This window comes from Alosa alosa, chromosome 14 (assembly GCF_017589495.1).
Source record: "Alosa alosa isolate M-15738 ecotype Scorff River chromosome 14, AALO_Geno_1.1, whole genome shotgun sequence".
Lineage (NCBI taxonomy): Eukaryota > Metazoa > Chordata > Actinopteri > Clupeiformes > Clupeidae > Alosa > Alosa alosa.
Window position 1 is genome coordinate 32,493,985 of NC_063202.1, and position 135,407 is coordinate 32,629,391.

The 135,407-nt window shown below is 40.4% G+C and overlaps 2 protein-coding genes across 5 annotated transcripts; one reads left to right on the plus strand and one right to left on the minus strand.

The window, feature by feature from the left end:
- Positions 1-495: 495 nt before the first annotated feature.
- Positions 496-66,331, minus strand: cenpt (centromere protein T). Of its 2 annotated transcripts, XM_048263634.1 has the most exons (13): positions 66,164-66,331; positions 65,871-66,000; positions 41,330-41,456; positions 41,104-41,233; positions 40,224-40,366; positions 33,148-33,193; positions 28,813-28,955; positions 21,747-22,472; positions 20,699-20,824; positions 19,435-19,528; positions 15,529-15,687; positions 3,765-3,869; positions 505-984 (listed from the first exon to the last, which is right to left on the minus strand). In XM_048263634.1, exons 1-13 carry the CDS (start codon positions 66,247-66,249, stop codon positions 855-857), a joined length of 2,145 nt encoding a protein of 714 aa, XP_048119591.1. In that variant the 5' UTR covers positions 66,250-66,331; the 3' UTR covers positions 505-854. The 2 variants fall into 2 exon arrangements, with proteins under 2 accessions (XP_048119592.1, XP_048119591.1); XM_048263635.1 differs by lacking the exon at positions 15,529-15,687 and having other exon boundaries at positions 496-984.
- Positions 66,332-68,505: 2,174 nt separating this feature from the next.
- LOC125307576 (zinc finger BED domain-containing protein 4) lies at positions 68,506-90,654 on the plus strand. 3 transcript variants are annotated; one of them, XM_048263620.1, is made up of 4 exons: positions 68,506-68,754; positions 75,555-76,052; positions 81,784-82,275; positions 90,037-90,654. In XM_048263620.1, the coding sequence occupies exons 1-4, from the start codon at positions 68,511-68,513 to the stop codon at positions 90,369-90,371; spliced, it is 1,569 nt and encodes a 522-aa protein (XP_048119577.1). In that variant the 5' UTR covers positions 68,506-68,510; the 3' UTR covers positions 90,372-90,654. The 3 variants fall into 3 exon arrangements, with proteins under 3 accessions (XP_048119577.1, XP_048119579.1, XP_048119578.1); XM_048263622.1 differs by having other exon boundaries at positions 81,787-82,275; XM_048263621.1 differs by having other exon boundaries at positions 75,558-76,052.
- The last annotated feature ends 44,753 nt before the right edge of the window (positions 90,655-135,407 follow it).

Consider the following 135,407-nt stretch of genomic DNA (forward strand, 5'->3'; position numbering starts at 1 on the left):
AGTGTTTTTCATGATTGTTACACTTTTCCCTGTTTGTTTTGATTGATAACTGAGGTGATTCAAATCAGAGGAAGGTTTAAATTAAGTGTTTGAATTTAACTTTTTTTCCTTCTGGTCCTTATCTGAAAAAGGTAAAAAAAAAAAAAAAAAAAAAAAAAAAAAAAAAAAAAATCAATAAAAATCAATAATTATCAATATAGATTGATATGAAACACTTATATCATGATTTAGTTTTCAGCCATATCGCCCAGCCCTAATTGTAAATGTCATGTTTCACAGATGATAAATTTAAATGATAATTCACAAATCGGTGTTAGCTGTGAAATCATTTAAATATTATAAACATGAAATACACTTACGCATTTAAATTATATCAACATTTAAACAGTTAACTAGATGTATTTGTAAACCATGGGCAGATTCAATTAAGGATTTTAAATATGTGTGCTCAAGAATAGTAGATGTACTCAGTTTTATATATCATTATATTAAAAAAATTTCAAAAAAATCATACCTACTTATTTTTTTCCACTTACACTTTCTGAATTCATGAAGTACACAATTCCAATGCCTTACCATTTACTTTTTTTTTTTTTTTTTAAAGTGTTGCATCAATAAAATTGAGTAGACCCTAGTATAAGGTTTTACAGTGTACATAACATCTCAAGTTACCACCATCTGAGTATAAAGTAATATGTAACATTCAGGATAAAAAAAAAAATTGTTTGATTTTAATGCATTTTCTTCTTTATGTGGTATAAGTCTTTTATTAAGAGCTTTTATAAAAATGTATACATTAAACAAATTTCAACAAAGGGTTAACATTAAACAAACAGAAAAGGGAACTGGAATCTTTAGTATCGTTCTTTTGGGATAACTTTGTTACCACTGGTTGCTATTGGAACAAGAAGTTTCCGATACTCCAGAGGGAGGAACTTCTCAATTAGAACATTCACCTGGGAACAGTCAATCATAAATCCCTGCCTGTGAAGAAAAAAAACATAATGAACACACCCAATCAGTGAAAACACTTCACACAGTATAGCATCACAAACAAGCTTAACCTTTTGGTGCCTATATCAAACATTCAATTTTTAGTGCTGGATGACCAACAAACACACAAACACAAAGCATTTCTCAAGTAGGCCTAGAGGGTAGGTACTACATCCCATATTACATATCCCCAATTTGTGACTGGTCAAAAACGTTTCAGCTGGCTCAAAGCTCACTGGCAAGCCAACTGTGCATCAGATCAAACTTACAAGAGGGGGAAAGCGTACTAGCCAAAAAGCACAATCTGAATATAGGATAAACAACGATCATTCTGCTCCAGATCAAATTTAATGCCTGCCCTTATACAATTCCAGGCATTTTAAGGTCTTAAAATGTCTTCTATTTCATTTCTGATATTTAAGACTTTTTAAGGATCCATGAGGACCCTGCTTACAACCTTTTGGCATTTTCAGTTAGAACAAACATATTGGTCAAGAGAAAGTCAACATTAAATATTAATATTTGCCACGGGTATGAATAATTTTGCTCTAAACTATATGTATATAATAGATTTTGGAACTCATATTACTTGGAGTTTATATTTTTGATTATTAATAGTATTTTATGATCTGCATAATTACTTTTGTAGGTAATTTGAATATTTGGATAGGCGTTTCATAATGCTTTTTGAACCATGCACTTTATTAATGTCATTATGACGTATCAGTGGTAAATCTAATTAGGTGCCTTTCACTTTGAGTGTTGTAGTCTACGCTAATTTTCTCTGTGAGGACTTGTAGATTTCTGTGCCACCGTCCATGTTATTTAGGCCACTAGTGGAAATTACTTGTACATAAGGATATGTGGATGCAATTCATTAGGCTTTGTTTTTCTATGTTGAAATGTTGAAAAACCAAATAAATCAAAGACAACCTATCTCTTCTGTGATCCAAAAAGATTAAGTGTGGGATAAGTGTTTATTTCTGGTGAGCATTACATGAATGACAAGCAGACTTGATGTAGCTAACTGGATAGCAAAAAAAGATCAAGTTATTTCCAGATGAAACATCTGCCAATTATAGCCTAAGCCTAGGTTGTGTAGCCTTTTACTTGTGTCATTTAGTAGGCTAAATCAGTTGATAAGCTTAACAATGCTATTTATTGACATTAATCCTGAGGAAGAACACCAAAATTTACTCGATTGCTGTTCCCGCAGTTTACAGTTCTCAATGTATTTTTTTCTTCTCACGTCCGGATCTTACGGAGCCCCTAAGGGGACATGAGCAAAAAAAATCTAAAGTTTAGTTTCATGTGCTCACGTGAAACTTTCATGTGCTCATCTGAAACCTTCATGTGCTCACGTGAAACTTTCACGTGAGCACATGAAAGTTTTGTGTGCGCACGCAAAACCTTTTCACATGAAACTTTCATGTGCGCACATGAAACTAAACTTTACATTTTCTTTTGCTCAAGTCCCCTTAGGGGCTCCGTAGGATCTCCTAATCAACAATAAAAACACGCTAACTTGATGCAAAGGAAAGGTGAGGGGCCTTGTTTAATTTTTGGGTCCCACACACACACACACACACACACACACACACATCAGAAATGAACTAATTCATTTCTGATTCTAAGTCATCACGAGTAAAATCTCAGGAGATCCCCACTCAGCTTTACAGCTAGTAATCACAACTAGTAGCTACAGGTTACAGCTAGTAACTACTTGTCAGACGCAAACTAACGTGGATGAATTGACCACAAAATATTTCCACATCTGTAATATCAGAGAAGCAGCAAACGTTCGATTGATGGGTCTTAACTGGTTTCTGCTGAGGAGATCATGTTGACTCGCTACACATCAACGTGTGTGTGTGTGTGTGTGTGTGTGTGTGTTCTTGTTAGGGTTTTCCCTCTTGGGATACCTGCCAGACATAACATTGGCTACATCCTCAATTCCACCTTTGAAGTTTGAGATTGCATAGTAATTTTCATCGATATCCGACTTACAACCACCCTAATACTAATACACCAAGAAATAGTTCAAACCTGAAATATGTATTGTGGCTGTAACATGCTTCAGATGTTTAGGAACATGATTTTAGAAATTTTTACAAAGGAGGAACATAATTGGCTTAGACTTCTTAGATTACAAAACCGAAAATCACCTCTATTCAGAACAGGTTATATTTTAAAATAATATTCAGCATTTCCAGTAGCCTGGAAATCTAGACACAACCTAGCGGCAGAAAATGTAATTTGCAGCCAGGGTTGTCTAGCAACTCTCTCAACTTTGGAAAAACCAAACTCTGGTCAATCACATCGTGTATAGAGTCGGTGGGCGGGCTTAACACAGAGTTGCGACGGTTCTGTGTGAATTCCCTGCTACTTGAAATCAAAGATGATGGCTGCTGCTGCTGCTGGCGAACAGCAGTCTTTCAAATCAGCTTTTTGCGCGACTCTTAAAGACTTGGAGTTAAGCTTTACTTTACTTTGAGAAAAGAGAACAAAGTACGCCACTGAAGTCATTCCTAAAAAAGAAAGATTGGTTGTAGTGCCATCCTATTGCATGCAGAGGGAATTTGAAAGACAACCGTTTATCCCACCCCTTGGATTGAGCCCTGCCAATGGTGTGTTCCCAGACCCAACGTCTTGATGTGGGTCTGGCTTGTCAGACTACATTTCCAGACCATATTATTGTTTCCCAGAAAATATTGTTTCGATGGGGGTGGAGGGCATCTGGTGGATGCACCTGGACCATGGCCTACACCGACCTTCTCATCAGGAGCTCCACATCGTCCTTTTCAATAGTTTTCCTCTTAGCATGGCTTGCAAAAGCCTCCAAGTCCTCAGCCACACGTCCAAAATACCTCTGCAGACTTAAAACAAATACAACAATATTTTCTGTGATATTCTGAACATACTTTTCATTTTGTTGTGCTAAAAGTACCCAAAAGTCAAAGGAAACTCATCATGAGAAAAAGCATGTTACACAAATGTAGCTGTTTAAAATAGTCTGTAGTTCAAGGGAGAGGGCATCATTTGAATGGGGGGGAAAAATGGGGGGAAAACAGTGCAATTAAACCCTTCCAAAGTAAGCCTTCAATGCTCCTGAACATTATTGATACAAAATAATGTATGCCTCAGTGCAAGCCTCTTTCTGTTTCACATTTACAGACCAGCCAGACTGAACCAGTATAAGGATTGAGAAGACTAATTAGTTGAATTTAATGAAAACTGTGTTGGATTGATTCTTCAAATTCAAGATTTTTATTTTTTATTTTTTACAAAAACTCACATACAACAATTAAGAAGGGAAAGTGGCTTGAATGCATTAGGGACATTATATGAAACGGGTGTCATTTGATGAGATGCATAAGGCACAAACTAGAGCCAAAGTGTGTTTCTAAAGCCTAAAGCTAATAATGCAAGGGCTCTTGTTAACATGATGTACAAGAACATATTATTCTTAAAGAGTATCACACTATTTTTAACCATTTCTATGTGTAGTACATGACCATTTCTATGTGTCCGGGTTGACTAAAAGATCACCACGTAAATGTTATATTCTTATCAAACTTTTGTTATTTTCAGGATTAAATGTATTTTCCTGATGACATTACACATATTTATTAAGAATAAAATCATGTTGTTTGGTAAATATCTTATGATCTTTTTTGCGTCCCCTGGTTTCACTTACCACCCTGTCATATTAACTTATTTTGTCTGTAAATAGCATAGTTACTTGCAGGGATGCAAACACATGTGGTGATTGCACACCGATTGATCGACTGGTAACCGTAATTGGCATACACATGATCGGTCATGACCGGCGACTGGCCGGTCAGTCTGAGAGATGCTGGTTTTATTCTGGTCAAATGCACTCGGGCGCTGCAGAAACAAAATCTCCCAGCTGAGTTTGCAAAGTCTGAAAAAGCTAGCAAAGACCAACACTCAGGGCTGGATGTACAAAGAAAGTGCTAATACGCTAATACTAAAGCGCTAATCATTTTTCTATCCGCACCTGCTTTTAACAGGCAGAAGTTTTTCACCGTATAGGCTACATATGGAGTACCTCCTCCTCTGTGTTTGCATATGCATCAATGCATATGGAAAACATGTTCCATGGCAGCAAGTTCAAATGAAATCATTCAAATGAATTGTTTTTGTATTTTAGTTGGATATTGGATGTGAGAACAAGAAAATGGTTGTTCCATAATAACACAGTGCATTTAGTAGTGTGTGAATGTCCCACACGGCATTATAGTTTGATACTGCAGCTGAAGTTCGGCTAAAATTGGTATCGGCAGGTCAAACTGAAAAATCGTAAATTTAACATGGTTTAAAACTCATATGTTGCAGAAGTGACATTTCTGACACTGTAAAAGGAAACTAGCCTATTTGGAATATTCTGTAGGCCTGTTGCTCCTTTATGAGAACACTTTAACTGACTAATCAAGCTTTCATTAGACTATTGAATGCTTAAAACGTGAATGCCATCTGTACTTAATTCACCATTAACTAAATTGGTGTGGCTCCTTTAAGTGCATGGAGCGAGTGGCTACTCAATGAGAGAGGAAAAGAGAGAAGAAGCTGCTGCAGAGCCCGTCTGATTGCTGCCAAAGCAAAGTTAGTGAAGGAGACTTTTAACTTTCTTCTTTTGCTACAAATCTTATCATTATTTTCTTTATTAACCAAGCAACTGAAATTAATAGGTCATTTGTTTGATCCAAAATACTCTTTCCTGTAGAATTATAACTAATATAAACATATTTTTGAGCAGGGGTGCTGAATAACAAAATAATGGATGTCCGACGATTTCTCCCCTAGCATGATATTGTAACAATCTTGCAAAGTTGTTTTAGAAAGGTCTTTATTGGTTACGCACCAAAACACACGAACCATAATGCCGGGCCAAACCTGGCCCTTATGCTCCAGCACTAAAACATCATGTGAGGCTGTATCTACAACACACACTAGTTAGACCCGGTTATGAACACTGTAATCAACTATAAACATAAACACGACAGTCAGGACGCACAACATTGGTAACTTGCATGGTTAACATTAACATTCAACATAACACATCAACCGAACAGCATCATGGGAGCACAGTCATCAACAGCTAGGCTCAGATCATTACACAGCCCCCCGAGACTTAGTCCATGTCCCCTTGACTCAAGTCTTACCCTCACGCCAGTCCATGAGCCTGGCTGGGGACTTGACGCTGGCGTTAGGGGCCCGCTGTCGCTGGGCGGTGACTTCGGTGAAGGCTGCGGTGATCGGTGTTAGAGCCATAGCTCCATTGTCACCAAGTTCCACAGAGTCAGTGTCAAAGTCTCCCACGACCCTCAGCTGAGGCCAGGGTCGATCACGGGCCAGTCGATCACGGTGAGAGCCACAACTCTCCGGCGCTTAATCAGTCTCACCACGATAGACCACATCAGACAGCTTCTCTAAGACATCGCGCGGCCCGACCCACTGGCTAGTGTTTCGGGAAATGCCTTTCTTTCTCTCCGGGCAGTACACCCACACTTTATCGCGGGTCTGGAACTCCTGGCGCGACAGCTGCGTATCGTAAGCTTCGCTTTTGGCGTATTCCAGCTTCACTCCAACTTCGTGTACTCCCTTCAGTCTCGGCGTAGCTGCTTGTAGTATTCAAGCCCTGGCTTACCTCAATCTCGCTTCGAGGCGAACCGAACACCAAGTCCACCCGGCGTCGTAGCTCTCGCCCGAACATCAGAGCTGCCGGTGTGCATTTTGTTGACTCTTGCACGCTCACAGCGATATGCCCAGAGCACCAGGGGCAAGTGTAAGTCCCAGTCCTTTTGTCGGGCGGTCGGCCAATATGGCCAGCTGCACTGCTAGCGTCCGGTTAAACCGTTCCACCAGCCCGTCACTTTGTGGATGCAGAGGTGTTGTTCCGTTTTCCGGATGCCCGCGCTGGCAAACCTCAGCAAACACCTCTGCCTCAAAATTCGCCCTTGGTCGCTGTGGAGCTCTTCCGTGCCCGAACCGCAGAACATCTCAGTGACCAGTCTGTCCGCTGTCGTGTGGGCTCTGATCTGGCACCGCATACGCCTCCGGCCACTTAGTGAAATAGTCCATGGCCACAAGTACGTAGCGATTTCCCCGCTCTGTGACTGGCAGTGGGCCCATGACATTGACGGCTACCCGCTCCATGGGAGCCCCGACTGCGTATTGCTGCAGCGGAGCGTGCGAGCGTCTCGTGGGGCCCTTCTTCGCTGTACAGGCGTCACAGCAGTGAACATGCAGTTCAACGTCCAGCCTGCATCCCGGCCAATAGAAGTGGCCTCTCAGCCGACGAAGAGTCTTTGCAATGCCGAAATGAGCCGCCCCCACTGCCCCATGCACATGTTCCAGTACACAGGCTCGTAATCCAGATGGAACCAGCAACTGGAAAATGTCAGATTGTCTATCGGGAGTTCGCCAGTGTCTATACAACAGTCCTTGACATGCTACTATTCCCGGCCACTGTGAATAAATTGCTTTGGTCTCTGGATCGAGTGCTGAAACGTCAGTCCATGGCGGTCGCAGACCGGCTTCGATCCATGACCACACTCGGCCGAGCGTGGCGTCTTCCGATTGCACCTTCCGGATCTCCTCCCTCGACATCACGTCCACCGGCGACTGCGCATCCATGGCCCCAGCTGCCGCTCTGCAGTGCTGCGTTGTGGTGTTGGGCTGCGGTGCGTTGTCTCCAGTCTCTCGATCACTGTAGCTGGTAGCGGAAGGCGGCGAGACAACCTCGGGGTGCTGCTGGCGAGCGTTGACTCTCTCGCTGGCGTGAAGCTGGCGAGCGGTGGCTCTCTTGATGGCGCGGCGCTGGCGAGCGTTGACCCTCTCGTTAGCGCGACGCTGGCTAGCGTTGAAAACAGCGATTCTCTCTCTCTCTCTCTGCCAGCGGTGATGCAGCCTGTAGCCGACGAGCGGGCTCCGGTTGAGCCGCGGCCAGGCTCCTCTCCTCCCTCCGGTGGCAGTGTTGGCACTGGTCTGCTGCACACGGACGCCTGGACAGGGCGTCCGCGTTGCCGTGAAGGCGACCCGCCCGGTGTCGAATCTCCATGTCGTAGTCCTGGAGCGCCTCCAACCAGCAAGCCAGCTGGCCCTCTGGTTCTTTGAAGTTCAGCAGCCAGGTGAGCGACGCGTGGTCCGTTCTCAGCAGGAACTGTTTGCCGTAGAGGTAGGTTCGGAAATGGCGCACTGCCACCACCACAGCCAACAGTTCTCTGCGGGTCACGCAGTAATTCTTCTCCGCTCGGTCCAGTGAACGGCTGAAGTATCGACCACTTGCTTCGCCTGCTTGTGAGAGGATGGCGCCCGGCATACGTCGCTGGCGCCGGTGTCAGGATAAGCGGCAGTCGAGGGTCAGGAAAGCGAGCACTGGGGCCTCACATAGCGCCCTCCGCAGTCGCCGGAATGCCGCGTCGCACTCCCGTGTCCACTCGAAGAGTTGGCCCTTGTGCGTCAATCGATGCAGCGGGCTGGCGACTGTAGCAAAGTCCCGAATGAAGCGCCGGTAATATGACGCCAGGCCCAGGAATCTCCGCAGCTCAGCACCGTCGCGTGGAACAGGCCAACGCCTCACCGTCTCCACCTTAGCTGGGTCGGTGGCCACTCCGGCAGCCCCCACGACATGGCCCAGGAACCCGGTTTGCCTCCGGAACAGGTGGCACTTTTTCGGGTGCAGTTTGAGCCCAGCACCTCGTATGGCGTCGAACACCTTCTCCAGATGTCCTATGGCACCGGTGAAGTCCGTTGCATGACACAGGATGTCGTCCAGCATGTTCGTGGAATGCCCGCCAGGACACGCTCCATCAACCAATGGCCCGTTGCATAGGCCCAACGGAAGTACCCGGAACTGCCACAGCCCTTGCCCGATGGTGAACGCTGTCTTCGGCCGAGCTTCCGGGGCTAGCTCAATCTGCCAGTAGCCACTGCGCAAGTCCAGCGAACTAAACCAGCAGGAGCCGGCAATGCTGTCCAGCGCATCGTCAATGCGGGGGAGCGGGTAGGAGTCTTTCCGGGTTACCTGGTTGAGGCGCCTGTAGTCAACACAGAACCACCACGAGCCGTCCTTCTTCCGGACGAGTACAGCTGGCGCAGCCCAGGGACTACTGCTTGGCTTTATTACTCCTGCTGCGGCCATCTCCTTTATCTTTTCTTCAGCTGCTTGTCGTTTGGCGAACGGCAAGCGATGAGGTTGAAGTCGGATGGGCCGGGCATTTCCAGTGTCGAGATCGTGTTGGACCAGGCTCGTTCGGGTGCAGTCCTCATCTCTTGCGGCAAAGATGTTGGTGTACGCTGCTAGTAGCCTCCGCACCTGGCTACCCTGTGCTTCACTCAGCCCCTCACAGCTACGAGTGCAGAGTTCATTTACGGCTTGCTTTGTCTCTACAGAGGGCCGCGCTCTCTGAGCGGAGAGTGGTGATTGCTCAACCCGCTCACCAGGCTCCTCTCTGGTGGGCATGAGCTGAGCAGTGGCGGACTCAGCAAGCGGACCTGGATGAGGCCTGTTGTTTTCGCGGGCTTGAGTTTCGCGGGCTTGTGTGGGGAGGGGCGGAGTCTTGGATGGCGAGCACTCTTTGCAGAGTTTGCTTTCTCAGGGGCTTGTGTGGGCGAGTTGGTGGGTTCTTCGGGCGCCAGCTCTCCGCGCCGTTCTCTGTCTTCCCCGCCCGTGTGCAACACTCGGCTGCTCGTCCTAAGTGTAGTGTGAACGGAAATGTCCACCACAGCCCCCATTTCTCTGCGTCCAGGCGAGAATGCAATCATCCTGAATGCTAGCCAACCAAAGCTGGCTGCTCGCCCGTCTCACCGTTGATGCACACACACACACCACTTTTTGTCCATACAGTTCCTTTCGCTCTCCGGTAACTGTGGTGATCACGTGTTTTGTCTCTTCCCAGCCTCGGGGTCTGGCTACCAGCGTGCGGGTAAGAGACGGCGCCACCAGCGAGATGGTGGAGCCAGTATCGATCAAACACGACACGAGTCCGTCTGGCGTACAGTCACATAGAGTCCTCTTGTTTGGCCGAGCGGCCCAGCCGTATGCAGTCCATAGCCAGGGGAGGTAGTGAAACTTGAAGGTGGCATCCCTCCCGCCATGCCACCTCCCTCTAGTTTGACTGGGGGGCACGCTTAAGGGGTGCTGGGGCGGGACAGTACCCGCATAATGTGCCCGGCTCGCCACACGGTAGCATCCGTCTCCGCTGGCGGCCTCTTCCCATTGGCGTGGCGGCGTTGTGGTGGCTGTGCTGTGGTCTGTCGCGTCGCGTCGTCTCCCCGTCTTCCTCCATCGATGTCTGGCGTGCGCCCAATGCCACCGACTCCGTTGTGTGGAAGATGTTTTCCACCTGTTCGGCCTCCGCCAGCGCCCGGCCAGCGAGCTGGCGCTCAGGGCGAAGGTGTTCTCTCAGCCGCTCGGGTGGATGCCTCGCACAAGCGCTTCCAGTGCCATCTCTTCATGTAGACTCTGGCTGTATGCGTTGGGTAGCCCGCCCGGTATATACAGCTGCAGGTCAGCGAACTTGCCCAGTCTCTGCGCCCTTGTGGCGCGTCTGGAAGGGAGTTGTTCGCGAGCATCGCTGGTGAAGATCCTCTGGCGAATCGTCGTTGCAGAAGCGGCCACCGATTGCAGTCCAGGTTGCTTGCTCTGCGGAGGCAGGTCTTCTAATACTTGTGGCGCTTCCCCCTCCAGAGCCAATGCCACCTGTACGCCCGTTCTCTCCGCCGACCAGCCATTCAGCTCGGCTGCCAGCCGGACCTGTACCAGGTATGTCGCCAGCGGCCTCTCACCATTGTAGCGGGGCAATTTGGCGTTGGAGCGCCCTTCTGCCGCCGTCGCCGATTTCCATCGCTCCCGTGTGGAGCGGGTTCCAGTGGCGGAATGCTGCCATTAGCCCGGTTCGTCTCCTCCTGTGGCCGGGGGCAGGTTTCTTCGTTACGGTCACGCTGCAAGCTGGCTCCGTCTGCTGGGCCCAGCAGGTGGCCACGGGCGAGCGCACTGTCGAAGAGCCGTCTTCTCATCATCGCCGGGGTATCGGTCGCAGCTTTCTCCTCCCGTCCAGTAGGGGTCGGCATCCCACTTCTGACACCAATGTAACAATCTTGCAAAGTTGTTTTAGAAAGGTCTTTATTGGTTATGCACCAAAACACACGAACCATAATGCCGGGCCAGACCTGGCCCTTATGCTCCAGCACTAAACATCTATGTGAGGCTGTATCTACAACACACACTAGTTAGACCCGGTTATGAACACTAATCAACTATAAACATGACAGTCAGGACGCACAACATTGGTAATTTGCATGGTTAACATTAACATTCAACATAACACATCAACCGAACAGCATCATGGGAGCAGTCATCAACAGCTAGGCTCAGATCATTACAATATGATTCGAATTTAGACAGCTAAATACGCCATTTCAGCGCCGTGTATGAGTAGACCTAAGAGCGAGAACAGCCACATTCCACTACAACTATGGGCAGCACTTGCCACTCCGACTCATCAATAAAAACTGCGCGCACACACACACACACACACACACACAACAGACCCATAGAAGCGCACTTGACTTTACATCATTAAACTATTTCAGTATATTGCTTTTCTGATTGTCAAAGCCACACCAGAGATGTTTGGCTTGAAAATATAATTAGGCTGCAATAACCTACAATGGCAAACAATTTCTGAGTAGCCCATCTTATTACCAGTTGAGGAGTACGGTCACAAATATGTGATCAGATGCAGCTGGGCCCCTGGGAGTACAATCACAAATATGAACAACATGACGCAACAATTACCCTCAGAGACTTTTCTGCTATTAAACGATTTTAAGAACACTGAAACTATAGAACGTTCGTGTAGAATTCTAGAAGGAGCCAGGAAAATAATTCACTCTCTGGGGAACGGCATTGTCTTAAAGAATTCACTCCTCAACAGGTTAACCACCAATTACAGCGGTTTCTATCTGAGCGACTCCAATAGTGAAATGATTTCAGTGTCATATTTCGGTGGCACTAGCTAGCTAAGCTGTCGTGGAACTCGAGATGACATGTCTACTGATAGGCAACAGGTCTCACCAACACGAAATTCATGGATTTGGGCTAGATCAGCCACATTGCCTGACACTAACAGAAACTGAGCCGTAGGCCCTCATTGAGATTCGTGGGCTTGCCAAAGACTAATTGCAAAAGATGCATCCTACCTCATCTGTTGTCGTTTGGTATTGAGAATTGGGCTTTTCACAATCCAGCGATATATCCATCAAAGTGCAAACTAGTTGGTGATGGTATATGTAACTGGCAGTATGCATGCTACCGCGGAGTTCTAACAGGGCAGTGCATGGCCTAATAAGCAGGCAAGATATAACCCACGATCGCCATGGTTTAGATTTATCAATTAGGTGTTTGTGGTAATAATGACAGCAACAATAAAACCATCTTGATCTTCATCATTTTTGACAGATCAGCAGCCTGCTCTGGATGGTCATATGCATAGTTAGCCTATCTAGTTTACATTTTAAAACACTGAATCTACTGTCTTTACTGCCGGGAGAGAAAAAAAAATCCTGTATTCTTTTCTGTAGCCTAGGCCTAATATTCTTTTCTCGAAGTCAACTAGCCTGGTTGCAACGTCTCTCCTCAGCGAGTCACGTCACTTTCACTTCTATAGCTAGACTATAACGTTTAATCTATGGTAGGGATGTCCCGATCTGATATTTTGATTGGATCGGCCACCGATATTCGATAGCAAAAAATGTGGAATCGGCCTGCACGGGAAAATCCCGATCCGGACAACCGATCCAGTTTGTTTTCAAACTCCGGTCCGTGTTTTCCAGCGCACTGATGTAGGTAATCCATTCCAGTTTTTTTTTTCAGCTTTTCCCCCCAAATCCGGTCTGCGTTTTTCAGCACACCTAGCGACCTGTCCAGCATCCCACTTGTCTGTGCATGTCCCACTAAGAATTTAAAGTTATCGAGCAAATATTTCATGTCACAGTTGAATTAATATAGCCTAATGTTAACCGCGCCCTTGTCTGACATGGAACCGTTCCTTCAAATTTCTGATTGGATACTGAGCAGCAGAGTCAGCTCCAGTGACTGGTTCATTGATCTAAGCGCTAAACCCAGAACTTCTGACTGCCATTTATTATGGTTATGGAATTTAGAAGACAGTTTCGTCCGAAGCGACTTACAAAATAAATCAATACAATAGTTACAAATTAACAGTAAACCGTTTTAAAAAGTTGATAAGACTACATTAAGGACAATAGCAATAATAACAATAATGTCAATGCAATATGAACATTGCAATATTAACATAAACAAATAAAATAAACATACAAACCATAACTTATAAGAACCACTTCAGTGTAATTAATTAATTTACCCCCATGTTACTCACAAGCCGCTGTGGGTTCGGAGTGTTTATACTGGATGTATATAATTGAGAGACATGCAGTAATTTTTAATTATGAAAATAAAAAAAAAATAAAAAACTATTTGGTAAAGCTTAATGCACCAATTTCAGTGTACCGTAGCTGCTGGTTGCACTCCTGAAGTCGTAAAACAGGAAGTTCAGAAACATGTGTCAATGGGGATCTTTCTAGCTGAAAATCCCCTTCCTCAATGGAAAAGTCTCGTCTGTTACTACATTCGGCTCATTCTAATGTCACTCAGCAACTGTAGGATGACCTCAGAAAACATGTGCAGTAGTCTCTTATTTTTTTTCCGGAGCTGTAGTATCAAATGGTTACAATTACTTACTACATTATCTATGGGCATTAAGTCACAGTACCAGATGGAGGGTGGGGGATATGGACAAAAATATAATATCTCAATATTTTTTGTGATTTTGACGATAACAATAATTAGTCGATATCCAAAATACAAAAAATTGTAAAAGTCTAAGTCTTACTTTACAGTTCATTATTTATGAATAGCATCAATATAATAATAACCAATAACTTAACCTGTGATTTTTTAACCAGATCAACCAATGCATTGTCAGTTTATGACACATTTCCAATTCTGCCCCCACTTGTGTGTGGCAATGACATGGTCTAGCCAGCTACATAAGAGAAGATGAATAGGTCTAACAGTTTCCCAAGAGAAAGTCTGAAGCTGACGTTCCTTTCAAAAACCTTTACTTAGGATTCACTGTAAAACTAAGCAGACCAACAGAGTACATCTCAGTTATTTCCTTTGATGTTTTGTTTAAGAGCAATCTTGTAGGCTAGCATTCCAAGTTGCAGAATAGAAACTAATGTGTTAGCTTATGGCTAATGTATATGAGAAATCATCCCATAGAGATGCTAACGGTTAGCATAATCGATAAATGTAGATATTTAGAGCGAACTTCAGTCCATTTACAAAAGGGTTACATGAGAAGAGTCCTTTGTTTACAACTGACTATTAAAATACTCAAAGGCTAGCCTAATGTTTACATATAATACAGTGTAGGAAAAATGTGACTAACTCATCTATGCTACTTGAACAGAAGTACGCGCACAAAATAAACATTATAGGCGTGCGTGTGACAACGTGGACCCACTAGCGATCATGTGACACTTGCTCTGCTGCAGCCAGGGGCTTCTCTCGCATACACCTCATGGATTTAGTGAATGTATGGGGTTTCAATACGTGATGAGTGTTTTTTCCCCATAAGTAATTTAAATACTCGATAATGTCAATTTGCACATCGTTAAAGCAACAATCACGATATTATCGCAGATGATATATATCGCCCACCCCTAATGTGAACAAAAACTATAATTAAAAATATAGCTGAAAGCAGCAATGAGGGGGCCAAGCAGGCAGATCAGCAGGCCAGATTTGCCATATAACTCAAGGCCGTTGCATCAGACATATAGCATTAAGCTGTCACAGCAAGTTCAATGCCAAACAACCCAAGATTGGCTGAGTTACAAGTTCAAGTTTCACATCAAAACATAGCTGATTTTGTGGGGCTGAACCAGGGCTGAGTGTCGGCGCCCCCTCCCCCAGCCAGCCCACCGCCGCAACCGCCCCTGCCCATCCCACCCCGCCCCACCCACCCTTGCACGCACGCATTAGAATGAACTCGATAGAACTTGCTGTAATCAGTTTCACATCAAAAATAAAAGATCGACTGAGATATGATCACACTTGCTGTGATTTAAACATAGAGGTCAAAGATTGACGTCATAGGGTGTGTTGAACTCGGCTTGACCCAAGGATTCCAATGATACCTCATTTTGACATTCGGATCAACGAGTCAAAAGTTACGTCCATGAACCCACGTCCAAATTTGGCCTGTTGGTGGCGCTAGAGCGCTTGAGGTGCCGCCATGAAACTTGGTGAAATTAATTATTTGACTGTCCCGAATCAGTGTGCAAAATTGTATAACTTTTTACCAGACGGTTCTATGGGCTGCCATTGACTTCAATGACAGAAGCGTAATAATAATAGGGAAGAAAACATAGAAACACAATGGGTGCCTTCGCAGCTTCGCCCCCAATAAAATGACTCACATGTCATTGACAACAGGATAGACATCACTGGAGACCTTGGTCTTTGCAAAGTGTCTGAACATGGTCAGAACATAGGTTTTAGGAAGGATGGCTCTTCTGAGGATTCGATCAACAGCAGGTCTTCTTTTTTGGTGAGGTTGGGATTTACCAGCAACTGGTCTGACAAGCAAAAACATTATTTATGTAAAGTTAAGTCATGAACGTCAACAAGTGGTCATTAAAGCAACAAAATGGGACAGGCCAATTTAGCAACTAGTCCAGTCATTTTAAGCCAAAATCCCGATAGGGGAAAGTTTCGAAAGTTTCGAAAAAGACCCAAATATACCCTATTCATGCGCCTATACAGTATTTTTCTCACGCAAATAGGGGAAAAAAATTAACCTTCACATATCACCATGAAAATTACTGAGTTGATTACTTACATCAAGACAAACAAAAAAAAAAAAAAAATGTATTTATCGTTTTTGAAATTGTTTGTTAACATGGGCAAACAGGGCATAATGTAATTATGTATAGTTAATTTGTATACATACTACAACGGAGCTAATAGTCCAGGCAAAGGTCTGACTCAAAACTAATTGCAACAGAATTTATTTTCACATTTTAATATTTCAATTGGTGATCTTTACACCATAGTAAAAGACCATGAAAATCCAGTTGGTTGAAATATGTTAAAATGAGGGTTGTTTTATGCATTATTATTCAGCAAATACTGACAAAACTGTAATTAGAATGTTGTAGAATACACATTCTAAAGAATATCTGACCCCATCCAACTTAAAGGTGCGATTTATAGGATTGTTACCGAACGTTCTGTAGGCCAAAATCAAAACACTGGTGAACGTTTTCAAGACTACCAGACGCGAGCCTCTTCTGGGTTGCCAGATGTAATGAAGACTTAGCTAGTTGACCTGCAGCTGCTTTAACGTTTCTCCAACCATGTCCCAGCTACACATTACGGAAACAGTGAAAACAAAAAATACCTCTCTAACCAACGTAACATATTTAGCTGAAGTTAGCGATGCAGATGAAGTTTAGCCTAGGCTGTTGTGGAGAAATATGGCCAGCTCTGCGTCAGACTTGATATTCTTCGTTTGACCAAGACGTCACCATCTCAGGAAGCTCCTCCGATGTCCACTTAATTTGTTTCTTGTTTTAATTTTGGAAATTAAAATTTGCCTGCCTCTCGTGGGCGTTCATGACTACTGACAGCTGTTGACAGTTGGCCTTTGCTAATTTGGCAACCCAAATAGGACGACGCGCTAGCCCATTATTAATACGCTATTCTAGAACTAATCGTTCAAAACATAAACGAAAATTCCAAGAAATTCGCCCAGAACTCATTTTTTTTCATGGGTTTTACGGGTTAGAGTAATGTTGTCAAATAAGCCATTACTTCAATTCATCGTGTTTCCTTACTCTCTGACAACATATGGTGATCATTTTTGGAATGGTTACAGTTTATTTTCCATTATTTCCTACATACTGGACCTTTAACATGGAATTTTAGAATCTTGCATTGTTTTTTTTTTTTCAAAGAGTGAATTCCTTTGGCTTATTTCATACTGGTTTGTTGCAAAATTGGTGTCTATTTTTACATTGTGGCCCTTTGAATCAATGGAAATGGTTGTTGAATCTTTAAATAGAGCCAAGTGGGTTTTTGCATGTAAGTGTTCCACAATGTGTAATCTGTACAAACACATAGTTAGGCATTATTCAGCCTAGGAAAGTGGTTTTGGTGTTTACGTAATCTGATTTAGAGGTCACTGAAACATACAGTATATCACACTAAAGTATCAGTCCATTTTGCAAGTCTTATAGTAATTGACCTCTTGCCCAGGGGTTGACTGATATACTGTCTGTCCAATCAGAGGGGCCTGTGTGATGCACCTTTACTTTGCACAATTTTTGTCTAAAACAATAATCGGACAGCACAGTATGTTTATGTTAGTGAATGCAGGAAAATTGTGAAGGCAAAGTTGAAGATGGACATGATAATGTCCTAATTCGACAGAAGGGTGCAGATGGGATAACTGCAGTTAGCCTCCAAGTGTGACTATTGTTGTGACATCTGGCAAAAATGCTATACTAATAAATATAGTTTAAGATTAATAATTAACAATGCATGCCTATGCATGGATCATGGTTTTACCAAATTCATAGAACAGTCAAAACTATACATATTCTAAAAGTATATGCACTGTACATGAAATATAGCATCAATCAATTTATGTCCCACCTTCCTCCATACCATGCATAACACATACTCCTCTATTCTGTATAGGCGAATCAAGTGAACAGCTGATACATTTTGGCCTGCACTATTAATGGAAACTAATTAAACACCCTAAACTATATATTTTCTGAAAGCATATACCCTCCGGAGGAGATATAACATCATTTAAGACATTTCCCCATCTTCCTCTATGCCATGCACAATACATTGCCCTCTATTCTGTAAAGGCAAATCTAGTGTAAAGTGGATACATTTTGGCCTATACTGTCCAGGGAAAACAAATTAAACACCATAAAGTACATATTTTCTATAAGCATATACCTTCTAGATGAGATATAATACCAGTTAAGACATGTATTATCTTCCTCCATGCCTTGGACAATTTGTTTGTGAAATGTTGCAATTAGTTTTGAGTCACTATACATTAGCTATACTATGTATAGTGACTCAAAACTAATTACATTATGCCCTGTTTGCCCATGTTAACAAACAATTTCAAAAAACTTATAATACATTTTTTGTTTGTCTTGATGTAAGTAATCAACTCAGTAATTTTCATGGTGATATGTGAAGGTTAATTTTTTCCCCCCCTATTTGCGTGAGAAAAATACTGTATAGGCGCATGAATAGGGTATATTTAGGTCTTTTTCTAAACTTTCCCCTATTGGGATTCTTCGGGGCTTTTTTTCTCTTACTCAGGACATATTGAGGATACAAAATCAGTTAAGTTTGCTTGTGTTGCAATTTGTTCAACCCTTTCTCCTAAAATGACTGGACTAAACCTCTTCAAATTCATTTTGATGGTATATACTATACTGCTCAAAAAAATTAAGGGAACCCTTAGGTTTTCCACAATTGTTAAAACACATATTTTGAAACCTCCATTCTCAAACTACATTCACAGAATGTCTGACAGTTCTTGCAAAATAAAACACTCGCCTCAAAAAGTTTTACTTGTGCTCAGAACCAAACAGTGTCAGAGTACCGATCCAGTGTATGATTGCAGTGTTCCCTTTTGAGCAGTATATATAGTCATGTGTAGGACTGAAATGTGTAGTTTCCAACAGCCATCCAAAATATCCACTATGCAGTGCTGCGTTCCGTACAGAACACACTGCAAAAATGACAACAACATAGCTGACTATATTGGCAAAAGACACCAGTTAGTAAATTAGGGGCAGCCGTGGCCTACTGGTTAGCGCTTCGGACTTGTAACCGGTTGCCGGTTCGAATCCCGACCAGTAGGCACGGCTGAAATGCCCTTGAGCAAGGCACCTAACCCCTCACTGCTCCCCGAGCGCCGCTGTTGTTGCAGGCAGCTCACTGCGCCGGGATTAGTGTGTGCTTCACCTCACAGTGTGGGCCGAGTGTGTTTCACTAATTAACGGATTGGGATAAATGCAGACACCAAATTTCCCTCACAGGATCAAAAGAGTATATATACACACACAATACTATACTACTACTATATTGGTAGTTCAAATAAGGCTGTGAGTAGTATTTCTATGATTTTCTGTATCTGGCGTGCTAGTGTAAGACCAAAAATTGCATAGTGCTAGTAACAAAAAAAGTACATGAAAACATTCAGGGAGATGGGACATCACTGGCCCTTTCCAGAAACTGGCCAGTTTACACCTCAAGTCTTCGGTGATCCCACTTGATCAATTTACCTGGGATTCCCGCTGTTAACAACTGGAGGGGACAGGGCAATAGTTGGCTCCTCCTTCCTCTGTCTCACAAAAACAGGTGTTTGTTGAGCCAACTCTACACACATTTAGAAACATAGTTTTTAGTTCAGTGTTTCACAAAATGCTTTAGTTATTTCACAGAAATGTATTTATGCATAACTATTTTTAACATATCATACAATAATAACTGTTATACCAGTGTTATTCCGGGAATTTTCAAAGTGGGAAACTTTCCATGGGAATTAACGGGAATAAATAGGAATAAACTGGGAATTTTTTATATGGCAAGTTAGTCTATAACAGGGAACTTTCTACCCTGTATACGTCAATCACATGCACACAGCGATCAACATAGGCTACTAGACATAATGGAAACCTATGGTGCGTTCATGTGCATAGGAAAAACAATTCCCAGCGAAAAAGTCACCTCATGTGGGAATAACTGAAACTGAGGGAAGTTTGCGAACAGAGTTGCCCAGTTATGAGCTTGTCATTTTCTTTCATTTAAATGGGTGTACGCCATTTTGCATAAGCTCTAACGGGACGATTAATAACCATATGCTCATATTGCCTCTCTGATTAAGCTTAACAACTTAATAAATAATCATAATCTATGAGGTTTGGGGTATTATGTGGCGTCATTATTTTGTATATATTGTTTTACTTGTTTTACCATTTTCTGAGATTCTAACTGGACAAAGTGATGTTCCAACCAATCGGATTTTGTTGAGTGGTGTCGTGTATCTTGGGCAGTTCAGTGGTTTCAGAGTTGCTAACTTAACACGCTAGTAAACCATAGGCAGAGAATGGGATTCCCGTTAACATGCTAGCTAGTTTTGTATGCCAAGCGAAAATACGAACAAACAAATCATATTGCTTATTATGAAACAAAATGTTAATGTTTGTTTATGAAACAGTCTGTATGAATTACCCAAAATTACCAGTTAATTCCTGAAAACTCCAAATAAATCCCATAATTTCTTTTAATTCCATTAAACTTTCCAATCTGGAATATTTTCAAAATTCCCCATCTTTACTTCCCATGGAAAGTTTCCGGAAATTTACCAGAAATGTTCTGCCCCTTTGCAACCCTAGGTAATGGTGATGGTTTTGGTGTCCCAATGAAGTATTGCAATAACAGTCACTGCACATGCATAAAACACTGCCATAATTTCCTGTATATTAGACACATTGTAAATTAAACGAATGGCAATCAGCACAAATAGCTGTGTGGAATGCATCTAACCTTGGCAATCATTCTCCTCTTCTAACTCCTCATTAGTCCTCTCAGACAGCATAGAAGGCAGAGCAGAGTCAGGATCCAAAACATGATCTGATTGCCTTCCAGTTTTACATTTCAATTGCACATAATCTATGAAAGGAAATACCTCATTAACGCAATACAGAAACATTGCTATTAGACAACAACAATACATTCCCAATGCTATGAAAAGGCCAAAAAGCATGTAAAGTTATTTATCTACCAATAATTATTTATTTACCATTAACAATTCGTAGACATGTTCTTTCCTTTCTATAGTTTACAAAAAGTGTTTTGAATTTAATTAGATTAAACTGAATTTCAATGATATGCTGATGACATCCAGTGATCTCTCAGCATGTATTCCCCATGGGTTCCCCTTCCAACACATTGTAGACTGTACACTTGTACACCCGGACGCAGTGTTGATCGTAACAGGCAAATTTCAATAACTGCAATTTACTATGCTAATGAGGCAACTATGAAACTGAAATATCCCAACCAAAAACCCTGGATAAGGTCTGGTCCATGTTACAATGCCTATGAAAAAGTATTCACAACCCTGGACATCTTCCCCCTTTATAAATGGAATCATGGTAATTATGACGTCACACATGCACGTATAGTGGGCCCTTTAGGTCCTCCTCCTAAGAACTATTTTCTGTCCCCTATTTACTTGGCTTCTTTTATTCAGATCTATGCTCCATCTCTGCCATTGCGTTCCTCAAGTGAAAGACGCTACTATCTCTCCATTTACACCTACTGCGCTATCCGGGGCCCAGAGAGCTTGGATGATGTTCCAGGAATGCATGTTTTGATGGCAGCTTTTTTTGTATATTGATGTACAGATGACTGAGGCTCATTTCCCTCACTATACGTCATAAGCACTTCTTGTATTAAGGGATGTCTAACCATTAATAAATAAAACCTGTGGATAAGCACTAACGCTATGATTTCCTCTTCCTACAAAGAAGCTGTGCAGGTACAAATAAAATGTGGTGAAACCTCAGAGAGCATAAATCATATGACTTACCCTTTTCTGCTCCAACATTAAACATGCAACCGCTTTTCCTTGTTTTTGTAGATACTTCAGACGTGGCCCCATGTTCAGAAAAGTACACACTATTGTGGACAACTTGCTCTGGGTACTGTAGGGTGTCCATCTCCTTATCATCAGGCAAACCCCTAGCCATTTGTACTACCTCAGATCCATTCTCAATTTCTTCTGACTCAATGGCCGGTGTCAGAGTTGTTCCATCATAGCACTCCACAATCTTAGCTTGTAACTCCTCAACCACCAGACTCAGAGATTCAGGGATCACACCACTCGAGTTGGCAGTTGACTTGTCCAACTGCTGTTTCTCAGCCTCCTGCCCGCTATCCTGGACCTTGCATTCGGACATAGGCTCTACCCTCACATGATCCGGGTCATCCATATGTGTAATCTCAGATGTCGTCCCAGACACAAATTCCTCCTCCTCTTGGGTCTCAGGAACCATCTCATCAGGATATGTACTGCCCACTTCTGTAATGGTAGTCTGTTTCATATATTCCAACTCTTCTTTCTCAGAGGGATTTGTCTGTAACTCTTCCACACAGTCAACTGTGGCTGGTCGGGAGAGGGATTGGGTGTAAAGTGCAGTTTTGTTCATTATGATATCAGTAGTTAATTCAGGAACAGTGACATCACTCATGCCAAGAGTAAATCCTTGCCAGGAAGAGTCTCTTTCCATTTTGCTTGCAAGTATCCCAGATGGCTCTACAAGACAGAGAAAGTACAAGATATGAGAATGGGGAAAGGTGAGTAGGATAATGTTGGAAAATAAAGAAAGACAAAAGGTGTAAGAGGTCAGGGAATAGGTATATCAGAAGTAAGGTAACAGTAGGGAAGCAAAGATAGAAAGCCCAAAGAGGAATGAGAAAAGGTATAAGCAAGTAGAGCCCGACCGATAAAGGATTTTGAAGGCCGATACCGATACAAATATTTGTTGATTTAAAAAAAAACGATATTCCGATATATCGGCCGAGATTATATATAAATAAATATATATATATATATATATATATATATATATATATATATATATATATATATATATATTTATATTTATTTTTTCCAGAAACGCGCAACAAAACATCAACAGATTTCCCTAACATTAGTTATTTGTAGTTATTTGACTCAAATAATATGATAATGCATTTTTTTTTTAAAAACTTGTTTATTTTTAAATATCGTCACAGTGGAACAGAGGAACATCAAAATATATTAAAGTTCTGATAAATAAAATGTATAAAAATAGAAACTTAAGATATGAAACTTAGTCTTTGAGTGTGCGTGTGTAATAATTAGTCCCTATTGCCTTATAAGCTACCTTATAATTACAATGTCAGCTTGCTTATCCCTTTACCTGCACTTTTAAAATTATTTCCATCAAGCTACATCAAACCATTTTCAATCATCAGTTGCTGCCTGCCTTCTAAAAACTACTATTTAGTGATCTAAATCCATTATGTAACTCGTTAATGCTGCAGCTGAACGACAGTCTGAAACGCACACTTGGCGTCATTGGATTTCACACACGTGTAAAAGAAAAGCTAACTTTTATGCACAAGCTACGTTTGATACTTTTTCTCTATGTATAAATGTTCAATACAGTTCAATACAGTAATGATTACTTTATTTAGGCAGAATAGAATAGAATAGAAAAGTTCGTTGTGGTTTCCAAGCTCATTAATGTTAACGTTAGGGGTCTTCCACTGATAGTCATGGCATTAGCTAGCTTTGTGGTTAGCTAGTCTATGATGAGCCATAATTTAGCAATGGATAACGTCATACTGCAAATTGTAAACATACGCGTTCAAAATAACAGGCCGGGGAGAGATGATACGTCTCACTGCTATAACCGTCACGCTATTAAAGAAATACATCTTCAGTCACATTGTCAAAAGTTAAAAGGACAGACAGTCAACTACACTGTAACAACGTAACGTAATTACTACCGCTCGGGCTCTATAAGCAAGTGTAAAGGGGACATCGAGATCCGTGGGCCATCAGAAAAAAAATTATTGGGCACATACAGGGCTCTACAGTGCGCCCATTTCACTCGCGAGTAAAAATGATGGCGTGCGAGTGCAAAAAAAATATTTAGGCGCACTGGTGCGAATGACTTCTAACCATGTCAATGTTTGTCTACAAAATACAACGCAATATCGAGAAACATTACTGTGCAAACCATAGAATCACGTCGCGAATGCAGCATAAAAACTACACCTCCCATTAACGCTAGCAGTTTCGCGTTGTGACTTGCTAGTAGTCGCTTCTATCAAATCCAAGAGCGCGCAGAAAAAGCGGAAAGTTAGACTAGCCAGCCAAGATGCAAAGATTGAAGAAATTAGTTCTTCTATCCACCGAATTCATCTTATATAGGAGGAACAGGATGAGATTCTGAGAATGCAGTGAGAGAAGGAAAGGTAACCGAACATGCCTTTTAGCCCAGTTGACGTATTGGCTGCAATATGCAAATTATAGCTGTAGCGAACAGGCACAAAAGTAGCCTCCCGTAATACTCCCATTTTATTCAAAGGTAGAACTCTACTGACAACTCCAGGCTTCCACGCATGCTTGTTTGTTTACACCGAATTCAAGCTGAAGTGCAAAACGAAAGTTTGCCTACTGCCCCCATCAATGATAGATAGATAAATAAATAAATAAATAAATAAATAAATATATATATATATATATATATATATATATATATATATATATATATATATATATATATATATATATATCCTTGATAGCCTATATGTTGGGTTTCATGGAAAAGAAAATGGACTGTTTTAGTAGTAGCATTAGGCAGTATGCAGTCAGATAGGTCACCATGGGCATATTTGGATTAGCTACAGATGGATTCACAAATAAATAAATTAGCCTACATTTGGCAGGATACTTGATATACAGGCTAAATGCAAATATGGCAATGTATTATATTATTTTACATTAACAAAATGTAGGAAAATAGAACAGACAAAAAATAAAGTAGGCACTGATCTTTAAAATCCTGTTTCCTGTAGCCTAAATGTTGTCAGTCATTCTTAATATTCGCAATTGGTGCACTGGCATGTTTAACTGTTAGCTAATGTTAGATTATGTGTAAGTTAAGTACAGAAGTGACTGTGCGCCCAAATTTTTGTCTGTGCTCCTAATTTTTTTAACTTGGCCGCACAAGTGCTCCTGGAAAAAAAAATGTTAGTGTAGAGCCCTGACATACCCGGGGACATACCTGATCCACTTGTTGAACAATGTATGTCACAATTCCGGATTCGCTCATACTTGCAGATCAACTTCCTGATTACGTTGTACATGACAGAAATTGACAGTTTACTGGTCTGTTATAATAGAGTATTGCTAGTCGGACAAAATAGCTAACGTTATCTAACCAGTTCAATAACGTTAGTTGCTTGGTTAAGATGTAACACGTTAACCTTAGCTTTTTATCCTAATAATTGTCAATGTAGTTGGCAATGTACATTTTAAATCCCCTTCCCGTTACTGGAGGGAGTGGCACACAACATTTTCATAAGTGGGTCTACATTGTTTACAGTGACACAAAGCAGGTCTTGAAGACGACTACAGTGTAAGCAGCATAACCAGGAAGTTGATCTACGGGTTAAAGCGAATACGGAATTGTGACGTGCATTGAGCACATTACTTCAGTAATCCTAACTGCTAAACTTTGCAGTTGTATGCTTTCAAGGACACATACTCTGAAGTACAAATGGTTAAAGTACCCTTACTTTAAAATGTAATTGTTTGGCCCACTGATACAAATTTGCATTAAACTTACAAAACGATGTAAGTGGTATCTGAACTTTGCATGATAACTTTACTTTTTGTTTGATTCAGTATTCCGTTTTGTTCATGCGTATAGAACAGTAGTATGTTTGAATATATAGCGTATTTTCCGGACTATAAGTCGCACCGGAGTAGAAGACGCATTTATTTAGAAATGGATTTCACAAAATCCAAAACCAAACACAGAGACTATGCAACTGGACTGTTGAGGCCAAATTTTAGTTTTAATGAAGACGAAGGAGTGAAGGCAGCCAAGAGGAGGGCCGGAAGGTAATTGTAAAGCAAAAGATTCACTGAAAGAAAAAAATGGTACACCAAAATTTAGCTAAAATGTGGAGAATGTAGGGCTGAAACGATTCATCGAGTTACTCGAATAACTCGATTACAAAAATTACTCGAGGCAAAAACCCTGCCTCGAAGCCTCGTTAAATTCCTGACGCGCACAGGGATCTGATTGTTCCACACGGACCGTTGTTCAGGAAGCACACCACTAGCGCGTGAATCGTGATACATTCTGAATTTAGCTGGACTCGTCTGAGGCTGGTCTGTATGGGTCTGAGGTCTCTCAATGACTTAACCCCGTAACTGTTTAGCTGGCGCGATGGCAGAGTCAAGATAAATGGCAGAGAACGTCTAAAGTTTAAGTAAAGTTTTGGGATCATTACATACTCAAAAAGGAAAAGAACAAGCATCTGAACCGAAAACATCCACTCCGTACCGTTTCACCAAGCGTCAATAAAGTAGGCTATCATCTATCTACGTAGCCTATAGCCTACATTGATGTTGGCTGATTTTAATCACATACTGTATTTGTAGCGATGTCGTGATATAATGTTTAGCTTTGATGTTTTTAAGTAGTAAACTTATTCACGTTCGACAGTATAAAAAAGAACCCCTTCTTATACACACATGCATGCACCCTCATCTTCCCTCACGCACCGCACGCGTGCACACACACAGGTTGCTAGGTTACCAGCACACCCTATTTTTTAGTAGCCCAATGGTAAAATTATTTGTTAGTAGCCTAATGGTAGGCTATTTTTTAGTAAATTGCAATAAATGGGCTTAGTTTTGTAGCCTGATGTTGGAGTTAGAATAAATACCTCTGTGCCAATTGCTTGATCATTTTACAGCCATGTCATTTTCGTTATGCATTATTTGTTTTGGTTGTTTAAAAATGCAAAAAACATTTATCCGATTAATCGATCGATAAAGTGCTAGATTAATCGATTACAAAAAGAATCTATAGCTGCAGCCCTAGGACAATGCAATGCAATCAAGCATTTTGGGCGATGGATCCACAAGCTGGCAGCAGATTAAATGCTCATGAGAGAGAAAAAGATGCAAAATTTACTTTTGTAAATTGCTTTACAATTACTGTCGGGCCGTGACCGAAGCAAGCCAGGCCATAGGCCTATAGGCCCGATAGTAATTGTAAAGAAATTTACAAAAGTTCCACTGAACAAAAATACTGATGTGGTACATGAAAATTTAGCTAAAAATGTGGAGAATGCAATGCAATCAAGCGTTTTGGGCGATGTGTAGAGACAAGCCAGCAGCAGATTAAATGCTCATCAGAGAGAAAAAGATGCGCACATGCAGACCGAAGCTGCAGCTGCAGGTGATATTTAGAAATTTATTTCACAAAAACCAAGAACAGACAGACTATGTAACTGGACACATGCAATGCAATCAAGCATGCATGGACCACTTTGCGGGTGCCCCTCTCTCTCTCAGCAGGATTTGTCACTGCTGAAGTCAAATTATAGCCTAGGTGCTTCTACATCAACCGCTACCAACAGGAAAGGAAAACAAACGTTTAGTGATCAGGAACAGTCAGGAATTTTGCAGAAGCATGACAGCCTCTAACGCGATAGAACATGGATGTGTTCTCCATTTGAGGAACGTTATAATCGATTGCGGACGTGAAGACAGCTACAGACACGGAGCGCATAGTACTTTACTTTAGCGCCTACTTTAACTTTCTAGTGTGCGTATTCATTACGTGAAAGATAATTAGTAGCAAAACAGCAATCAAATACTACATGGCAGTGAGTTTTGTTTTCAAATGTTTTCATGCAGGTCTAGATAACGGGTGAGGAATGTTTAGGAGACAGACTATCGTAAATCCTCAAATTATGGCTGGGGTCTTTTATTTAGGCTGTGCAAAGCACAGCACCTTTATTTGGGCCATGGCTTATATTCAAAGCAGCTATAGGCCTTTATTTCTTACGTGGTGCGTTTTATTGTGAGACATAGGCCTACTTTTCGTTTAGAGCGGCATACCGGTAGACTATCAAAAGCAGATGTTCAATTTGGGATTTAATTTACGTTTGGACTGTTTGATTATATTGATAAATATCGGGACTGATGACCACTGAAATCTGTGGGGTATTTGATGGTTCACTATTAAGTTTGATGTATAAAAAAGAGTGTCGGGATTTCCATCCGCTAATTGCGAGATAAGGCATCCGCTTTCATTTATCCACGGAACGTGTGCTGTGCTGCAATGGAAACCTTATTCCGTATAGCCAAAGAGGTCTACGATAGCCTAAATTTAGTTTTTTTTTTTTTAATTATGCATGATTTACTTTTTTTATAAAATTCCTGGCAGCAACAATTATGTTTACGTTGGTTACTGCTTCAGCCTTTGGCAAGCTCAGAAGAGGGTGGCATGCGACTGCAACTGTTGGAGACTTATGGTGTAGGACAATTTTCAAGACTTTTCATTGGCAACAATATTAAACCAACCAACAATATAAAATATTAAGAAGAGCTCTTTTATGAGTTATATTGAAACAAAATTATTACTGGTCTTTATTTGTCAGAATCTGAGGCCCGGCTATAAATAGAATCCCGGACATAATTTGAGGATTTAGGTATGCACGTGTGTTTCAGGCATAGCGCACTAATCTCTGATTGAAAGTGCACAGAACTTGTGCATTTGAGAGCGCTCTCTCGCGGCTGTAGACGGTAATGTTTCACGTAGGGTTCATGCCAGTTAATATGAATTAACATTTAATAACATGTTCAATTATATATTTTTTCATATATAAGTCGCACCTGACTATAAGTCACCAGCCAAACTATAAAAAAAGTGCTTATAGTCCAGAAAATACGGTACTTATACTCCGGAGCGACTTATACTCGGAAAAACGTTAAATAACTAAAACACAAATCTTACATATTTACTGTATAAAATACATTTTCTTAATTATACCAAAGCATAAGATGATTGACCTACCAGGACATTCTTGCAAACGGATGTGGACAGCTTTATCAAACACCTCCTCAGTAACTAGTTCCCGACTGACTGGTTTTCGCTGCAGGTGCCCTCTTTGAGCGGTCACGTGAAGGCTTGGTGTATTTAGAGTAAGACTGAGTGAACTAAAACAGAGGAAAAAAGGTGAACACTATAAAACATGGAACACTGAAAATACACTCACATTCCCGCTGTTATGCCAAAACCATGCATATTTTTAGGGGCCCTTAATTACAGTGCATGAAAATGCCCCGTTCTGTTATCGGAGGTCTTCTTATTATTCTTCTTCTTCTAACCAAAATTTCTGTGTCTAATTCAGTTTCAACTGTTTAATGTAGAGACTCTACAAAGTTCAAACTATGCACAGGTGTCATTTTTAAGACCAACATTACAATGTACTTTTCATTTCTGTAAACTTTATACGTTTTGAGATATTAACAAAAAAACAAGCTTATTTTCCCCCCATAGACTTTGCATTGGCACTAAGACATCAAAAAGTATAAGTATATATACTCTTTTGATCCCGTGAGGGTAAATTGATCTCTGCATTTATCCCAATCCGTGAATTAGTGAAACTCAGCACACAGTGAACACACAGTGAGGTGAAGCACACACTAATCCCGGCGCAGTAAGCTGCCTGCAACAACAACAGCGGCACTCGGGGAGCAGTGAGGGGTTAGGTGCCTTGCTCAAGGGCACTAAAGCCGTGCCTACTGGTCGGGGTTCGAACAGACAACCCTCCGGTAACAAGTCCGAAGCGCTAACCAGTAGGCCACGTCTTCCCCAAAAAAAGGGCTAATTAAACTGATTCGCACCTGTATAAACTGCCATCTGCTCAAGTAGGCCCTCTCAAAAAGCCAATTAAACTGACTGCACCTGTATCAACTGCTTTCTACTCAACTAGGCCAACTCTCTCCCTGTGTCTCTCCATTCTACAAGGATATAAGGCACATTCTTTCCAACTTTCTACCCATCCATCTTCTTCAAACAATTCACTCGTCCACCCTTTAAACTATCTATTAACATCCATTAAACAATCTGCCCATCAACATCCATTAAACTTTCTGTCTATCAACATCCATTACACTATCTACATTCAACTTTTAAACTATCTACTCGGTCTCAGGCTTTAAGCATTCAATCTGGCTCTCTTAAGACTACAGATCATGTTCAATTGTTTCCTCTGCCCACAACTGTTTCAAAATAAAAGTCATCACTACAATATTTCACTATTAAATAATTTAACTATTTAAACTATCCAACTATTTTGATGCACTCTAAAAATGAGAGTTGGTCTAGTTGAGCAGAAAGCAGTTGATACAGGTGCAATTAGTTTAACTGGCTCTTTGAAGGGGCATAGTTGAGCAGCTGACAGTTGGTACAGGTGCAAATCAGTTTAATTAGCCCTTTATGACGTCATAGTGCCCATGCAAAGTCTATGGGAAAAAACTAGATGTACCGCATAGCGGTACAAAATATGACCGCCGCTCAGTCCTGTACATCCGTTCCGCGAAAATAAATCATACTATTATCATACAATTTGTCTCCATCTTTTACTCCATCCCCCACTCTTGAAACTTTTGTGTATGCTTGTTTGGCATGCCTGTGTGTGTGTGCAGCTGCACAGAAAGTAGCCTACTGGCGCTGAAAAGGTGAATAGATTGTAGAATAGCCAAAGAAGTTGTAGCATTGTTATAAAACCTTTAAAATCTCTAAACAATCACAAGTAGGGCAGTTCATCACAGTTCATCCATTGCAACTGGATTGATGAAAGGTCACTTACACCTGTAGGCTACATTGTATTCGGGAAAAGCAAAAGGTATCAGCATAATGTTATATTTTTATTTATTTATTAATAAACAAAAAACATCTCTGTCAGTTCCATGCAGTTTTCAACAGCTATCAAAAACAAAAGGTAATTTTTGGATGGATGGATTTTTTGTGAATGTTTCTTCTTCTACATAAGATTTTAGTCATCTTTAGTTCATGTGATAATTTGTGCATTGACAATAAAGTAAGTTACAGTAGTCTGAAACAAAATGCTGTTTTACATCTAACCAGTGGTGCAAATAACTGACATGTCCAAATGGGCCTTGATGAAAAGCGTTGCTAGACTGTTCATACACATTTTAACGGGCCAAAGTTGAAGAGCTGTTGTCCGTTATTGTTCGTGCAAATATAGGCTGATTCATGTTCCCTTGCATTGTGTAACTGAGGTCCATGGCTAGTCTGGCTTTCACCAGACCAAGCTCAATCTTAAGAAATCAAAAAATAAATAGCGGGCAGATCAGGCTGGGTTCACCCAGCCTAGTCCATAGGCGCCCGATATTGTTTAATTTTCCGATTGAGATATCCACGCTCTGGCTATTCTAAATGCAAAAATGCATCAGGGAGTTATGACAAAACTGTAACTAACAAACTAGATCCTTATAGAAAGCTGTTAGCTTCCCTAAGCTACAGGTAGGCCTATAAGGTAGGCCTATTTACAACACAAATTGTCAATAGGCTATGCTGGCGACACAAATAAAATCTCCTTTGGAAACCAATGGCTTACGCCTTACAGCATCAAGCGGACTTAAACTGCCATATCGTGGCGAAAAGTTGTAATAAAATCCATGCAGCTCCAGGAGTCAAGGAAAGCGCGAATGAAGTAGCCACTTCTAGATGGGACCCCACTACACAGTAGCTTAAGGTGTGTTGCTAAAGCAGCCATAACGAAATGAAGGCGTCATTGTTTGGATACTTCACACACACATGCTTTTTAAATCTCACAGACTACAACTACCAAGCTGGAATCAAAGCACATTGATTCCCCTCGCACACCCTGCATGCACTTAAAACAAATAAACAGGCGTCTCAGTCTCACGCATGTATAGGCAAAACTGTATCAGACCGGTGTAACGTTGGTAAATCTTCCATTGCACAGAATGATTTTTGTAGCACGTGCAACAAATGACAGTCGAAAGATACAATTACAGTGCTGCTATCAATTTTCTTGGTATAACCGCATTTATAGTTTTCCACAAATGCAAGCAATCAAATTGGCCTCCATCACTCAACCAACGCTAACGGTAACATTATTGTACCTAGGTCCTTATTGATATTATAAGATTAACGTACCTGCAGTAAAAAAATTCTCAGATTTATTTCGGCTTCAAGAAGAAATGGGAATTATATTTCATGTGTACATCTTCCTATCCTTATTAGACGTTCTCTGCGGTAAACTACGGTCCTTGTAGGAAGCGTCCATTGTTTTTCCAACCCACTTTTAACTTCCAACAAAATTACGTCTCACTGCAACGATGCGCCATCTAGTAGACAAACGACTACGTATCGCTAAATAATGGAAATGCAGCCATGATGATGATGATGATGATGATGATGAATATTTGGCTTTCTTTTAATCCTACTGAATTTGTAATTATGTATCGGCCATTCTAATACCGATAGTATGTGCGTGCCTCTGTGTGTGTGCATGTGTATACCGCCATCTACAATGGCAAATCACAAATGAGTGATTATGGGCCAGGTTGATGTGGGCCCTTGAGACCAACATACCATAAAAGATTCTTCATCCTCAGTGCCACGGTTCAGGTAGTCATTTAGGAAAAACTGCTTTTTTTGCGGTTCGGCGGCCCCCGGGGACGAAACAAAATTTTTCCGTAAAAGTCTAGTGGGGCTACATACCCACCAAATTTCATGTGCCGGTGTGGGGTGGGGGAAAAAAATAAAAAATAAAAAAAATAAAAAAATTTGACAATCATTATATGACCGCTTCGCTAGCAGCGGTCATAATAAGCTTGATTTATGTTAATCTCAAAAAGTAGTTTCTGCATTAAACGGTTGAAGCTCAATTAGACGCAGAAATTTTGGTAGAAGACGACGACGACGACGACGACTTCATTTTCATGCATTGTAATAAACATGTAAGCACTTTTTGATGATGAACCCAGAATTGACCGGCACACAACAAAAGTGCACCAAATTCAACAGAAATGACCCAATACACCTGGAGGAGATCTGCATCCTTTCTTTTCCAGATAATTATGGTATCATGACAACACTAGTGCCATTTTATGAGAAACTAAGCATGAAAACAGATTAAATTTAGGCCAAGAACCCCCATTATTTACTTACCACCTAACCACTCCCATCAGAAATCCCAGGAATAAACCGAACCGTGGCTCAAAAATAGAGCAGCACAGTTTCAGGCATCTCATTTACAAGAGAGACATGTCTACAATTGACGGCTACCACCACATGTATAATTCAGATCTGTGGGAAACACTGGACTCCTAATTTTATGAAAGGGATCACCTGTTTGAAGAGAAATCCTCCAGTACATCAGGTTCTGCTACTCCTTCTGCAAACAAACAGGCCATGAAATAAGTAATAAGAACATTTGTAAGATTTCAATTGTATGCAAAAGTATAGCAGACTTTGATCAAGAAACCGGTGCTGTCTTAAAGTGTAATTCCGGAGTAAAAACAACCTAGGGTCTATTTACAGTAACTTAGTTAACAACTTTTCATTGAAGGCAAAATTACGTTAATTGGTACCGTTTATTTACATCATCACTGAATAGACTTACAGTGAATGCTAAAAGAGCAGGGAGCACGTCGCTGACAATGCTCAAATCAGCAGGCGCATTTTATCTTGCAGCGCTGCGTAGATCTGGTTGACTCTTTCGATACAAACATGATTTTTGATACTTTACTTAATATACTTAAATCAAAAGTATTTTGATACTTTAGATTTTTGATAATTTTCTTCCTACAGATACAGGTTTTGTTATAACTAATCTCATTTTTATGTCAAAAAAACTAGAAAAAATAGTGTCCATATGAATTAAATCCAAGAATTATATCAGTCTGGTTTCAGAGCTCACCACAGTACTGAATCAGCCTTAGTTAAAGTTTTTAATGACCTCCTCATTGCTACCAATAATGGACATAATATCAATATTGGTCCTCCTGGACCTCAGTGCTGCCTTTGACAACATAGACCAGTCATTCCCAAAGTGTGGTCCGCGGACCACTAGTGGTCCGTGAGGGTACTGCAGGTGGTCCGTGGAAAAGCAAAATAAAATATAAAATAATATTTTTTTTCAAACCTTTATTTTACCAGGAAATGCTAACATATTCTAAGAATATGTATATTCATATCAAATTTAAATGTAAATTAAATAGTAAAGTTGTTGTGTGATTATTGTGTGACTAAAAGTCTAGTGGCGCTAGGCTGTGACGTTCAAGTGCAGTGCCGCTAAGCGCTAACGGTTAGCCCTTAGAACCCAATTGACGCAAAGTGAGTAAAAAAAAAAAAACACCCTTTCTTCTCTGTTACATTGCTCCGGAACTGTTCATCGCAGCGAGATGAAATGTTTATTGCATGACAGCGCAGCAGTGGGGCTTTCCAAAGAGACTACACACTTGTCTACACGATCAAGTATGAAAATCATGGGAAAAAAAAATAAAAATCATGAAATTAAATCAAATTGCATCATATTTACAGTCTATTGCGTTCACCTGCGCACCCATTACTCTCTTTTGAATTACTCGCGAACCCGTGATCGCATAGATATGGCAAGCATATCAGTTTAAAGAGGAGACACAGGGCTATCCATTGGTACCATGTATATAGATCCTTCTGGCTTATAAAAACAGAGAAAGTGACTACAAAATAATAACGTCATGTACACAAACCAACGCTGCACACCCATTACTCTCGTTTGAATTACTCGCGGACCCGTGATCGGATAGATATGCCACGCATGTCAGATGAAAGAGGAGACTCAGAGCGATCATTTGATACCAGTCAAAAGTTCATCCTTAGTTCATCCTTCTGGGTTATAAAACAGACGAAGTGACGGCACAATGATAATTTCATATAGCTGGACTTACCCCACGTTTTTGTATGTTTTTGTGGCAAAGCATGTTTAATCCAACACTATCGTGTGTTTCTCTATGGCAAAGCATGTTCATAATCCGGTTGAGATCCTAGCAAATTCTTGCACGGCATCCAATTCAAGGCTCACATTGCATCCCAATTTGTTCAACAAAGAAACACCTTTTTTGCCTTTACTTTGTTCATGGCAATGCAGTAAAAAGCTGAGGATCATTATGAGTGCATACACCACAGGCTAACACGCAAACTCGGGTCAAATCAGGTCAGATCAGTTCGTGTCACAGATATGGAGCGCAGAAAGGTCATTTTTCCATCACTAAATAAAAAATGGCATTTATTTCCGTAAATCACACACCACATATTTCTGTAAATTGCTCAGCCCCACAGTATCCCTCCAACATGACAATGATATTGCCCGATTCAGGACAGTCTGCCCTACACACACATGAAATGCATGTAGAGCTATGAGCTTGCTGTGGTGAGATATGTCAAAATATAACAATTTTTATAATACGCTTTTTGTATTTTAATTCTTTAAAAATCAAAATAAAATCAATGCCAGTACTAATACATGCTATCCATGATAGCAGATCTGGATAGCCTAGACTCTGCTGAAAAAAAACAATATATAATAGGCCCTATGTGTGTGTGGCACGTGCAATGACCAGAATAAATCCTTATGAATAAAGGTAGTGAAAATGCCCTAAAAACAGCTTAGGGTTCTAAGGGTTAGAAGAACTGGTTAGAACCACAACATGGATCGGTGGATGGCAACAGGTTCTCTGAAGAGAAAAGAGGCAGATGTTAACTCTAGTTCTACTAATAATGAGGAGATTGACAGTGGAGCGTGAAAAGAAAACTTATTCTCTTTCTCTGTCTCTCTCTCCCCATTCTCCATCTCTCTCGCTCTCAGACAGACAGATGTTCTTATTACTGTAACGTTATACATTTAATAATATATTGTTAAGGAAATACGTTGTTGAAATTAACTTGATTATGCCATCGGGCGCTTGAGTAAATAAATAAATTAAATATGTGGCAACCGTTGTGTGCAGTAAACTTTCTTTTAACAAGCCTGTTGTATCCGCCCTTTTACGAGTAGCCTATGCGTCAATTAATATGTACAGTGATTCGAAGAGTCAAAACCGCTTGGAGCTCCAGTGGAATTTTTTATTTCACGACGAGAATTCAAACTCCGAGCAATTTCTTGGGCAGTAAAAGCTCACGCTAAGAACCAACCCAGATTTTGTTCAAATCTACACACATATGGCTAAATGGCTAAAATGTAAGGTTAATTTATCAAATGCTATTTTGAAGTATTAAAAAACATTTTTGTTTTAGACATATTGGTGCTTTTGCGATAGCCTACTGATGTGATGCCCAGTTATAGGCCTAGTTTTAGTGCTAGTAGGCCTATTAAGAGGTGCAGATTAATTCAGGAATCGGGTACAGTAGGGCTGTGTATAGAATTTTCGCGGACCACCTCATAATACCCTTAATAAAATATTAAGGGTATTATGAGGTGGTCTGGGAAAATTCTTTATTACAAATAGTGGTCCACACACACAAAAAGTTTGAAAACCCCTGGTCTAGGTTGGCTTGTCCCATTGATGTGGACAAACCTTCGTGCACAGATTCATCAATAGGCCCTAATTGTGCACTCCAACCTCGCTTAGCTGCCTCCTCTGACATTTCAGTGCATTTCCCTCTCTTCAGCTCATTGGCCTCTTCCACTCTGTCTTCCCAAGGAACAGTGAGTTCAATGAAGTAAACTATCTTCTCTGAATCCGACCATAGAATTAAGTCGGGTCTTAGTTCAGTACTCACTACATGTGGAGGCCATCTGCTGGCCAAGATCAACCTTCATTTCCCAGCCCGCTCCATTTTCCAACTAGGCGGTTTTACACCTGGCCTTTGAAGAACGAGTTTTATCCCCCAGACGTACAAAGTTAATTTGTTAATAAGTTAACCCCTTTACTAGCTGCTAATGAATTGACTTCTCTCCTTTTATCTTCAATTGCCGCTGCCACACATTTCAATACCTGGTTATGACGCCACGTATACCGCCCCTGGGTGAGACTTACCCTGCACCCTGATAGGATATGGTGGAGGCTGCCCACACACGAGCAAAGTATGCATTTATCATCCTCACCAAACCATTGACTTAAATTCTTGGGAGATGGGAGCACATCATATGTAGCATGTAACATAAATCCAGTGTTTCCCATACATTGACTTTTTTGTGGCGGCCCACCACAATATCAACATTTACCACCACGCAATAATTTTCTATGTTGTACTAATTTACACAGTATAGGATGAAAACATTTCATTTCATATCTCTCTCTCTCTCTCTCTAATTAAGTTATGTGCAAGCATATAAGAAGCAATGTCCCTACGTTAATGTTAGAATACTGTTGGGTTATCGAGGTTAGCACACTATAACATTACAGCTACTTGTCAATATCGACTTCTTGTGCAAGGCAAGTATAACTATGGGGTATTCATTTTATTGACTCCGACACAGAATGTTTGCTCAACACTCCCCTTCACCTACCACCACAAATACTATTCAATTCTGTGGGAAACACTGAAATCTGATCCTACCAGCTTCCATGCCCCCCCCCCCCACCCCTTCCCAGTTCAGCCACTGCCCTTGTTTTGCCTGCTGTCGCAGTTCTGCCTTAGTACATCTTACAGTCTCCTCCTGTCTCCCCCTCTACCATATTTCTCTTTTCTCCTGCAGAAGCCTTGCTCCACAAGGGGTTTACTTATACACACCCCTAGAAACCCCCCGCCCATGCTGCACATTGTGCCATTCCCTATGCCTCAATGCTGATTGAGCTTGCTTAACTCTAACTCTTACTCTGTAAGTAAACCCCTTGTGGAGCAAAGGAGACAAAGGAGTTGATCATTTCTTCCAACCGCTCTACCTTTGACAAAGGGAACTTCATAAACTGTCAATGGCCACATTAGCCGAGGCAATAAACCAAACTGCAAACACCACAGCTTGAGCTTACCTGGCAGCCCTGGCTTGTCAATTTTTTTAACAATTGAGAGACTCCTAGACTTACTTGGCTTCACCTTCATTCTGGCCCATTGCAGATTGCTATTTAACTTATCCAGCAAGCTGTTGGTGCATGGAACGGTTGATGTCAAGGTTGTCATGTCGTCCATTAAAGCCCTAATCGGGGGGAGGCGTGGCCCTCCCTACAACTTTTCCCCACCCACTACCCATTTTGAGGCCCTAATGATGACCTCCATTGCCATTGTAAAAGCAAGTGGGGAGATGGTACATCCCACCATGATTCCTATCTCGAGTTGTTGCCACCCTGTGGTGTACTCAGCTGTAGTAAAACATAATTGAATATCCAGAAAGACAGAAAATACTGGCCATTTAAGTACAGTAGGCTACCAAAACTAGTACATATAACACACTGAACAAAATATGGTCCTGATACAGGCTCTATTTTAACTCCTTGAACCAGTGTATCCTCTACGTTTATTTTAGCATGGCAGCCCGCCACGGTTTAAATTAATACCGCTATGGTATCAGAATCTGGGCAGACGCACAATGTAGTTGCAGTCAAAGGTTATTATGGCATGTCCAGTTTCACTTCACATATTATATATTGTATTGATGTAGCCTATTTAAAACATTAACTTCAGTGTTTCCTCTTCATTTAGCGGTGCCACTGCTTCAGAATTAGGGGAGACGCACAATATTGTCCGGACGCATAGTAGGCTAAATGCCCTCCGCTGGCTGCAGACAATTGCAGTTTAACAATACACAGCAATGCTAATCCGAGGTACCTGTCTAGTGTCTAGTTTTATTCCATAAATATATTGTTTTTATAGACGTTAGTGGCATGCGCCATCAAGAGCTTCCATGTGTTACGCATGTTTGTCAATATCGCAAAAACGGACCTGCCGCCACTGTTAAAAAAAAAAAAAAATCTAGAGGAAACCCAATGTTTTTTGCAGTACCCTACCCTAGGCTACAAATTATTTCTTAGGGGCAGCCGTGACCTACTGGTTATCGCTTCGGACTTGTAACCCGAGGGTTGCCGGGTTCGAACCCCGACCAGTAGGCACGGCTGAAGTGCCCTTGAGCAAGGCACCTAACCCTTCACTGCTCCCCGAGCGTCGCTGTTGTTGCAGGCAGCTCACTGCGCCGGGATTAGTGTGTGCTTCACCTCACTGTGTGTTCACTGTGTGCTGAGTGTGTTTCACTAATTCACAGATTGGGATAAATGCAGAGACCAAATTTCCCCTCACGGGATCAAAAGAGTATATATACACTTAAAAAAGTTTTTTCTCCACCACTGGCTCATTTTATCAAACGGGTGCTTTCTCTACGTCCTATGCAAATTTAGCCACAGGTAGTTCAGTAGAGAGACGTTTGAATTAGCGTTTGCAATTGACAACGTGATTGACAATGTTGTGATAATAGGCTATACTAACTTTACTTTAAGTTAACTTGAATGCATCAAAGTTGTCTAGGCTACACCGTACATGCAAACTACAGGTTTGCATGAACGGTCCTTGCACAAGTGGTGCAAGCTGAAGCCAACTTATTTGAGGGAGAGTGGTGCGAGGAGAGAATGCGTGCTTTTACCTGTGCACTACAATGAAATAATGTATCTACAGTAGGCTAATCTATATTTTAAATAAGCAATCACTGCGTGCTGCTATGGAAACAACAAGTCAATATATTAGAGATACACTGGAATGGAAGTTCCAGTTATTCAGTAACTGTAACTAATTACTGAAATTTGAGTTGTAATGCGTTACCTTACTTCGTTACCTTCGTTACTGTAGCGCATAACTTTGTAACTCGTTACCCCCAACACTGCTAGTAGGCTATCTGGGTTATCAACATCAATTTTGTTTATTTCCTGTCACACTAGTTCGACGATGCTGTAGCCTCGAAGGCTTTCCGAACTAGGCTACCGTGCTCGCTCCACCAGTGAAACACGTGACTAAAAGGCACTTTGTCATTAGCTGAGGGTGAAGCCCTTAACTTTGTGAGAACCTAGAAGGGAAAGCATTGCAGCGCCTGGGAGCGCTTTAAAACTCACAGAAGAAAGTAATAGCGTTTGTGATGCAGTCGGCTCGTAAATTGAAATGAGAATCGAAGTCATTAAAAAATTAAATCGCGTGCAGGGGTGAAGAGATTTTATAACAATTTATCGTGCAGGCCTAGTAGAAACCCTAACCACACTACCACAGAAGTGTAATTATATTTTATGCAATGTCAGTGGTAAGCATTGTCGTCATTGTGCTCCCTGCCCTCTTTGATTTGATGCTACCGGACCAGGAAGCCAGGGAATTTTCTTCTTTTTTTTCCCCCCTTCTAGGGCTGGGACGGTAAGGATCCCATCCACCCCCACCACACACACACACACGAATTTTGTGCCACGATCACACCTAATTAAACTTGATTACACAGTCACTGACAAGGTCTATATGTGATGCTTTGTTTCTACCTGTCAGATGCTCAAGCTGTCTCTCAAAAGCAGACACACTGATGGAGGTCGGGGCTCTCTTGCGGCTCAACCCCTTTGGGATTGGCTGCATCAGCTCCAAGGTAATGTTTGACAAATCCAGCTCAGACTGGACCTCTGGATCTCTGTTAAGTAGAAGCTTAAAATCAATGTCAATGCAATTCAACATCCACCTGTAAGAAAAGGTTTTACAGAGAGCCTCACAGTCCAAATAACACCCATAGACTATATGACAAAGTGAAGATAGTTGTGTCATACCACGTGAAATTGGATTAAATGGTGTGTGAGTATGGGGCGGGCAGGGAGGTATGGTGTAATGGTGCTTGTGTGTGTGTGTGTGTGTACCGCTCTGTGTGTGTGTGTGTGTGTGTGTGTGTGTGTGTGTGTGTGTGTGTGTGTGTGTGTGTGTGTACGTACACGTATGTGTGTGTGTGTGTGTGTGTGTGTGCTAGAGTTAGAGTGTGTGATTCTATGTGTGTGTGTGCGCGCTCTTGAGTTAAGGGGGGAATTCTCCCATGTGCGCAAGTAAAAAAAAAAAACGCGTAACTACGCACATTTCACTCTGCGCTAATTCTCCCCTTCACTTAAATCTGTCATTTACACACGATAGAGGGAGTTAAGCGTTTTGAGAGGAGCAATCCTAAAATCTGGTCGTTTCTTGGTCACTGGCTACCTGTAGTCACATTGACTTCAAAATATTACTTCTAACATACAAAGCCATAAATGACCGGGCACCTGAATATATTAAAGATCTCCTAGCCCCATACAACCCACCTAGACCGCTACGATCACAGAATACTGGACTTCTTGGGCTGTAAAGGTCCCGAATAGTTGGTAACTCAATCAATCATTATTGACTTACCTCTGACAGTCATAATACAGATTGGACTCTGAGGAAAGCGGCCTCACTTCCTCTGTGCAGGGAGTGTGTGACATTATAGGGTTCACATCCTTTGCATCTGGCTGATTTGACACCATGGGTGCTTCTGCTTCTGTCTTACACATTCATACAAATCATTAGCATACATACAGTATTTAAGCAAAGAGAACTTGATCACTGTACTATTGTCACTTTTCATGACTCTCACGTGTTTGTATGATGCGCCTCAATAAGACACGAGGTGTAGCAAGCTGATATTCTAGAAGTGGCTGAGGAGGCTTTTTGGTCGATTCCTTGTTCTGCTTGCTGGTAGGTGGTGGGGAACATGATGCACCCTAAGTGAAAAAAACATTTTCCTGTATTGCAGTCTATAGAAAATATTATTGAACTTCACCATTCGTCACTAAGGATTCTCAAAAAGGCTCATCTTTAAGATTATCCCTAAATGTTTTCTTGCTATAAATGACTATAGTTAAACACCATGTTGTTTTTACCTTAAAATAAGTTTCAAACTCATTTGACACATACTTACAACAGGGAGAATAGCGTATGTTATTGCTGACGCACCCTGGTAATATCTGGAAATACCTGCGATACTGATCTTTACCCAGGATCACCTCACAGATGGTCAAAACTCCACTGAAACTTTTAATTGTCCCAAAATCATCCATGTCAAAGCAAAGAAGCGAAAGCATGGATCTAGAGGGGAAATGGGCTCAAATGGAGAGAAGCCATATCCCTTTCCCTACAATCGCCCTATCTATTGTGCGCTCACTACAAAACAAGATGACAAGTGCAGAGATAGGACTGGGCGATAAAACAATAGCCATATATATTGCGATAGACATGTAATCGTTATCAATTAGAGATGCACCGATTGATCGGCTGGTGACTGGAATTGGCCGATTTTCACATCATCGGCCATGACAGGCCTGTAAATCTGACATGGCGAATTTATGCCGGTGTTATACGGTAACTGGCTTTCATGTTAACTGGCTGGACTCCTTACTTTGCCTCTGGAGTTAACGTAACCGCCCCCTTCTCTTGCAGGTGTGTTCAGCTGATGATTTAGCCTCCGATACCTGGGTCGAGATTCGCTCTGTTTAACTGAAGTTCAAATAGACATGTTTGTGATGCTGCACTTTGTTGTTTAATAAAGCTTTACAACACGATGTGTCGGCGTTGGAAGTATCAGGTTGTCTGTAGTAGGCTAGGCTACATGCGCTGGACCATGAATATGCCACCAAATAAATAAAACTAAATAAACTCCACGTGGGTCTCGCACCACTACTAAATTAAACTACTTGCATGATAACCTGACATTAACCTGCTTGCGCCACTAATCAGGCTGACACTTCCCAGCGAAATTGGCCATACTTATTTACTAGGCCTACAAGTAAAAGAGGTCACCTAGTATGTTATAGTGTTTGTAGCAGGTTAACACAGTAGATCATGGTAACTGGCTACTGTGTCATCTTGCTACATTGCCCAAGCCATTTAGACCTTCAAAGTATAGCCTAGGCTTAATGGTTTTTACGTTTCACTGACTGCTGGTCAGGCTGTCCGCGGCCACCTAGTCCATCTTCAGCCTAAATTGAGGAAGCATTGCTGGTCTAAAAATGTATAAATTTAAAAAACTGTGAATGGCGAGGATTGAACCCGTAGGCTAGTCTAAAAAAAAAAAAAACATTGTTAACGCATTAACCTGTTGAGCCACATGCAACTTATCACTTGATAAGAAATAAATTATTAAAATATAAATCCAATACATCTCAAACCTATGTTAACATGTCAAAACACGAACGTAAATAGCCTAGGCCTACGTGTATCTTGTGATATTTGATATTACATATCTTTTGTGATGTGTAAAATTGTGTAAAATGAAGACATAGACTTCTGCACATTGTGCGTTTCAATGCGTGTGTTTGTTGTGATATGCATCAGGTTAATATGCAGATTATAGTTCTAGTTTTGTCATTCGAGTTCGAATCTCATAGTTGAACTTTTTTATTTTATTTATTTGCTGGCGTTCATAATAAGACACTTCAAGTAGAGGCGGCCACAGCCTGGCAGCAATCAGTGAAACGTTTGTAAACTGAATCATGATAGGCTACTTTGGGCAACATTGCAAGATAACACAGCCAGTCACCATAATCCGCTGTGTTAACCTGCTAAACACAATAACATACTAGGTGACCTCATTTACTAGTAGGCCTAGTATTACCAATTTCGCTGGGAAGTGTCAACTGGTTAGTGGCGCAAGCATGTTGGTGTCAGGTTATCATGCAAGCAGTTTAATTTAGTAGTGGTTCGAGACCCACGTGGAATTTATTTAGTTGTATTTATTTGGTAGCATATTCATGGTCCAGCGCATGTAGCCTACTACAGACAACCTGACACTTCCAACGCAAACACATCGTGTTGTAAAGCTTTATTAAACAAGAAAGTGGAGCATCACAAACATTTCTATTTGAACTTCAGTTAAACAGACGAATCTACGGCCAGGTATCGGAGGCTAAATCATCAGCTGAACACATCTGCAGAGAAGGGGGCGGTTACGTTAACTCCAGAGGCAAAGTAAACAGTCCAGCCAGTTAACATGAAAGCCAGTTACCGTATAACATCGGTCAAATGCACTCGCGGGCCGCACTTGAAACAACATCACCCATCTGAGTTTGCAAAGTTTGAAGGAGCTAGCAAAGGCCAGCACTCAAGGCTGGATGTACAAAGAAAGCGCTAATACCGAGTTTTTCTATGCGCAGAAAGCGAACGCTGTGCTTTGCGTGGAATTAACTAAGCAGTCACTTCATTAGGCTACATAAACAGCGCTCATCATCACCCGTCCCTGCCGCTGCGTGCCCACAGCTGAACCACAAGCGCAGCTGAACGGATTCAACCGATTGCAACATAAAAAAAAAAAATCAATGTTTAGCGATCATAGGCTGATAATAAGATCAATCTACATGAATGAATGCCTAATTTGCATATATAAACATAAAATCTCAAAAGCGTGGAATACATTTTTTTATGTCACTAATCAACTGGAAAAGTTTCATAGTGATGGCTATTAATTGAAAAAAATATTCTACTCAATTTACTTAGTGTTGGGCACAACTTTAGCCTTTCATCTCGAAAAAATATATGTTCCACTCACACAAACTCGCGTCACAGACCAACATCACACACCACTTGGAGGTGCAAACAATCAGAGTTTAGTTAACTTAGTTAACTTCGAAACAGGTATTTTACTTTGGATAGACAATAGCAATACATCATAGGAGTGATTAACATCAAAAAATCTAGACTGGAGAAACTCAACATTTGACACCTCCACCTGTTTAGTGTTCTAAAGACGTCAAATAGTCCGCTTTAGTTACCAAATTCATAGTCAAAGAGCCAGAAGGGAAGACGCATTGATGGCTATAAAAGCTGTGCTTTCATTATACAACTAAACACGACAAAATACATTTATAACCCTTGAGCCAGCTCCTTACTATGTAATCTCAATGGCAATGCACCTCCAAAAACATGGCGTACCTGGGGCCTCAGGTACAAAGCTTGCGTATGCACAAAAACGCTGCGTACGCCACTTCTCATGCTCACGTCCGGATGTACGAAGACTGACTTGAACGTGAGAATGTGCGGTCCTCCACGCAAACTTCATGTCTGGCGTACGCACATTTCCAATGTGTACCGTCAGTTGGCGACACTTGGAGGCAATGCAGCGCAACATTAGTTGATCGTGAGTCTAGGCCTTTATTTGCACAGTATTTTGTGAAACGTGGATTATTAAAAATGATAACACTTCGAAAGTAGGCCTATGTTTCTATATAAATGGACATGCATCATGCTCAAATTCTACTAAGTTATGCAACAACCTATCTATAATGACAACTGTAGTCTTATTAGAGGATACGAATTAAAAGGGAATGTGAAACCTATAGCCTACACATATAGATAGAATAGATAGGCTGACTAATAAGCGCGAATATAAGCCATTTCCCTTAGTGTGATTGACTGCATAGGATACTTTTGACTTTCCTCGAGTTAGCATTCGCATTATTGTTGTCACACTTCTGTGCAAATATAGGGATATGATCCAGAAATCGTAATGTTGTGGCGATGTGGCCTGGATCAACTTCGTTTATTCCACCTCGAGTGCGCGATGCGTGGTAGCCTACCTGGACACGATTGATTTAATGTTTTTTTTTTTTTTTATTCAGTTGTGTTGTAATGGTTCAAATGCATCAAACCCAGTTATGCGAACCCTGTCACCTACTTGCAGACTGACCAATAATTCTGCCACGGTCTCTGACCCTATAGCTAGCCACTGCTACGCTCTGCCACTACTGTTTTTTGTTGTTATTAATACAGATGATAAAGACGTAAGGTTCTTGCCATTTCGTTGGATAAACACTTCTACCTCGCATTCGCTGGAAATAGCCTAAACTTTTTTTGTTTTTTTAATTTGATGATTTCAATTATTAAACTTTGGAGCAGGTTCGAGTATGAATGGATCCATAAATGAGTTCATTGTTATTAATATTACAGGATAGGCCATTTTGTCTTCGCGGAGGTCTGCGCTCTCGAGTGGCCTTTAGTTAGCATATTAAAATGAGTGTGATTGAGGGAGGAGAGGGGGTGGGGTGTAATAGAGCATCACAGTCCCGCCCCTCCTCCGAGAGAGCTTAGTTTCCGGAAGTAAATTTCCCATTCATAGTATGGGGAATTGTGTTATTTTAGGAAGGATTCATATAGATTTTTGCAACTGGTGTTTTTTTACTTGCTAGGACCCCACTGAATACAAAACAACCAGTTTCCAATTTTTTTCTTCATTTTCAGTGCCAAAATTCAAGATGGTGGACAATATATGCGGAAAAATAATATAAAGGCTTAAAGTGGTCAACTTTTTGATAAATATACACCTAATAAGGTAGACAAGTGAGATACAGACTATTTTCAAAAGATGTATTGCATCATTTGCCAAAACATTTGGAGAAAAAAAATGAAAAAAAGATTTTTAAAAATCTGCATCATGTTTCATTATTGAAGAGTTCAACAAAACATTGTCAGTCACTCAAGCATTTATCCTCACCACTGTCACTGTCTCTTTAATATTGGTGTACATCTCCTCAGAGCCTTCACACCTGCAAAGTTGCGTGAATGGTAAGTTGTTACTCTTGCAAGAACACCTTATACTGCATTGGCTGGCAAGACAACACCACTTCACAAGTTCCACAACAGCCTCTGGTGCTGGTGGAAGTTGACAGAACAGAAGCCCATTGCCCCTCAACAATTTGTCTCCATCCCAGTGGTAGTGAGTCAAGAATCTTTGGAGCAGGCACTGTATCTTGTGCCCAAACATTTGCTTGCCTGTGCGCTTTCAGAATTTCAATTTAATTTCAGTTATACAGTGGGCATCGCTTTCAAATGACCACTTCATTCGCGCATTACGCGGCGTGAAGCTGCGTGAAGCTTTAGTACCACTTTCAGCCACTGTGCGTCGCTCTGCCACTGTACATCGCTCTGCCTGCCGTCCCTTCTGAAGCAGGATCTACCATTAAACATAATTGTTGCCGAGAGTAATCCCAGCCCTCTGAATTCAATAACAAAATAAATCATGCATAATTAAACATTACCTCGATTTAGGCTACTTGGGTATGGCTTAAGGTTTGACTACACGGTGGTAACGAAAATCGAAATTTGCTGTCTACATTATTGTCAGTGTTGGGGTTAAAGCAACTCACATAAAATCAAAACAGTGGTGTGATAATTGAGCCAGTAGAGAAATAACTGTTCAGAATTAATCTGTAGCCTTGGGTAGGCTTCTGCAGAAAACAATGTTGTTGCCGATTTAATACTATCTAGCGACGTTTTTAACAGGCTACGCAATAGAGGCTTAGACAACTATGACCCACGTTTTGGTTTCGTAAATTAATTTGCCCTACTTCTTGACTGCAATGTAGTCAATTGACATGTCATTTTTATTTTTCTGTACAATAAACAAATACATCTGCTTTATGCCGCAGAATTACATTCATATTTGGCTGACTGCAGACTCGCCACTTCCCTCCCCATATTCCAAGATTAAGATAGTAGCCTATACAAAAAGCACTTCATACTATCATAAAAAAAATAGTTAAAAATAATAGCTATTTGCAATTTGACAAAACACTGGTCCTCATTATGCGAATGCGAGGACGATATGAGCCTGTTGCATTTAGTTAGATGTCCGAGTCACGCATAATGTTTGAAAACCACTGGCTCGTAATCACAATAATTTAACACAGTTCGATAGCCTACTTCATCATGTCCCCATGCCTACACTTTTGTGAGTAGCATAGAGATCGTTAAAAACAATAAAGTATGGCTCTCCGTTTGGGACATCGAAAACTTATATTTTTAATAGACTACCGTCGAAGATGCCGACTTGCAAAAGCCTCGGGATAACACGTTATCTCCACTATCATCAGTCATGCCCCTTGATCAAAGTGGGGAATGAAATAAAAGTTTGAGAACCACTGGCTTAACAAGTTACCTGCAGTGCAGAACACAGAATCTGTTGCAATATTCTGATGATCGGCGATGATATCGGCAAATGTTTGTTTTCCAAAGTAAGAATTTCACTTCACCATGCACCTGACAATACCTGGCCTACCTGGTATCATTACAAACATTATTCTGTGTCCTAAAACTGGCATATTTTATGGCATTGTGTCATGTAAGTCTAGAGAAATGTGTGAGGTGGTCAGCGGGGGACAATTGACACACAGCTGTGGTAGGCCTATCAGGGGCAGGAGGATTACTGTCAGCGCAGGCTTTATATAAAATTCTTCAACAGAAGGCCTCGAATGTTGTCTTGTTTGTGGAGCGCTTTGCTTCTGTAATCTCGGCTTCATTGAAAATGAGGGCTTCCCTAAATGACCCTCCAAGAATAAATAAAGGTTGAATGAATGAATGAATGCAGGCTTGCCCAAAATAAAGGCATGTGGTTTGCGCAGCCTACAGTAAATAACAGACCCGCCAGAATGTGCGTTATGATGCTTTTTTATGAGCAAGATGTTTTTAGTACCCTACGCACACTGCATGTTCTTAAATAACAATGATCATCAGCATGGGCGTAGATTTAGGGTGGGACGCTAAGGACTAGTCCTAATCAATATTTTAAGATGACAAAATTGTCCCCACCAATATTTTAGCGAACTTATTTGTGCAGCTGATCATTCCGACAGCCAGCACAACAGTACAAGAAATGTCGTCATATGATTTGTTGAAAAACAGAGGGGGAGGGGGAAGTGTTATCTGACATGCACGCTACAGGCCTACACGCACGGAGAGTGTCAAAGCAGGCTACTGTACTTGCACCGTGAGCGGGTGTGTCTATGGGTGTGTCAACGACAACGGTAAGTTAGGGCTGTCTGCCAATACATAGCCTATCCCAAAAAAGGCCAGAGTAAAACATTGTGATATTCCCTTTGCCCTTCAGCATGTACATGTTTGCCCCTTTTTGTGGTTTGTAGATCAGCTTTGCCACCCAAAAATACTGACTTTTTTTTCATTGCAGTCTAGGCAAAATAGTTAGCCATACAAACTGGCAACTGGTGATCAGGCTTTCAAATGCGGATTTTACTGTGTAAAATAGCACTAGCTGTTAGGATATTACCCAGGATATTGTCACAGACATTTTCCTGTTCCTATATTCTGTTTATGTAGGCTAATGTATTTGTGAATGTAGCCTGCACAATGCAAAGAAATAAAAGATAAACTGGTGCATTTCCATACTCCTAGAAATTAACATTGCGAGACACTTATCTCTTCTATGATCTCATCCCAGAAAGATTTTCTTTGAGTAGTTGTTTTTTTTTTTTACATTTATTTTATCTAATGACATAGCAAACACTGAATCCACATTATCCTTGCACTTGCGAAACTATTTTTCAGCATTCACGTTCCTCTTAAAGTGGCAGGCACTAAATTAGATTTACATGATTTACAAATGTGATGATATAGACAAGTGTCGCCTAATAATTTAAATATCGATATGATGTAGCCTAATCAAATTACTAAATGTTTAGCTATTAGTAATCATGCAGATCATAAAATACTATGAATAATTTTCAATATAAATTTATAGTTTATATGAATTCCAAAATATGAAAAAGAAACCTAGCCTACAACCATCACTTTCTGTGTGTGTGTGTAGGGTCAATCAAATTCTATGATTGCCACTGATGTAAATGATCTCACAAATCACACAAACCAAATCAAATTTAAAAAAAATCGCAATAGTATCGAAATCGAGATTCTTCACTTGCTTCACTTCACTTGTATTGAAACAATAATGTTGGTTTCGTGACAACAGGAGTTGTGGATGTGTCCCCACCAAAGCTGAGACCAAACCTACGCCCTTGATCATCAGTAATATTCGACCATTAATTTGGGTAAATAGGCAAGCGTGACCACCTTGATTGGCTGATTGTAACGCGGGCATGATTCCAAACACCTCCCTTACGATGATGAGTGACAGGTGACCGGTCTCAGAATGCATGCGCTACACAAGGACGGAAGATGATGAATAACTGGGGCCGTAGGCTATTCACAAAGGCTTTTATCTTACTACTAGGAGTAGGCTACTCCTAAATCGCACTTACAGATTTTAGATTGGAGTTTTCTCTTAAAAGTTATTCACAAAGCCTTTCAGACAACTCCTAAACTAGGAGTGAGTCTTCGTGGCTATGGATGACGTCATTACTCATGCGCGAGCTTGACTGAAGTGTCCACCTAGCCTGGGTGTTCCCATGCTGCCTTGCGCGCGATTTGATTCACGCTGCTAAGGCAGCCTGGAGACCATGGAGCAAATTTTCGCCTGAGATAGGGAACCAATCACAGAACAGGGGGGAAAGCAAGACGATGATGAGCTATGCACAGACACATTTGATACACATCCGTGGCACCCAATAAACGGATCTGGGCATTTTTTTCAAATACGAGAAAATGAACGTTTGGTTCCCAGACGACGTCTCATTGAGAAGTGGTGGCGGCAGCCAGGCTAGTGACCACCTTGATTGGCTGACGATTGTAACGCGGGAATTCCAAACACCTCTCTTCTGATGATGACTGACAGGTGACAGGTCGGAGAATGCATGCGCTACACAAGTAGTGCGAAGGACGGAAGATGATTAATAACTGAATAAAAAGGCCTAGCCTAAATTAATAAAGAGTAAGGCAAAACAAATAGCCTAGTAGCCTAAAGAAACATAGGCCTATGGATTGATGCAGTAGCCTACCTTTGCAACACTATTAAATGAATCTGTCACCATATCCCTAGGCTACGTTTGCAAAGAGGAGAACATTTTAATTTGATTCACAATGAAACGTTACATTTCATTTACATGTTAACAATGAGTAGTTTTGGTTATTGTTGGTGGCGTTATTGCATCCCTTTTATGAATGCAAAATTGTTCCCTCAGCGATTGGAAGCGCCTGTTGCGCATAGGCTACGCATTTCAAAACATTGCAACGTAAAATGCCACAAAAAAGCTGTTTATGAATAGGCCTTAGTGAGTTAGGAGTCCTCTCGACTTAAGCTGTCCCAGACTTAGGTGCTACTTTTAGGTCTAAAATGCTTCGTGAATTACTTTTTGTGAAAAAAGGAGTCCTAAAGTTAGAGTGACAATTCCATTATTTTTTAGGAGTTGCTCCTAAATTCGCCAGTTAAGAGCTACTTTTTGCCTTAAAATTCTTTGTGAATACGGCCCCTGAATAAAAAGGCCTAACCTAAATGAATCAAGGCAAAACAAATAGCCTAGTAGCCTAATGAAACATAGGATTGATTTAGTATCTTTGTAACATTATTAAATTATTCTGTTACTATGCCTACGTTTGCAAAAGAGAACATTTTAATTTGATTCACAATAATGTTACATTTAATTTACATGTTGACAAAGATTAGCCTAGTTTTGGTTGTTGTTGGCGGCGTTATTGCATGTTAGTTATGCCTACAATGCAAAATTGCTTCCTCGCGATTGGAAGCTCCTGTAGCTGCATAGGATTTCAAAACACGGCAAAATTCCGCAGGTTTGTGATATAGGTCTGTGAGTAAGGAGTCCTCTTGACTACTTAAGCTGTCAGAGGTGGGAAGGTGTGATTTTTGGGGGGCAGGGCCGGATTATGGGCACAAATGTCTGATGGCCCCCCTTCCCCCCAGCCAACGTGAATCGGGTGGTTAGTTAATAGGCCTATCGTGAAGATTTTTCCTGCCATCTAAGGTACGAGCGCATGTGTGAGGCCAAGCCTCACCAAGTAGCTTGTTTGTTTACAACTAACATTCCATTAAACTGCTTTATAGGCTATGCGAAATAGTTTTCAACATTTTGAATATTAGTGTCGGGTGAATTGAAATGTTCTCAAAGTAGCCTTATGGCTGAAAGCTGCTTGGGATCCCCCCCCGTCAAGCAATTGTTTCAAAAGGAGTAATTTTGGCTTTGTCAGAACTGAAGAGCTGTGGACGGCACGGCACGGTATGCCCAATGAAAATAAATTAACGCAACGCAACACAGACCCCGCTTCTCTCGCGTCAGTCACTGACATGAACGAAACACAGAACCCGCTTAGCTCACGGCAGTCACTGAAAGTAACCTAGAATAAATGCATGGGGAAAAACACTTCCCATTGACAAAGACATCAGAAAAAAACACTGAAAGTTAATATTTTGTCACTAGCAACATACATCTGTCCTTTGTCAAATGTATTATGTTCCAAGTAGGCTAGCCTATGCATAATTCTGCTTCAGTTGAACAAATACATATTTGCTTATTTCACAGAAAAATATAAATAGCCAGTTAGGGTCTACAGTGCAGAGTTGGTAAGTTATGGTAGGCCAACTTGCAGTGAACATAAACAGGGGAAATTATTTCTCTTGCAGCTGAGTAGCCTCAGGTGCGCACATAGACATAAGGCCTAACATGCAAGCGCCAATTGTGCGCTCATGACAATCACGCCGTTAAACTTAAATAGGTTAACATCACTCTAAGTTCGCCTTCAAGCAAGGAAAACGATGATTTGAAGACATCTATTTCGTTGGAAGGGCAAGGGGTAGCAACAGGGCAACACAGAGACAGGCCCGATGGCAGGGCTGTTATGAGAGTATTAAAATATGGGATATTGTACGGGAAAACATTAAAACGGCAAGACAGGGGAAAGTTAAATACGTGATAAACATGGAAAAAGTTGGCATGCATTGTTTCGGTCCCCGTGCACAGGGATTATTTGTCATATTATTATTAATCACATATGATTATTTGTGAAATTGTGCAAACAGGCGCAACACATTTGAAAAGGAAGGGCTGGTAGCATGCAAGCTCACGGGAAAGATTGATTTAGTTATCACAAAGTGTGTGGCTGTGGCGCGGGCGGAAGTCAGCGACAATTGGCAGGGGATGGTCATGTCTTTAACAATTCTGTCGGAGGGTGATTGAACAATTTCTAGCAGACAAGAGAGGGTCATGCAACTTCCAACTGAAGCACTCAAAATTCCTCCGGTGGCCCCTTCAATAAATAACGAACAGTCCCTAGATTGCTGCTGGGCTATATGTCTTGGTTCTGTTAACAACTCATTGTCAAATGCATAGCCTCTCGCGGTTGCATCCATTACAAACAAACATGCAATGTGAACGTCTGGGATTGGGGAGAGCACTGAATGCTCTACTGAATAAGCACAAAGTCAAACCTTTAAATGAAAAACACTCTTTAATAATCAAAAAAAAAATAAACCGCTAATGAAGTAAACTTGTGACCATCAAAAATCGTTTATCGCTTGTAACTCCGTGATAACAGGATGTAACAGGAAGGCATTTGGCTGAGCAACGGAGGTTAATATGCTCCATGTTTTGTCCAAATGATGACTGTCTATCATCGTTGCACTCGGAGAAAACCGGAATGTTTCATTCGTCCCCCGTTTCAATCGGCCCGGTTGTACCTACTCAACACGCAGATAGAACCTTATTATTCTAAGGTAGCGAAATAGCGTTCAGCATGATTCATGCCCAATTAATTCCCCTGTTAAAGTGTTCGCCTTTGTAGTTTGGTTTCGTGATAGCCTATGATAAACGGCTTATGGCCAAATATGTGAAAACGTTAAAATACAGTAGGCGATAAACCCGGAAAAAGTTGACAGTGATTTTTTCATAATCACTTTGGAGGGTCATAGAAAAATGTATTGCTGGCAAGGGAGGGTCACGTCTTTTTGGACTAATGCTCCCAAAACTCCTCCGGTAGCCCCTTAAATAAATAACGAACAGTCCCTAATGAAGTAAACTTGTGACCATCAAAAATCGTTTATACGCCTGTAACTCTCCGATGATAACGGGATCTAAACAGGAAGGCATTTGGCTGAGCAACGGAGGTTAATATGCTCTATATTTTGTCCAAATGATATCTGTCTATCATCGTTGCTTTTCGGAGAAAACCAGAATGTTTAATTTGTCCCGTCTCTCTGGCTGCAAACGGTATTCACTTCGCAGTTAACCAAATATTTCTTTATTAGGGCAGGGCAGGCATATTTCTGGCTATTACATTATTTCTAAACCAGTCTGCTAAAGTCTGTAGTGAAGTCTGTGTAGGGTTTTCCAGGCTCCATTTCTTTTTACGAGACACCCTGCTCACTTGAGCCATCTACCGGTTGTTTGGGTTGTTGCAGCGTCTCATTGGAAAAATACAAATTAAAAGTCGCGTGATCCCACGCGCGGACCGCGAGTGAAGCTGGCCAAGTCGAAGCACTGCCCACTGTAGAGCATCAAAACATTACACATGTCTCATGGCGCTTCACAGAGTGTTAAACATTCAGACAGAGCCCATGAGTAACAGGGTGAGGAAAAACTCCCAAGAATGGGAGAAACATATAGGAAGAAACCTCAAGCAGATCCACGACTCAAGGGCCTGACCCATCTGCCTGGGGTCAGTTACAGGACAGTAAGGTCTATCTATATACAGAGAATAGAACATGGTATTTAGAGCCACCTGAGGTATATGTTACAAAGTGGTTGGATGGTTACATAACCAGTATGATAATGCATGAATCCTATTTAGTGTTCAAATAGTCCAGTGTAGGGGATGAATTGTCCATAGGAATTAAGAGTCGTCATCGGGCAAATAGTGGGTCGCTAGGCTGTGCGGGCAGGAATCAGAGCATGGGACAGCAATAGGCGATGGTAGGGCAATCATAGGGATTGGATTTGCCTAGTTTTTCCACTCCCTGGTTGGGTTTTAGAGTTTTAAACATGTTCCACCGAAGGGCTTTAGCTGTTTGAAAACCATGTTTTGAGGAGCTGACCCAAATTTCTCACATCCAGCTAACACGTCTGGAGATGGATGAGGACCTACTACAAGCCTACAAAGTGTGTTAATGACTTGATTGACTTGAAACAGAAACCTTTCCTTTCCCACGGGATAAATGGTAAATGGCGGGTCAAACGGTTGACTTTCAATTTCCTGATAGGATAGGATACAATAGGATACCCGATAGGTCCACCGACTCTATACACGATGTGATTGTCCTGAGCGAAGTTTGGTTTTTCCACCTCAAAAGCCAGAGAGTTGCTAGACTATCCTGACTGCAAATTACATTTGCTGCCGCTAGGGTGCGTCAAGATTTCTAGGCTGTATCTTTTGTCGACATTCTCCAGTGCCCATGACAATAAGACCGTCTTTGTTGATGTCTGGTACCCTGTGAAGGGCAAACACCAAGACATCTGTGTGACATGTAGATATATGGGGTTTTGCCAAAATAACTTTCTGCTACTGCCACCTTTGTGTGTGTGAACTGTGACTGGCAGTTTACATAGTTCAACAGCTTTATGACCAAGGTATAGGAAGAGGTTGGCTTTGGTTTCCTTCGATCCCAGGAAAGCTTTAAAGTTTTTGATTTGTGGAGTCTTGTATTTTGTATCCCTTATCATCATGCTTTTCCCATTGTATGGACCTGTCTCGTCCTGTCTTTCATGGAGTTTGTGATGGTATAGTTGTTAAATAATAAGTACATGTCATTGTAGCCTCATGCCTTACTTTCAACATTTTCAAAGAAGCATTCTGCCAGATCTTGGCAACAGTTTATGTCACTTTTCCTGACAACCATCCCCTGCACAACAGCCATGCCATTAAGATGCTATCCAATGTGTGTGTTAATTGCACTGAGCTACTCTGTAGATTGTTCAGAGGATGCTGTTTCTGAAACCAGTCACAATTCATGGATGAAGGCAGACTTAGCTGTAGTGGGCAGCATTAGACTTGCATATAATCAACAAATTCATATGTTCCCACAATTTCTCCACAATAGAAATTCTCCACAAAGTCCTGTTAACAGAATTATTGAAGACCAAAGAGCTCATTGTGGACTTCAGGAAGTCTAAAGCTAGCACATACACCCATTCTCATCAATGGGACTGAAGTGGAGTGTATCACCAGCTTCAGATTTCTGGGTGTCCACATCTCTTGGACCTCTCTTGGACCCTCAACACCTCTACCCTGATCAAGAAGGCTTACCAGCATCTCTTCTATCTGAGGAGGCTAAAAAAGGAAAGAAAGGAAGAAAAGAAAAAAAAAAAAAAAAAGAGAGGCCCAGGGGCGGGGAAAAACTCCCTAGAATTGGAGATGTATATAGGAAGAAACCTCGAGCAGATCCACGACTCAAGGGCCTGACCAATCTGCCTAGGGTCAGGACAGTACGGGACAGTAAGGTCTGTATACATGACAAATCCATATGATAGTCAGGTGTAGAGAATAAGACATGATGTTAATAGCACTTGAGCTGAAAGTTACAAGAGGTGGGGTGATTACGTATCTGGTTTGATAATTCATTAATCCTGATTTAGTGACAGAAAGTTAAAATAGTCCAGCGTTGGATTTGTCCAGGGGAAGGGAGTTGTCAAGGGGAATGTGGTGGGTCGGCAGACGGGCCAGGAATCCGGGCAGAATTGTCATAGGCAGGTGATGGGCCGCTAGGCTGTACAGGCCAGGAGTCCAGATAAGGGGACAGTAGTAGGGCAGTCGAGGATGGGACTTCAGGTGAGATGGGTGAGAGGAGACCTGTGTCACAGCCAACACAAACCAATGGTGTTAGTTTGGTATGGCAATTGCTCTGCCCACAACCGAAAAGCACTGCAGAGGGTGGTGAAAACTGCCCAACGCATTCCTCACTCCCCTCCATTGAGGCCATCCAGGGCAAGCGATGCTTGCATAAGGCGCACAGCAGGTTCAGAGGAAGCTTCTTTCCTGCAGCTGAAGTCTAGCTCTCCATTTCAGTGACAACCAACCAACTAAGCCCCCCCACACAACCACCCACCCACCCCTGTCCAATGCCTCCTTGCCTGTGCCTGTTGAGGTGTCCATGACCATGGCAACCTTGACAGGGACAACAAGGAGGCAGACCCCCACCCCCCAAATGTATGTTGTTCATACATTGTTCACATTACATAGCCATATTTATTCTGCTCTTATAAGGTAACTTAATACACCGCACATATTTATATTACTCTAAACCTCTCTACTTTATACAAATCAACTGCACACTCCTGTCTACACTGCACTATATTTCTTGACCTGTCTATGCACCACCCGTCTATACTTTGCAGTGTTTCCCACAGAATTCAGTTCTATTTGTGGTGGTAAGTGATGGTGGGGGTTGCAACAGTTTTGCGCAGCATGTTTATGATGCTAACCTGATTTAATCACGATTTAACCAGTCATCTTCTATGCCAACAACAATCCTTACACAAATAGAGGAGTACACAGAGGAGGGGCAGGTTCGTTTTGAGAGAGAGAGAGAGAGAGAGAGAGAGAGAGAGAGAGAGAGAGAGAGAGAGAGAGAGAGAGAGAGAGAGAGAGAGAGAGAGAGAGAGAGAGAGAGAAAGAGAGAGAGGCTTTGCAAAGGTGCCCATAGCTCTACAATGAAAGGATTTCATCCCATTTAAATAGTACAACATGGCAAATCATTGTGTGGTGGTCAAAGTTGATATTGTGGTGGGCCGCCACAAGTAAGTCAATGTATGGGAAACACTGCTTTGTATATCACATTGCACTTTTCTCCTTTTTTGCACTTCTGGTTAGAAGCAAACCACATTTCGTTGTCTTCATACTTGTACTCTGCAATGACAATAAAGTTGAATCTAATCTACTCTAATGGGGGGGCAGAACATTACTTCTGGAGTGCAGAACATTACTTTAATTCAAATGATTATTAGGTTATGTGAAGGAAACTTTTAAATCAGTCAATGTGTTTTTCCAGGTATGCCAATAAATAGCATAATGGTGGTTACACCAATCACTGGTTGATAATCATGACATCTCATGTCACCCATGGTCATATTTATTAGCTCAAGTCATTCAATTTTATTAGAAAATGTATGTATACAATGATGCCTAACATATCCATTTAAAATTTTTAAAAAGGCGATTATTTGCAATTTTTGGTGATATATCCGCCATCTTGGATTTTGGACCTGTGCAGTCCGGGAAAAAATTGGAAACAGGTAGTTTTGCAAACTATAGGGTCTGAAGAAGTGAAAACATAATTTGCAAAAATCTATATGAAATGTTCCAAACACCTTTTTTTGCTACATATCGCCCTGCACTATCATTTCTCCCATTGACGTTTTGGAAAAATCCGTATCTAAAGAGTTTTAGAGCATGTCTTAGGCTAATCAGCTACGGCGTAACTCATAAGCATACAGCATATCATTTCAAGTGAAAAAACGAAGAGAAAGTCCAAAAAAAGTCAAAAGGTACAAGACTGTGTACATCTTTTCATTTCCGAGCGAAGGAACTACTCATCCCATAAACCACCGCGCCTCACTGAAAAATATATAAGCAGCACAAACCAGTACGAAATCATTTCCAACCAGCGACAGCACGCGAACCCTTTCCTCCAAACAATGATTTTTATAGAGTTAATAGCAGTTATTTCAGGAGTAATCGTGTAAATAATAGGTGTTTTGGTATTGAATGTTATATTTACCATCGTGTATTTTATATGTGTGTGTGAAAGCGGTTAACGTTAACGTTAGCAACATTGTGCAGTGCTTCGTATCTGACTGCCATCCTGTTGCATGGACCGGTGCATGGTCTGCTCTTGGACCACCATATTCAGTTTATTAACTTGCTGTGAATTATTACACAAAATGTTCATTAAATGTACGAAGAAGTATTTCTAGGTTAATGATTGATGATATGGCTCGTACAGTATAAAGGCTACAGTAGCCTAGCTAATGTTAACTAGCATTACCAACCTCCCTGCAAAACTCACCACACAACTTCGTAGGTTTGATAGGTCTTGTCCCTTATGCTGGCCCATACAAAACCCACAAGCTGACCCTCGACACACAACAGTCAATAATGTGACCCGATAAATACTGATATACAGACTGAAGTGGTCATCATTGAAGTGTGGGTTAATAGAACTAAAATTAAAGTAGTTAATCTTTACAACCCCTGTCAAAAGCTAACAAAGATTATGCTAGAAGGTATATGGGAAAGGGGAAATGGTAAAGTAATAATATGTGGAGACTTTAATGCGCACAGCTCACTTTGGGGCAGTACGAGAACAGACGAAAATGGGAGTATCATTGAGGAGTATATGGATGAGCACCATCTAGTATGTTTGAATGATGGGAGGGGTACAAAATTTGATGTAGGTAGAGGAACGGAGTCAGCTATTGATCGGACTATAGTGTCGGAACAAATAGCAGGGAGAAGCCAATGGGAGGTTTTTTGTGATAATAGTTTGGGAAGTGATCATTATCCTATTTGATGATTTTGAAGATGAGAGACCAAAGGGTACATTTAGAAGGTAATTGGTTCCCTAGATGGAAATTGAAAGAGGCCAACTGGGGACTTATAGTATGGTAGTGAGTGGGAAGTTATTGGAAATCATGTCACATCCAAGTGATGATGTTGAAGAGTTCAATTCTACGATCACTGGCATATTGTATGAATCAGCAGAAGAGACTATAGGTAAGTCTACTGGGATGAGGGAAAATAAAATGGTTCCATGGTGGTCAGAGAGGTGCAAAGAAGCGGTCAAGGCAAGGAATAAGGCATTTAAAGTCATTAAATCAAAATCACACTTTCAATAATTTAATTGAATATAAAAAAGCACAGGCCCAAGCCAAGAGAGTGATTCGTAAGGCCAAAAGGAAATACTGGAGAGATTTTTGCAGCAATATTGGGTCAGAAATCAAGGTTAGTGAGGTATGGGGAATGATAAAGAAAATGGGAGGCATTAGAAGGGACTTCTCATTACCAGTAATAAGGGGGAATGATATGGAGGCGGTAACTAATGCAGAAAAGGCGGAGGTTCTGGCTAGGGCCTTTGTTAAGGTACACAGCTCACAGAATCGAACAAGTGAAGAGGTAGTGTGGAGAGTAAAGGTAATTGAGGAAAATAGAGACATATTGGGGAGGAAAGGCACAAGTGACTGTGCAATTGATACAAATTTCTCATTATTTGAACTGAAAAGAGCTTTAATAGGTGCTAAGAATACTTCACCAGGGAAAGATGATGTGTGCTACAAAATGATTGAGCAGCTATCTGATGAGGCTAAGAGTGTTGTTTTAAAATTGTATAATAAGGTATGGGAACAAGGGAAGTTGCCTAGAATGTGGAAACATTCTGTAGTAGTCCCGATAGGTAAGCCAGGCAAGGATAAAACAGAGGTTAAGAGTTATAGACCAATAGCTCTTACATCCAATTTATGTAAAGTTATGGAGAAAATGATTACTACAAGACTAAGATACGTAATTGAAAAGAGAGGACTGCTTTCCCCTTACCAGAGTGGATTTCGTAATGGGTGCACTACAATGGACCCCGTTATTTGTTTAGAAAATGAAATCAGGAAAGCTCAAGTAAGTAAAGCATCTGTGTTGGCTGTACTGTTTGACATTGAAAAAGCATATGACATGTTGTGGAAGGAATATTGGGGATAAAATGTAATCAGCTATTGTTAAGGTCGAGAAGTGATCACATGAGTGGGGCTTTCATTTATCTATTGAAAAAACACAGTTTATATGTTTATTCCAAAAAAAAGAGCGAACCCTACTCTAGATCTAAAACTATATGGGCAACTACTTAAGCAAGTTGATAATATAAGATATTTGAGAGTATGGTTTGACGTTAAGCTAAATTTTAAAATACATATTCAGAAAGTGATTGATAAGTGTAAAAAAGGAATAAATATACTAAAGTGTTTAGCGGGATTTAGCTGGGGAGCGTCAGGCCTGTCCCTGAAAAGGATTTATACTGCACTGGTTCGCTCTGTTTTTGATTACGGAAGCATAGTATATAGCTCAACAACTAAAACCTCAATGCAGGAACTAGATAGGATACAGGCCAAGGCACTTCGAATATGTTGTGGTGCGTTTAGGACAACACCAATCCCATCTCTACAAGTGGAAGTAGGGGAAATGCCTTTAGACCTCAGGCGGTTAAAGTTATCAATGTCTTACTGGACAAATCTAAAGGGTCATGAAGTAACACATCCCACAAAGCAGGTGCTGTTAGAGTGTTGGGAGTATGGGCGCCCATCATGCAGTTTTGGGTGGCATGGAAACAGACAGGCAAAGGAAATGGGAATTGACAGCATTGCATGTAGTAAAGCAGTTAGCATACCGACAATTCCACCCTGGGTGTTTTGTTCTCCCAGGATAGATTTGGAGGCTAAGAATATAATTAAATCAGGGGTATACCAAAATGTTCAGCAATACATGGATATAATGTATGATGACACAGTTCAAATTTTTACAGATGCATCAAAAGATCAGGCAGGGAAAACAGGGGCTGCAGTCCACATTCCGAGATACAATGACAATATAAAAAAAAAAAAAAGGACACCAGACCACCTGGCCATTTTTACAGCAGAAATACTAGCAATAACTCTGGCTCTACAGTGGGTGGAAGAAGCAAAACCTAATAAAGTGGTAATTTGCTCAGACTCAATATCATCACTAACATCCATTGAGAGTGGAAGAGTGGAAAGTCATGACTTAACAGATGAGATTCATCAACACATTTTTAAAATATCCCAACAGAGAATAAGAGTAGAGTTGGTATGGGTTCCTGCACAAAGGGGAGTGGAGGGAAACGAAAACGGAAGATGGCGGTAGTGCACGAAGTATGCAAACTGCCACTAAACATTATAGAAGAAGAACTGTGTGGAATAAATTTGCTTCACGGGAGTGATCCCACGGGCTCTGGTGATACAAGCTTCAGTGCCTCAGTGTCGAATGTCCCATCACTACGGTCCCGTATTTCCGCCGTCTTGCGTGTATAGTCACTTAATTCTTAATTTCTATACAAACCAAGACGGCGGACTGACTCCTAAAGAAACGCAACCACCCACACCATAGGTGTATCTAAATTAGCTATGTACCAAAATGACAGTGTTGTAAGGCTGCGTGTACAGAACCGCTTGGAGCTCCGGTGGATTTTTAATTTCATGACGAGCATTCTCGGTCTAGAAGCTAGCTGCTAACCGTTCATGTGCCGTTGAAAACCGCTGTCTCGCTATCCGGCAAAAGATTCTTTGGACGCCGCCATTGGCCGAATACCCACGCCCATTGACTTACATTGAACACATGTAAACAAAACCTCAATTATGTGCTCAAACTAACGCCGCTGACTTATGACGACAACCATTCCACTTTGATACGAAACTACATTTTTGTACAATATTTATCCAGCAAAAATTACAGAATTTGGATCAAGTAATGTGGAGAAATATCGATATTAAGAAAATTGCCGCTGCGTGACGCCGAGTTAATGGCATTTCCCCTTGTCCATTAGTCACGTCGGTAACCGTTATAACCGTATATATATATATATGTGTGTGTCTATCTATCTATCTATCTATCTATCTATCTATCTATCTATCTAGAGAGAGAGAGAGCAATACAGAAGAGTTTTTGCTGTATGTAAACACACTTGTCACGCTACATTTATATAAATGCACAAATAGGCCGACAGACATAATTTCACTGCATTTCTTACTTCCAGTAACTATATGCATGTGACTAAACTTCCTTGTATCCTTGCTACAACCTTGTTACTCTTTGATACAGTGGAATAAACCTATTAAGTGTACCAGTTAATTACTTACATGTGGGTAGATGACAAATAGCAGAATTCAGACTGTCCATGTGTCACACACTTATAAAAAATGGCAATTGTTAAGAATTGATATGGAAATGTTGTAGGTCTGGTAGGTTCAAGTTCTGTCATATTAAATGTATTGGATTTGTATTTCACTTTTGACTTAAAATAATCATCCAAACATAAAAAATGTCATATGGTGTGACTGTCCACCATGTGTGCGAACTTCCTAAAAAGAGTGTATATCCATAAAAAGTATAATTACTTTAAAGTTTTACCATGCATATAAAATAATTGGATGTTTTTTACAACCACAGAAAGTTTTGATGTTTATGCATGCTGTCCAACTAAGTTATAATCAAATATATTTTGTCCATAAAATGGTTGTCATATGGCGTGACACTATATTGTATATTTTGACTGGGCATTCATTTGGACATTATTATTGTGAAGAGGACCCTGCTTAATCAGGAAGTAACAATAGAATGTCAGGAGTAATTGGCATGGTCAAGAGGTGAGTTCTGCTTTTTAGATTTTTATATAAAAAGCTTTGAATTGGACATCATCAATCGTGGCCAAATTTTAGTGTCTTATGGTGTGACATCATTTGCCTAAAAAGTTTCCCCAAATATTCTTCATGAATTCTTAAAAAACACTGCTGCCATGTGGTCAGTTGCATGCTAAATAATAGTTAGCTGTATTTAACTGTCTAGAAAATTAGCTTAACTGTCAAAATGCCATACAGTGTGACGCTGCAACATATGGTGTGACAGCTTTTTTCAAGTCACACTATATGACATTTCTGTCACACCATATGACCAAATTGCATTTTTAAATAAAAGTTCTTGTAAAAACATGTTTTAAATTCAGATATTATATGTTTTTTGTTAAATCTGTGATAATTGGGAAAAAAATGTATCTGTACAATTCATATTTCTCATACTTTTTTCTTTTATGTTACCATGCCATGTAAGTTTAAAAAATAAATACTAAACTTTCATCTATTTTGCTGTGACACGCATACACCATTCATAGAGTGACTTCAAAATTCATTGTTAATGATTTTATTGTCATTAAAAACCCTGTTTTGCTCTGACACATGGTGGAGTGGTGCAGTTCATCATATGGATGACACCATGTCATTTGGTGTGACATTAAATAATGTCACAAAAAAATACTTTATAATTGAAAAATCATTAAAACATCAATAGCACACAAAGGAAATGGTATCTGCAAGAATCTCAAGAATTTTGAGTGAGTTCTTACAAGAAATATCAGAATTAAGCTAAAATATCTGGTTACAGTTAGGAGCATTCTCCACCTTGACAAAATAACTTGTTAAATTTTAGGTTGTTCTTCTAAATATTCACAAGGAAATGTTGCAAATCAAAGCAAACGTGATTAAAATGTACAGTGACATAAATTAAAGTAGAAAAAAGTATCTAATTTTCATTTTATTTCAAATTATTTTCACGTCACACCATATGACAATTTTAGGCACTAACATGACAAATTGACATATAAATATATATTTCACTTTTTTTTTTTTAAAAAAAATGTATATTAGTCAAGTTTAGAGATACAGCAACACATATAAACACTTTTTAGGGATGATATTTGAAGTTTTTTTAAATTCCTTTTTTCAGGCTTATTTGTCATCCACCCACGTACATATGACATGTCTGTTGTGTCTTCGATGTCTTGGAACAGGTCTACTAATTTACATGTACTGTATGGTGTAACAGCAGACACATTTCAACACATCAATTACAGGATGTATGACATCATTGACAGGATGTATATAATATGTACATGTGAGTACTTAACTGGTACACTTTATTTTAATGGGTTTATTCCACTGTATCAAAAGAGTAATAAATGTGTACCAACACAGTTGATACATGTACTACAGTATGTAGGGTAATGGCAGACATGTTCCAAGACACCAATGACACAACATGTAATTGTAAGTACTTAACTGGTACACTTCATTTTAATGGGTTTATGTCACTGTATCAAAGAGCAATAAGTGTGTACCAACACAGTTGATATATGTACTATGTAGTGAATTAGTAGACCTGTTCCAAGACATTGAAGACATAACATACATGTCATATGTACATGTAAGTAATTAACTGGTACACTTAATAGGTTTATTCCACTGTATCAAAGAGTAACAAGGTTGTAGCAGCACAGCTGTTACATGTACACTGAAGACAATGAGGCCTTGACTGGAGCTAAGAATGGTTTGTATATTAAATCCATCATGACCAGATTTACCCCATACAGCGGGTCTCAGGTCAGCTCTTTGCCGCTGATGAAAATTTAGACAAATTGGCAAAGTTTTGTAAAAGCACTCAGTATTACAACGTAACAACTATATGTAGGTACCCACAAATACATAATGCAAGTACAATGATAGTACATGTTTTTACACAGGTTGTACCACTGTACCTAATTAGGTACGTACACTGTAACAGCGACACATTAAAATAAAGTGTTACCTTATTTAGTTTTTTTTTTATCTATGTAGGCTATTTCTTTAATGTTATATTATTATTTTGTTAATACATGGAATAAATCACCACAAACACACGCGACTGTAGCCTATTGGCTTCTTCTGTAGCCTACCCGGCTTGCGCAGCGTGGCTAACAACGCCCCTAAAACAAGTGTAACCGTCGGCTCCTCGAGGCTTATTACTTAAACGAAGTTACAGCAGCTATTAGGCCCGAGGTGCAGTGAAATGGCGTTATCTGGTGGTCATACAATTCACCCGCTATTAGACCCGAAGTGCAGGAGAAGTGGATATTCAACCACGCCATCCTTCAGGTCGCAGCGACACGTATGTGTCATGCTGCCATCTAGTGGTTGTGTATTATTTAACACCCATTATAGTTCTGGGAATAGATGTGCCCTCGAATAATTGTACTTTGTTACACATTATTTGGGTAATCCATCTGATGAATTGTGTTTTTCCTTTTTATACTTCGTACCTTTATAAATTGAAGTGCATCATGAAGGCACCTTTTTCAATGTCATTACTCTGACATTCGACATTAGTCGACCCTACATTTGGGCAATGGGCACATTGTTAGGGGTTGACACTTTGCATAAGATTTCTCCACATTACTTGATCCAAATTCTGTGATTTTTGTTGTATAAATGTTGTACAATTATGTAGTTTCGTATCAAAGTGGAATGGTTGTTTTCATAAGTCAGCGGCGTTAGTTTGAGCACATAATTGACGTATTGTTTACATGTGTTCAATGTAAGTCAATGGGAGCCGGAAATCCATAAATAGCGGCGTCCAAAGACTCTTTTGCCGGATAGCGAGACAGCGGTCCGTTGAAACGGTGTAAATTGGCGACCCATCAGGCCAGCACTATAACTCAGAGCGTGGTAAACAAAATCGGATATTTCAGGCAGTAAATACTCCCGTTAAGAACCAAACCAGATTTTGTTCAAATCTACACACATGTGGCTAGTGAAAAATGTAAGGTTCATTTAACAAATGTTATTTTGAAGTGTTAAAAACATCGTTGTTTTAAAATTTCTGAACAAAAGTGGTGATAATTGGGAGTGTTACGATAGAATGTTTGGGTATGATCATACCTCCCGTACTCGTTGCTTTAGTTTCTGCTGTAGTGCAACCAGAGGGCTCCGGGCGCCAGATGTCTTCCGCCCCGTTTTAATTCTTGACATTCGGCGTTGTGTAGCGGGCTGGGACTGCAAGCGTGTCACCCTGCAATATAGTGAAGACATTCCTTTAGCTGCTAATGTTATTTACATCCCAAGCAGCGTTCTAGACAAGTAACGTTTTCCTACAATTGAGCAGTTAGCTTCTAGTTGGTCTTAACGTAACTGTTAACCTAGCCTAACAGTTCTGCTGTTAACCTTAACGTTACCTTTCTTTTACTGGAGACTTGGCCTTCTCTGTTTGTAGGACATTTCTCAGAATTAAACGAGCGGAGACGTCCTCCAAGGAATCCATTCTGAGTAAGTTAATGTTAACTTAAGAGATATCCAAATGCACCTTACGTCCGTAGCAAGCCAACGTAAATAGATGGCAGAGGCGGAACTCCCGCCCGAAAATTGAAATAAAACTCGCGAGATCTGGCAGCGAAACTTCACCCAGCAGCTTTTCCTATGTCTTTTTCTTTCTTTTACTGTCTATGATGTAACCTATAACCCTCTCTGGTCTAATCAAAGTCAAATGTAAATTCAAAAGGAGCTTTTTTAGCATGACCATAACGTTGTACAGTATTGCCAAAGCATTTAGGTCAAATACATCAAATGGGGAGGAGAGGAGGGGGAAACACAAATAAAACAGAATGATGATAATTGTAGGCTACAATTATGAACTATGGCAATGGAGAACAGTGTGTGTGTGTGTGTGTCTGCATGTTTGTGTGGGCATGTGTGTGTTTGTGTCTGTGTCTGTGTCTGCGTATGTTCATATTTAGGTAATGTAAATTTCACCTCAGCAGGTCCTTTCATTATGGCATATGGCTATATTGAACGGCAAGGAGGAGGCATTTCTCTCTTTATCTCCAGTGAGCAATGAAAGCCTCTCCTCATCGCTCGCTTGCAGGAATTCAGGGAGGACATTTGCCATCTTTTCAAAATAGTTTCTCCTAATGTGTACATATTTCGCGCACTGTGTTAGGAAGTTTATCTCTGTTTCTACTGTGTTTAGGTCACAGTGGTGGCACAGTCTATAGTGTCTTTCGGCAGCCATGTTTGTCTGTGCCTTCCCACTTCTATGGCCAGCTGTGTTCACTCACTGAGTCTGTACTTTGTCAGTGTGATTATCAGATTTTTGTCTTGAATGTGTGTCAGGTAGGATTATGTGATTTTGTTGAATAGTTTTTGTAATTTGGTTTAGCCTAATTTCAGTTGCTTTGAGATTCAGATGCTAATGTAATTACAGTAATACATTGCTTTTTGCTGTAATGCAGTAATGTAAGGCATTACCAATACAATTCCAGTAATATTTTACTCTGTACAATTATCAGTAACTGAAGTTACTTTGCTTTTTAATCCAAAATTGAGAAATGCTCAATTGGCACCAGAGAAGATTATTCAAGAATTAAAAAAAGTAATCTATGCTGGTCCTGGAATTTGATTGTCTTGTTTAGATGACTGTAGAAAGGGAATTTGAGTTATCTCTGCCATTCATGCAACAGATCTAACATGGTTAGACTATACTTCTCATTTCAAGCAGTGAGAATAACTAAAATGTTGCTTTTAAAGACAAAGATCGTAGCCATTATTCTCAAACTATATGCATTAAGTCTACACCACTGTAAGTGGAAGGAAAGGCAACCAGCAATGATGAGAACCATTTAAAGTCAACATACTATTTCACTATGGCTATATTTTACTATATTAAGTTGTGAGTGACCTTTGGCCTTTGGGGCCTACATTGTCCCATGAGCCATAACTGCAACCATTATATTGTTCTTTTGTTAGCCTTAAGCCTAGCTAAGTCATTATGCCATACCACATCACCTCCTGCTGTGTAATGAGCTGCATTGAACACATGAAGATCTATTGAGAACACCAAATCCATATTTCCTGTTATTTTGGTGAAAGTAATGTAAACATAGTGTAATGCCTTACAATTCAAAGACAGTAATATTGTAATGTAACAAATTACTTTGAGATGACAGTAACAAGTAATAAATAATGCATTACGCTTTTGAAGTAACTTGCCCAACACTGTTTGTGGTACATCTGTGTACTTTTAAGATGATTTTGTAAAACTCCGTATGGAGGGTCTCAATAGGGTGCTATTCCCATTTGTTGAAATCTTGGTTTGTAAGTGGGCCTCACACATCACTACCATAAAGGGCAATTGGTTCAACCATTGATTCAAAGATTTTCAACCAGATTGGATTGGGATTTCTACAGGGATCTGCCGTTTTATGGCATAGAAAGCCCTGCGTGGCCTGTCTCAGATCATTCAACATTGAATTTTCCATTTGAAGTTATTTTTAGGCCTACATATTTGTAGTAATTTGTGTGTGATAGTGTGTGTTCTGATTGTGAAATTGTTGAATGGTTATGTTTTTGTATCTGAGATCTGGATCTCTTTTCAAATAGGCCTACCATTATTTTGTTTTTGTTTTGGTGCTCCAGCAGATTTAGGTTTTACTGCAATCCCCCTACTCACCCCTAACAGTTGGTGGCGGTAACACACCAAGTTATGCCAAACGCCAAAAGTAAAATAAAAGAGGAAGAAAAAACAAAATGGCGACAAGGAAGCGAAGTATTGTGTGGTCTTTTTTTAAAGAGGAGGATGATAAGCAAGTAGTATGTTTGATTTGCATGAGGACTATCCATCATTTTGGAAAAACCACAAACATGCTTCGACATTTACGATCAGAGCACCCTGGCGAGTTCTCAGATTTCAACTTTGAGAGCATCGTAACAGGACTGACGGCGAAAACCGCAAGGAATACAAAAAACAACATTTCCAACGGGTTGGTTGAGGGTAAGAATTAAAACTGATTTGTTGGTTTGCGAAAATGTGTCTGGTTGACTTGAGTTAAGCGACGCGTAACTATGCTTAACCTACTGAATACTCGCCCACGGTACTGAACATAACTCACTGGTTGTTGCGAGAGTTAAATGTTTGTTTTAAATTAGTTAACTTGACAAAAAATATGCTCTTATGATTGTGATACTGTTTATCCATGATATTACCCAGCAAAAAAAATAACGTTCCTGTATGGTTCCTTTTACGTCCCTCGGACGTCTAAGGGACATTGCACGGACTTTAGGTGCGTTCATGGTAGTGCTGCCACTAACGTAATTGACCAGATTTCTAACACAAAATCCGGGGACATTTTCAATTGAGAAGCGTACATACCTACAAAACGTAATGTTTTAATCTTTGTAAACATAAAATGGGGACACTGGGCGTCAGACCTAGAGCTGCACTGGTGTACAAGGGGCTTCAGAGGCATGTTGAATTATAGCCGATATGCCGATACAAGCTCATTTTGGCCGGATGACGATACTGATATGCCTACACCTCTAATTTAATTGAAAAGTATCTTCTGTAACCTAGGCTAGCCTACTACAATTAACCTGTTATTATGATAGTGTACTTGCTTATGTGTATGATTGACCTGGCATTCTCTGGGGGTATGCCAAGTTTCGTAGAATTTCATCCATGGGGGGGGGGTTAATTTAGGTTATGTGTAGTGACTGTACACTCATTGGCCTGTAGATGGCGGTGCACACATATACACATGCACACACACACAGGCACGCACATACTATCTATCGGCAATTAGAACGGCTGATACATAATTACAAATTCAGTAGGATTAAAGGAAAGCCAAATATTCATCATCATCATGGCTGCATTTCCAGTATGGGCGATACATAGTCGTTTGTCCATTAGATGGCGCATCGTTGCAGTGAGACGTAATTTTGTTGGAAGATAAAAGTGGGTTGGAAAAACAATGGACGCTTCCTACAAGGACTGTAGTTTACCGCAGAGAACGTCTAATAAGGATAGGATGATTTTCACATGAAATGTAATTCCCATTTCTTCTTGAAGCCGAAATAAATCTGAGAATAAATCTGTTTATCGGACATGCTTGGTTTTTACTGCAGGTACGTTAATCTTATAATATCATTAAGGACCTAGGTACAATAATGTTACCGTTAGCATTGGTTGAGTGATGGAGGCCAATTTGATTGCATTTGTAGAAAAACTATATGCGGTTATACCAAGCAAATTGATAGCAGCACTGTAATTGTATCTTTCGACTGTCATCTCATTCTGGCCTACTAACAAGCTAAATAAGTTGGCCACAATGTTCCCTAATGCGATGGTTTTCTAATGGAAAATATACCTGAAAGATAACCTGTCTATGATGCAAACACCGGGCTGGGACATTTCTGCTTGCTAAATAGTTTTTTTTCTGCTGTTGATTTGGTCACAGTCCTTGGTGGCCCTGTCAGTGCTTTGTAAAGTGTTGCATTAAGACCACAAAAAGTCATCTGAGCTAACGTTCATTCCCAAACACCCACTAGGCTACTTCAATACTCTATTTTCAAAATTAACGCACCCGTGATGATCTACATCTAAACCAAATATTTTAGAGCGCACTTTGAGAGATGTATCCAAGGCAGGGCTGTACACATAATCCTAATATTATTTGTTGCACGTGCTACAAAATCATTCTGTGCAATGGATGATTTACCAACATTACACTGGTCTGATACAGTTTTGCCTATGGCTATACTGCCCTGCAAAGCCAAAGTGCAGAATCTACGAAAATTCCAAACTGAGAAAAACAGCATTGAAATGAAAATCCCTATATCTTTAGGAAATGTTTCAGTAGATTAATGAGATTTTGATAGCTTGATCAGAGAATATGGCATTTTATATTGGTGTAAAAAAGTGAATTTCACAAAAAATGTAGTTACTGCACTTTGGCTTTGTAGGGCAGTATAGACTACATACGTGAGACTGAGACGCCTGTTTATTTGTTTTAAGTGCGTGCAGGGTGTGAGAGGGGAATCGATGTGCTTTGATTCCAGCTTGGTAGTTGTAGTCTGTGAGATTAAAAAGCATCCATTAAAAATCCAAACAATGTCGGCTTCATTATGGCTTTCATTATGGCTGCTTTAGCAACACGCCTTAAGCTACTGTGTAGTGGGTTCCATTTAGAAGTGGCTACTTCATTTCGCGCTTTCCGTGATTCATGGAGCTGCGTGAATTTTATTACAACTTTTCGCCACGATGTGGCAGCTTTAGTCCGCTTGATACTGTAAGGTGTAAGCCATTGATTTCCAAAGGAGATTTTATTTGTGTCGCCAGCATAGCCTATTGACAATTTATGTTGTAAATAGGTCTACCTCATAGCTTAGGGAAGCTAACAGTTTTCTACTAGGATCTAGTTTGTTAATAGTTACGGTTTTGTCATAACTCCCTGATGCATTTTTGCATTTAGAATAGCCAGAGCGTGGATATCTCAATCAGAAAATGGGTCATTCCACGTCAATTGAACCAGGGCCCACGCACTTAAGTCTCAAAAAATTCTGAAAAAATTACCAGGTCTACCCATGTTACCCAGGAGACACACTGTAAAATTACTCTTAGGTAAGATCAATACTTTCCAAGATCAATTAATCGGATAAAAAAATTTTTGCATTTTTAAACAACCAAAACAAATAATGCATGACAAAAATTACATGGCTGTAAAATTATCAAGCAGTTGGCACAGAGGTATTTATTCTAACTCCAACATTAGGCTACAAAACTAAGCCCATTTATTGCAATTTACCCATTTAGTGTTTATAAGTGTCAGTGCCAACAATTAAATAATGTTCAAAATGCTCTCTGTAAAATTGCAGCCTCTTGTGCATGACTTAGCCGGGCGAGCAAAGCTGTCCATACTATGTTGTTAAGTGCTGGGAGGGAGAAGAGGGAAAGCAATATGTATTAATATGCACAACAAGTTTCATGCTGTAATCTAGACCTGACATCAAAGTAAATATCTGTTTTATGTAGAATTCTACACCTGCAGCATTTACCATTAGGCTACTAACAAATAATTTTACCATTAGGCTACTAACAAATAGCCTACCATTAGGCTAACAAATAATTTTACCATTAGGCTACTAAAAAAATAATTTCTGGGGTGAGCCTATTTGCTATGGTAACCTAGAAACCTGTGTGTGTGTGTGCACGAGTGCTGTGCGTGAGGGAAGATGAGGGTGCATGCATGTGTGTATAAGAAGGGGTTCTTTTTTAGGCATACTGTCTTGCAATTGAACGTGAATGAGTTTACTTTTTAAAAATATCAAAGCTAAACATTATATCACGACATCGCTACAAATACAGTATGTGATTAAAATCAGCCAACATCAATGTAGGCTATATACGTAGATAGATAGCCTATTTTATTGACGCTTGGTGAAACAGCATGGACTGGATGTTTTCGGTTCAGATGAATGATCCCAAAACTTTACTTGAAAACTTTAGACATTCTCTGCCATATATGGACACCTTGACTCCGCCATCGCGCCAGCTATGTACAGTAGCCTACATGTATCACGATTCACGCGCTAGTGGTGTGCTTCCTGAACAACGGTCCGTGTGGAACAATCAGATCCCTGCGCGTATAGTGCGCGTCATAGGAATTTAACAAGGCTTCGAGGCAGGGTTTTTGCCTCGAGTAATTTTTGTAATCGAGTTATTAGAGTAACTCGATGAATCGTTTCAGCCCTAACACACACACAGTCACTGCTCCACTCCCCTCCCTCCCATACACACATCTTCACTGTCATCACTTACATACATCATGCATACAGTACTCTGCTTGCAATACTAAGTCCCTTCACCATACTTGCAGTACACTCCCCTTCTCCCCTACATACACAGCACATTATCTCATGAGGAAGCTTCTCCAACACACATATTATTGCACACTGCCCTCTCCCCACATACACAGCACACTATCCCATCTCCCCTGTCATCCCCCCAACACACACACCATGACCCCTGACAGTTGGGTTAGCCCCTTGAGCCGTGGATCTGCCCAAGGTTTCTTCCTTGGTAAGGGAGTTTTTCCTTGCCCCTGTTGCTCTTGGGTATACTATATCCAACAACCCGGTCTGTCCCCTTTACTAATAGCTCAGATAGCGTCAAAGGAAAGTTTCTGATAATGACAGCAGTTACAGACATTTGAAATGCCTGGTTGCTAGAACCACATACACCTGAGGGATGTGCGCCTCTATCAGTAAGTTTAATTTGTGTTGGCTTACCGTAAAACTTCAAATAATAGCCCAGTCCCAAATAGACGCCTGTATCTTTTAAACGCCTGGTGTGGCTACAGGTTTGGGTTAAAGGCCGGTATCAAATAGAGGCCTGGTCTGTTTTTTAGTTTCGAGTTGTATTTCATCTTCTAAAACATGTCAGATCGTCTGTTTAAGCCAGTATGGTGCAGACTGCGCACCCTAACTTTATACTTAGATGGCATTAAAAGACTGCGGAGGGGAAAAGCTAGAGTTCCAAATGGTGTAACTTTTTTCAATATGAACTATGCCTATATATGTCCGACTTTGACATCATTAATCCCTTTTGTTTCAAATTTGCGAGATTTGAGAGGCCGATGTTAAGCTTGTTTTTATGCTGGCAACAAAACGGTTAACAAACGTTATTCTTTATTCTAAATGCGTACCGCCATGGCGATAAAGAGAAAGAAGTAGGCAATGATTTGAAATGTAAGCTGACTGTTGTCAAAATTGCCAAAGAAAATGATAGAAACGATATGGTTCATGTTCTCTCATGCTGTTTCATTTGTGCCGTAAAGGAGGGAGAATGAAACATTGCGCACGTTACACTTTTGCATAAATAATTCCTGAACGGTTTTGGTCAGGGCTGAAAATGCTACTGTATTTGACAGAGGACAGATATAGGTTGCTAGTGACAAAATATGAGCTGTCAGTGTAATACAATCTCTTTGTAAATTACGTTTGATTAAACGTGTTTCATCTGGCTATCCCTGCCATTTAGATCTTATTTCACTCAATGAACAACATCTCAACACTAAATGAATGATGATCTGTAATTGTCATCAGATAGCCTATATATATATGGGTAAACGTTCAGTGTGTTTGCAATAATTAATTTGATAATATTGTCAATAATGATTAGGGTAATTTCATCTGCCTGCAAATGTAGGTTTAACAAGCTGCAAATTCACATTGGCCCTCATTTATGAAATATGCGTACGAAATAAAACAGGTGTAGGACAGGTGTAATATGGCTAAGTATATGGATATTTAACTCATTGAGTGCCAAAAACGTAATATTACGTTTTTCCTTCCCATGCGTTGAGTGGCAAAAACGTAATATTACATTTTTAGCTCTTTTTTTTTTTAAATTACGAAACTAGACACTCTAACACACCTTATATGTGATTTTGGGAACACTGTGATGAATGGAAATTAAATATCATGAACTCATAACTCATGAAAACGCACAATCTGGACATTTTATCATAACTCAGTTGCCGCTTTGGGTCGAATCAGTGACGCATGCACGTCAGCTCAAAACCAGGCCATTGTCGTGGGTTTATCACTAGGTAGCAGTCTCGCCAGGTCACTTCCCGGAAACTTTACAGGCAACACTTCATATTTCATGAAAGACGTTATATCTCCATTTCTAGAAAAAAACAACAACGATTTTGATGAAAACTAGCCACTGTTTAGCTTGGGATTTCTTAGGAACAGAGGCGTGTAGAAATACACGGTTTGCACCCACTGAGAGCTTAAAGTCTCACCTTTCAAACGAGCCATTGTATGTGTTCATAGCTATAACACAGAATATGCTGTGGCTGTACAAAAATCATCAACAATGGTCTAGATTGCTGGCACTCTAGGACAAAGCTTCCGAAAACAGCTTGGCATTCAATGAGTTAACGTGTAAAGTACCAATATTGTACCAAGTCCCATTCACAGAGTAAATGCATGTAGTTACAGGTGTTTTGGGAACACCAAAATAAACATGTACAATAAGGTGAAACACAACATTTTTATGGTCCTACTAGCTTCCTCACATACCATTTCAGTTGAATGAAAATGACACAAATATACAAACACGCCTTGTTTTATCCCTATGATTGTCATGGCCTTTTATTTTGGAGATTTCACATTTTGGGACAACATTAACAAAGGATTATTTCTAGAGAAAATACTGATTGATGGCAGGTGTGTCACAATAAAGGAGTTTTGATACCCTCAACAACACATTTTATTTTTGCATGTTTTTTTCTGAAACTAGGGACTTCTATAAAACCAATGAGACTGGTACAAACTTTTAATGATTGAATCGTACTGAGAACATGTTTGTCTTTCATTCTACAAAGGTTGGTCAGGCTAGGAATAATACAATGGCCTCCAAGATCAGGCCTTTTAGAGAGTATAAACAATCAAGGGCAAAAAGACTATGAAAACAATAGAACTGAACAAAAATATTTTACATGTTTTTGTTATGGAACCTAAACATTGTGTAGAGAAACTTTGAGGAAAATCACAGTCAGTGCTGCAACCATTTTCCATGATTTTGTCTGATTTGACACGGAATGACTCAAATAGTAAACCAGAAATATAAAGTCCAAACCGTAATGAAATTGATTTGACTATTTGGGGCCATTGCTGGGAAATCTTTTTACTCTGAAAACTACTGCTTCTTTTTGGGTCAGAGTGATTTGTTTTTAACTATACAGCAAGTATCTTAACTTGTCCTTTTCTATGTCTTTTTCTCAGTAGCTGTGATGCTGGGAGAACCAGAGAGGGCTCCACAAGAGAATGGTATAGAAGACATGGAAGTGCATGGTGTGATAGAGGGCATTTTATGTGCTTCAGCTGGACAGGGGCCTAGCAGTGATCAGAACAGTGAGTTGGGCAATGCTGACGAAGTTACAGTGACCACACATTCCAGAAAGCGGAGTGCAGTGTGGATGCACTACCAGAAGGTAGATGATGAGAAGAAGGCCTTGTGCATGCTGTGTAAAGAGAAAATTCAACATCAGAGCAGCACCAGTAACTTACTACGTCATCTACGGAAGAAACATCCATCTAATTTTTCCCAGCTAGAAATGAACACTCTCCAACATGCTGGTGGACAAAAGATCTACCACATGAATACACCTCAGGCATCCACAGATTTGATTGTGAACTGTCACACAGAAGCACATCAAAGCAACCAAACAGGAACATCTGTCAACTCAGCTGTCCGCAGACCTAATCACCAACTAAATGCAGGTTTGTTTGGAAGTGTTTCATATTTTACCCAACTAGGGTTGCAAAATTCCAGGAATTTTCAAAGGTGGAAACTTTCCATGGGAATTAACAGGAATATACGGAAATTAACGGGAATAAACTGGGAATTTTTAATATGGCAAGTTAGTCTAACAGGGAAGTTAAATGTAGTAGACAAAACCTACTTGCAGCATAATATTAGTTAAAACAACCTGATTTAATGCAATTTCAGTCAAATTTCTACCCTGCACATATGTCAATCACATGCACACAGCAATCAGCATAGGTTTCCTTTATGTCTAGTAGCCTATGATGCATTCATGTGCATGGGGAAAATAAATTCCAGTGAAAATGTCATCTCATGTGGGAATAACTGGTGTGAAACTGGGGGAAGTTTGCAAACAGAGTTGCCCAGTTATGGGCTTGTCGTCACTTTTGTCCTCATTCAAATGGGTGTACGTCATTTTGCATTTGCATTTTGTAATGGGATGATTAATCTGTCTGATTAAACTTGACAATTTATATATAATTTACATAATCTATAAGGTTTGGTTGGAGTGGTATGTTGTGTTATTATATTTTTATTTGTTTTACCATTTTCTGGGATTCTAACTGAACAAACTGATTGTCAGTCAATGTTCCAACCAATTGGATTTTGTTGTTGAGTGGTGTGGTGTATCTTGGGCAGTTCAGTGGTTTCAGTGTTGCTAGCTTAGCACGCTAGTAAACCATAGGCAGAGAATGGGATTCCCGCTAGCATGTTGGCTATCTTTGTATGCTAAGCTAAGCGAAAATACGAACAAACAAATCATATTGCTTATTACGAAACAAAATGTTAATGTCTGAAACAGTTGGAATTACCAAACATTCCCATTAATTCCCATAATTTCCTTTAATTCCATGAAGGTTTCCAATTTGGAATATTTCCAAAATTCCCCATCTTAACTTCCCATGGAAAGTTTCCAGTAAGTTTCCAGAAATTTACTGGAAATGTTCCGCCCCTTTGCAACCCTATACCCAACATACCCTACATGAGCAGAGATGGAAAGATTGCTATTCAGAGTACTTGTACATATGTATGGAATTATCAATTACTATTTGAATGAAAATGTTGAAACAGTCTGGAAGTTTTTCTCATGAGAAAAAGTCCTCACTATTATGAACCTATATGAATGCACTGGCCCCTTTGTTTTTTTGTTGAATGTGAGATTTTACTGGAGCACAGCTTATAAATACTGGGGCCTATGGTTTATTTATGTGAAATAAACCATAGGCTATTTTCTATGATATTTACCTCTGTTACAATAAGTCGTGACTTATGCCCATTAAACGGTTAACTAACAACAGCCTAATTTAGCCTGTGAAGCCCATGTCTGTATCACTGGGCTATTGATGCATGATAGGCCTCTGCTATAATATCTATTTTGTAGGTAAATGTAAGACATAGATTAGGCTAATGACAACTGTAGGCTCTAAGCTAAAATTCTAAATAAACTTTTGAAGCCTGCCTCAATAAAATATTTTTTGCAAAGGGAATATAATTGTGTCATATAAGCAGATTTCAATTCCAAGACCATTTTAAGTATAGTAAGTATATATACTCTTTTGATCCCGTGAGGGAAATTTGGTCTCCTAATCTGTTAATTAGTGACACACTCAGCACACAGTGAACACACAGTGAGGTGAAGCACACACTAATCCCGACGCAGTTAGCTGCCTGCTACAGCGGCGCTCGGGGAGCAGTGAGGGGTTAGGGTGCCTTGTAGAGCCCGACCGATAAAGGATTTTTTTTAAAGGAAACTTGTTTATTTTTAAATAATATTGTCACAGTGGAACAGAGGAACATCGAAATATATTAAAGTTCTGATAAATAAAATGTATAAAAATAGAAACTTAAGATATGAAACTTAGTCTTTTGAACAAAAACACAATAACAACAACAACCAAATCAAAGTTACCAGTATTAAAAGACTTGGTAAGCTTCATAAATATAACTTTGAACGACTTAATAATTACAAAAAATAATGATGACATTATTACTATCATCATCATTTGTATTATCATTAAACAAGATAAAGGTCACTCCTAAATGTTTGAGTGTGCGTGTGTAATAATTAGTCCCTATTGCCTTATAAGCTACCTTATTTTTACAATGTCAGCTTGCTTATCCCTTTACCTGCACTTTTAAAATTATTTCCATCAAGCTACATCAAACCATTTTCAATCATCAGTTGCTGCCTGCCTTCTAAAACCTACTATTTAGTGATCTAAATCCATTATGTAACTCGTTAATGCTGCGGCTGAACGACAGTCCGAAACGCACACTTGGCGTCATTGGATTTCACACTGCGTGTAAAAGAAAAGCTAACTTTTTATGCACAAGCTACGTTTTGCACAAGCTACGTTTGATACTTTTTCCTCTATGTCTAAATGTTCACTCCTCGCACGTCTAACTTACATTTTACAATGCAGGGACTGTAACTACAGATATACTAGTTATAAATACAGTAATCATTACTTTATTTAGGCAGAATAAGTTCGTTGTGGTTTCCAAGCTCATTAATGTTAACGTTAGCGGTCTTCCACTGATATTCATTGCGTTAGCTAGCTTTGTGGTTAGCTAGTCTATAATGAGCCATAATTTAGCAATGGATAACGTCATACTGCAAATTGTAAAACCATAGACTATAAAGTCTATGTGTAAAACATACGCTTTCAAAATAACAGGCCAGGGAGAGATGATACGTCTCACTGCTATAACTGTCACGCTATTAAAGAAATACATCTTCAGTCACATTGTCAAAAGTTACAGTCAACTACACTGTAACAACGTAACGTAATTACTAGCTAATTCCGCTTCACTCTCAACTTATTTAACAGCAGCTAAACTGGACATTGTTTTCACGAATTTTGTCATGCTTATTTGAGTTAAGAGAACTGATGGGGATGTTCTTTTAATTGTTATTCAAGCAATGTACGTCTCGTGATCAAATCACCATGAACACACTTCATGATCTCACTCGCGGATAACTCGACTCTGGCTGGATCATCAGGTTGCAGGATGTGTACATAGACAGTAAAGGATGTGTGGCGCGTTATACACGAGTGTTGCCAGCAGGGACGGTGTAGAGTGCCCTCTGGTGGACAAACTATACAACGCCAACACTCATGACATGGTTGAAGGTTGTTTCGTCCGTTTTCATTTTATTTTTAAAATTTTCATTTATCGGCCATTATAAATTCCGATACCGATAGTTTGGAAAATGCCTAATATCGGCCGATAATATCGGCCCGCCGATAAATCGGTCGGGCTCTAGTGCCTTGCTTAAGGGCACTTCAGCCGTGGATGTGGGCATGGGAGAGCAGTGCTCAACCACTTCCCCCGTCCACATTTTTCCTACTGGTCGGGGATCAAACCGGCAACCCTTCAGTTACAAGCCCGAAGCCCTAACCAGGAGGCCATGGCTGCCCCAATTTTTGTTTTTATTGGACTAGCCAGTCTCTTCTTGGACAGCAAAAATCTGCTTCATTCGTTGTTTTAAATGTTATCTCCAGTGGTTCAGTTTCACTTGCACGTACACACGCACACATTAAATGAGCACTCGCATCACTACCCCCTATTGTGACCTCCTTATTTGATGAAATTAACATTTAATTTAAGAAATATTTCCTAATCTGAAAATCATCATAGACAGAGAAAGCATACACTCTGGGAACAGAAGTTGCATGTCCAGTGTAGCCTAGCCATTGGTCATATAGCCATTGGAAATATATGGAATGCAGACAGCTACAAGCTCACACTTTGCCTTGTCTAAAAGCCTATGTTTCGTTAGCTTCATTTAACTCACTTTTTATTTTATGCAACCGCCGACCGGCGGCAGACTCAAACAAGTCGTTTTGGGTGTCTAGGCTCATCACTGTTGCATTTTTTGGCATTTTATTTAATCTAAACCAACAGTAAACCTGACGACTAGAAAATACTGATGTTAGCCTAGATCACTTTGGCTAGAGTTGTGTCCATAACAGACTTTTTCAAACTTGCAAAACGTAGCAAACACATCCATATAGAAACTATTAGATACTGTTGGAGCATTTTAAATACACTGGTACTGCCATTAAGACATTTCTAATATTAGAAATGCATGCATTTGACCGCTAAATGCACTGGGACAGGGTAGCATTCTATCAGGGTTATCACAGCATAGTAGTGTAATGTAGGAAACACGTTTTCTCCCCTCAATGGCCCTTCACACAGTGTTTTTGTTTTCATGTTCCGGTTCCGGCACCGACGAGAGTGGCAGCACGTCAAGTAGCTCTGTGTCTTTGTGTTTGGATTTTTTACACACTTTGAGGAGTGTTTTTATTCTATCCTATGGATACGGACATATTACAACGCTCCAGCGGCAGCAAACTTCTTGAATTTCCCCTAGGGATCAATATAAGTATATTCTAGTTAGTAGTATCTATCTATCTATCTATCTATCTTTTGCATTTTTATATCCATTTATATGAGGGGGAAGTCAAATTTTGTGACTCAAGTGTATATTTATGTAAAACTAGAAAATGTTCGAAAAATTCGAGGAAATTACCAGTGCATGAAAATGCAAAACATATTTTAACATAAAATGCAAAACAAACTTTTATTTGGAAACAGTTGGCGGGAGTCATAGTTGATGACAACTGACAGTTGAAATGGCTGAACAGTTAAATAGTTGAGTAGTTTAAATAGTTCAATTATTTAATAGTGAATTATTGTAGTGAGGACATTTATTTTGAAATAGTTGTGGGCAGAGGAAATAGTTGAAGAGGATCTGTATATAGATATAGTATACTGTATATAGTATATAGTATATAGTTTAAAAGTTGAGCGTAGATGGTGTAATGGGTGTTAATAGACAGAAAGTTGAATAGATGTTTATAATAGGGCTGTTGGAACAAATTTCTAAAGTCGAATATAAATCGAATATTTAAAAAATCAATACTATTCGAATTTGGAAATTACTATTCGAATGTGTTGTTTTGGGGAGTTTTTTTTTTTTTTTATGTGGTGGCTAACTACAGAATATGTGAAAAGAAATGCTTGTCACGTCTAATGCACAATCTAAATATGGCAGAAGCGATGCACCCACGGAGACCACCACTCCTGATCATTTCAGCGATGTGTGGAACGTTTTTGGATTTCCATCAGAAAACGGAAAAATAACAATTAGCCTAACAATGTTGTAATCTGCAGAATATGTAGCAGCAAGCAGCCTGAGTGCACATCTGATAACGCTACACCCTGACAAGCTGGGTAGGTAGGCCTAAACAGTCCGAGGACGATGAACCGCGCAGCTAAAGCAGGCAAGAATTAGGTTTTTTGCCCCCCTCCTCTTGGCTATGTCCGGTGCTTTTGTCACTTCTCTGATAGGCATAATGGTTCATGCACAGATATCGTTGGTAGACTGAGGTTTTGTTCAATATAACAAGTCAACCAAGCGTTTATAGTGGCATTGGTAATGCATAAGCCCGTTTATACATTGAGATGCATGCTACTGGCCAGAACGGCATTTTTTCCTGCCAGTGGGTTAAAGTTCTGTTTTTGTGACTAAATCGCTACATGTCTATTCCTGTATGTGGAGGGCTTAATCTTTTTCAAATGTGTTCACTCTGAAAATTGATGCTTGTATTTTGGTCAGGGTGATTGTTCTTTATTACGTATCAAGTATCTTTGTGTCTTATATCTTTTGCTCAGAAGCTGTGATGCTGGGAAGTCCAGAGAAGGCTCCACCAGAGAATGGTATAGAAGACATGGAAGTGCATGGGGCAATCCAGGGTATTTTACGTGCTGCAGCTGGACAGGGGCCTAGCAGTGATCAGAACAGTAGCAAAGCTGATGCTGAAGGAGTTACAGCGGCTGCACCTTCCAGAAAATGTAGTGCAGTGTGGGTGCACTACCGGAAGGTAGATGACGAGAAGAGAGCCTTATGCTTGTTATGTAAGAAGAAGATTCAACATCATAGCAGCACTAGCAACCTTCTGCGTCATCTTCAGAAGAAACATCCCTCTCATTTTTCCCAGCTGGAGGTGCACTCTCTCAAACACACTGGTGGACGCAAGACGCACACAGATATACAGCGAAGCAACCACACAAATGCACCAAGCTCAGCTGTCAACAGTCCTAATTGCCAACTTGTTGTAGAACAGCACCTGCAATCAACCTGCTACAGCAGCAACTCTTGCCCAGGTTTGTTTGGAATTGTTTTGTATTGTACATTGAATTAACATGGGCTGTAGGGTGGTCCTTATTTTGATAGAAAAAAATACCTGATTTTATTATGCTCTGACCCCCTGAATATGTTATATTTGTTGAAAAAACATTATTTGCAAAGTTTTATGAGTTTTGGAGAATATTTAGAAGTAGCTCAATTGACTTAAAATTAGTTAATAAAAGTCAATGGCATTTTCATGGGCAACATCAAAAATGACAGTCTGAAGTAACATGTTTTCTTTCTTCTGCTTTGTTCTTTTGCCGTTCTTTTTCAAAGCCGTCCATTCTGTGAACAGTTTTTCAACCTTCTTTATTATATCTTTCTTGTGGCACAGAGGAATTCTAGCCCTATCCCAGAATTCCTCCACTGTTCTAGTAGCAGCTAACCTAACTGTCTCCTTCTGCTGCAAATGACAATGGAGGAAGTAGCTAAGGACCTGCTGTTTAGAAGGTAGCTTTGCTCCTGTAATATTATCTTGAGTGGTTGGTTATCAAATACAACTTTCTTCTCTTTTGATGCCATCTCACACAGGAATGACCACTGAACAGTTGTCTGAGTCAATGTCTGCAATACGTAAGGGATAATGTATAGAACGCCGGTCATTATTGGGGAAAATAAGTCCTGACAGGGTGAACCGGACCCCGACGCACAGCCTGAAGGGACTTATTTCCCCAATAATGACCGGCGTTCTATACATTATCCCGCTTATTACACGGCTACTTGCCAAACTCCCCACGATATGACTCTTTAGCCTACACAGCCTAGGCTATAGCCTATTTGTTACCGTTTCATCGTGACTTTTGCTGAGAAACAAATAGTTCGCAACATCACACGCTGAACTTTCTCAAACATTCTTTAGAACACAGCTGATCACCGTCCACTTTCACTTTTACTTTTAAATGAAGTTCCAGTCCTTGCGTAGTCATATGAAAGACGTGAAATAGAAGCACAAAACCCATTTTCCTTGACAGCGGTCTGTTATACTTAAAAACGGTCTGTTATTGAGAATTAGCAGACCACCGAACAGGCTTGGAAATTCACCATTCTTGGGGCAAGGCCACTTGGCCTTCAGTTGGGCATATTTGGTGGGGGGCACAAAGGCCAAAGTTAACTATACAGTAGTAGGCTATAAAAATGATCAAAGTTGTATTTAGCCTATTCACTGCAGTAGACCTGCATCACTGTATTAAACATTACACAAACATGAAACATGACATATTACATGTAAATCATCTGATCATCTAATAAAAACAGATATCTAGGCTATATATAAAATTTATTTTATATTTGGCCTGCTATGAAATCATGTATTGAACAATTTAAATGTAGCACAGCTCAGCTTTAAGAAACTCAAATAGCCTAGATGCATGCTTAGCATTTTTTGATCATTAAGGCTACTTTCACAAACTCTTAGTCAGCTGTCCTCTGATTTATCAATATCTAGGCTTATATTTGTAACATTTATTTTGTATTTGGCCCGTTATGAAATCATGTGGAACAATTTAAATGCATTGTAAAACTTAAAGCCCAAATTTGGAGACATCCATGCATGTCGAAATTTACTGCAAATTCAACTGGATTACTCTGAAACGGCTAACTGTACAGGGGACTGCTTTACACCTTTGTGTTCGGTAAGGTCTGCTGTTTATTCTGATATATGGTTTGTCATGTGTTAAAAAGAAGGGTTTCGTGAAGTATTCCACCGAGATGAATGGGTAGGGAGATCATGGGCCATAAAACCTTCAGTAGAATGTATGATTAAATTGAATTATATTATTTACTTTTTCATGAACCGTTCAACACAGCAATTATCGGCTAACATCGTTTAAAAGCTGAGAAAAAGCTCTTTCATGTGATACTTGTGATGTCTGTGTGATGAATAGGCTACTTCGCGAGTAGTTCAACTGAGAAGAATGGGTGAATTTGGATGCACTTTCTTGCGCTGTCACTTTCTCCACTGCGTAAAAGACTAAATTAATTTGCGCTGTGAATGCTAAGATTATGACAGGCCACAGGCTAAATAAAAATCGCTATCAGTAGGACACAAAGCAGAATATTGAAAGAAGGGGGCACCAAGGCCACCGTGGCCTGTAAACCTATAATTTTCAAAGGGGCTCACGGCCAACGCAAGGGGCTACGACGGCCATGGCCGTCATGGCCGCCGTGAAATTCCTACCCTGCCACCGAACGTTGGGAAGGCCCATTCAAGTGAATGGAGCATTCTTCAGCATTATGAAGAGCCGTGTAATAATGTTCAATGTGCTCAACAATGTGCTTAACAGTTTTGTAAATGTACATCAGATTTATAGGCCAAGTGTACTTGTGGAGAAATTGGCATAGTCTCTGCATTTATCCCATCCGTGAATTAGTGCTCGATTTGAAACACAAATCGAGCACACACTAGCCCGGAGCAGTGAGCTGCCTTGCTACAGCGGCGCTCGGGCAGCAGTGAGGGGTTAGGTGCCTTGCTCAAGGGGCACTTCAGCTGTGGATAGGGGCATGGGAGAGTGGTGCTCAACCATATCCCCCGCCCACATTTTTCCTACTGGGATCAAACCGGCAACCCTTCGGTTCCAAGCCCGAAGCCCTAACCAATAGGTGACGGCTGCCCCCATTTGCTGTATGCTATGAGACAAACATTAGTGAAAGTTTAAACACTAAAGTACTATTATAACCAGGCAACATTCAGAAATTACCTGGCTTCATGAGCCTTGATAGAAGAATCAGCAGCTAGCCATAATTTAATGGTAAAAATGCAACGAGTAAGAAATTTCAACCTCTTTGAACTACCTCTAAATTTTAAATGATTTGATTTACATGAAACTTTTTCTGGTTACTTTTCTATGAAAAAGAAATACACTTAGGGGGTCAGACTTCAGAAAGTACAACCTTTTAAAATAAGGACCACCCTAATGGGCAGAGATGGAACGTTTTTATATCACTATTTTATAAACCAAAAGAGAGGCAGAGAAATATTGTAGGTTGGTTTATTATGGAAGAATATATCACTCAAATGTTTTGTACGTGTGTATCACGTTTTGAAACTACTAATTATTTGTAACTGTAAAAATGATCTGTACAAGTAATTGTCAATATTACAAATATGCCCTACACTTACAAATCTATTCTACAGGTACGGATCGGTTTTACAGCTACAAATCATCCTACAGCTAAAAATATTTTACAAATTACAACTATATTCTACAATTACAAATCAATATTCTATGCACAAAAAGCTGTCCTACAGTTACAAATCTTTTCTGCAGGTGCACAGACTTTTGCATCACCTTAGGGATGAGAAGCGTCTCGTATGTATTGTGTGTGTGTGTGTGTATCAGGATTTGTAACTGTAAAACCGATTTGTGATTTAACAAAGTAAAGGTACTAAACCTTCCACAGTTGCTGTCCTTCAATTACGAAGCTATTCTTCTTATTACGAATCTCTGCCGCTCACACAAGTAAATTTTCTGCAAGTACAAATACTTTTGAGACTGTTCTGGCACTTCGTGTTGAAAGGGCAATGGCGATGCTCAGGTTTGGCTAGCCAATCAGGAATCTAAGTTCACTATCCAATTACAGAGTCAGGAGTGTGTACCAATGTGGGTTGTGTTGGTGGTGTGTTGTGCTTGCGCTGTGCACGTAAACTCCATCTGTTAACTTAGCTTGCTCTTACATCTCGAACGTATAATGACCATCCACATCATATTGAATGGTTTCCGGGCGAAATTATGTCCTTTTTTCTCGCAATAGCTGGCCAGTGTCATGTAATGTGGATCTTGGTAGCGATTAGCAAAATAACCTAATTATCAAAAAGTAAACGCCATAGGCTAGTCACCTAGGCTTAACATGCTGAGACTTTTCTGTCATGACAATCCACAGCACAATTAATGTTTTCCGGAGCAAACGTAGGCCTATGGTCTTTTCTCTCCCAATAGCTGGCCACTCGCAAGCATAGCCTAACCACTTTGCCATTTACCTTTTATAATTAGCTAACTATGCTTTTCGAAAAGTAGCATTTAGCTAACGTAAAAGGACAGACGGGCTCTAGACATACACCGGTGCTTATCTTCTTTTAGCCTACATTGGGTTCACTGTGACTCTCATGAATCTCAAAGTCAAAGTCAAAGTCAAAGTCAGCTTTATTGTCAATTTCTTCACATGTTCCAGACATACAAAGAGATCGAAATTACGTTTCTCACTATCCCACGGTGAAGACAAGACATATTTTACCAATTTAAGTCCACAGACAAACATAACATTCAAGTAAACAAAAAAGTAAGTAAATAAGTAAATAAGAGGGCACATATAATAATGAAAAAATAAGAGCAGCAAAATTTGGTTGAAATTGTGCATAGACAGTCAATAAAATACTAGTGCAAAGTCAGGCCAATAAAAGGCTTGGGTAGTTCTGTTTGACCTAAGTAATAAAGAAAGTGGCATAGTGGTGCAAGTTATGTAAGAGCAGCAGAAGTGTTGTGTTTTCAGGACAACAACACCAAGTTGTAAAGTGTGCAAGTGTTCAAGTGTGCAAGTGGAGTAGTGCAGGCGGCCATTGTGGGTCCCATGTCCAGGATGTTATGTAGCTGAGGGTGGAGGGGGGGAGGAGGGGAGAGAGTTCAGCATCCTTACAGCTTGGTGTATGAAGCTGTTGGTGAGTCTAGTAGTGCGGGGGCGCAGGCTTCTGTACCTCTTCCCAGAGGGCAGTAGATCAAACAGATTGTGGCGGGGTGACTTGCATCACTCACAATTTTGGTCGCCTTGAGGGTGAGGTGGGTGGTGTAAATGTCCTTCAGGGGAGGGGAGTGAAGCACCAATGATCCTTCCAGCTGTGTTCACTATGCGCTGCAGGGCTTTCCTGTTGTATTCAGTGCAGCTTCCGCCCCACACAGCGATACAGCTGGAGAGGATGCTCTCAATGGTGCCTCGGTAGAATGTGGTCATGATGGCTGGTGGAGCACTTGCTCGCCTGAGTTTCCGCAGGAAGTGCAGGCGGCGCTGAGCTCTCTTCGCCAGTGATGCAGTGTTGGTGGTCCAGGAGAGGTCTTCACTGATGTGCACCCCCAGGAATCTGCTTAGAATAGGGGACAGTTGTTCACAGAAGGAAGTAGCCTAATTTTAATTAACGTCATTGACAGATAGATCACAAGACTGAAAGCAAATATTCCATCTATCTGTGTTGAATTAATCCCATGCAGGCTATATTGTTTGCCATTGTTTTTGCCAGTGTTTCTCCCGTGTGCATCCTCGAGTTCTTGACAGTCAATCCTCTTCAACCCACGTGGGGTGGGGTGCGCAACCTCCTGAATCTGTAATTGGTTAGTGAATTTAGATTCCTGATTGGCTAGCCAAACCTGAGCATCGCTTTTGGCTTTTCAACAGGAAGTGCCAGAACAGTCTCAAAAGTATTTGTAGCCTACTTGCAGAAAACTTACTTGTGCGAGCGGCCAGAATTAATTAGTTTTTTTTTCGATGAAATTTTCGTTTTTTTAAATGAAAAATTGTCATTAGCTACAGTTAGCTTTTGTTTACTTGGCACAAGAAAAAAAATGTCACACATTTCAGTGTCATACAGCCATACCGTATATGACCAGCTACACTATATTGCCTAAAGTATTGGGTTATCTGCCTTGACTTGCATATGAACTTAAATGACCCATGCCATTTTTAATCCATAGGGTTTAATATGACGTTGGTTCACCCTTTGCAGCTATAGCAGCTTCAAATCTTCTGGGAAGGCTTAGGAGTGTGTTTATAGGAATTTTTGACCATTCTTCCAGAAGCGCATTTGTGATGTTGGACGAGAAGCTCTAATTCATCCCAAAGGTGTTCTATAGGATTGAGGTCAGGCCAGTCAAGTTCATCCATTCATGGTTCAAAAGGGTTGTTGTTATGTTTCTTAATTAAAGCATAACTCTTGCCAAAGAGTTTGTGAATTTACCTGAGTCAAACTTTCGTTTAAAAGCATAATTACGTCAGAAGCGCCACTTTGTGTACACAGAGTTTACTAAAAAAGAGAGGTTTTGGACAACTCCCTTGACTGGCAAGATGGTGGCGAGCGGAAAAACCAAGTGAGCTGTTCAAAACCTTTCTTTTAGTAAACATGTGTAGAGACCCTAGTGATACTTCGATCAAAGTTTCATGCTGTGTGGTAGTGCCAAGAGTTGGTAGGGATATGGACCTCCCTAAGAGGAATATAAGGGCCACCGTTTTTGGAAGTTGCATTGCTGGTTTTCTCGGTAGCGACTTGTGTATTACTGTATAGCTATGCTAGGTGAACCTATTACAAGTTCATTTACCATCGGAAATGTTATATTAAGGTGAAAATCTATGAATTGTAAAGTTTAGGCAAAGTAGGAAATGACGTTAGGAATCTCTGATCCATGTGATTGGCCAGGCTGAACCAATGATTTCAAAATTGGTGCTTGGAAAGGAATCCCAATCATGAGTCACTAGACTTTGCACTTTGTGAATGAGTTTGAATTTTTCCAGGCTACAAGGCTTGGACCAATTCCGCAAAATGCTTTATGAATTTTGAAGAGAGAAATTATTTTATTTAGAAATATACTGGAAAGATTTTAAAAAATGAATGGTGAACTAGGCCTGTGTCAAAGAATAATAATGAGGTTTGAGGAATTGACTATTCACAAGTCCCACATCTCTTAGTTATTGTTGCTTCATCTCTCAAACATTGGAGAATCTTCACGTGTTTGCCATTGAGCATGGGAAGTTGTCACGTCTTGCCAAGTATCATAATTTTAACAAGGAGCCACCTGAGGAAAAGGGTCTTGAATTTGACTAAACTAGAAACTTATTTGTCACATAGAGCAAACAACTCCTCACCATCCGCTAGCTGCCTGTCCCTGAAGAGGCTGTAAAAAAAAATGCGGCCCCCTATGGACACCCCAGGCTCCAAAAACTGCAACAAAAACAGCCTGGTCCAGTCTGGACCATGAAACATAACAAACAGTGTTCCAGCCAATCACCTACGTGCGTGCGTGTTCATTAGTTTCATCATATATTTTCAGTTGCACGGGAGGGAAAAGGAGGGAGGGGCGAACTACCTCTCTGTTTTTGTTTGATAATACTTCAAACGTCAAGCAGAACTTGCGTCACCCAAACGTGCTAAGAAATCTTGAAGTTTAGATCAAATTTGTCAAAATGCCCCTACTCATGAAATCTGAAATGAAATTGTGGTGCAAATGTATAATAATGTTATCTGGAATTAAATTGTGGTGCAAATGTCTATTTATTTATTTATTTATTTATTTATTTATTTATTTATGGATGTAGATAGAATGGCAAAGAACTTGCCTGACCATCTTATTGCTTTGCTTGTATTCGCTTTATATGTAAATACTTTTGAAAAGGCTTTCCCTGAGCAAAAAACAAACATACAAAAACAGTTGTCTACCAAGTAAATATCCGCACCTTAATATGATCACACAATTTCGAGGGTAACAATATCTTGGTCCTCCTTCCTGATTTGGTTTAACTTTAACATTGCTAGATAGGGTGAAGATTTGCACTTTTTAGTTTGCTAGTGGTTAATTTTGAAATTTGCTGTAGCTGCATGAAGTACCATTATGGAAGCTGCCTACAAACTCAGTAATTTACATTTAGCTTCATAGAAAAAAATAAATATGTAATTAAAATCCATACAAGTTATGGGAAATATGCCATTAAATGTAGAGGCTTTTTCTGTGAAATGTTGTAAATTTGACTTTCTATTGCCACAGGATTGAGTGAGAGCCATGTACTGCAGCGTGAACGAGAGCTAACAGAGGCTTTAAGACGAGTCCAGCGTGAAGAGGGAAAATGCCTGGAACAACAAAGAGAGTTACTGGAAAAGAGCCGTGAGCTCCAGGCAGAAACGCATGCCCTTCACACAGAAAGATGTGCACTCCAGGAAGAGGCCAAAATGCTACAAAAAGAAAAGGAGGAGATCCAAGCAGACCGTGAAAAGCTACAGAATGAGAAAAATGAGGTGGAAAGGCTTAAACAAGAATTGAAGGATGAACAGGCCATGTTGTTGGGCCAGAGACCTGAGGCCAATTTGATGTGTGATTTATGACTACTCTATTCTATGGGTTGTTGCCTTTGGATCTGTTTTTTAAATAAATTAACAATTGTGAAAAAAAATATTAGTGCTGTATAATTGCCATGTCAAAAGTTCCAACACCTGCAGATTTATTATATTATTAGTTTTGGTTATGCTTTTAAAAGCTGTTATTACTGTACCCTCCCATTATTGGCACCTCTGCTTAAGTTGACTAAAACTGGTATAAACAATGATCTGTTGGTGATTTTATTGTAATCTCACAATGAAAAGCAAATAGGAAAAATCCAACCTTGAAGGGAAGCAAATTTTATTTTGAGTAAAAGTAAAATCTCATAAAGAAATAAAAAAATGTTTTAACAAAAACACGTCGCTCACAATTATTGGCACCCCTGCTTGTAATACCTTCTTAAGCCTTCCTTTGCCAATAAAACGGCTTGTAATATTCTTCTATGACTCCCCATTAAGTTGGAGAATACAAAGCAAGGGATTTAAGACTGTTCGTCTTTACAAAATCTCCCCAGATCGTCCAGATTCCTAGGTCCACACTCATGCATTCTCCTCTTTGACTCACCCCACTGTTTTCCTATGGAGTTTAGATCAGGGGACTGAGATGGCAATGCCCGAAGCTCGATTTTGTGTTCAGCAAACCATATTTGTTTAGATCTGGACATTTGTTTTGGTTCATTGACCTGATGAATGATCCAATCATGACCAACTTTTAGTGTCTTGGCAGAGATTGACAGATTTTCTTTGAAAATGTTCAGGTTTTTCTTGGTGTTCATGATACCATGCACCTTAATTAGGTTCCCAAGGCCTTTGGGAATAAAAACATCACTATACCATCTCCTGGCGTTTACACTGGTAATTAAAAAACTGGACAGGCTTTTACCTGGGATACCCTCTAAATAATCTATTAGCAGTGAGGTCACTTTTAAAGATTTTCTTTTTTGGGGGACTTGGTGACCCCAAGATGATTCAGCCTGTAACTCTCCAACAGTGGTTCATTCTCTAGACATTCTCTGATTTACAAATGTCAACACTTTTTTTATTTTTTTTATTTAGTGTATTCTCTTGTCTGTTTCCGATGTTGAAAAATAACTAGAGGATTTAGCCTCTGTGTGACTTTATTTTCATACCATAGTGAAAAAGAAAGTCATGAACTACTTCTGAAAGTTTACAGACACTCTGATTAACTTAAATAAATAGAAATAATTGTGAGCAACATGTTTTCATTAAAAATATTTATAAGATTTTCCTTTTTCTCAAAATACATTTGCATCACTTCAAGGTTGGATTTTTCCTAATTTTTTTCATTGTGAGATTACAATAAATCACCAACAGATTATTTTTCATACTGGTTTTTAGTCATCTTTAGCAGAGGGGCCAATAATTCTGGAGGGTACTGTAAATCTTCTATGCTCCAAGCCCAACGTTTATGGGGGTTTAGGTTTATGGAGACATGTTTCTTATAATCTAATCTTCCCACTGAAAGTTATAAATCACACAAGATGTTCTCATAGTAGGCCTTTCAGCAGTAGGACTAGCGTGCGGTGATCATACATTTTGGTAGGGCAGAAAGCCTTGTCTGACTTTTTTTTTAATAGCCTATCATTTTGGGCTACATTACAATTACATATTTTACAGGACTTTGCTGTATGCTTAAATCATGTCACAGTCAGAAATGCAAGTGGATTAAAATTGTAGGTCAGTAGAAGCCCATTAGCCCAAAACTAATTTTCTGTGTTCAATCTGGCCTAATACTAACGGGCGTCTAGACATGCGTCTTTTAGCGCGGATTGCAATCCTTATTGAAGCCGCCAGAGTTATGCGATAAATATATGGAGGAATGCGATCGTCAAGGTGTCACCAACATTGCATGACACATTAAACTCAACGAGAATCACCACCATCATCCAAAAGTTGATTTCAATAGACAAAAATAGTTGGAAAGCCTACAGAAACTATAGACAGTTAATGTGAATCACATTATTAAAAATAGATTTGGAGCTATGATTTACTGAGGAACTATTTTTTGTGGAGGATGCTTATAGTTCGCTGCCCCACCTGCCCATATGGACCGCACGCGCCTGTCTATCAATAATAAACATAGACCTGAATATGCTAAGTCAGCCTTTTTTAAATCTTCCAGTCCTGATCTGTTTAAGCTTTCATGATTTTATTAGTGTGACTGAGCTCACAATATTTTCCCATCCACAAAATATTCAGATGGTGATGCGTAGTGTTGCCACCTTTTCAGACTAAATTGGACACCTCTATGCTATAACACACTTAGGCCCCTATCTTGGCGATCTAAAACGCATAGTCACTGGCGAATAGCTTATATAAATGTATGGGTTTGTCCAGCCCACGTGGGGGGTGGTTTTATTATCAAATGTCAGGCGCCTGGCACAAAAAGGTTGGTCTTATGTTTCTTAATCAGTTATGGGTTAGGCTTAACATCCTTTAAACGGGGGTCTCCAACCCCCGGTCCATACTATACAAAGCAACTGCACAGGCTTTCTCTTTTTTAGGATCTATATGGTCTGTCATGATCTTCATCAACTATGAGCCTCCTCGATGAGTAGATTGCTAGTCCATTGAGCCACGAATTTAGGCCAGATTATCCCGGTGCTTCTATCTGTTAATTTGCGGCACAACTGAATGGTGTTATGGAACCCCGGACTGAGAGAAAAATAAACTTAAATGTTTCCCTGATCAATAAATAAATAGTTTGTAATTCATAAAATATAGAGGCATAACATTAAGTGGTAGTGGTAGACTATGATTGCCCATTCAATGTGTATGTCTGCGCAAGTAGAACTGACAAACTGAACCACTCGTGGGTAGGCTAGAACGATATTAAAACAATGAATGAAGTACATCCATGTCATGTTCATGAAAACAGCATAGTGATTGGATAGTCTAATTCACTGCAAAAAAAAAATGGAAATCGCGACTTGTAGGCCTAGCTTATCGTAGCAAATAGCTTATGGTAATGACAGATTTAAAAACATTTATTTCACTCGTCTTGCTGGAGTGAGCGCATAATGTGGGCTGTTGCGCAAAGAAATGAATTAGAGAGATAATCTGCATCTCCTTTACCAAACGCTATAGTTTTGCTAACATCTCCACTGTTACCGTGAAATATGTCTCCATGCAGGATGGTGTCAAGCAGCAGTGAAGTGATAACCTTATGCAGGTAGCCAATGTTCACATCACCTGAGTCAGACAGAAGACGGGCCCTGCTTGCTTGCTCTGTTAAAATATTTCTGCCCCTTCCAAACTGCGTTAAAAGGGTGTATTTAACAGCCAGAATTTCTACATTTTCCCGGGGGAAACAAACCCCAAATCCCGGTATTATGATCAGCACCACCTCTCACCAAATACTACCAACGTCCCTGCCACGGGTCCGTCAGAAATATGACAACTATTATCCGGTCCATGTAATGAAAAAGGTTGGGAACCCCTTCTTTAGACCAATGAAAATGACATTTGTCATTTAACAGCAAGCAGTGCAACTTCAAACAGCGCAGCGGTATTTTGATAGTCAGCGGTGCATTTGAAGGAATCTGCTTGCACATTAGACTGTATGGAACAGGTATTCCACTAAACCATGCTTTACTAAAACCTAGCAGATAGCCTACACACATCTGTGTAACCTGTGTTGTGTTGAACCTGCATGATATATATATTTAACAGGAGTAAAATGGGGTGGGGTGAGAAGGGTTCATGTAACAACAACATATTACAGTTATAGCACTTTTCTTGACACTCAAATTGCATTCACAGGAGAGGCGGAATCTCACTAAACACCACCAATGTGTAGCACCCAGCTGAGTGACGCACAACAGCCATTATGTGCCAGAATGTTCACCACACACTAGTTTCAGGTGGAGAGTGAAGGAGTGAATGAACCAATTAAATGAAATCAAATCAAATGTTTATTTGTCACATACATTATACAGGTAGCCTATAAATGCAGTGAAATGCTTGTTCCACTGACTCCAAGAGTGAAAAGGATATTTATATAAAAAGGGAGAAGAATAAATAAAGAAAGTGCAAAGTGTTTAGGCTATGCTGGTGCTCCTGCTACAATCCTCATTTAGAATCCTGATAGCCTGGGGGTAAAAAAATGTCCGCATTCTCTCTGTGTTGGACTTCAGGCAGCGGTAACGTTTCCCAGACCGTAGGATAGAGAAGAGGCAGTTGTTGGGGTGACTGGGATCCCTGATAATTAGGGCCCGAGCACCAACGGTCCCGGCCTCGCGCACCGAGAGGTGCGAAGCCCTATTGTTTGAAAGATTATTATTAGGGCCCGAGCACCGAAGGGTGCAAGGCCCTATTGTTTTTGTAAGGATTATTAGGGCCCGAGCACCGAAGGGCGCAAGGCCCTATTGTTTTTGTAAGGATTATTATTAGGGCCCGAGCACCGAGAGGTGCGAAGCCCTATCGTTTTTGAAAGGATTATTATTATTATTATTATTATTATTATTATTATTATTATTAGGGCCCGAGCACCGAAGGGCGCAAGGCCCTATTGTTTTTGTAAGGATTATTATTATTATTAGGGCCCGAGCACCGAAGGGCGCAAGGCCCTATTGTTTTTGTAAGGATTATTATTATTGAGTATTATTATTGTTATTCTACTTATTTGCTTTCCTGTTTTTGAGATGGTTAACATAATCGAAAAGTCTTGAAATTTGGCACACACATCAGGTGTCACACAAAGCAGCTAGGTAAAACAGCTTGGCCCCGGGTATGGCCCATAGACTCGCTAGCGCCCCCTTACGCCCCCTTAGATGACTGATCTGATCCCGTGGTGGGCATATACTTTCAGCTACAAACACCAAATTTGGTAGGTGTGTGTATCTCCCCAAGATGAACAACTTTCGTATGTACAATGCATTAGCCACGCCCAACAGGAAGTGAGATATTTGGGATTTTGTGCAGACTAATATGTGATGAAATATGTGATGAATCATGATGCCAAAAGAGGTGCTTCCCATGGGTGAAAACGCATGAAATTTGGCACACACATCAAGTGATACAGTGAATAGACAGGGATAAAAGCTTGGCACCGGGCGTTGCCCAGGAACTCCATAGCGCCCCCTTATGTCACTGTGACTTGTGGTTGGCATATAGTTTTAGATACACACACCAAATTAACATGCCATTAGCCACGCCCACAGGAAGTGAGGTAATTGAGATTTTGTGCGTTGTGGACATGATCAATTTTAACGTACTCCTCCTAGACGGTTGATCCGATTCATGTCAAAGTTGGTATACATGACGCCGAGATGTTCCTGATTATAAATTGTGAAGCTTTTTTTTTATATGTTGTAATTTGACGAAATGGCGAAATTATTAATTTTAAAACCCTTCCACATAAACAATAAATGTGTCATAATTCACCATGCATGGCTTGAAATGTTTTAAATTTCACAGGTCATTGAAGACCATGTCAATGATAATATTCACAGGCCCATAATGCATGTTTGGCATAGCGCCACCAACTGGCAACAGAAAGAATGACAATTATACTGATGTCATATGATCAATTTGAACATACTCCTCCTAGAGGGTTTGTCAGATTCATTTGAAATTTGGAAAATATTATGCCAAGATGTCGCTGATGTTAAATGATGTTGCGAAGGGATTTTTGATAAGTTATATATTTGATATGATTTTAATATCTCACCACAAAAACAGGACATTTGTCATAAATCACAGTGCATTGAATGAATGGTCTGAAACTTCTCAGGTTAATAGATATCATGATTATGATGATATCCAGACACCCAATGGGCCTGCCTGACATAGCGCCACCACCTGGCCAAGCAGAAAATGTGCCAGAAATGGACAATGCCTTAAGTGATTGATCTGAAACTTTATAAAATATCGGATATCATTATTGTGATGATATTCACATTCGTAATTCACAGGCCTAGCATAGCGCCACCATCTGGCCAAGCAGGAAATGTGCCAGAAATGTTCTATGCTTTGAATGAATGGACTGAAACTTCTCAGGTTAATAGATATTATGCTTATCATGATATCCAGACACCCAATGAGCCTGCCTGGCATAGCGCCACCACTTGGCCAAGCAGGAACATGTGGCAGAAATTGCCAATGCCTTTATTGATTGATCTGAAACTTTACAAAATATTGGATATCATTATTGTGATGATATTCACATGTGTAATTCACATGCCTAGCAGAGCGCCACCATCTGGCCAAGCAGGAAATGTGCCAAAAATGTTCAATGCTTTGACTGATTTATCTGAAATTTTACACAAAATTAGATATCATGATGATGAAATTCAAATGTCTTATTAACATGCCTTAAATAGCGCCACCAATTGGCAAAATAAGGAATGTGTTTTTTCCACGTCTGTTGGATATCACCATCAGATGCATCAGATTAATCAGATTAGCACACACATCAAATATGTACATTTCAGAAAGCACCCACGCCGGGTGCTTTGTTGGGTTCGGAATGTCACGGTTTCGCGACCGCAGGTGCTCGGGCCCGCCTTTGCCGCTTGCGGCTATATTTATTATTATTATTATTATTATTCAGTATTATTGTTATTCTACTTTTTTGCTTTCCTGTTGGTTAACATGGTCAAAAACTCTTGAAATTTGGCACACACGTCAGGTGTGACGCATCGCAGTTAGGTACAAGAGCTTGACCCCGGGCGTGGCCCAGGGACTCGCTAGCGCCCCCTTAGGTGACTGATCCCGTGGTTGGTAAATATTTAGAGATGGTTAACATAATCAAAAAGTCTTGAAATTTGGCACACACATCAGGTGTCACACACATCAGCCACTTACAACAACCGGACAGACATAGAGGAGTATACAGACACTGTAACCTCTTACATCACCAAGTGCATCGATGATGTGACCCACACAAAAGACATCATCACTCGGGCTAACTGGAAGCCATGGCTGACAGGGGATGTCCTCAGGCTGCTGAGGGCCAGAGACAAAGCCTACAGAGCTGGGGATGAAGCTGGCATGAAAACAGCGAGAGCCAACCTGTCCCGTGGCATCAAGGAAGCAAAAAAGGAATACACTCACAAGATAACCACCCACTTCAAAGACAGCAGGAACGCACAAAGCCTATGGCAGGGCATTCAGGCCCTCACGGACTACAAGCCCGCGCCACAGAGCTGTGAGAGCAACATCCCTCTGCTCAACAACCTGAACCCTTCTTTGCTCGCTTTGAAGCACAAAACAGCACCTGCCCACAGAAGACCCATCCCCCCTACATACATGAGCAGCCCCTGTGCCTCTCTGCCGACAGCGTGAAGAGGACACTTGCTGCCATCAACACCGTGAAAAGGCAACAGGTCCAGACAACATCCCAGGTCGTGGCGCTGAAGGACTGTGCAGGGGAGCTTAAGGATGTCTTCACAGACATCTTTAACACTTCCTGAAGCAAGCCATCGCCCCATCATGTTTCAAAGCTGCCACCATCATACCTGTGCCGAAGAAAACTGCTCCATCCTGCTTCAATGACTACCGCCCTGTGGCACTGACACCCATCATCATGAAGTGCTTTGAGCGGCTTGTCATGTCACATATCAAAGCCATTCTCCCCCCCACCCTGGACCCCTTCCAGTTTGCATACCGAGCCAAGCGGTCTACAGAGGATGCAATCTGCTCTGCCCTCCACCCAGCCCTCACCCACCTGGAAAAAAAAAGAGACTCATATGTGAGATTGCTGTTTATAGACTTCAGTTCTGCATTCAACACCATAATACCACAACAACTCATCTGCAAACTTGACAAACTGGGACTCAGTACCTACCTCTGCAACTGGCTACTGGACTTCCTCTGTCAGAGGCCCCAAGTAGTACGTGTTGGCAACAATACCTCAAGCAGCATCACACTGAGCACAGGGGCCCCCAAGGCGCGCGTGCTCAGTCCGCTGCTCTTCACCCTGCTGGACGATGACTGCACTGCAACCTACAGCAACAATCACATAGTGAAATTTTGCTGACGACACAACTCTGGTGGGTCTCATCACCAAGGGCGACGAGACTCAATACAGGTTGGAGGTCGACCATCTGACCACGTGGTGCAGGGACAACAACCTCCTGCTGAACGTCCAGCAAGACCAAAGAGATTGTTGTTGACTTCGGAGAGGTCACACCCAACACCTGCCACTGACCATCGACGGTGCTGTGGTGGAGAGAGCGCAGCAGCACCAAATTCCTGGGGGTGCACATCAGTGAAGACCTCTCCTGGACCACCAACACTGCATCACTGGCTAAGAGAGCTCACGCCGCCGCCTGTACTTCCCAAGTGAAACTCAGGCGCAGCAAGTGCTCCACCAGCCATCATGACCACATTCTACCGAGGCACCATCGAGAGCATCCTCTCCAGCTGTATCGCTGTGTGGGGCGGAAGCTGCACTGAATACAACAGGAAAGCCCTGCAGCGCATAGTGAACACAGCTGGAAGGATTATTGGTGCTTCACTCCCTCCCCTGAAGGACATTTACACCACCCACCTCACCCCATAAAGGCGACCAAAATTGTGAGTGATGCAAGTCACCCCGCTCACAATCTGTTTGATCTACTGCCCTCTGGGAAGAGGTACAGAAGCCTGCGCCCCAAGACTACCAGACTCACCAACAGCTTCATACACCAAGCCGTGGGATGCTGAACTCTCTCCCTCCCTCTCCCCCTCCACCCTCAGCTACATAACATCCTGGACATTGGACCCAAAAATGGGCCTGCACTACTCCACTTGCACACTTGCACACTTGCACACTTGTACACTTTACAACTGGTGTTGTTGTCCTGAAACACAACACTTCTGCTGCTCTTACATAACTTGCACCACTATGCCACTTTCTTCTTACTTAGGTCAAACAGAACTACCCAAGCCTTTTATTGGCCTGAATTTGCACTAGTATTTTTATTGACTGTCTATGCACAATTTCAACCACATTTTGCTGCTCTTATTTTTTCATTATTATATGTGCCCTCTTATTTTCTTATTTACTTACTTTTTTTGTTTACTTGAATGTTATGTTTGTCTGTGGACCTAAATTGGTAAAATATGTCTTGTCTTCACCGTGGGATAGTGAGAAACGTAATTTCGATCTCTTTGTATGTCTGGAACATGTGAAGAAATTGACAATAAAGCTGACTTTGACTTTGACTTTGACACAAAGCAGCTAGGTAAAAAAGCTTGGCCCCGGGTATGGCCCATAGACTCGCTAGCGCCCCCTTACGCCCCCTTAGATGACTGATCCCGTGGTGGCCATATACTTTCAGCTACAAACACCAAATTTGGTAGGTGTGTGTATCTCCCCAAGATAAACAACTTTCGTATGTACAATGCATTAGCCACGCCCAACAGGAAGTGAGGTATTTGGGATTTTGTGCGGACTAAAATGTGATGAATTGTGATGCCAAAAGAGGTGTTTCCCATCGGTGAAAACGCATGAAATTTGGCACACACATCAAGTGATACAGTGAATAGACAGGGATAAAAGCTTGGCACCGGGCGTTGCCCAGGAACTCCATAGCGCCCCCTTATGTCACTGTGACTTGTGGTTGGCATATAGTTTTAGATACACACACCAAATTTGTTGGATGTATGTAACTCCCAAAAACAAACAACTTTTGTATTAACATGCCATTAGCCACGCCCACAGGAAGTGAGGTAATTGAGATTTTGTGCGTTGTGGACATGATCAATTTTAACGTACTCCTCCTAGACGGTTGATCCGATTCATGTCAAAGTTGGTATACATGACGCCGAGATGTTCCTGATTATAAATTGTGAAGCTTTTTTTTGATATGTTGTAATTTGACGAAATGGCGAAATTATTCATTTTACTACCCTTCCGCATAAACAATAAACGTGTCTTAATTCACCATGCATGGCTTGAAATGTTTACATTTCACAGGTTATTGAATACCATGGTAATGACAATATTCACAAGCCCATAATCCATATTTGGTATAGTGCCACCCACTGGCAACAAAAAGAATGACAAGAACACTGATGTCATATGATATATTTGAACGTACTCCTCCTAGACAGTTCGTCAGATTCATGTGAAATTTGGCAAACAAGATGTTAAGATGTCGCTGATGTTAAATTGTGAGGGGAAAATGTGGAAAATGTTGTAATGTTGTGATTTTAATATCTTGCCACATAAACAGGAAATGTGTCATAAAGTCACAGTGCATTGAATGAATGGTCTGAAACTTCTCAGGTTAATAGATATTATGATTATGATGATATCCAGACACCCAATGGGCCTGCCTGGCATAGCGGCACCACCTGGCCAAGCAGGAAATGTGCCAGAAATGGACAATGTCTCCCTATCCATACTGGGTCGGCATTCCCATCATCTTGTGATAGACTATGCATGGCCTAATGGCTCCCCTGCCTCGTGTCACCACCTTTGCTCCTGCTGCGAGCAGCATGGCCAGATCTGCCTCCCACGCGCGCCGAGTGGAGAGAATTTGCGCAGCTCGGACTAGGCCTACCGTCATTCTCATTGCGACTCCCCACACTGCCTCTACGTTACCCCCCTAACAGTCCTATGAGCACTTCGACCTCGTCTAACATACCCAGTGGCATTAGACAAAGGCTCCACTACGTTACTGTCGCTGCGATTGCGGAGAGGCACATGGTCAGACAGACAGACAGAAGCTAGCGCTACATGGACATTACCTCCAGCCTCGTTCGCCACACCACTAACACCCTGCTAACTTCCCGATGAACACTCCGACCCCGTGAAACATTATTCCCACCACTGACATTGGGCAAACGATTCAATGTTTGTGCTTGGTGTAAGCTAAACTCTCACTTTGTCCAGCTGCATCATTGCAAGGCAGGGACGCATCTGAAGCCTCACTAAATGAATCACCGTCATTTTCTGAAGGCAGATATTCCCCTTCAGAATCAGGGTCCGCGAATAGAAGACCCAACACTTAATTTGGGGTAAATGTTTTTGATGCCATTAGAAGATAATCTAATGCAAATACTCGCTGATGTTGACAATATCGCTCTGATAAAGTAGCTCACACGCACACTAGCTCCGGTATTGCACGCACTGATTAAAGCGTATCCTTTTTTGGACTCGGGATGACGTATGACATGTCTGCCATCTAGTGGAGTGGAGGTCGAACGAAATATGACACCCTATTTGACTAAATCGGCCGTTTTATTCAGTACCGCATCTTGTCGAGTAAACTCGACCGTGGCGCCTAGAGGGTTAATAGGGCCAGTTTGTATGCTTTAAGCCTGAGACTGGCAGTTGATCCAGGTTGATCCAGGCCTGGCCACCTGGCAGAAGATTCTAATTGCTGTGATGTCATAAAGGGCAATGTTAAGTCAATGGGGAAATTTCAATAGTTTTTAATTAATAGTTTAAAAAGTATAAAAGTTACAAAGCTGAAAAATACATAGCACCCATGTCCTAAGTAAGACCTACGCAACGCAGTTTGAATGAAGTTTCTACGTCAAACGGTTGAAGCTGCATTAAGTGCGTTAGAAGGAAAAATAAGAACTAGAAAAGCATTTCCTGAAGGAAATATAGTGCATGAAAATACAAAAAGAGCATGCTAACTATGCTAACCATGTGACTTAGCTAACCTAGCTAATCATTTTTAGTAGTTATGCTAACTAGCATGCTAACATGCTAACTATGCTAACCATGTTACTTAGCTAACTATGCTAACTAGCATGCTAGCATGCTAACTATGCTAACCATGTTACTTAGCTAACTTAGCTAATCATTTTTAGCAGTTATGTTAACTATGCTAACTAGCATGCTAACATGCTAACTATGCTAACCATGCTAACTAGCTACAGTGGGTAGGAGTCATAGTTGATGACAAGTAACAGTTAAAAAGTTCAGTAAGTTTAAAGGGTTAAATTGTTTAACAGTGAAATATTGTAGTGAGGACTTTTATTTTGAAACAGTTTTTGGCAGAGGAAGCAGTTGAACAGGATGTGTAGTCTTAGCTAGTAGTCAAGCTAACTATTCTAATTAGCATGCTAACACGTTAGCATGCTAACTATGTTAACCATGTTACTTAGCTAACTTAGTTAATCATTTTTAGCAGTTTTGCTAAAAATGCTAACTAGCATGCTAACATGCTAGCATGCTAACTATGCTAACCATGTTACTTAGCTAACTTAGCTAATCATTTTTAGCAGTTTTGTTAAAAATGCTAACATGTTAACTATGCTAACCATGCTAACTAGCTACAGTGGGTAGGAGTCATAGTTGATGATAAGTAACAGTTATAATGGCTGAACAGTTAAAAAGTTCAGTAGTTTAAAGGCTTAAATTGTTTAACAGTGAAATATTGTAGTGAGGACTTTTATTTTGAAACAGTTTTTGGCAGAGGAAGCAGTTGAACAGGATGTGTAGTCTTAATAGGGCCAGTTTGTATGCTTAAAGCCTGAGACTGGCAGTTGATCCAGGTGGCCGGAACACCTGCCACAGGATTCTAATTGCTGTGATGTCATAAAGGGCAATGTTAAGTCAATGGGGAAATTTTGATAGTTTTTAATTAATAGTTTAAAAAGTATAACAAAGATGAAAAATACAAAGCCCACATGTCCTAATTAAGACCTACGTGTCAATGTTTGAATAAAGTTTCTACGTTAAACGGTTGAAGCTGCATTAACTGCGTTAGAAGAAGAAAAATAATAAGAACTAGAAAAGCATTTCCTGAAGGAAATACAGTGCATGGAAATGCAAAAATAGCATGCTAACAATGTTAAAATGTTAACAATGCTAACCATGTGACTTAGCTAACCTAGGTAATCATTTTTAATAGTAATGCTAACTATGCTAACTAGCATGCTAACATGTTAGGTATGCTTACCATGTGACTTAGCTAACTTAGCTAATCATTTTTAGTAGGTATGCTAACTATTTTAACTAACATGCTAACTATGTTAACCATATTACTTAGCTAACCTAGCTAATCATTTTTAAAAGTTATGTTAACTATGCTAACTAGCATGCTAGCATACTAACTATGCTAACCATGTTACTTAGCTAACTTAGCTAATCATTTTTAGCAGTTTTGTTAAAAATGCTAATTAGCATGCTAACATGCTAGCATGCTAACTATGCTAACCATGTTACTTAGCTAACTTAGCTAACCATGTTACTTTAGCTAACCTAGCTAATCATTTTTAGCAGTTTTGCTAAAAAAATGTTAGCAATGCTAACTTTGCTAACCATGCTAACTAGCTACAGTGGGTAGGAGTCATAGTTGATGAAAGTTGAGCTAGTTTAATAGATAGATAGTTTAATGATAGTTTAAAAGTAGACCGTTTAAAAGTTGAATGTAAAAAGTGCCCAGTTTGTATGCTTAAAGCCTGAGACTGGCAGTTGAGCCAGGTGGCCTGACCACCTGCCATAGGATTCTAATTGCTTAATGGCTCTATCTCACAGGGGTCTGTGTTGGGCCCTCTGTTGTTTATTATCTACCTCCTCCCACTTGGCACTATCCTCAGGCAACATGGTGTTCAATTTCACTGCTATGCTGATGACACCCAGCTCTACTTATCTACAAAACCTACTGCCACTCTTCCTCCAGCTGCAATTACTGCCTGCCTGCATGACATAAACTTGTGGATGACACAAAACTACCTGAAGCTGAATAGCAGTAAGACTGAGCTCTTAGTGGTTGGCTCCAAATCAGCTCTTGCTAAGATGGAACCTTTCACCCTTTGTATAGATGGCAGCACCATCCCTTGCTCCAACCAGGTCAAGAGCCTTGGTGTCAACACACTTTCATTTAGTGCGCACATAAACAGTATGTCTCGAAGTGCTTTTTTCCATCTAAGGAACATTGCACAGCTTCGCCCAGCACTCACCCAGCAGAGTGCAGAAGTCCTTGTAAATGCGTATGTGACATCGCGCCTTGACTACTGTAATTCCATCTTGTCCGGAATCCCTAACAAGCTACTCCATCGGCTCCAACTAATTCAGAATTCTGCAGCAAGGATTATTATAGGCTCCAAATCCACTAGTCATGTAACACCATTACTGATGCAACTGCACTGGCTTCCAGTTGCCTACAGAATACATTTCAAAGTCCTACTCCTGGCATACAAGGCCCTACACAATTATACCCCCACCTACCTCACTGACCTCCTAGAAGTCTACACTCCTGCCCGCTCACTGAGATCCTCCTCAGCAGGCCTACTGCATGTCCCTAATGTGAACCTCAGCACCCAGGGAGAGAGGGCTTTCAGCTACATAGCCCCCAAGCTGTGGAATTCACTGCCAGACTACATGAGACATTGTGACTCAATTACTGACTTTAAAAGCACACTTAAAACATATCTCTTCAAGATGGCTTATGGACTGACTGACTAGATTTTTACTTTTTTATTTTTACTTTTAATTTATTCTTTTGAGATGACTATAATTTTACAACCTTTTTGTTTTGTTTATTTGTGAAGTGACCTTGGGTGACATGAAAGGCGCTCTAAATAAAATGTATTATTATTATTATTGTGATGTCATCAGCCCATGTTAAGTCTATGGGGAAATTTTGAACAGTTTTTAATTAATAGTTTAAAAAGTATAAAAGTTACAAAGCTGAAAAATACATAGCACTCTTGTCCTAAGTAAGACCTACGTAACATAGTTTGAATGAAGTTTCTACGTTAAACGGTTGAAGCTGCATTAAATGCATTAGAAGAATAATAAGAAGAAGAAGCCTAGGAAGAACAGTACAGTGCATTTTCATGCACTGTAATAATAATAATAAGAAAAAGCCTTGGAATAACAGTACAGTGCATTTTCATTTTCTTCTTGTAAGAAGAACAGCGATAATAGACCATTGCATGCAATAATAATTCACTCGAGAACTGTCAAACAATACCTCATTATCAGGGTCAATAAGTGGGAAAAGTCCATGTTCATATGACATTCTTAGGCTTTGGTATAAGCTATTATTCCCTGCAATTTGCGTGTCTGTTTATTCTAGCCTAAGAGGTGATGCACAGCATCATCAGTAATGTAATTGACATATCTTAAAAGTGATGTGAGTGTGAGTGAGCAGGACATCTCATCTCTCATATCAGTAGGCGAGTTCGACTTGCGGCAGATCTGTGCAGATCTGACTTGATGTGATGCATGCTGGGTTGAACAAAATGCATACTGGGATGGATGCAATGCTTGCTGGTTAGAAATTCTGTCCGACTTCTGTCAGCCGGGGAGGGACTTACCACCGTGACACCATGTCACATGGCCTTAAAATATCGCGGGAGTCTTAGCCTGCAGACAGATCTTGCAGTTGCCTTCCACGAAGCTGCACGAAGCTGAAACACGCCCTCATGACGCCAGTTCAAAGGCGGATAGGGCCATTTGGGAGGAATATCCTGATGACGATTATGACGGGAGGCTCATGCTGCTTCCTTATGTTGGAATATGCGAAAATAAACAGAAATCGAAGGGATACCTTCTTATATGTGATTTCTGCGACAATGGTAGGCTAGCCTACTGAAAACGTTTGGATATTCTGTTATTTTCTGCTGTTGGCTAAATAGATAGACACACATATAGGGGAAACACTTGATATTGAATTTATGTGCTACAATGCAGGCCTGTTAACTGTATGACAGCAGTGGTTTATTTAAACTACATCATAACAATTTATTTCGTCAGTCATCATGCTCATTTTAATGAGTAAGAATGAAAGTTCTGCTGTGTTTATTGCAAACAAAATTCCGCGATATCTCCCACGAGTCACGTCAGGCAGACTGTAGCCTGCCTGTCCGGGATGAGCTGCCCTCTGTTGTAGCTCCTCCCGGCTAGACTCTGAAGATCACATTTACGTAGAAAGCCAGACCAAGTCAGACTCAGTCGAAGTCGAACTCGCCTATTCTCTCCTTCATTCCTCCATCCTCCTATCATTCCTTCCTTGTTTCTTTCACTAATTAATTAGAAGGAGGGGCTACTGGAGAAAGGAAGGAAGAGAGGGAGGATAGACAAAAAGACAAATGAGAAGAGGCCCATGTGCAATGTTGCCAGGATGTTGACAGGCACTTCAGCAGAGCGTTGCGTGATTGCCTGGTGCAATCTGGAAATATTTCTGAGAAAAGCAGTCCGACAGACATTATTCTTAACATGCATCAATTCATTTCTCCGATTCTCTACAATCCTAGCCAGGGTGCCATTCCGAACTTAGTCCCGCCCACAACATTTGAGGTCGGGAAGTTCGTTCTGGCATTGCTCCATTGTGGAGCAAGTATGCTCGCCCTAGATCGGGCGGACCAATCAAATCGGGCTTTACGATGATGGACAGGTGATCAACAGCGCCTGGTCTATCACGTCATCTGAGCACGCTTAGATTAGGCTTATGTTTGAAACAAAAACGCTGTGGCTAGAAGGATACATGGCTTTTAAGACCCCATATAGAAAATGCATATTATTTATTGAGGTTTTATCACTGAAAACGATTATTTCTGAAAACTTTGGCCAAAGTTGAGATGTGGGAAAACTTGTGGTTTCAAGGGACACCAGCGCTGTTGCATTGCGACATGTTCCCTCGTTCATTTGAAATCTCTGATTGACCACCTGTTTGAGGGATTTGCGACAGCCTTTCCCAGTTGTTCAACATGTTTGTAGCATATCGGTGTTTTGTTTTTTTTTAGAACTTGTTTTTTATTATTTCCATTTATCAAGTGCAGTCATACAGTATGTACAATATGTTACAGTAAGATGCCACAGGTAAACCTACAGGAAGGTTAACAGTCCATAGATGTCTTTCATCCTAATCATAATGTGAGGTAGGATCTTTATCTTAGCAGTATCACATTCTTACATATTACATTTAGTTTCACATTGCAGATGTCCATTGTCTATAAAGAATAAACAAATTAATAAAAAAAAAAGGTGTGCATAAACCCAAATAGGGAGAAATAATTAAATTATAGTATTCTGTACATCATTCATATCAAGTGAAAGTGTAAGGCAATGGGTGACCATTTATTTAGGAATACATCTGCTTTCAGTTGTAACAATGCTGTTGTATACTCCATATTGTAAACGTCCTGGATTCTATCCCTCCATTGTGTAACTGTTGGAGGGTGTGGCTTCAGCCAAGAGGCTGTGATTACTTTATTCGCTATTAAAAGAAGGACTCTCAGCAAATATGCTTGGCTATGCTCTTCAAGATCACCAGGCAGTACCCCCAGCACAAAATGTGATGGTTCAAGAGGTAAATCTATCCAGAGACATGTTCTTATTTCTTCTTGTACATTTTTCCAGTAGGCTGATACCTTTGGGCAGTCCCAAAATATATGTGTGTGGTCTCCCGCCAAGCCACAACCTCTCCAGCAACAATCTGAGGTGTTGCTCCATTTTGATGTTATAGATGGAGTTCTAAAGTATCTCATTTTAATTTTCCATCCAAATTCCTTCCAGTTCGGACTGCTGGTTGCCCAATGTCCTTGACTACACGACGTCTCCCATGGCTCATCTGGGATTATTGTGTTCATTTCTAGTTCCCATTTTTGTTTAATATCCAAGTTATTTTCTGTAAGTTCTTCCTGCAGTATCTTGTAAATATGTGATATGAACTTCGTCTTTACTATTCCTTTAGTTATTGATATAAAGAAGTGTTCTATTTTTGTTGACAAGGAGCAGAGCTTTTCCCATTCCTGATGCTTTTGTAAATAATGCCTAATTTGCAAATACCTAAAAAAGTCCTGGCCAGGTAAATCATATTCTTCTTTAAGCTGTTCGAATGATTTTAGGACTGGACCGTCAAACAGCTGATCCAAAACCACCAAACCCCTTTCCTTCCATTTCAGGAATCCTTTGTCCAGCCTAGCTGGGGAGAACTCACAGTTGTTTGCTATCATGATAGCTCTGGAAATGGTCATGGGAAGTTGTAGTTTTTTCCTCACAATTGACCATATTTTCAAGGTATTTTTACTCCATACATTAACTATCTTCTTTTCCCCCCATATATCTTGGTTTAAGAATGGAATTGAATTTAATGGCAAATTTGGGCATTCACTCTGCTCCATTCTAACCCAAACAGTGTCAGTGTCTTGAGATATCCAAGCAACCATTGATCTGAGTTGAGCTGCCCAATAATAATTGTTCAGATTAGTCAAGTCTAGGCCTCCATTGTCTTTTGGACAGAGTAGTCTTTTAAATTTAAGTCTTGCCTTGCCAAATAAACTGAGACATTTATCTAATATAGTAAAGGTGGACGCAGGAACATAGATAGGTAATGATTGAAAGAGAAAAAGCAACCTAGGTAAAATGTTCATTCTTATAGTTTCTATTCTGCCTATCAGGGATAGTGGTAAGATTTCCCATCTTGTAAGGTCCGCTTTTATGTGGCCCATCAATTTCCCATAGTTGGCTTTAAATAATTTTGATAGGTCCGCTGTTACAATAATTCCCAAATATCTAAACTCTTGCGACCAGCGGAAATCAAGCCTTCCTGACAGTTGAATTGGCCAATGTCCAACTAACATCATTGCCTCTGATTTTGATTAGTTAATTTGATAACCAGAGAGTTCTCCATATTTCTTTAAGGTGTCTATCAGTGCAGGAACAGAAAGGACTGGATTATATAAGTGAGGATATCGTCCGCATAAAGAGATATCTTGTGCTCCTTATTACCCATTTCATAAATGCCTTTTATTCCCTCGTTTTGTCTTATATACGCTGCCAGAGGTTCAATATTTATGGCAAAGAGCAGGGGGCTAAGGCAGTCCCCTTGCCTCACCCCTCTCTGTAGGTCAAAGAATTCAGAACAGCATCCATTTACTCTGACACGTGATTTTGGATTTCTGTAGATAACCCTGACCCAATTTACAAATTTTGGGTGGAAACCCATGACAAGTAGCGTTCTGTACAAAAAGTCCCACTTTACAGTGTCAAATGCTTTTTGTGCGTCAAAGCTTATTAACATTAATGTTTGCTTGTTTCTTTTAGCGCAAGTAATGATGTTCAGAGTTCTCCTTATATTGTTATCCTTATTGTGTAAGGCAACCAGTGTTAACAGCAAAATGAGGAATAGTGTCATGCCATATGAGGATGTATGAACTGAACACAACACAGGCAAACAGGGACACAGGGACAGGGTAAACATTAAACAGTAGTAAAAACAGGGTTAAAACCATTTCATTTAAATTTTCTGTGTTAATTATGGGGTTGTTAACCAAGATCATCATTCCATCTCTAATGAAAACGAGCACAGAACTCCTTCCATACTGACTCAGAAACACTCATGTGCCTAGATGTGACAGGTTGTGGCTCTGATATAAGGCCAATAATGTTCTGGGGTTCATACCAGATGATGTCATTCCGTGGCCTAGGCCAGTAAAATCTATTGATTCTGATCCTGGACATCGTTTTCACTAAAGCACCACTTTCGCTATCAACATCCTGAACAATGCCAGGGTAGGGATTGCCATCATACACAACGGCACACCATTTACCCACCAGCTCCTTGTCAATCACAGACACAGGTTGTATTGCCTGTGCTTCTTTAACAACCTGGCATTTAGGATGCTTTTTGGTGACTTGGACCAACGCCTCCTCAGATGCAGATGCCAAGATCACCTGTTGTGGTTTGAAGCAAGTGCATGGCTCTGGGTGGCTGCAAAAACAACTCAGCACTCTCCAGGTTATTTGGCCAGGTACAGTTGTGTGGATCTGAAAAGGTATAGGACAGATAGGGCAGCATATGAAATAATTCTGTGTAAATATGTATGTGTGCATGTATGGAGTGACTGAATGATTGATAGACTGTCTAAAGGCCTACACATACCTGGTGGATTTTCATGGTGCCTTTCCCTGTCAAAAGATCCTCTTTCAGTACTTTATCAACTTCTGAAATCTCCTGATCAGTAACATTGAAGAGTGTGACTGATGATTTCAGCTTCAAAAGCTCTTCATACATCTTGGGTCCAGTTTGAATGTCTATCCCTTTGGCAACAAGGGCATCTGCATTCCTTTTTACCGCGGCTCCAACACCATCTGCTGGCCCCTTCCCATGGCCTGCTTCAAGGAAATTCTAAGTTATCATCTTGAATCCCATCTTGAATGGCTCAGTGGACAACAGGAAGAAGTTCTTCTTAGACCTGTATTGGGTTGTTGGGCCATCACTAACCATATGGAGAACACTGGTAGCAGGGTACTTCTCTAGCAGATGGTGCAAAACTGGACGAAGATGGGCCCATATGGCTGATGGATCATGGCGGTAAGAGGCAGACAGAGTGCAGCATGCAAAGTGCTCTTCTTTTGTGTAGGCCACAGCTGTATGCAAGGTCACCTGCTGGTGGGAATCACCATAGTATGTTGCCTGTATTTCTTTACCATATTTGCAGGTGTAGTTCTCAGCAAAATCGACATGCAACAGCACTTCGTTTGCAGGTAAATTATCGTTTAGTCTCCTCAGGATAGCATATTGATGCTTAATGTTGAATATATGCTGCCCCATCTTTGTGTCCAGTGACCTTGAGAAGTCATCAAGAAGTTGTTTTAGGGTTCCATAAATCTTCTCTTTTGTCGTCAAATGAACCATGAACTTCTTAGTGGTACCATCCCTTAGCGTCTTCTCTCTCTCCTCCACTTTGCTTTTCCACTGATGCCACCACACCTGGCTTTCTTCTTCAAAAGGATGGACTTGGAGAGGTGTCCAGTGGCATCTCACACACTCTCTTTTGAAAGAGTGCAGCACATAGATATCACTAAGGCCTCCACCTTGCTGGTCAAAAGTATGCCTTGCTGGAAGAGCCTGTCTGCCATGAACTGGGCATTTTCACATGTCTTACAAAGGCATGTGTCCCTGTCTCTTATTGTAGGTGGAACGATCGAGAAGGGCTTTCTCTTGCAAAACTCACCATAGGAGATGTTAATGTGTGGATATTCTGCCCTGAATTTTAAGTGTAGATTTTGGAGAGTATGACAGAGTAAGCGCTTTTGCTTTTTTTTTTTTTTTGCATTTTTTGTGTCAAAGCTCTTCCGGATACAGCGTGTGACGTCATCCACTCCACAATCGCAAGGCTTCCAACCCAACACACTGACGCCTTTTTTGTGATCTCTGGCGACTTCAATCACATAACACTGGATTCCACACTCACAAATTTTTACCAGTATGTTGACTGCCCTACAAGGAAAAACAGGACAATAGACCTCATGTATGCAAACGTGAGGGATGCATACAGTGCAAACCCCCTCCCCCCACTGGAAAAGTCAGACCACAACCTCATTCGTCTCCAGCCAATGTACAAGCCCAAAGTACAGAGGCTACCAGTTCCCACACGCACCTTCAGGAAGTGGACACCCGAAGTGGATGAGGCTCTGAGAGACTGCTTTGAGTGTACTGACTGGAGTGTGTTACAGAATGGAGAGGACTTGGAGGAGGTCACACAGTGCACAACTGACTACCTGAACTTCTGCATGGACATTGTTGTTCCCACCAGAACTGTACGCTGCTTTCCCAACAACAAGCCTTGGATAACCAGCAATGTCAAGACCCTTCTCAACAGGAAAAAGATGCATGTTCAGAGAGGGGACATGGCAGAGCTGAGGCTGCAAGGGGAACTCAAATTCAAGCTGAAGGAAGCTAAGGAGGATTACAGAAAGAAGGTGGAACAGAAGCTGCAGGAAAACAACTTGAAAGAGACATGGGACTGCATGAAGGTTATCACTGGCCTGAAGAAGAACTGCAGCTCTGTGGAGGGGGGACCTGGACAGGGCTTAACCAGTTGAACCACTTCTACAACAGGTTTGACTGCCCTGCTCCAGCTCCAATGGCGGTGGTCTGTCCACCATCCCCAGCCCCCACCCTCACACCCCTCAATACCAGCTAACACTCACCTCCATCATCACAGGCTATCGTACCCCCACCATCACTGGATTTTGCACCACTCCCCACATGGCTTATCACTTAACAATGAGGTGACAACGACCTCAGTCAACAGCCATCAGACACACAGATCCCAGATGCACCCCTCCCCCTCCCCTCCCCTTACACCCCTCACCATTACAAAAGATCAAGTGACAGTCCAACTTAACAAATTGCGCAGCAATAAAGCAGCTGGGCCTGACAGACTGCCCAAGGCTACTCAAGGCCTGTGCTGCTGAACTGGGGGAGCCACTGAAGCACATCTTCAATTAACACTGTGGAAGACATCATGTCTCACCCCTGTCCCTAAGAAACCACACCCTAGTGAGCTTAATGACAACAGACCTGTCGCTCTTACATCACATGTGATGAAGACAATGGAGCGATTGGTCTTAGGCATGCTCAGACCCCAGGTACGCCATGCACTAGACCCGTTACAGTTTGCTTACCAGGAGAAAGTGGGCGTGGACGATGCCATCACTTATCTTCTACACAGGACACATTCCCACCTGGACAAGGGGAAAAGTGCTGTGAGAATCATGTTCTTTGATTTCTCAAGTGCTTTTAACACCATCTAGCCCCTCAGATTGGGAGACAAGCTCTTGCAGATGGGTGTGGACGCTCACCTGGTAACCTGGATTACAGATTACCTGACCGAGCGACCACAGTTCGTCAGACTGAAGAACTGTCTCTCTGACACTGTGATCTTCAGCACCGGAGCGCCACAGGGAACTGTGCTCTCTCCAGTCCTGTTCACCGTGTACACGTCTGACTTCTGCTACAACACCGAGTCATGCCACATGCAGAAGTTTTCTGATGATACTGCAATTGTGGGGTGTATCAGGAACGGGCAGGAGGAGGAGTACAGGAGCCTGGTGGAGGACTTTGTGCAATGGTGCAAACTCAATCATCTTCAACTTAACACTTCAAAGACCAAGGAGATGGTGGTGGATTTCCGCAGGTCTAAACCCACTCTGCTACCAGTCCACATTGATGGGGTCAATGTGGAGGTGGTTAGCACCTACAAGTATCTGGGTCTCCACCTGGACAATGAACTGGACTGGTCAGCCAACACTGATGCACTCTACAAGAAAGGGCAGAGCAGGCTGTACTTCCTGAGGAGGCTGCGGTCCTTCAATGTGTGCAGTAAGCTCCTCAGGATGTTCTACCAGTCTGTTGTTGCCAGCGTCCTCTTCTATGCAGTAGTCTGCTGGGGAGGAAGCACAAGGAAGAAGGATGTGGGGCGAATTGACAGGCTGGTAAGGAAAGCTGGCTCTGTAGTGGGAGCTGAACTGGAGTGCATCACTTCACTATCTGACAAAAGAACCCTGAACAAACTGATCAACATCTTGGACAATGAGTGTCACCCACTCCACAGCACTATTGTTAAGGAGAAGAGCCTGATCAGCTGGAGACTTCGCTCACTGCCTTCCACAACTGACAGACTGAGAAAGTCATTTGTCCCCAGGGCCATTGAACTGTTCATTGCCTCACTTAAGGGAAGAGGAGAGATAGACTTCTCTGCATAGTCTGTCTGCCTCTTCACCCCCTCCATGTTTGGTACTGTCTGTTGTCCACTGGGCATAAAAAAAAAAAGGTTTGGTTCCTGTTGGTTGTCAGTTGAGGGTCGGTAGGATTTTTTTTTTTTTTCCCCAGTGGCAGTAAGGGATAGGTAGAAAATCAGTCCCTCCGGTTTCTTGTGGAGAAATTGCGGGAGGAAGTGAAAATTGCAAAAATAGTTGCGATTTTTTTTAAAATTTAGGGCAAATTAAGGTTATAAGACCAAAATCACACTGATAATCTTGATGCTTATTAAAAATGGATAATCAAAGGTAAACAGTAAGGATTACAGAAAATCAAAGTAGGCCTACTTTATTTGTGAAAATGCTTTGACTGAGGTAATTCACAAAGCAGTATAACCTTTCTTAGAACTGTCCAAAAAAGACAGTCACCTAAAGAGATGGCATCATGTCATATGTTTCAATACATTCATATATTTTGTAATTCATATTAAGTTCATATCTTGATAATTCATAGTCTGCGGCCTGCATAGTCACTAATAGCCAAGTAAGTATCTAGTAATTTCATATTGATGTAAACTATTTGACTACACTTCAGTTTAATGTCATTACATTGGTGGTGTACGTCTAATTGACTGCCTGCCCCTTTAAGGACGTGAGAGTAGCCTAATTACATTTCTGAGTGGATTAGAAGGCTTGCATCTCACTGTGTTCGGCTACGAGTGTAAATCACTTTTTGCATAGTGCATTACGATATGTGGATGCAATTGGGAATGTCTTCTATGTCATTAGTTAAAATAAATGTTAAAAAACAACTCGAATGAAATCATTCTTGGATCATAGAAGAAGTACTGTAAATGTCTTGCAATTTTATTAATTTCTATGATTTTGGTAGCACTACTTAAACTAAGCCCACAAGCTAGCAAACATGACATAATCTAAAAGGACATATCCAGGTAAACGTTTGCCAATGGGTTGCATAGCCTACTCAAATGTCAATAAACTAAGTAGGCCTTAATTAACTTACTTTCATAGCCTAGGTAGGTTAGCAACACCAGGTTGAGAGATGCAAGTAAGCAGATCATTAACGTTAGCCTTCTATTTATTGTCATCAAAACTGCAGAGGAACGAACACGTTAGGGCAGTCTTTGGTGTCATATGCAAAAGGTGCAGAAGTAAGTGTGCCATCTGGCTCAATATTCTGCGCGAGGGACTATTGTGGTAGGTGAAATTTCACGGTGAAACTACGATGATTGGTCAAATTTGCGAAAAAGTTGCAGTGTTTGGACAAAATTGCGAGTGCCTTGGTAAGTGACGAAAACAATCGTCTTCGTGAACAGCTGTGCATAGGCTACATCCCTATACATAATGCAAGGGGTAATTAATGTAATTACAGTGCATGAAAATGCACTGTACTGTTCTTCCTAGGCTTCTTATTACAGTGCATGAAAATGCACTGTACTGTTCTTCCTAGGCTTCTTCTTATTACAGTGCATGAAAATGCACTGTACTGTTCTTCCTAGGCTTCTTCTTATTACAGTGCATGAAAATGCACTGTACTGTTCTTCCTAGGCTTCTTATTAGAGTGCATGAAAATGCACTCTACTGTTATCCGAATTCTTCTTATTACAGTGCATGAAAATGCACTGTACTGTTCTTCCTAGGCTTCTTCTTATTCTTATTACAGTGCATGAAAATGCACTGTACTGTTCTTCCTAGGCTTCTTATTCTTATTATTTTTCTTCTTCTAACGCACTTAATGCAGCTTCAACCGTTTAATGTAGAAACTTCATTCAAACTATGTTACATAGGTCTTACTTAGGACATGTGTGCTATGTATTTTTCAGCTTTGTAACTTTTATACTTTTTAAACTATTAATTAAAAACTAATCAAAATTTCCCCATTGACTTAACATTATGATTATGACATCACAACGGGGCCAAGTAAGCAATTAGAATCCTATGGCAGGTGTTCAGGCCACCTGGATCAACTGCCAGTCTCAGGCTTTAAGCATACAAACTGGCCCTATTAAAACTACACATCCTGTTCAACTGCTTCCTCTGCCAAAAACTGTTTCAAAATAAAAGTCCTCACTACAATATTTCACTGTTAAACAATTTAACCCTTTAAACTACTGAACTTTTTAACTGTTCAGCCATTGTAACTGTTACTTGTCATCAACTATGACTCCTACCCACTGTAGCTAGTTAGCATGGTTAAGATGGTTAAGATGTTAAGATAGTTAGCAAGATTTTTAACAAAACTGTTAAAAATGATTAGCTAAGTTAGCTAAGTAACATGGTTAGCATAGTTAGCGTGCTAGCATGTATGCTAGTTAGAATTTTTAGCAAAACTGCTAAAAATGATTAGCTAAGTTAGCTAAGTAACATGGTTAAGATAGTTAAGATGCAAGATGTTAGCTTAAGATTTTTAGCAAAAGTGCTAAAAATAATTAGCTAAGTTAGCTAAGTAACATAGTCAGCATGCTAGCATGTTAACATGCTAATTAGCATTTTTAGCAAAAAAAACTTGGTTAACATTATAGTTAGCATAGTTAGCATTTTAACATTGTTAGCATGCTAGTTAGCATAGTCCAGCTATATTAAACCTTATCTACCAAGCAAATCATTTAACTATATAAACTATCCACCTATTTAACTGTTCAGTGTTTCCAACTATATTAAACCTCATCTACCTAGTTCAGTCATTTGAACTGTATTAAACCTCATCATGTTGGTTGCCAATTAGCACATCATCTGTTTTAACAATATACCATAGTTTTCATGTTAGTGATGTTAGCATGCTAATTAGAATAGTTAGCATGACTACTAAAAATGATTAGCTAGGTTAGCTAAGTCACATGGTTAGCATAGTTAATATTTTAACATTGTTAGCATGCTAGTTAGCATAGTAACTTGGTTTACATTATTATCTTTGTTAACATAGTTAGCATAACTGCTAGCAAACATTAGAGCCATTCCAACTGTCAGTTATCGTCAACTATCTACCTAAATAATTTAACCATTTAAACTATCCACCTATTTAACTGTTCAGTCATTCCAACTATATTAAACCTCATCTCCTTAGCAACCAATATAGTTTGTTTATACTCTGTATGATATTTTACATCATATTTTTGCATTTTCATGCACTGTATTTCCTTCAGGAAATGCTTTTCTAGTTATTATTATTATTCTTCCAGGCCCTAATTTGGCTTGAACTGCTTATCGTAGAAACTTGGTTCAAATTTCGTCACGTAGCTCTTGCTCTAAATTTTCGTTCTATGACGTTTCATATTTCTACGACTTTTACTTTTTGAGATATTAAAGAAACTAAACTTAAAATTCTCCATAGACTTAACATTGCCTTCATGACATCATAATAGGCTATTAAGGAAATAGAATGCAATCAACTGCACCTGTGCTCTCTCACTGACTGCCTGCAGCAACTTGAATGGAACCTCTTCCTGTGTGTCCCTCTCCATTCAACTGAATTGCTCACTTCTCATCCCAACTTTCTTTCACTTCTTTTTCTTCACTTTCTCTCACTTTCTCTATCTACCTATCTATTTCCCAATTTCAATAACTTTTAACTATTCTTACTTTTTTTTACTATTTACACATTTTATAGCATGGTAACCACTATAATGACCCTAGCAACAGCCTAGCAACCACTTTTTTAGCATAGCAACCACTGTCATTATCCTAGCAACAGCCTAGCAACCACCTTAAATATCCTAGCAACAACCTAGCAACCACTTTTATAGCATAGCAACCACTATAATTACCCTAGCAACAACCTAGCAACCACTTTTATAGCATAGCAACCACTATCATTATCCTAGCAACAGCCTAGCAACCACCTTAAATACCCTAGCAACATCCTAGCAACCACTTTTATAGCATAGCAACCACTATCATTATCCTAGCAACAGCCTAGCAACCACCTTAAATACCCTAGCAACAACCTAGCAACCACTTTTATAGCATAGCAACCACTATAATTACCTTAGCGACAGCCTAGCAACCACCTTAAGTACCCTAGCAACAACCACCTAGCAACCACTTTTATAGCATAGTAACCACTATAATTACCTTAGCGACAGCCTAGCAACCACCTTAAGTACCCTAGCAACAACCTAACAACCACCTAGCAACCACTTTTATAGCATAGCAACCACTATAATTACCCTAGCAACAGCCTAGCAACCACCTTAAATACCCTAGCAAGAACCTAGCAACCACTTTTATAGCATAGCAACCACTATAATTACCTTAGCGACAGCCTAGCAACCACCTTAAGTACCCTAGCAACAACCTAGTAACCACCTAGCAACCACTTTTATAGCATAGCAACCACTATTATTTCCCTAGCAACAGCCTAGCAACCACCTTAAGTACCCTAGCAACAACCTAGCAACCACTTAGCAACCACTTTGATAGCATAGCAACCACTATAATGACCCTAGCAACAGCCTAGCAACCACTTTATAGCATAGCAACCACTATAATTACCCTAGCAACCAACCCAGCAACAACTTTGCATGCACTATATTTCCTTCAGGAAATGCTTTTCTAGTTCTTCTTCTTCTAACGCATTTAATGCAGCTTCAACCGTTTAACGTAGAAACTTCATTCAAACTGGTTAGCATAGTTAGCATGTTCTCCAACACACATCCTCTACATACTTACAGCACACTGCCCCCACCTACCCACACGCACACTACACACACACACACACACACACACACACAGTCACTGCTACACTCCCCTCCTGCCCACACACACATCTTCATCACTCACATACATCATACATACAGTACTCTGCTTGCAATAGTAAGTCCCTTCACCATACTTGCAGTACACTGCCCCCCCTCCCCCCTACATACACAGCACATTATTTCATCAGGAAGCTTCTCCAACACACATCCCCAATATACTTACAGCACACTGTCGTCTCCCCCCCCCCCAATACACAGCACATTGTCTCATGAGGAAGCTTCTCCAACACACATATTGCACACTGCCCTCTCCCCACATACACAGCACACTATCACATCTCCCTTGTCATCCCCCCCAACACACACACCAAGTCAAAGTCAAAAGTCAAAGTCAAAGTCAGCTTTATTGTCAATTTCTTCACATGTTCCAGACATACAAAGAGATCGAAATTACGTTTCTCACTATCCCACGGTGAAGACAAGACATATTTTACCAATTTAAGTCCACAGACAAACATAACATTCCACGTAAAACAAAAAAAGTAAGTAAATAAGTAAATAAGAGGGCACATATAATAATGAAAAAAATAAGAGCAGCAAAATTTGGTTGAAATTGTGCATAGACAGTCAATAAAATACTAGTGCAAAGTCAGGCCAATAAAAGGCTTGGGTAGTTCTGTTTGACCTAAGTAATAAAGAAAGTGGCATAGTGGTGCAAGTTATGTAAGAGCAGCAGAAGTGTTGTGTTTTCAGGACAACAACACCAAGTTGTAAAGTGTACAAGTGTGCAAGTGTTCAAGTGTGCAAGTGGAGTAGTGCAGGCGGCCATTGTGGGTTCAATGTCCAGGATGTTATGTAGCTGAGGGTGGAGGGGGGAGAGGAGGGCGAGAGTTCAGCATCCTACAGCAGTTGGGTTAGCCCCTTGAGCCGTGGATCTGCCCAAGGTTTCTTCCTTGGTAAGGGAGTTTTTCCTTGCCCCTGTTGCTCTTGGGTGCTCCTTGTTGTTGCCCCCCCCCCATTCCAATCCTCCCTCACCTTTCTTATGCAGCCCTTGCCACTTAATCTACTAAACCCCTCTTCTACTGCACTTTTTACCCCCCCCCCCACTTTGCACAAATAGGCTGACACCAGACATAATTTCACTACATTTCTTACTTCCAGTAACTATATGCATGTGACAATAAACTTCCTTGTATCCTTGTAGTTAGCATTTTTAGCAAAACTGCTAAAAATGATTAGCTAAGTAATATGGTTAGCATGCTAGTTAACATTTTTAGCAAAACTGTTAAAAATGATTAGCTAAGTTAGCTAAGTAACATGGTTAACATAGTTAGCAAGCTAGTTAGCATAGTTAGCATAACTGCTAAAAATGAAGTCGCATGGTTAACATAGTTAGCATATTAGCATTGCTAACATACTAGTTAGCATAACTACTAAAAATGAAAACATTAGCTAAGTTAACTAAGTTAAGTAACTTGGTTAACATTATTATCTTTGATAACATAGTTAGCATAACTTCTAGCAAACATTAAAGCCATTCCAACTGTCAGTTATCGTCAATTATCTACCTAAATAATTTAACCATTTAAATTATCCACCTATTTAACCGTTCAATCATTCCAACTATATTAAACCTTATCTACCAAGCAAATCATTTAACTATATAAACTATCCACCTATTTAACTGCTCAGTCATTCCAACTAAATTAAACCTCATCTACCTAGCAACCAATATAGTTTGTTTTTACTCTGTATGATATTTTACATCATATTTTTTGCATTTTCATGCACTGTATTTCCTTCAGGAAATGCTTTTCTAGTTATAGTTCGCCTCATTCACACAGAGCACCTTACCATACCTTACTATGCACAGAGAATCACAGGCTCAGTCCCTGCCTCAGTCATTGCAAGCGCCTCTGATTTATTAATCACCACTATGTGGATACTGTTTTTTAGAATTGATTAAGTGTTAGTTAGTATAATTTGTATTTTTGTCATTTGTATTTTAGTATATTTTTATATATTGTATTAAGTGTTAGAATAATTTGTATATTCTTTATCTTCTACTCTCCTTACTGCTTAGTTGTGTTTTTATATTATATACTTTAATTACTCTTTCTGCTGTTAAAGAATGTGTTTGTGTTGTATGTATGCTGCTGAGACCTTGAATTTCCCCTGGGGATCAATAAAGTATCTATCTATCTATCTAAAGTGTCTCGTTTTCCTGTGGTCGCCCTACTATTGTCGTCCCTTTCAAGGAACTGTGCCACAGCTATATCATCAGAGGTGGTGAAGGCATTTGACTGTGTTCTCCGGTGGAAAATCAAGGAGCGAGGCCTGGTTTGCTCTCCTCATTTTTAATGAGTATCCAAACTGTTGATGAGCATATTTTCCAAGCCTGTACTTTTTAATTATCTTTCCTGCAATCAGTTTTGACAAGATCTGTTTGTCTTTGGCGCTGGTAAGTGATTTGCTGCTGTCTTTCAGCTCTTCCATAACAGCATTATGAAAAAGTAGCACCTTTCTAATATTGTCACGGGATGTGTGACTCTGTCGGCTGGCTTTGCGGCGTGGTGAGTCAATTGGATTTAGATGCTTTTTTAAGCCTGGAACATCTTTTCTTATATTTTTCCACTTTGGCCAATGCCTTCTTCAGTTTGATATTTGCATTAGTGAGCTCTCTGTATGTTTTTATTTGTCTATTTTTCACTTTTCTGCGCCCTCTCTTCTGAACAGATTGTCCAACCACATTTGGTGAGGTAGGCCTACTATTAGGATCTTGGTGAGAATTCTCAGCCAAGATAGCCACGGCCAGCTCTGGGGAGTCAGGTGGTGTGTTTGTAGCTACAAACTTCTCTGATGCCTCAACTACTTTCTGTTTTGCCCTCTGGTCCCTTTTACTTACTTTCCACTGTCTTCTTTTCAGATTCACCTCTTTCTTTGTCATCTGTGAGACAGTCTTCAGTTGTCCACTTTCCTTTCTTTTTTTGTAACGCTCTCTTTCCTTTTGAAGATACTCTTTATGCTTTTCTGGGTTGTTCATCATTTTTTCTCTGCTTTTCCTTGATCTTTCTGTTGAATTAGGTTTCATCTAGGGTAGCAAATGTGATGTATTACTATTTTGGTTGATATATTGGCAGTACAAGTAGAAAATGAGAAAAGTTAGAAAAACACCTTTTAATATAATGCACTGAACTTATTTACTTATATCAATAATATTATGTATATATATTAGTCTATCAGTCATCTATTATCAAATCATTTCATAAAAAAATTAAACATATATTCTAAGCATCCTGAAAGTAGAGTCCCTGGCAAAAGTGCTGCAAAGTGCTGCGGTAAAGACATGCTGCGGTAAGGACATTTAAGCTAATACTGCAGAAAAATGACACCTAGCAAGGTCTGTTGGGTTAGCTATTTCTCACACTATCTGATATACACTAGTTACATTTTAATATGAATTTATTTGTTAAATTTAATGCAAAATACAGAATAACTAGGCTGCCCAGTAAGGACACACAATAAGTACTACATAGGGAGTTATGATCTTTACCTTGATTTCTCCACAGATTGTGGAAAGTCAAACCATGTGCCCAATGTGGTCTCCTGAAGTCTTCTGTTTCCATGGAAACTAGATTTGTTTGGCTTGAGGAAATATGTTTTTCTATGGCATTTCATAAGTGTTGCGGTAAAGACTCAAAAGTTAGGGACAGGTGCATTTTAATTTAAAAATCCTATAAATAATGTTGAAAGGCAAAAAAGAATCTTGAATAGAATACATTTTTAAAATATTTTTTATTCATTGAATAAGCCCTTTTAAAATGTTTAATCATGGATTTTATAGTCCAGGGACACACCCAAAAGGGGTGTTTTGACATATTAAATGACTTGGAAATGTTATTAAATCACATTTTTTGGGGATTATTATTTTTTGCAAAGTGTACCGAATACCAATCCACATACATTTCAAAAACATTTCAGTACAAATTTTGAAATTTATGTTCATTTTCATCCTGGGGACTTAAAAATTCCCGTAGTTGCAGAACGGCCCTTTTGCGAGTTACGTTTGTTTAATCACTGTTTTTATGTTAGCTCGTTACACAATGCATATTACCTGCTACAGTCTGCTAACGTGGCTGCAGGTGTAGCGGCGTTAACTAGTTAGCTTACAGACCTTCATGGTGAATTGACTGAATGTATTTTAATGTGGGTTACCTGTTTGATTGGCAGGAGCTGTGACGCGACTGCCTCGCTCCCTGCCTGATTGTGTTTGTTTTGTCCTATGTTCCAGGTATGCCATGTTTGTTTTATGTACTTTTGTTATTGTCTTTTCACATGTACTTTTATGGCGATTCACGTCGTTAACTGCGTGTCTCCCGTGGTCTTGCCGCTCTCTTTTGCTACTGGCAGAGGAGCTGTGACGCGACTGGCTCGCTCCCTGCAGAGAATGTCTAATGAGGGTAGACGGGCTCTGCTCCCTGCCTGATTCTTCTTCTTCTTCTTCTTGTGGGGTTTTTTGGCGGTTGGCATACACACGGTTGCATTTACCGCCACCAACTGGACATTTATATAACTACAGGTATGGAGTTTCAACGGAGGAGTGACAAAGAAAAACTAGAAAAGCGTTTCCTGAAGGAAATACAGTGCATGAAAATGCAAAAAATATGATGTAAAATATCATACGGAGTAAAAACAAACTATATTGGTTGCTAGGTAGATGAGGTTTAATATAGTTGGAATGATTGAACAGTTAAATAGGTGGATAATTTAAATGGTTAAATTATTTAGGTAGATAATTGACGATAACTGACAGTTGGAATGGCTCTAATGTTTGCTAGCAGTTATGCTAACTATGTTATCAAAGATAATAATGCTAACCAAGTTACTTAACTTAGTTAACTTAGCTAATGTTTTTATTTTTAGTAGTTATGCTAACTAGCATGTTAGCAATGCTAACATGGTAACTATGTTAACCATGTGACTTAGCTAACCTAGCTAATCATTTTTAGTAGCTATGCTAACTATGCTAACTTGCATGCTAACAATGCTAATAACCATATGACTTACCTAACTTAGCTAATCATTTTTAGTAGTTATGCTAACTAACATGCTAGCAATGCTAACTATGTTAACCATGTGACTTAGCTAACCTAGCTAATCATTTTTAGTATCTATGCTAACTAGCATGCTAACAATGTTAAAATGCTAATTATGCTAACCATGTGACTTAGCTAACTTAGCTAATCATTTTTAGTAGCTATTCTAACTATGCTAACTATGCATACATAGTGTTACATGCTGAACTATGCAACATTTCAAAAGCACACAGTCACAGGCGTTAATAAAAAAAAACACTGTGCTCGCCAGCCATGCAAAAGGGGTCTTAATTAATAGATTTGCAGCCGCCCATTGAGTATGTATGGCTGTCTCCTGGCACGTTTGAGAGGGAAGTACACAGGAGTGCAGTGTAGCATTTGGATTGTTTATGTTACATAGTTGTCTATGTTACATAGTTCAGCATAGTTCAGCATGTTACATAGTGTTTAAAAGGTTAAATTATTTGCTAGGCAGATGAAGTTTAAAATAGTTGGAATGACTGGACAGTTAAATAGGTGGACAGTTTAAATGGTTAAAATATTTTCTAGGTAGATGAGGTTTAATGTAGTTGGAATGACTGAACTAGGTAGATGATGTTTAATACAGTTGGAATGACTGAACTAGGTAGATGAGGTTTAATATAGTTGGAATGACTGAACAGTTAAATAGGTGGATATATTAAAAGGTTAAATTATTTGCTAGGTAGATTATGTTTAATATAGTTGGAATGACTGAACTAGGTAGATGAGGTTTAATATAGTTGGAATGACTGAACAGTTAAATAGGTGGATAGTTTAAAAGGTTTAATTATTTGCTAGGTAGATGAGGTTTAATATAGTTGGAATGACTGAACAGTTAAATAGGTGGATAGTTTAAAAGGTTTAATTATTTGCTAGGTAGATGAGGTTTAATGTAGTTGGAATGACTGAACTAGGTAGATGATGTTTAATACAGTTGGAATGACTGGACAGTTAAATAGGTGGACAGTTTAAATGGTAAATTATTTTCTAGGTAGATGAGGTTTAATATAGTTGGAATGACTGAACAGTTAAATAGGTGGATAGTTTAAAAGGTTTAATTATTTGCTATGTAGATGAGGTTTAATATAGTTGGAATGACTGGACAGTTAAATAGGTGGATAGTATAAATGGTTAAATTATTTTCTAGGCAGATGAGGTTTAAAGGAACCGTATGTAAGATTGTGGCCAAAACTGGTACTGCAATCACTTTCAAATTACTGTGGAGCGGTGTATCCCCTCCCCCCTGACTGGCAGAGCTGGCAACCGGATCCGGATGCCGAAACACTACTGACTTTGTGATTAGTAGATAGGTGGAGGGTGGCTCCGGCCAAAACACAACATGACAACATCAACATCAGTTGAGGGCTGCAACTTCACATTTTAAATGACAATATCCTGGCCGGACTACTGTTGTGATATAAGTAGGCCTATTTGAAATGAAGATGATTTCTTAATGTCTAGTGACATATCAGGGCCATTTTATGATTAATTGAAATACATTTCTTACATATGGTTCCTTTAATGTAGTTGGATTGACTGAACTAGGTAGATGAGATTTAATATAGTTGGAATGACTGAACAGTTAAATGCAGTGGGCAGTGCTTCGACTTGGCCAGCTTCACTCGCGGTCCGCGCGTGGTATCACGCGACTTTAATTTGTATTTTTCCAGTGAGACACTGCAACAACCCAAACAACTGGTAGATGGCTCAAGTGAGCAGGGTGTCTCGTAAAAAGAAATGGAGCCTGGAAAACCCTACACAGACTTCACTGCAGACTTTAGCAGACTGGTTTAGAAATAATGTAATAGCCAGAAATATGCCTGCCCTGCCCTAATAAAGAAATATTTGGTTAACTGAGAGTGAATCCCGTTTGCAGCCGTAGAGACGCAGGACAAATTAAACATTCTGGTTTTCTCCGAGTGCAACGATGATAGACAGATATCATTTGGACAAAATATAGAGTATTAACCTCCGTTGCTTAGCCAAATGCCTTCCTGTTACGTCCTGTTATCACGGAGTTACAGGCGAGAAAGGATTTTTGATGGTCACAAGTTTACTTCATTAGGGACTGTTCGTTATTTATTACGGAGGAGTTTTGGAGCATTAGTCCAAAAGGCGTGACCCTCCCTCGCCAGCAATACATTTTTCTATGACCCTCCAAAGTGATTATGAAAAATCACTGTCAACTTTTTTCCGGTTTATCGCCTACTGTATTTTAACGTTTTTCACATATTTGGCCATAAGCCGTTTATCATAGGCTATCACGAAACCAAAAAATGCCTTCCTGTTACGCCCTGTTATCACGGAGTTACAGGCGAGAAAGGATTTTTGATGGTCACAAGTTTACTTCATTAGGGACTGTTCGTTATTTATTACCGGAGGAGTTTTTGGAGCATTAGTCCAAAAAGACGTGACCCTCCCTCGCCAGCAATACATTTTTCTATGACCTCCAAAGTGATTATGAAAAAATCACTGTCAACTTTTTTTCCGGTTTATCGCCTACTGTATTTTAACGTTTTCACATATTTGGCCATAAGCCGTTTATCATAGGCTATCACTTAAAACCAAACTACAAAGGCTAACACTTTAACAGGGGAATTAATTGGGCATGAATCATGCTGAACGCTATTTCGCTACCTTAGAATAATAAGGTTCTATCTATGTTTTGAGTAGGTACAACCGGGACGATTGAAACGGGACTAATGAAACATTCGGGTTTTCTCCGAAAGTGCAACGATGATAGACAGTCATCATTTGACAAAACATGGAGCATATTAACCTCCGTTGCTCAGCCAAATGCCTTCCTGTTACGCCCTGGTATCACGGAGTTACAAGCGATAAACGATTTTTTGATGGTCACAAGTTTACTTCATTAGCGGTTTTGGATTATTAAAGAGTGTTTTTCATTTAAAGGTTTGACTTCGTGCTTATTCAGTAGAGCATTTAGTGCTCTCCCCAATCCCAGACGTTCACATTGCATGTTTGTTTGTAATGGATGCAACCGCCAGATAGGCTATCGTTTGACAATGAGTTGTTAACAGAACCAAGACATATAGCCCAGCAGCAATCTAGGGACTGATCGTTATTTATTGAAGGGCCACCGGAGGAATTTTGAGTGCTTCAGTTGGAAGTTGCATGACCCTCTCTTGCCTGCTAGAAATTGTTCAATGACCCTCCGACGGAATTGTTAAAAAATACATGACCCTCCCCTGCCAATTGTCTTCCATGGCGCCACAGCCACACACTTTGTGATAACGTTCTTAAATCAATCTTTCCCGTGAGCTTGCATGCTACCAGTACTTCCTTTTCAAATGTGTTGCGCCTGTTTGCACAATTTCACAAATAATCATATGTGATTAATAGTATGACAAATAATCCCTGTGCACGGGACCGAAACAATGCATGCCAACTTTTTCCGTGTTTATCACGATTTTAACTTTCCCCGCTGTCTTGCCGTTTTTTTAATGTTTTTCCGTGAGAATATCCCATATTTTAATACTCTCATAACAGCCCTGCCATCGGGCCTGTCTCTGTGTTGCCCTGTTGCTACCCCTTGCCCTTCCAACTGAAACAGATGTCTTCAAATCATCGTTTTCCTTGCTTGAAGGCTTAACTTAGAGTGATGTTAACCTATTTAAGTTTAACGGGGCTGATTGTCGGAGAGCACGATTCATTGCGCTTGCATGTTCGGGCCTTATGTCGCGGCGCACCTGAGGCTACTCAGCTGCAAGATAAATAATTTCCCTCTTTGTATGTTCACTGCAAGTTGGCCTACCATAACTTACCAACTCTGCACTGTAGACTGGCTATTTATATTTTTCTGTGAAATAAGCAAATGTATTTGTTCAACTTTATGAAGCAGAATTACGATAGGGTACTTGGAACATAATTTGACAAAGGACAGATGAATGTTGCTAGTGACAAAATATTAACTTTCAGTGTTTTACGATGTCTTTGTCATGGGGAAGTGTTTTTCCCCATGCATTTATTCTAGGTTACTGTCAGTGACTGCCGTGAGAGAAGCGGGTTCTGTGTTTCGTTCATGTCAGTGACTGACTGAGAGAAGCGGGTCTGTGTTGTGTTGTGTTGCGCTATGTTAATTTATTTTCATTGGGCATACCGTGCCGTGCCGCCCACAGCTCTTCAGTTCTGACAAAGCCAAAATTACTCCTTTTGAAACAATGAGTACAGGAAGCGCGTTTGTATGGTTATATTGCTTGGGGGTCCCAAGCAGCTTTCAGCCATAAGGCTACTTTGAGAACATTTCAATTCACCCGACACTAATATTCAAAATGTTGAAAACTTTTGAATGTTAGTTGTAAACAAACGAGCTACTTGGTGAGGCTTGGCCTCACAGATGCTTCGTGCCTTAGATGGCAGGGAAAAATCTTCACGATAGGCCTATTAACTAACCACCCGATTCACGTTGGCTGGGGGGAAGGGGCCATCAGACAATTGTGCCCAGTTAATCCGGCCCTTCCCCCAAAAAATCACACCTTCCCACCTCTGACAGCTTAAAAGAAGTCAAGAGGACTCCTTACTCACAGAGACCTATTCACAAACCTGCGGTTTTGAAATCCTATGCAGCTACAGGAGCTTCCAATGTGAGGAAGCAATTTTGCATTGTAGGCATAACTAACATGCAATAACGCCGCCAACAACAACCAAAACTAGGCTAATCATTGTCAACATGTAAATTAAATGTAACATTATTGTGAATCAAATTAAAATGTTCTCTTTTGCAAACGTAGGCATAGTAACAGAATAATTTAATAATGTTACAAGATACTACATCAATCCGTATGTTTCATTGGGCTACTAGGCTATTTGTTTTGCCTTGATTCATTTAGGCTAGGCCTTTTTATTCAGGGGCCATATTCACAAAGAATTTTAAGGCTAAAAGTAGCTCCTAACTGGCGAATTTAGGAGCAATTCCTAAAAATAATGAATGTCACTCCTAACTTTAGGACTCCTAATTTTTCACAAAAAAGTAATTCACGAAGCATTTTAGACCTAAAAGTAGCACCTAAGTCTGGGACAGCTTAAGTCGAGAGGACTCCTAACTCACTAAGACCTATTCATAAACAGCTTTTTTGTGGCATTTTACGTTGCGATGTTTTGAAATAGCCTATGCGCAACAGGAGCCACGAAGACTCACTCCTAGTTTAGGAGTTGTCTGAAAGGCTTTGTGAATAACTTTTAAGAGAAAACTCCAATCTAAAATCTTTAAGTGCGATTTAGGAGTAGCCTACTCCTAGTAGTGAGATAAAAGCCTTTGTGAATAGCCTACGGCCCCAGTTATTCATCATCTTCCGTCCTTGTGTAGCGCACGCATTCTGAGACCTGTCACTCATCATCGTAAGGGAGGTGTTTGGAATCATGCCCGCGTTACAATCATCAGCCAATCAAGGTGGTCACGCTTGCCCATTTACCGAAATTAATGGTCGAATATTACTGATGATCATTGTTATTTAAGAACATGCAGTGTGCGTAGGGTACACAAAAAAAAACATCTTGTAAAAAAAAAGCATCATAACGCACATTCTGGCGGGTCTGTTATTTACTGTAGGCTGCGCAAACCACATGCCTTTATTTTGGGCAAGCCTGCATTCATTCATTCATTCAACCTTTATTCTCGGAGGGTCATTGAGGGAAGCCCTCATTTTCAATGAAGCCGAAATTACAGAAGCGAAGCAAAGCGCTCCACAAACAAGACAACATTCGAGGCCTTCTGTTGAAGAATTTTATATAAAGCCTGCGCTGACAGTAATCCTCCTGCCCCTTATAGGCCTACCACAGCTGTGGATAGTGTGGAATGTTCAAGTAATAACACAATCCAATGTGTGTCAATTGTCCCCCGCTGACCACCTCACACATTTCTCTAGATTTTGCAACGAACTTACATGACACAGTGCCATAAAATATGCCAGTTTTAGGACACAGAATAATGTTTGTAATGATACCAGGTAGGCCAGGTATTGTCGAAGGTGCATGGTGAAGTGAAATTCTTACTTTGGAAAACAAACATTTGCCGATATCATCGCCGATCATCAGAATATTGCAACAGATTCTGTGTTCTGGACTGCAGGTAACTTGTTAAACCAGTGGTTATCAAACTTTTATTTCATTCCCCACTTTGATCAAGGGGCATGACTGATGATAGTGGAGATAACGTGTTATCCCGAGGCTTTTGTAAGTCGGCATCTTCGACGGTAGTCTATTAAAAATATAAGTTTTCGATGTCCCAAACGGAGAGCCTTACTTTATTGTTTTTAACGATCTCTATGCTACTCACAAAAATGTAGGCATGGGGACATGATGAAGTAGGTTATCCAACTGTCGTGTGTTAAATTATTGTGATTACGAGCCAGTGGTTTTCAAACATTATGCGTGACTCGGACATCTAACTAAATGCAACAGGCTCATATCGTCCCTCGTGATTCGCAAAATGAGGACCAGTGTTTTGTCAAATTGCAAATAGCTATTCGTTTTAACTATTTTTTATGATAGTAGCCTATACAAAAAGCACTTCATACTATCTTAATCTTGGAATATGGGGAGGGAAGTGGCGGCGTCTGCAGTCAGCCAAATATGAATGTAATTCTGCGGCATAAAGCAGATGTAATTGTTTATCGTACAGAAAAATAAAAAATGACATGTCAAGCAGTCAATTGACTACATTGCAGTCAAGAAGTAGGGCAAATTAATTTACTTAAACCAAAACGTGGGTCATAGTCGTCTAAGCCTCTATTATGCGTAGCCTGTTAAAAACGCCGCCAGATAGTATTAAATCGGCAACAACATTGTTTTCTGCAGAAGCCTACCCAAGGCTACAGATTAATTCTGAACAGTTATTTCTCTACTGGCTCAATTATCACACCACTGTTTTGATTTTTGCGAGTTGGCGTTAACCCCAAAACTGACAATAATGTAGACAGCAAATTTCGATTTCGATTTCGCGTGTAGTCAAGCCTTAAGCCATACCCAAGTAGCCTAAATCGAGGTAATGTTTAATTATGCATGATTTATTTTGTTATTGAATTCGTAGGCTGGGATTACTCTCGGCAACAATTATGTAAGGGACGGCAGGCAGAGCGATGTACAGTGGCAGAAGCGACGACAGTGGCTGAAAGTGGTACTAAAGCTTCACGCAGCTTCACGCCGGCGTAATCTTGTGAATGAAGTGGTCATTTGAAAGCGATGCCCACTGTAGGTGGATAGTTTAAAAGGTTAAATTATTTGCTAAGTAGATGATGTTTAATATAGTTGGAATGACTGAACTAGGTAGATGAGGTTTAATATAGTTGGAATGACTAAACAATAGGTGGATGGTTGGTTTAATTATTTGCTAGGTAGATGAGGTTTAATATAGTTGGAATGACTGAACTAGGTAGATGAGGTTTAATATAGTTGGACTGACTGAACAGTTAAATAGGAGGATAGTTTAAAAGGTTAAATTATTTGCGAGGTAGGCCTAGATGAGGTTTAATATAGTTGGAATGACTGAACAGTTAAATAGGTGGATAGTTTAAATGGTTAAATGATTTGCTAGGTAAATGAGGTTCAATATAGTTGGAATAACTGAACAGTTAAATAGGTGCATAGTTTAAATGGTTAAATTATGTTGTAGACAGAGGAAACAGTTGAACAAGATGTGTAGTCTTATTAAGAGAATGAGACTGTATGCTTAAAGCCTGAGAAACTGACAGTTGATGCAGGTGGCCGGAACACCTGGTCTAGGATTCTAATTGCTTAAGTGCTCTATTTTGAATAGTTATTAATTAATAGTTTAAAAAGTATAAAAGTTACAAAGATGAAAAATACAAAGCCCACATGTCCTTAGTAAGACCTACGTAACATAGTATGAATGAAGTTTCTACGTTAAACGGTTGAAGCTGCATTAACTGCGTTAGAAGAAGAAACAGAAGAATAAGAAGAAGCCAAGGAAGAACAGTACAGTGCATTTTCATGCACTGTAATAAATAAATAAATAAATAGATGAATAAATAATAATAATAATTGAGGAAAATAAAGGAAAAAGAAAAAATAAATAAATAATACTCTAAGTGAGTAGCATTAACTAAATCCTAACAAAAAGTCCTGTGTTCTTCAGAAATTTAAATACAGATCTCCAGGCAGACGGCACAGAGAAGGAGAGTAAGGCGTTCTACATAGGGAGGGAAAGTGAAAACCAGCGCCCCAAGTGGTTGCGTTCCTATCGAAGAGCAGCTCCAATGTTAAGTCCCATAGACCTATTTTTTTTTTTTAAATACTGTGAAGCCAAATCAGCGATCTTATCCACCAAAAATATTTTTCAGTGTCTATACAGTAATAATCTTCTAACTGTGAAAATGTCAGACCATATTTTGCCTTATTTAAAAAAATCGAAATTGGTCCTTTTGTTTCATAAACGAACTACAAAAAAGCCACGTGACTTTACCCTTCGACGTTACTCATGGTAGCATGGTTTGTTTATTAGCCTGGTTAGCATTGCCACTTAACACTTACTGCCAGCTCTTCATGTGAGTAGAAGCACAACACCAGTTATCCAGACATAAAGGTTATCACCACGCGGTTTACATCACCTTCCGTTATTACAAAAATATGTAAACCAGTTAAGCAAATTGCTGTATTGATCAGTTAGAGATTAAGCGCCCAAACCTGTGACGTCACATGCAACTGTAATTTGTTATCACCATGTTACGACAAAAACTCAAAACAATTCAACTGATCCTAAAAATAAGGTATGACCACTTGAAGCAATAGAGGTGACCCCAGTGCCTAACATATGGAAGGCATTAAATTAAGATCCCAATGTGCACCGAGATACATTTTTTCTAAAAAAAAATCCCATCCCCTCCGCTAAACTCTAGGAACGCAACCACTAGATGGCGTTGAGATTACTTTCCCTCCCTATACTCAACGCACTCGACCGGTAGCGTGACACCGTGACGGCAAAATGACGTAGATCTTGCTGGCGCGTCAGAATTTTAGCCAGGTAGCGCGAAGTAGCGCACCACTCATTTTTTTTCAGACAAGTGCGACAAAGCGGAAACAGGAAGATGGACTAGTTTGAGGGCAAGCGAGAGTTGCAGTGTTTTGTTACAGTCGTGAATTTGTAATAGTTTGCTGGATAAGTTAATAAAGTTACCAGCGAGAGTTGCAACACATGGAATTAAGAGGAAAGAATAGAAACGATTTATTTTCAAACAAAGGATATCTATTAAGGCCTGAACAAAATCTCTTTCCACTTCAGGAAATTACACAAACTCAGCCAGCTGTTAGCTAGCTAGCCAGCTAACTAAACTGTTTAAATTATTAAAATTTCCCTCGGGATGACTAAAGTATCTATCTACTGTATCTATCTATCTATCTATCTACCTGTGCGCACACCTTGGAAACTAGATGATAATGATGGTGGTAGTTGTGAATAGTAGTAACCAAAGTCTGAAGTACCATCACAGAGGCTAGCTAATAGCAGAGCCCGTTTACATTCTCTGCTACTAGTGTTTCTCATAGACAGTAAAAGAAATGGACGAACAGACTCCGTCGTTTTCAATGGGAGGGCACTGAGTCAAATAGAACGATTTTTCAGTTGGTCCCCCCAGTACTGCGCAGACTCACACTTAACTTCATGACGTTAGCCATCGAACTGAATCTTAACTCATATGATAGATACACAGAAATTCTTCTCACACTTCCTTCGCCTTCAAAGTCATCAAAGTTAAACATTTATTTATGTACTATTATTAATATCACCCTCACCAAGTCGTGTTAATGTTGAAGCTACCATACATGATCATCTTCAAAAACAGTCAACAAAACAAAAAAGTTATAGCCTTGAAGCTAATCTTCTTTCCACTTTTACGACCTACGGTCAATCCATTGAAAACCTCTGTAATGATTAGTGCCTTTTTAAAAAAAATTAGGTTTACTTTTTTATTATTATTAGGTTGCCTCTGTGTAATGCTTTACCTTAACATACGGTCGTGTATGCTAGGTTTTGCTTATGAGTTACTGTCATAGACAGTAAGGTGGACTGAGCTTCTTATCCAAACAATACGGTTATCTCCCTACGGCGTGAAAGAGAGATTACGTCAAAGCTAGCTTCCCTCCAACCGAACAAGCTAACCATTCTTCTTACGGGTAACCAACGTTACGGATGAGATAGTGGAGTTTGTTTTGCCTTTGTAGTGTTTATGTGGATTACACAGAAGCTACAATATCGGCACAGGATATATGTTATATGAAGTTATGGTATTTCAAAAAAATCCTAGAATGAATGGACTTCTATGGGAGTTAGCAGAGAGGTGGTCCCTCCAGCCTACGTCGATTCTTCTACTTCCGGGAATTCGCCTGCCCCCTTGGTGTTTCTTAATGCAGCTTCTTCTGCTGTGTAACGTAGTTAGCGTTAATCTTTTCACAACAGCGACACCTCTGTTCAGGAGAATATTGCAACTAGTGTGACCAGTGACCACGGCCAGAGTATAAATGGTTACGGCGCTTCTGTGACGTCACATTGTCGCGCTACAGGTCGGGTGCGTCGAGTATGTGGCGCACTTAAACCCTCAAGAGAGAGCCTGGCCTGCCCCCCTGCCTGATTTGTGTTTGTTTTGTCCTATGTTCCAGAGAGCAATAAACAGTAAAATCGAGGTCGGTTGTGGCGTCCATCCTTTATACACAACGCAGAGTGATCGAGGGAGGGGAGAGACGACCTCTGTTACACATAGGCCCTATTTTATTTTATTTTTAGGCAAAGTGTAATACAAAAAGTGTTATATCTTAATATGAAGATTAAACTGGTAGAAATGTATGAGGATATCCATAAAGGGAAAAAAGTCACCTGTAGTGTGATAAAAGTGTCACCTATTTGTAGGGATGGGCAGAACGAGGCTTTGTGAAACAACGAAACGTTCGAAGCAATTGCGCCGGAATGTGTCGAGGTTTCGAAACAATCCGACACACGTAACTCCATGGTGACATCTAGTGGCCAGTTTTGCTAACATCACATTTTGACCGTGAAGCACAACTGCTTCAGACGAAGAATATAAATAGCCAACATGGAACGCAAGATTTCGTCCACAGCCACGTGGTTCAGTGGTTAACACACTTGCATTCGGCCGGAGCGGCCGGTGTTCGACTCCCTGCTGGTGCTTAGAAATTTCAGACTTGTATATGCGTTCAGTAACTAGAACATTTTTATATCTGCCAGTTAGATGTTTTGTTATTTCAGTTTCATAGTACATTATCCTTTGGAATATGCTGGAGAGGAAAATGCTACAATGGTTTTAAAATGTAGGCTATGCTTATGGCCCAGGGTTTTTTTTGGGAACATGTTGTAGGGAAATAAAGGATACATGTGAAGCAGGTTAGACTAATCAGGTACAACATGGGAAAAATAAACAACACATTTTTTGTATGTCAACATACGTGTTTTATTTAGGAATAACAGTTGTTCTGCCGTCTTGCCATTTAATCTGTTTCTTGTTTTTGAATAAACCTCCCCAGCCTTGGAAAAAATTCTTTCACAAGGCACACTTGTTGCTGGCATGCACAAATAGTTTTTTGCCATCACAGTTAGGTTTGGATAAATCACTCTCCTCTCCTGCCAGTATTTCAAAGGGTCAGCTGTTCTTGAAATAAAGGCATCAGTCATATATTTTTTTTTCCTTCTGCTACTATCTAAATATTAACGTCACTAGACTATATCTATCTAAACTATCGCTTACTGTCTGTCTCTAGCCTGTCAATTAATCTATATCACTGACCTATCAATCACAAGAATGCACTATAAATCGCT

Excerpts from the sequence above, each read along its gene's own strand:
- cenpt (XM_048263634.1), bottom strand. The coding sequence starts at position 66,249 with ATGGATTCCTTGGAGGACGTCTCCGCTCGTTTAATTCTGAGAAATGTC. Across the intron at positions 22,473-28,812 it reads CCGTTTGCAAGAATGTCCTG|AGCCATCTGGGATACTTGCA; the intron begins GTAGGTCAATCA and ends TCTGTCTTGTAG. Across the intron at positions 19,529-20,698 it reads AGAGGAGAATGATTGCCAAG|AGTTGGCTCAACAAACACCT; the intron begins GTTAGATGCATT and ends AAATGTGTGTAG.
- LOC125307576 (XM_048263620.1), top strand. The coding sequence starts at position 68,511 with ATGGCGACAAGGAAGCGAAGTATTGTGTGGTCTTTTTTTAAAGAGGAG. Across the intron at positions 68,755-75,554 it reads TTCCAACGGGTTGGTTGAGG|TAGCTGTGATGCTGGGAGAA; the intron begins GTAAGAATTAAA and ends TCTTTTTCTCAG. Across the intron at positions 76,053-81,783 it reads TAATCACCAACTAAATGCAG|AAGCTGTGATGCTGGGAAGT; the intron begins GTTTGTTTGGAA and ends TCTTTTGCTCAG.